Below are 119058 nucleotides of genomic sequence, written 5' to 3'. Positions count from 1 at the left end.
CAACATTACGCTTCAAATGGCGGATCGATCAACAAAGATACCTTTAGGGATATGGGAGGATGTGCCTGTGAGAATTGGCAAATTATTCATCCCGGTAGACTTTGTCATTGTAGACATAGAGGAGGATTCCAACATTCCTATCAGTTTAGGAAAACCTTTCTTGCATACCGCGGGAGTGGTAATTGATGTGAAACATGGAGAGCTCACACTTGAAGTGGGGGATGAGACAATTACTTTCAATCTTGACAAAACAATGAGAGCTCCCTGACTACATGAGCCATGTTTTAAGATCGATCACTATAGCCGAGAAAGTGATAGGAAGAAGTTAGCATCTCAACGCAAGGATCAAGCTATGGGTAAAGAATCACCGCCCATATGCAAGAAGAAGAAAATGGATAACTCTCAAGTTGCTCTATCCGGAGAGCAAGGAAATTTCCTCAACAATGAGAGCTTGAATAGCTCATCACCAACCATGACAAGTAATGAAGAAGGCCTCATTGGCCATGACAACAAGGAAGAAGAGTTGCTCATGTCAACTCATGATACCATTGGGGAACAAGTTGATGAAGTTTGTGGTCTATCGGATGATGAATTAGAAGGATTAGTCAATCCCCACATTGGCAATGCTATGACCATAGACCTAGGCTTTGTTGATCCTTGTCATCACTTTGACATGGGTCACCACCATGAAGAACATAATGTGCAAATATTTATGCAAGATCTTTATAATGAAAATGAACAAGCCTTTGACTACTTCTACAAGAACATCAACAACACCTTGCCTTTGCGCCCTTAACGTCTCATCAAAGAATGAGAGTTTTGTGGAGTCCTCCCTAAACCACCATTTTTAAATATTTGAACCCTTAATTGGCATTTTATTTCCTTTATTGCATTTTTGTCACTTTTGGATTTGCAATTTTATATTTTGATCCAGATTTTCGACATGAGAGAAAGTGAAGGAGGTATTTTAATGTGTTTTGATGTGTAGTGTTTGATCTAGTGTGGGGATAGAAAATGCTTAGGCGAACCGAGCCTTTGTAGTACACCCGCAACAATGAACAAAGGAAATGAAGAAAGGATGATACGGGAAAACGAGATCCCCACGGGCAGAACTGAGCTCGTGGGTGCAGAAGAGAATCCGAGCGTCCCAGGAGGTAATCCGCTCGAGCTGCTGATAATCCGGGCGTCCCAAAGGAGAGGACGCGGGTTTTGGGAATGCTGGAAATAAAGAAAGGGGTTTGTTACAAAATCTGCACAGATCATATTCAAGACGCTCGTACCAGACTTTGAGCCGCTCGTCCTGGCAAGGATCTGCTCGTTCTGGCATGCTTCAAATTTTTAAATCCATGCTGTTTATAAATCCGAGCGTCCCCAGGAGAAGCCGAGCGTCCCCAGCAGAAATCCGCTCTTCCTGGGCAGAATCCGCGCGTCCCAGCACGGGTTGGAAATTTCAAAGTGCACTGACTGAGGATCCGCGCGTCCCGACTTTGAGCCGCTCGTCCCCTGCTGCTACTTAACAAAACACGGGATTCAACCCTCCTTCCCCAATTCATTTCTATCATTTACAAACACAAACACACACCTTTTCTCCCTCAAAACCCTCAATCCCCTCATTCAAAAATACAAATTTCTCAACCAAATTCAACACCATCAAAACAAAACTTCCTCAAATCAAGATAAAATCACTCCTTTATCAACAAAAGACCATTTACACATCAAAATCCTCACAAATTAAATCAATTTTCTAGGGTTTGGGTACAAATTCAAAAATCCTAAAATTGATTGGGAGTTGATTAAAGCTTGAGGAAACACGGAGCATTTAAGCACAATATTGGTTTGTTGATACAAATTTGACAAGGAGAACAACATGGCAAGAACAAAAGGCGGAAACAAGGCACCCAAAATCTTAAATTTATCCAAAAGGCAACAACCTCTTCCTGCCTCAAAAGCTGTGGTAGTGCATCAACCAATGCTGTAAAGCCAAGCAATTGCAACTCCTATTGAGGAAGCTACACCTAGTCCGGTTATTGAACAATTGCAAAATTTTCCGGAGGTAACTTTATTAACCGATGCTCATAGGAATGAATTTTTATCCCTTACTAAGAAGACCATTATTGCTACCAAGTTTATATGTCAAGATGCCTTAGAAAAATTGGATGTGCTTGGGAGAACGAAGACATTTTTCGAGTCCATGAAATTGCTTACCCTCTTTAAAATACAATAATTGACTTACCCTTCACTTACCATGGAGTTCATAAGCCCCCTGAAGGTGGTTAAGTTAGAGGCTCAAAAATATGTCGAATTCCGCCTAGAGAACAAGAATAGAAGGATGACCTTGGGTGAGTTTGGTGAAGTGTTTGGTATTTTACAACATTATCATTATGAGAAGAAGCCTTTAAAATATGATGCCGCACCCCTTTGGAAAGCGATTAACGGGCGGAAGTTTGACACCTTCCGGGAGTGCCATGTTCTTTATGTTCATCATCCGGGCATAAGGGTATGACACAAATTTGTGGGCAACACTTGGATTGCAAGAAAAGGCACCAACCACTTTACCGAGATTGATTTTGTCTACCTTGAATCAACCATGAATATCAATAAAAATTTCACCAAAGAATACAACATCCTACAACTTTTAATTGATCGGTGGCTTGAAATTGATAATGGAAAAGAAGGAGCGGCTTCTATTGTCCACAAAGACTTAGTAACATGGTTAGCCAAGCACTTTAACCCGGACTTCAACAAAAACAAGACATATAAATTGGTTAAAGGAGGCAACCTTCTTGATTTGGCCACTATGATCAACAAATTACATTAGGTCAAGAATGATAATCTTCACAACAAGTAGGAGTGGCTCATTAAAGAAGCTAAGTCCTTCACCTTGCCTCACAAGATATGCCGCATCACTGTCCGTAGTCCAAACTACGTACTACCCGTCTGGTCGAGCCCACTTGAGAGGTTTAGTTTTCGGTACTTGTCGTTAGAAGCACCTAGACCAAAACAATATTTATAACTCCGCAAACAACTCTACTATTAGTAAAGAGGCAAGTAAAGGTCGGATCCCAAGGGACGTGTATTGAAGTGAGATTTTCAATTGCAAGTAGCGGTGTCTAGGGGAGTCACAATTTAGGGTTGGAATAGAAGATCATTAAACTAAATAGAAATGAAAGTAAACAAGGAATATGATTAAAAAGGGATGTAAACAATTGATAAAAGGCACTAGGGTGTCATGGGGTCATAGGGGATTCATGGGAATTGATCATACAAACATATTCTCAAATTATAAGCAAGCAATTATTGTTGTGATGGATCGAGTTGGTTTATATATTACAATCCTAGGAAAGTTTGAGTCCCGGAGCCGAATCGATTAGATTGTACAACACCTACAAGTCGACTTAATCTTCCCTACTCAACTATATGCATGGTCTAATGAGACTTGAGTTGGTTGATGTCTTACAAGTTTCATTGAAAAGATAGGTGATGGGTAAAAAATGCAAGGATTTATTGGCTCACATTTCATCAAACATAACATGTGCATAAGTTGAGATCACAACAAGCAATCAAATAAACTATGAAAACATATTAAATTAAGCATGAATCATCCCCCATGTTGGTTTCCCCTAATTACCCATTAACCCTAGCTAAGGAAACTAATCACTCATTATCATGTTGAATATGCTAGCAAGGTTGTCAATTATACCAACAAAGTAAAACATGATGAATAAATGAGGATAATTAACAATAATTAAAAAGGGATTAAGAGAATTATACCTACTAATGATCCCAATAAGAAAGCAAAGGATAATAGAAGTACTTGATGATTGATTGGAAGGTTGTCAATCTCCTAAAAATAACCCAAATAATCTTCAATTACCCAAAATGAAAGATCAACAAAAGAGAGATTAAGGAAATGAGATTTGTATTAGGACTTGATTAAAAGTTTATTACAAGATTAAAAGCGATTAGATTGATATAAGCTACACTAAAGATTGATAAGAAGAACATGATTATCTAATTGGACTAATGGGGTATTTATAGTGGGGATTAGGTACACAAATTAGGGTTTACTAAGGGCTTAAATGATGATTAAGTCCTTGAGGAATCGCTCCTCTCAGAAAAATATGCGAGTCTCCTTTTTGCTAGTCTTTACCGAGGTATGCGCATCCTTCATAGAACAAGAAGAAAATGAAATAGCTGTAACACAATACGAGCGTCCAGGGCACGGGACGAGCGGATTGTGGCTCTTTTAGACGAGCGGATTCTTGGGCTGGACGGGCGGATTGTGGCGGTTTTGGACGAGGGTCCCTCTGAGGAAGACGCTCGGATTCCTTGTCTTGGACGAGCGTCCAGAGGGCAATCCGCTCGGATTCTTAGTCAGCTTCTTCCTTTCTTCTTTTCTTCCTTTTTCTTCATACAATCCTTGAGGATTTCGTCGGGGATGCAAGGATCTTTTCTCATCATTGCCCAACTACTATAATATGTAAAAAGGCCTTCTAGTCTTGTCTTCTCTTTGATGCTTGGTCATTGAATGCAATCAATTTAGCTCCATTTTGCCATGAAAATGCATGGTTTGCACTCCTTTCCTACCAAGGGATCAAAACCTCAAAGCATATGCAAAACAAAGGACTAAAGACAATAAATTACTTAAATATACACTAAAAAGTATGGGAACAAGGCTAATTCAGGGACTAAATATGCTCAAATAATGGTCACATCAAATATCCCCAAAGCGAACCTTTGCTCGTCCCGAGTAAAGAGGTGACAAAAACTAGGACCGTTATTTAAACTAACCTAATAGCATAGCCGATATGGACAATTAGCAGGTCCCACTCCGCCCCTTCAACTCACAACAAGACAACCATGAGGTAGGATGCCTTCTTGCAAGGCAAGGTGAGTCTTGACAAAATGGCAACACATCCAAACATTAAAGCACATAAAATCAAGTAATGGATGCATCTACAAAAGAATAGCCACTTTCCTCATCTAAGTGGCGGAAATTATCTACAAGGGAAGCAATTCAAGGGTACACACTCCTTCATAAATGCAATTTCTTCAAACTACTAAACCTAGAAGGATACCAATAAATCACCTCCAAGTTGTGTGAAGCTAGGGTACCTTTGTCCTCAATCGTTAAATTCTTTTGTCAAGAATAGACTCCCTATGGTGTTAGAAACACTGGAGGATCGCGGAATTCCCCTTCTTGCCTAGACAAGAAGAAGGGTCGTCACCTCTCTACCATGCACAAAAACGGATACGATGGATAAAGGGATTGATAGTATTTGAGTATCATTTGGGAGTTTGCTTTTGTTGTTGTTCCCCCCCCCCCCCCAGTTTCTTATGGCATTTGACATTTGAGAACACTTTCTTTTTGCCATTTCTTTTGATGTTTGGCATTTCAATACTTGACGACTTTCAACTTTTTTTTGCATTTCTTTTGAACATTTTCAAAATCACCCCATATGTAGTGAGGGTGCCTTATATTTGAAGCTTTAGGAATCTATTTTTGTTACTCCTCTTTTCTTTTTGATGCAATTGCAAACTTTTTCTTTTCTTTTCTTTTCATTTCTTGAACTCAAATTTTTGAACAATTTCTTTTTGTGCCCATTCCCTTTGATGACAAAATGTATGCTAGAACATGGATGGATGATAGTTGCATGGTTTCAAGGGTCACCTTGGAATAAACGGTAGCCAAGGAGTTATCACACCACAAGGTACTCTTGACTAGGCCTTAATCCATGGGTCAAAGGATACTAGAATGACACATCCTAGGGTGTTTTACAAGTATTCTAACAAGCAAAGTCTTAAGAAGAAAAAGCATCTACTAGGGCCTATATACACTTGTCAAGTTTCCCAAATAGATGGTTTCACAAAAATTTTCTAACATGTAAACTACAAGCTATGATGCAACTAACATATATACATCCTAATGCATATGATTCTACCGACTAATATGCCAAATAATTTAAATGCAAGTCCTAAATTCACATTGTTTATACCGCATCAATCAAAATAAAGCCACATAGTCATTAACATAAAGAGGAAAAAGGAGATTGGAAAGATCATACCATGCGGTCTTCAATATCCTCATGTCTTGGATGTGGCGTAGTCGATCAATGTGAACAAGGATAGACAAACATAATATATACAAACAATATGTACAAGTCTACACTACAAAGGAAATGAACTTGTTTCTGGATTTTCAATTTTTCAATTTTTTTTTTTTTGATTTTTTCAAAATTTTTGATTTTTTTAGAGTTTTGAATAAAAGTTAAGTTAGAATTTCCTATCCCCACACTAATATGGGCATTGTCCTCAATGGCCAATATGATAGGAAATTATACAAGTATGATGCATGATTTCTAGACTAAATGCAAGCTATACTAATCTACACTACATGATGCATGGGTTTTTGTTTATGACGGAGAGCGTAATTTAGATTACCTCTCGTTGCATATGCATGTACTTCCCCAAACCGAGATAGACATTATTTCTAATGTCTTAAATTTTGGGGTAGTTCATGCACACAAGATGCAATGCATGAAACTACATATTGTCATTTTGGATTTTTCAAATGGGAACAATAAAAAGAACACCTCAATGGAGCCGAGGTGTTAGTCCTCATGTTGCTAGGACTCTCCAAACTATGATCAAGATAAAAATAAAGAAAACAAAGAAAGAAGTAGACAAACCTCAAGAGGGTAGGAGCCTCCAAAGTTTCCTAGTCCTCCACCATATCATCATTGTCATCATTTTCCTCCATGGAAGTGGAATTATCTCCACTCTCATCTTCACTTCCTTGATCTTTCTCACTTCCTTCATCATCTTCATTAGCCTCTTCTTCTTCATCTACCTCTTCATCAACACCCTCATCATCAACTACCTCATCATCGACATTCTCATCTTCACCCAGTCTTTCACCCCTAGATGTGCTTGGAAAGAAGACTTCCCTATCCGCCCAACTAGACAAAGGACATGATGGATCAAGTAGTCCTTGCCTAGCTAAATGAAGGAGGGGTGGATATTGGGCCAAGTATGCATCTACTCGATCATTATAAGCTTGTTTGTGCATCTCTTGCATGAGGAGAGTCATGTAGTCATTTCCCACTTCAACATCTTTGGGTTTGAACTCTTGATATTTGAATGGGTAGGGCGGTGTGACAATGGAGGAGGAGGGCTCCTCAATCTCGCCCCTTTGTTGACGGATGATGTATTCGGCGTCCTTGGAGAGTGGAAGAAGGTAGTTTGTTCGGTGGGAACTTAATCGGCATATCTTGGAAGACAAAGTGAAAGATCTAGCAACATTGGTTAGCCAACCATAGTTGGTGTCAAGAGAATTATGCTTGACCCATTTATACTTGTAAATCATGGCGTCCATGTCAATGAGATGACCCCCTTTGATCGCCACATAGGTGTTATTCTTGTGGAAGTTTGCGTCAAAGTGCTTGGCCAAGAGAGTAAGTAGACCTCAATTTATAGTATGAGCGGTGACTTCCTTGCCACAATCAACATTGAGCCATCTTTCCATCAAAAGCCTTAGAGCATTGTAGGGCTTAGTGAATTCCCTTCCGACATTTAAGGCCGACTCAAGTAGAGCACAATCGAGCTTTGTAAAGTGATTAGTGCATTTTCTTGCTATTATAGTATTCCCGATGACCTTGTGCCACACTCTAATGCCCGGATGGTTGACTAATAGAGCGCGACAAGCATGAAAACTCACAAATTTCTTCCCGGAAATCGCCTCCCAAAGAGGAGCGGGGTCATACTTTTCGGTCATCTTGTGATAATATGGTGTATCACTAAGGCCTAATACCTTACCCAAAACTTCAAAGGTGATGCGCCTATTCACATTCGCAAGACAAAACTCGATGTATTCTCTAGTCTCTACCTTAGTCACTTTCAATGAACTTATAAATTCCAAGGTAAGGGAGGGGTATGTCAATTCTCTTATGGTAAATAATTTCCCCAAACCCATGGCTTCAAAGAAGGCTTTTGTTTGTTCAAGGACACCCAATTTGTTCGAGGCATCTTCACAAATGAATTTGGTGGGTAAAATGGCTTTCTTAGCATACTTGGCAAATGCATCCCTATGGGAGTTGGAAATGAAAATTATCTCCGGATAGTTGTATAATTGAGCGATTTCCGGAGTTGTTGTTGCTTCTAAGGGAGGATCTTGTTGTTGTTGAACTTCCAAGTTTGCACTAGAAACCACCATAGCCATTGAAGCTTTATTTGCTTGAAGGCTTTGTTGCCTTTTCGAAAGTGTCTTTGCCTTGAGTGCCTTTGTTGCTCCTTTTTGTGGACATGGGCCACATCTCGGTCCGTGTATTTGGGGGTCCACCTACCGGTCCGTAGTCACGGGCCACCTGCACGCCCAACCAATCTGTGGACATGCAACGGTCTTTTGAAAGCCACGCTCAGTGGCGTTGAAATGCTTTCGACCGGATCGTTTTAGGTCGGTCGGTTTCGTCTCGGTAAAGGTCTCGAAACGATGTAGAGATGTTCGGAGTCGCCACCAAGCATTTATGGGATGCCTGGAACCCGTTCGAAATCCACTTTATACCTCGGCCAAATGAAGCACAAAGCAGCGTTTGGCATAGGTACTAAAGATAAGGAATTGTCCCCCTTTTAGCATTATATGCCTAAAATGACTCTCGTGCGCTCTGGATAAGGCCATCCACTATCGAAAGGTTCTGAGTAAGGGGTGAGGGTACGTATTGGGAAGCCCTTTAATCAGACACCCAATCCCGCCCGCGTTAGCGGCCTCTACTGATCGATCGTGGTTGTTTAAGTGCAAGATTTGATAAAACGGTGTAAATGCATGAATGCACATCCAAAAGTGTTAACCTAAGATGTGAGCTTTCTAAGTCGGTTTGTTAATCCAAGTATCAAGGATAAGATGTCAAGTTGGATTCATGGTTGATTTGCATGTGAGAACGGAAATTAAACATCCATTTACAAAATTCGGGTTATGATGCTTAACACGATCCATTTATTGAAAAAGGGTGTCAAATAACAAAGTGTAGAAACGTAGGCTTGTCAATCTGATTCGTCATGTATTCGGATTAACCGTAATCGGGATCGTCCTAGAAAAGTACTAAAAAGTGAGACAGAGCAGTGCCAGGCAGCCCTGTTAAGGCGCGAGCCTATTGGCGATGCAAGGGGCTCTGCCAGGTTTTTAGACACGAAAGCAGACGGCCTCTTGGGGCGCGAGCTATGGGGCGAGCCAAGGGTGTGTCTCCTGGTTTTTGAAAAGGTTGTTTAAAACCGTATTTGTGAATAAATGATTTGCAATTATGATTTGCATGACTCGGAATAATTACAATTGTGTTAGTAACATTCGTTGTCAGATTTGCATGTTTGAAAAGTATAGTTTACAAATTAAAATGTAAAATATTTGATTTGAACTAATCATGTTAAGTTTTCTTTGTATTTAGTCAAGTTAATCATCATATTCGGATTTAACCGACATGGTATAAAGAACCAAGGATGATTATGAATTATGACTAATATATTTACAAATGTAAACAAATGAGAAAAATGGTAAATAAAATAAAAGGGGGTTAAAATACCCATTAAAATGTAATTAACCAATAATATCATCGAGTCACGGAATAAACTGTCATGGTATAAAGAACCAAGGATGATTTTTATAATGGTCAAAATATGTTTATCATAAAAATGGATTAAAATGGTAAATAAAAGAATAGAAATTCCTTTAAAATGTAATTAACCAATTAATATCACCGAGTCACAGATTAAACCATCATGGTATAAGGAACCAAGGGCGGTTATGATTTATGGTTAAAAAGTTTGTCATAGAAATGGTTTGAAACATTCGAAATGGTAAGAACCGTAAAAGGAAAGAAGTAAAAATAAAAGAAAGCGTTGAAGGAAAAATAAACTCAAACACGTTTGATTCTGACCTAGGCACCCCATTGAGGCGCGAGCCACCTTGCACAATAAGGGGCTTCTGCCTCAGGCCAAAACTCAGTTTTGGCTCGTCTAACCTAAATTTGAATCGTGTTATGCATCGTTCGTGCCTATAGACTCATCAAAACAGTAAAGACATGAAATAAAGTGAGTTGTTTACACCCTCAAACTTACGTGTATTGATATTTTGCGATGTAGACGACTTTAGAGACGGTTTGCTCGTAGCGACTACTCACGATCAAAGAAGTTTAATAAAAAGGTGCCTTAAAAAAAGGATTTAGTTTTGAAAATGAGTTGAAAATATGTTAATCAAAACATGTTGATTGATTAGTTGAGTTGGTCGAATGGGTCGATTGAATGGACGGCGACGGTACCAAACAATATGTGTAAGGCTTGTGTTTACGATCGGTAGGTCGTAAACACGTGTCGATTTTTTGACTTAGGAAGTCGGGTCTAGAAGTTTAAGGGAGAAGGAGGGGGCGGACTCTCGCGTGAGTATTATAGGGTGTGAAGGTTGGTATTCATAGAGAAATGTGGGGTGGTAGGTCGGTTGATTTTGCTTAGAGGCTAAGGAGATGGCCTAAAGAGGCGTGAGCCACCTCTTGATGGAAAAGGGTGTATTGTCCCTTTCAATTTGGACGTGGCTTATTCTCCATCCATTGTTGATATGTAGTATTCATATACGATTTCATGTAACAATATAGGCATCTAATAAGATGATTTTGGTGTTACTTGAGGTAGGTGTTTTGTGTGCTTGACTCGGGTTTTACCCGTGTGAGTCGGGATTTGAATTTCGAGTCGGTTTTTGGCTCGGTGTAGGTTTTGACTCTAATTAGGGTCATTTTAATGGAAATGACATGATAAAAACATTCATGGCATTATTTTAGACATTCGATATTTGGGTTGACTCGGGTTGACTCAGGTTGATTCGAGTTGCGGGTTTCTGAGTCGGTTTTGGGTCTGAAGACGGTTTTAAATCTAAATAGTGTTATTTTAATGTAAATGAAGTTAGAAAACTTTTGAAATCATTTTTCATATCCGAGTAGTGCATTAAACCGTCCCTTGTATAGCCAATCCATGACCGCATATCAAAAACATGTTATAGTCTGATCATCATCGGGTGGTTTTTGAAAGGTGCAGATATTGGGTATCTACAGAGCCCCCACATTGACTGAGACTTAGATAGAGCGAAAGTCAAAGTATGACCTCCAGGTCAATCGAAGATTACAACCTGAAGACCATTGCGACCTCGAGGCGACTCAAAAGGGTTTGAGCCAAGGACCTGCCATCAGGAAGGGCGACACCAAGGCAACTCGGGGATTCGAGTCAAGAACCTGCCATCGCGAATAGTTTAGAGTCTGTCGACTTCTGGTTCAGGTCGTTTAGAGTCCATTAGACTACGTATAAAGGCTCGCCAGCCATAAGAAGGAATCATACCTGAGGCATCTTCGGGGTACGTCCTTCAATCATTTGCGCGCAAAGGCTCGCCAGCCGGTGTTGAAGGTGGTGCGTTTTGAGGCTCGCCAGCCATAGGAAGGAGTCATACATGAGGCATCTTCGGGATATGTCCTTGAGTCGTATCTTGTGTGCGTGCAAAGGCCCGCCAGCTGTGATATGGAGTGTACCTGAGGCATCTTCGGGATACGTCCTTGAGTTGTACCTTGTTTGCGGACAAAGGCAAGCCAGCTTGTGAAAAGGAGTCGTACCTGAGGCATATTCGGGATACGTCCTTGAGTTGTATCTTGTTTGTGGACAATGGCTCACCAGCTTGTGAAAAGGAGTCGTACCTAAGGCATCTTCGGGATACATCCTTGAGTTGTATCTTGTTTGCGAACAAAGGCTCGCCAGCCATGGTGGTCGAAAGATCGACTGTGGGAAATATCATGTGTGACATCCATTTGAAAATCGGCACTCGCTGGGGAGTTAGAAACTTCTCAGGATTTGCCAGGGATATGAGTTGCTGCTCGCTGGGAGGTAGCGTATGCCATGTAATCGACGGGGTTAAAGCCCTTGGACTTAATGGGTCGCCGTTTGTTGGGAAGAATCCAGTACCCAGTTGGAGTGAGTTTGTCTTCCCAAGATTATCTGCATGGTTAGTGACCACACAAATCCGCAGTCGCATAGATAAGCACGTTGAATGCAAGCATACAAGCACGTAAGCACATAAGCATGTGAGCAGTTAGCACGTAAGCATACAACCACGTAAGCACACAAGCATGTGAGCAGTTAGCATATAAGCGACTAACATGTATTATCTCACGCGAAGGGAGATAGATGTTTTGAAAGTTGCGAAGCTTAAAATTGAGTCTTGATGCTAGAGGATCCGTGACTTGATAGATTGGAGACACGTGACCGTTGGGATACAGACTCACACAGACGAATACTAACAGACTGACAAATAGGCAGTCGTGAACGTGATGCCAACTCAGTATCGACACGACACGAGGGTGACTCTGACAGACTTTGCACATGTAAGTGCAACTCCTAGCCATGAAAGGGTGACAACGCCCATCAGATCCTTAGAGTAGACGGTCCGCTCAGTTGGGGAACATGAATTGATTATCTTCTTCAGACATCTTTGCCTTCGTTTGCTTGTTTGAGATCCCTTCTCGAGGTATGATGATTCAGAGAGCAGAACCAAGACCTTGTCATTATTCGAACCGAGCACTAGGCTATAGGGGGTTTTATTTTGGACTGTAGCTGAGACTTAAAAGATGTTTGTGGATAAAGGACGGGTGGCGTCTTGAAAGAGAAGGCCCCAGAGTGAGAAGGTGGGAATTTGACAAAACAGGGAATGGGCGACGTCTTAAGAAAGAATCCTCAGTAAAGGGGTATGCGGTTGCGTCCTTGTTGGGGACTGCCTACGTATTCGCGTGTTTGCGAAATCAAACCAGATCGTAGTTCTGAGCTGGTTATTGAGGATTGAAAATTGGAAATGTGGTGAAAGGAGTATGCGGTTGTGCCCTTGTAATAGGACTGCCTACGTATTCGCGTGTTTGCGAAATCAAACCAGTTCGTAGTTCTAAGCTGTGTGTGCAATGGGTTGCAAATTGAAGGTGTGAAAATTGAATGTGTGTGGGGGTATGGTTGTGTCCTAGTAATAGGACTGCCTACGTATTCGCGTGTTTGCGAAATCAAACCAGATCGTTGTTTTGAGTGTTTGCCTAAGCGAGATGTTAGGACCTTAATGTGATTTTGAGGTGTATGGTTGTGTCCTTGAAGGACTGCCTACGTATTCACGTGAAGTGAAATCAAACCAGATCATAGTTCTGAATGTGTGTGCCTAAGCGAGATGTTAGAACCTTAAAGTGTGAGGGTCACGACGGTAAATTCCGTTTGGTGACTCGAAAAATTGATTGAGATAATTCCTCCTTGATCATGAATCGAAGAGGTGCAATTTTTGAAAATGTTCCTTATCATGTGAGCACACTAAAACTGGACCCTAAAGGTAGATTGGGTATGTCCCGTTCTCGATAGCAAAGCATTCGAGGACTCCGTGGGGATTGTGGTGAAAAATGGCTTCAACATTAGGGAATGTGGAGCTTGGTAATAATGGGTTTGTTTAACAGATAAAAATCTGGAGCAAGAATTTTGTGGTGTTTAGGCCGAAGGGTAACGGCTTGTAGTGTGGTACGGAATGGGGTCTCCGACTTAATGTGGCCTGAGCACGAAATGGTTGGTAATTAACATGGGATCTGATTTCTATGTCTGGACCATAAAGGTTAAGGTGTGATATTACGAGCATGAGAGAAATCCTCAGAAGCCTAGATAGTTCTCCTTATAACTGTCTCTATAAGGACTTAAGGGTGAAGCGATGTTGGTTTTGATCTTGAGGAAATCCTCAGGATCCAAGATAGGTCTCCCTGTAACAGCCTGTAAAAGGACTTAGGGGTGAAGGAGTTTTGGTTGAGGTTTTAGTGCTTGGTGTTTTGGACTCGTGGGTCCGGGATTTGATGTGTTGGACTCGTTGGTCCAGGCTTTGGACTTTTTGGTCCAGGACTTGGTATTTTGGACTCACTTGTCCAGAATTTTGTGAGATGGATGCTTTTTTTGGATTTTGGCCTTTTTGGGAAAAGGGTTTCAATCTTGTTTTGTTTTGATTTTGGCTTGAGGCTTAGCCTTGACGTTGGGTGAGTAGCCTTTGGCTTTGGTTTTTTTTTTACTTTGAGCGAATTGATTTCGGCTTTGGTTTTTGCTTTGGCCTCGATCTTTGGCTTTGGGCGAATGGATATTGGCTTGGGCCTTTGACTTTGGCCTTTCGCTTTGACTTTGGGTGAATGGCTATTGTCTTGGGCCTTTAATTTTGGCCTTGAGCTTTGGCTTTGCTTTTGGTTTGGTTTTTGATTTATTGGTTCTTTGCCGTCCTTCGTTCGAGGCAGGTAAAGGTGCGGATGAGAATGTATCCGTTGGTGAGAGGTTGATACTTGGTGATGGGATGTTTTTGTGGGGAATGGGCTTGCCTTCCGTCATTGATCATGAACAAGGAGATGTTCTGGTTTGTTATCTGGGTTCGTCAGAGGATCCCTTTGATAGAAGCTCGTTCTAAATCGGGTGCTAACGAAAGATTTCTATTGCCAGACATGGAATAGGTAAACAATTGGACACGGAGTTTCGAGTCTTCTGCTTACTCGATACGGAACGTCACTCGAGTGTACTCACATTGAATTGGAACATATTGTTCGTTTTAAATCAATTCTCAAATCAATTCTCGTTGTCAACGGGAAATGGTAAAGAGGAGAATACATGATAGCTGGAAATTGTGCTTTTATTTAGATAAATAAGAGGTTAGCACAGACTTGATGAATACATGTGACTCATGGGGACAGCCCTCAGTTGTCACTTAGGAATAAAAGGACAGACACTAGGATAGATATGAAAAATCCTAAGACTCGGACTCGGACTCGGACTCAATCGTAGATACGAACTACTAATCATCATGTTCTTTCTCGAAGGTCTCGTTCGCAGCATCCAGCGGCTTGAATGTCTGGGTTTGAGAATTGACCCACTTGAGCAATTCACCCTCGTTGTTTGGGACGCCATAAGGATGAGGTCCTAGAAGGTTATCTTGTTTTTTAGGAGTAAGGCGTCCATGGGGACCATTATTTTCCATTAAATGATTTAGGGTTGATAAAGACAACCTTCCACCATCGAGCATGTTTTGGATGATATGTTTGAGCTTCCAACACATCTCTATGTTGTGCCCATTACCCTTATGGAATAGGCAATATTGGGAACTGTCCCAAAACCGGCCTCTTTTCTTGGGTGTATGATCTGGAGTGGGGCCAATCGGTTGGATTAGTCCTTCAAAGACAAGCACTCTAAAAGCAATGGCATAAGGCATGCCCAAGTCTGAAACTTGTCTTTGCGGGTGTGTGGCTCTTTCTGGCGAAGGCTCCACAAATTTTACTTCGGTAATGAGAAGGACTTGCTTTTCGGGAGGGGTCGCAGATGTTAAGCCTCCTTTAATGATTTCATCGATGCGAGAAATTTCTGTTGATAGGTCCTCGACGCTTTTGATGTTACAACCCTTCAAACGGGATGCATAATTTGGCTGAAGGCAGTCAATGAAATGTTTAACTAAAGCCTCATCTCCTTGCTGATAGGATGGCGTTGAGTCTACCTTCCTCCTTTTTACCAAATGATTGGTTGAATACTCATCTTCTCGATCACCCAAATCGATGAACTTCCTATTAGGCTGCCCAGGTTCTTTGTCTGGACTGGTTAAGAGTAAGGTGGAAAACCTGCCATCCTCAATTCCATTTTGTATGGCATGCTTGAGCTCGTAGCACGCTTCAGTTTTATGCCCCGTGCCTCTGTGATATCGACAATATGCATAGCCATTCCAAATTGGGTCATGTTTTCTGGTTTTGGATCTGGAGTGGAACCAATAGGTTGCAGTAATCCTTCTGAAGAAAGTATCCTCAGAGCGGTGCCATATGTTATCCCCAGATCTGTGAATACCCTTTGATGTTTTCCTCTGATTCCAACATTGTTGTTTTTTTGGGATGTTTTTGTGAGTTTTATTTTTGTCAATCCTAGGCGGAAGTAGGATTTGGTTGTCGTCAATGGGAAGTTTTGGGGATGTTGTTTGATAATTTGAAGGGTATTTTGGTAAGGCAATTTCATGTTCTTTTTTGGTGGGTTCTTGGGTATAGGATCCATCAGACGGTTCCTCACTTGTTTGTTGGGGAATTGGGTGTTGCTCTTCTCCTTGGTAGTGAGGTCCGTTTTCGGCATTACCATTCCTTTTCCCCAAATTAGCTACCTGAGTGTTCAAATCATCGACAGCCACTTGCAGCTTTGAAAATATGTTGTTGATGGAGACGGAGATCATGGGTATATCGCTTTGTAGTCCATCTTCATTAATTGCACGAATTTTCTCATCGTCGGGAGGGATGGGATGAGAGCAATCCAAGGAAAGTTCCTGACTGTGTCCAGTAAGGTTTTCTGGAGGGTTGTTTTTGTTGTTGGCAAGTTGTCGGCTTTCAAGGAGCTTAACCCTTGGCTCAATATCAGAAGAGGGAAAATTCCCGGTTATCATTTTGTCCTCAACTTGGGAGAGAGAGTGCTCAAGTTTTCCATGGTAGCTAGGAGTCGAAGGACCATGTTGTTGGTTTCAGCAGAAGCCATGTTGGGTGAAGATTGGACAACTTCTTGAGTTACTTGTCGACGATCGATGGCAACCAAGGCATTCCTTTTTTACATAACGATAGGCGTTATAACTTGTCTTGGTAAGAGATTGCACAAACAAAGGCAAGTGCGACACATATGTATAAAAGGCAGTTATGTCATGAAGACGCGATGGTGTGACTAGGTTACGAGTTCATTAAAGATCGTGAATGACCTCTTGTGTTTGAACTCTTGGTGCATGACTTTGAACTTAGACTCGAGTGTCAACTTTGGCATAGTGACGCCTAGACAGAAGACTTATGACTCAGTTTGGATGTGTGTTGAAGGCGTGACGCCGTTGGACAAGACTCGTACACAAACTTGACTTTTGACCCGTAATTTAGGGGAAAGATGGGTTTAATACCCGAGAGGTTTTGACTCTGCTAACGCCATTGAAGATGTCTCGACAATTAGGCGACACCACCTAGACCACAAGGTAGGACTAACTTTGACAGAGACTCGACGTTATCTAGACGACTTGACTTGAAATTGACTGGACTCTAATCGACTCGAGGCTGAATCAGAAAGGTGGACTGAAATTTCGAAAATAGAAATTTTCAAAATGATTCATTTGTCGTTTTATGGACGGCTTCCGAAGAGTAAGGATCTTCAAAAGTCGGTCAGTTGAAAGGGTTGTCTTAAGTTTGTTTTCGAAAGACGGTTTAACTTTGAATCGGCTCAGAAAGCAGTGTGTTGTTTCCGAATAAGGTTTTTGAAATTCCGAATCACGGATTTGAAAATCGAGAATCGAATAATTTGGAATCGTCATCACAATGGCCATGAAAACGGTTAAGTTTGTTTTCAAAGGATTTAAAATTGGGTTGAAAATTTGAAAACAGTTAGATTTGTTTTCACACAATTTGGAATTGGATTTGAAATTTGAAAACGGTTAGATTTGTTTTCAAATATTTGAATTTTGATTTGGATTTTAAAAACGGTTATATTTGTTTTCAGTATTTGATTTTGAAATGAAATTTGAAAACGGTTAGATTTGTTTTCGAATATTTGAATTTTGATTTGGATTTTGAAAACAGTTAGATTTGTTTTCAATATTTGATTTTGAAATGAAATTTGAAAACGGTTAGATTTGTTTTCAAAGATTCGATTTTGAATTGAAATTTGAAAACGGTTAAATTTGTTTCCAAATGGTTTGAAATTGGATTTGAAATCTAAAAACGGTTAAATTGATTTTCAAATATTTGATTTTGGATTGGAAATTTGAAAACGGCTAAATTTGTTTTCAAAGGATTTGAAATTAGATTGAAATTTGAAAGCAGTTAAATTTATTTTCAAAGATTTGACATTCGATTGGAAATTTGAAAACGGTTAAATTTGTTTTCAAATGATTTGAGTTTTGATTTGAAATCTGAAAAAGGTTAAATTTGTTTTCAAAGATTTGACTTTGAATTGAAATTTGAAAACGATTAAATTTGTTTTCAAATGATTTGAAGTTGGATTTGAAATTTGAAATAGGTCAGATTTGTTTTCAAATGATTTGAAATTAGATTGAAATTGGAAGCGGTTAAATTGGCCTTCAAATGATTTGATTTTTGATTGGAATTTGAAAACGGTTAAATTCGTTTTCAAACGGTTTGATTTTTAATTGGAGTTTGAAAACGGTTAAATTCGTTTTCAAATGATTTGATTTTGAATTGGAATTTGAAAACGGTTAAATTCGTTTTCAAATGATTTGATTTGAGATTTGAAAACAGTTAAAATCATTTTCAAGACTTGACATTGGAAATTATGAGGATTGAATTCGTCATTACAACGGGTTAGAAAACCGTTTTAACCTTTGAAAGACGGTATGCAAATCGAAAATTGTGAGAATTGAAATTGTCATTACGACGGCTTATAAAAGCCAAATTTGATTTCAAAGACGGGATTCAAAATTTGAAAAGTTGGACGGGTTGAAATCGCCATTACGACGGTTTGAAAAATATTTTTGTTTGAAAACTGATTTCGAATATTGAAAATTCGAGGGTAGAATTCGTCATTACGATAGCGTAAAAGGGTGCTTTGAAAATGCAACGATTGGCGAGACACCGATGTTTGAAATGGCCATTATGACGACGTAAAAGGGTATTTTGAAAAGGTTTGTGGAAACCGAGGTTTGAAAGAGTCATTACGACGGTATGAAAAGGTGCATTTGAAATTGGTTATAAAAACCGGGTTTTGAAATGGCCATTATAACGGCATAAAAAGGTGCTTTGAAATGGTTATAAAAAACCGGGTTCGAAAATCGTCATTACGACGGCCTAGAAAGGTGTGTTGAAATGGTTGTAGAAAACCGGATTTAAAAATCGTCATTACGACGGCCTAGAAAGGCGTGTTGAAATGGTTATAAAAACAGGATTTAAAAATCGACATTACGACGGCCTAGAAAGGCGTGTTGAAACGGTTATAAAAACCGGGTTTGAAAATCGTCATTACGAAGGCCTAAGAAGGCGTGCAACGGTCGGCGAAAGACCGAGGTTTAAAACGGCCATTATAACGGCGAAAAAGGGTGCTTTTTGAAAGTTTTGAAAATGACACGGAAGGACTTATGATCAAGTAGCACATAAGCACTCACAGTTCATTATATTATGCGTAACGCTGACACGGGTTTTGGCTTAAAAGGGTGGGTTACACACCAAGCAATCAAACCCCGATTTTCGAGAGGGATACCAATCCGAACAAAATGTGCAAGGATGGTGCCTTAGCCTCGTGCTAGAAAGTGATGAAAGCTCTTTGACGAAATAAAAATGTGTAACGTCAATGGTATGCTTGACTCAATCGGGATTCAAAACGCGGGGATGAGGAAACTGACCCTGACGAGACGGGCCAATTGGTCGATAAAGGTTAGGTTGTGGGCCCGGACGAGGAACCCGACTTATGACCGTAATATCAATTAATGCACTTTAACCAGGAACTCGTTCGAGTTTCACCTCTAAGGATCACAAAGACACAAGTGTCCTTGTTTTTCGCAGCGGAGTCGCCAAACTGTGGACATGGGCCACATCTCGGTCCCTGGATTTGGGGGTCCACCTACCGGTCCGTAGTCACGGGCCACCTGCACGCCCAGCCAATCTGTGGACATGCAGCGGTCTTTTGAATGCCACGCTCGGTGGCATTGAAATGTTTTCTACCGGATCGTTTTAGGTCAGTCGGTTTCGTCTCGGTAAAGATCTCGAAACGATGCAGAGATGTTCGGAGTCGCCACCAAGCATTTATGTGATGCCTGGAATCCGTTCGAAATCCACTTTATACCTCGATCAAACGAAGCACAAAGCAGTGTTTGGCATAGGTACTAAAGATAAAGAATCGTCCCCCTTTTAGCATTCTATGCCTAAAATGACTTTCGTGCGCCCTGGATAAGGCCATCCACTATCCAGAGGTTCTGAGTAAGGAGTGAGGATACGTATTGGGAAGCCCTTTAATCGGACACCCAATCCCGCCCGCGTTAGCGGCCTCTACTGATCGATCGTGGTTGTTTAAGTGCAAGATTTGATAAAACGGTGTAAATGCATGAATGCACACCCATAAGTGTTAACCTAACATGTGAGCTTTCTAAGTCGTTTTGTTAATCCAAGTATCGAGCATAAGATGTCAAGTTGGATTTATGGTTGATTTTCATGTGAGAACGGAAATTAAACATCCATTTACCAAATTCGGGTTATGATGCTTAACACGATCCATTTATTGAAAAAGGGTGTCAAATAACAAAGTGTAAAAACGTAGGTGTAACACCCGCGAATTTCTCATTTTGACAATTAAAATTTATTTAACCGTTTAATTAATTTATTTTACATTTTTAAATTATTTAATTTAATTAATTCATTTTGAGCACGAATACTTATAAAAAAATATATTCTAAAACTTAATTTATATAAAATACGTATTTTAGTCAGACAATAATAATAGTGATAGTAATAATATTAGTTTCCGTCTCAAGCTAATATAGACTCGAAACATTATTCCGTCTAGCTGTAGAGCGTCACATTTCCACTTGTGAGACTAATCTTTTCTCGACCTATCCTATATCGACAACTCATCACACACACCTATCCTTTTTCACTCTACTTTTATATTATTAGTACTATTTATATCATTAGATATTATTATTATTAGATATTATTATTAGATATTGTTTTTATTATTATTTATTGTTGTTGTCATTCACGCAGCCCCACCCCTGCATTTCCTCTTTCTCCTTCGTCCTTTTCTTCTTTTCGAAACAAACAACAACAGCAACACCAATACTCTAACTCCATTGAAATCGTCACCTTCAACCTCCGTTTTCTCCCTTATTTCTCAACCAAACTCCATTATTTTTGTACCATTAGCTTCCCCTCCTCATTCTCCTTCTTTCTATGTAAAAAAGAGCCAAACTTTCGCCTGTTGCATCTCGGTCGTCTTTCAAAAGATCCGGTTTTTGAGCTTTTCTGTGCCACTTTTGGGTTTAAGATCATCCTAGGGCGATTTCTTGGACGTTTAGGAGAGCAAAAAGGTAACGGTGATAGGTTACTCGACATAATATCGAAATCGTGTCCGTATATGTTGTGTTTAGCTCTTATATGCTATAAAGTTTGGACCTTTAATCGATTTTTCATATGTATGGTTGAATGTGTCGGAATAATACTAGTTTTACATGCTCAATCGTGATAATTTCCTGTCTTGTGTTACATGATGGTTTACACGTATGGAATGTGTGGTTTATATGGAGGATTCCGTCTTACTTATACTTGGAATTCCGTCTTAAATTGTTGTTGGAAGTGGCTGTTTTGAGACGGCAAACCCGAGTCTTGTCTGGGTGATTTTTGGTGGTTTTGTTCGTGAATTATTGTCTTTAGTTCCGTCTTGTTCATGTCTTAAATGACTCGGTTTCGGACTCCTTTGGGCTCTGTTTATTACCTGCATAGACAGGTGGTTATGGCTGCTTGGAGTGTTGGTTTTGGGACGTTTCACACTTTGTTTTGGGTGGTCATTGTAGGGGTTGTTTTGGAGTTGGATTGGTGACTGTTTGTTGGCGGGCAGCGTGGCCACGACCAGGTTGTTCCGGGTTAGACACGGGATACCCATACCCTTGTTTTCTCCTTATTCCTTCTCATTTGTCTATGTTGGGGTGTGCTTGGCAGCTAGGCCTCGGGCCATTTGGAATTTTAGTAGTTAATTGGGCTTGTTCATATTTTGATTGTTGGGCCAGTTTAGGAGTTGGGGTGGTCTTGTGTATGCTTTGTTGCGGTTATTTAAATTGGATCTCGTGTGTTATATAACGTATTTAGTTAAACACTGTCCATTTACATATCTTTCTCACATGAAGTATGATTGTGAAATCCCCGTGTTTTATATTACGTAACTCATTAAATATCGTTCATTATATATATTTTTCTCACATGATCAAATTGTTGGGCTTCACATGATTATATGTTTGGATTTTACATGAGTAGTAAGTTGGGTCTAGCATGCCTTGTTGTTGGGCTTAATGTGATTCAATTAATGGACTTCTTATAGTGGTTTGTTGGACTCATAAATGAGTCACTTGGACTTGGTCACATTCTATTCCGTAGATTCCTCCTGACGTAAGTTACTCATTTTCACGTACTATATTTTAGTTAACCGGAACATTTAATTATGAAATGAATTATTTACTACTATGTTACATGTATGACGGATTATTATAATGCTTGTAATGAGTCACTAATCCATGTTTACGAGTATAGCTGAACTTGGATTGTCTTACGTGGATTATCATTTGCTCATTATATACATATTAGTCTCATTCCAAGTTGATTCGTATCGCTTGGTTGAGTCGTATTCGTATGATATATTTTTACGCCTTACTTGTGCCATTCTGCCAAGTATTGGTTTACGCCTCTCTCGTGCCGTTCTGCCGGGAGTTGGTTGATTTATGTTTTCCCCGCCTCTTTCGGACTGTTCTGCAGATTGCGGGTTAGCTCATATCGTATTCTGGTGATAATGCCTTTATGCTATACCGTATTGTTTCACTTATCTTTACGCCTCTTTCGGACTGTTCTGCCGATTGTGGTTTAGCTCATATTTTCCTCCTCTTTCAGACTGTTCTGCCGATTGTGGGTTCTCGAATTCCGTTCTGTCGATCGAGTCTTGGATGCGGACTGTTCTGTCGCATGTCGAATCGGGAACCGTTATGTCCCGAGAATCTGGCCAGATTTAGACTAGAAGTGAGTCTTGGGAGTACCATTGTCGTCCTACCAGGGGAATTATATATTTATATATGAGTAGTAAAGGTCTTGCTTGATTATAGATATTGGTATTTGTCTTTTAAGGTAAGAGTTATGCCTTGTGTTGTTTGTGTTGGTCCTATTGGATACTAGGGGTGAGCTATAAGCCCTCTAGTTGCGATATGATCGCCGGGATTGATGTTCCCATCCGTTCTTATGGTGAGATGCAAGCCATAAGTACGAATGGGACATTAGTAGTCACGTCCCGTGCAATGTTTGCTAAGTGGTTTTCCAAGTAATGGCTACAGTTTCTATCCTTGTAATTTTGCATTGGTTGATCTATTACTTAACTGTTTCACATGATTCGAATTCTAATCTCATATCTATGTCGTAATTCATTGAAATGCGTGCTTTTGCATAAATGACCGTATTCTTATCTCTAATATTATTTAATTATTTCACATGAGTAGTGAGTCTCCATTATGCTAATATTGATCCATCGTATTCCATCTCATTTAATTACCATGTTTAAATATAAACTTGATATCCATATTTTTGTAAGAGTCTTACATGACTTACCTCTTTTAGTTCTTTGTTATGTCCGTTTCGACATTTTGTGGCTGGGAGAACCTTGAGTTACTCCCCACTGACTGTGGCGTTCATGTTTACATGAACGACAGGTATTAGTGGTGCATTCATGGGGTGAAGACATGTGTGAGCTAGCGAGCACTTCAGCCTAGTAGTTGGTGTATTAGGATTGTTTAGACCTACCTTTTATTGTATTGTCATTCGAGGGATATATTTTCCCTCACCTTGACTATCACGTTTGTATAATTTAAAATCTTTATTTCCGCACTCTTTATTTATGTTTTAGATTTTGGTGAACCTGCGCTTTAAATTTTAAAAGTTTCAAAAATTCCCTAAAAATTCCGCATTTTATTAGTTATATCTTCCTCTTTATCGCGGGGTGTCACAGTTGGTATCAGAGCCTATGTTGCTCCCGACGCACACACGTGTACCCCAAATTTAAATTCGAACTTGACCTTAAATAGTGAATGAGAGATGGGTAGAAATAAGGACCTAAGTTGGTATTCTCTTTGTGTATGCTTCGTGGTAAGTTCTAACATGTTTGTAATCCACTTATTTTTGTACCCTTGGATCAATGACCGTGAGCTTACCCGCGTTGCGATCAAGACTTGGTGCCTATTGCCGAAAATCGAAGATTTGTTCAAGTTTTGAAGAATGCTTCTACTTCCTCGAAGATGTTTCTCAGTCTTGGTGTATCTTGCCTTATTCTTTATCTCTTGGTGCTTATCCTCCTTCTAAACTCTCTTCTGTTTTGCTTTGGAAGTTACTCTTGTACCCCTAACTGCCCTTTTGTTCCTTGCTTATCCTTTTTTAACTCCTTTTTTTATATATATATATATATATATATATATATATATATATATATATATATATATATATATATATATATATATATATATATATAGTACTCTTTCTTTGAGGGATGTTGACCTTGATTGGAAAAGTTTGACTTTGGTGGAGTTTGTTTGTGGTTAACCCATAACCCTGGTTTTGAGAGGTTGTGATGTTGAAAAGACTTAGGTTGTGTGATGAGACATACTTAGTGATTCTTACACCTAGATCCTTGATAAAGTGAGTATATTTGATTGGTGGATTTTGTGTGTCAAGTGTGAGTTGCATTGGTTACTAAGGTTATAGAACTTGGCTTTGTTGTTTATGTTTGGGATACTAGTGCTTAGTTCTTGACTTAAAATGGATGAAACTGAATGGTGGATTTGAGGATGTAGAATGGACTAAGTAAGTCGAGTTTGTGATTGGCTTTTGTAGTTACTTTGGATATGAGGGTTTAATGTATATGTCACCATGTGATAAGTGCTAATTGTGGGATTATAAGTTAGTCTAAGTGTGTGATCTTGATTACTACTTGAAGTATAGTATGAGAGTGAGACTAAACTACATTGTTTGGAAGTCTTAGCGCTTGTTTTAGTAGCTAGAAGGGATAATGGTATGGTTGACGCCGATTGTTAAGTTAAAGGACATAGTTTCAATCTATGGTGTTAAAATGAGAAAATATGAGGCGATAAAGCGTTGTTACAACTAATACCTTGATTCTTGGGAACTCGATGGTAACTAAAGTTCTAGGATATCGGATTTGAAAGACTATACCTTGGGATGATGGTGACCATAATGGATTGGTAATGTGATTTGATATTAGTTGGCTCTTGAGAGTTCTCCGGTTGAGAGAGATTTAGTATTAAGAAGTCTTTGTTAACCTTGTGGAATATTTGAGAAAACTTTTCTGAGAATTTAGAGCTTGGAATTAGGATCCTTGATTGAGGATTTTGCCATTTTGAGAAACCCATAGATGACACCAGTTGGATATGAGTATAGCTTTGTTGGAAACTGTGACTTTGATCTAATGGAAGTTGTTTGTGGATGTTTGAGGATTTGGAGTGATGGGATTACACTCGTAGTGGAGTGCCTTGTTTTATGGAATTGCTTAGGGTGAAGTAACATAAGTAATTTGAGGAAATCCTTGGAAGTGTTGTGATTATAAGCTTTGTGGTTAGGAAACTTTCAGGACCATTTGGATGATGTTGTTGTTTGAGATATGAGTACCTGGAGTTTTCTTGTTGTCTAATTTATCTTCTTCCGTGACCATAAGCGTTACCGTTCATACCCCATCTCCTCGCTTCATCATGCTTCTCCTTACAATTTGATGTTGGTAATCTATGAAACTCTATCGTTGACATCCTTGTGGATTTGACTTCGAATCTTATCCCTATGAAATTCATCATAGCTCTTTTGATTAGTTAAGTTTGAACTCTCTTAGTGTACCTGGTTGTAGATACCCTTATCCGTCGATATTGGAATTTATAGAGAACCCGACAAACACCCGATGATGATAGGACACATGTATTTATTAGTTGTCATTGTCATTATTTGGGTTCGTTTTACGATGTAGAATGAGCGTTCTCGACGAAGTATTTTATTAATTTAAATGATATTTAAATTAAATGTTTTTTTAAAAAAAGTGAATTCATTTTATTGATTTAATTTGAATTTATTTTCTTAAATTTATTTTATTGAAAATAAAATATATTTTTGATTTGAAAAATCATTTATTTTAGTGTGTTATTTGATTTGAAAAATCGATTTCGAAAGTTGAAAACTCGTTTTAATCACACGATTTGTGAGCTCGTTTTATGCTTGATTTGGGCTCGATTTTCGATGCACTTTCGACCCAACTTCCTCTCCTATAACCCGCGTTCAATTCATAGCCAAAGCCTACCCCAGACCCTTTGTTTAACCCACCCAAATCTCGTTCCAAACATCCTCCCAACACAGCCCAATTCCTTCCTTTACCCATGTTTGTATAGCCCATCGAAAGCCCTTCTAAACCGACTCAAACTTGGTCCAAACCCGCAACCCATCACCACCAACCCGTGCTCCACATTACCCACAATAACCCAGCACCTAGACCACCTCGAAACACTTCCACAAGTCCATCCAAAACAGGCCCCAAAACGAAACAGCCCACGACCCCCCTGTTTTCGTTCAGCTCAAACCCGAGTCCAAAACCTGCTCCAAACACCACTTAAACCCGTGCCCATTAACCCTAATACATACCCTAGTATCCTACCCATATTACCCTAGCTTAACCACCAAGAAACACCCCTCCAAAACCCTACACGAGCTCACGAAAGCTGCTGGACAGCAGCAACGAAACAGGCAGCCCAACTGCTTGTTGCTCTATTTTACCCTACTTTAACTCCCTATAATACCTCCTCTCCACCATACATTCATTACTCTAAGTTTTCCATACATACTACCGTCACTCACAAGCTTTAAAATCCAGAAACAAACACTAATTGCCTCTCAAAACTCTCGACAAAACCGATACATCCAAACTGAGAAACAGTTTGTGTCTCTCTCGAAATACCATTCGTTCTCCCTTCAAATCTCCATTAAAATTCGAGTTTCTTATTCCTAATTAACCATATAACATCCATATACATCTTAGACAAAGATTCACGAGCCGAATTGACCTTGAGAGTACACGAATCCCCTCGAAAAACAGAGTGTCATACACTCTGTTTTCGCGGCTTTTCCTGTCTGTCCTGTTCTGTTTATGCCCGTTTTTTGTGCCCAATAACTCAGAACGAGCGTGGTTTGTTTTAAGATCTTTGTTCTCCTCTCTTTCTAATTTTTAAAACATCTTTTAAATCTAATTTTCACCGTGAAACGAGTGCGAAATTGCAGTTTGAAAGTTGCTGTCCAGATTTACAAAAAACGTGTTGTTTGCTTTGTTCCTTCGTCTACGACGGCCTGTCGAGATAAAATCTACCATCGATTACGACCCAAGACGGTGTCAACGATACATGTAGGTTGAGGGTGCATCAAATCCTCCTCTTCTCCTTTTTATTTCGTTCTTTTATGTTTGTTTTTTATTGTTCGTTTTACGTTGTTTATCGTTTTGTTTGTCGTTTGATATCGTTAACTATGAAACTAGTTTAGTCCGAGTATGAGTTAAACTACCACCACGAACACCCGCGTTGACTTAAGATGGGAAAGAAATCCGCCACATCGGTCGGTCGTATCCCCCATCTCATTTACATATCCTCGTGTTCAAGGTAGGGTATTAATAAAACGAATCCTAACTTCGTTCCTCGCTTTTGACCCCTTGCTTGTTTCGTTCAATTCGACCTACCCTAGGACCCGTTGCATGTTAGTTCGACCCCTGTTTGTTAACATATGATTCGTTTAGACGACTTTAGATCGATTAAATAACCTAATTAGACATGTTAGGGTGCTTCGACTCAAGCATTAAAATCGACCAACAATTCTATAACCTAATTGAATGCATCTCTCTTTTCACCTAATTTCTCGCTAGTATAAGAGTGCGTGATTAGCACCTTCTTATTAAAACTCGACAAGTTAACTTAATTAGCGAACTTGACCTAATTCGACCCTTTTAGGCCGTGTAGAACACTCGGTTTTAGGCGAAGCCTTCTGACCTCTTTTATCATCAATTTCTAATGTATATCCTATATCGCTTTGCAAATCTATCTAACCTAATGAACCTAACCTAGGAACTAGGGTGGCCGTGCCTGGGGCCGTGTGCTTGGCCGTGCCTTTTGTCATTCTTGCTTCATCTTTATATCGTTTTTTCATCGTTGTTTTGTATTTTGTAATTACCTTTTGCTTATCGAGTCGTCTCTTGTAATTCACTTGTAATTAGTTTCCTTTTGGGTCGAGTCAATCGATTTATAAAAACCTTAGTCTTATTTGGTTAGATAGTTGTGCTCCAATTCATGTAAGAGCGTAGTAAATCGCATGTTGTTTAAAGCAACATGGCCCGATTTATGCTAATGCATGCTTTGGCGTGTGACCCAATGTCTAATTCGATAAGATTAAGCGAAAGCACGCATTACGAGGAGTGACCCAAGGCCGTGAGTTATGTAAACCGTGGGTCACCTCTTTGTGCACCTTTTCCTAGGCCGAATGGCCATGTGTCGTGTATGGTGTCGTATATAGCAATTGTATTTAGATCGAGTTGTATCTCTAAATTCTCGTTGTGTCGGCATGAAATGCCTGGGTTGTAATAGGGTAGATCCCAACGGCTCCCCCATTCCCCTTATGCTTTGTTTGCTTTGTATGTTGTTAGATCAATCAACCCACATGCTAAATTACAACTTTGACAAAGTTAGTTTAGTTGCATCTAAATCGACATAGAAACCTCACATGTTAGGGTTTTAAAACGATGTTTGCATATCATATATCGTAGTAGCTACGACCTTGTTTCAAATCCGATACTTGACTTAGTAGAGGCCGTTATTGACGGGCGGGGTTAGGTGTCCTTATGGGCTTCCTAACACGTACTCTCACCCCTTACTCAAGATCTATGGTTTGTGGATCCGTCTAAATACCATTGGATTACGAGAGTCATTCAAATCGAGTGATATAGGGTACAAGTCTTTATCTTTAATCACTCGTAGTCGATTGGCTTTATGCTTTTCGATGATAGGTGTAAAGTTGACTTGAACGGTTCCAAGTTCCCATAAACCTTGGTGGCGACTCTAATTTGTCTTAATTCGATTCGAAGGAACCTCGGGTCGATTATGCCTAGTGTGGATCCCGCGGATGCAGTTCCCGAGGGCCTTGTCAACAGTATGGCGACTCCGCTGGGGATAAGAGGACTAGTTACACTTTGTTTCTAGGGTCTTTTCCTCCGAGGTGAAACTTGAAAAGAAAGTATTGGAAAGTAAAACATTACTCGTAGTGCTACGATTAATGCATAAACCCTTAAGGACTTTCCCGGGCCGTCCCAGCGCTTCTTTGTGACGCGTGGGGGGCGACGTCCCACTATGCCAGGAACTTGCACATTGCTTGCTTCCGCTCCGCCTCGTCGTGGTTCTTGATGGTGGGGATGCTCTTCTAGGTACTCTACCTAAAGACCCTTGCTCTATAAGACCCAAAAAGGATGGAGGGCATAGACCTTCTTGTAGAAGACTTGCCGAGACTTAGAAATGTCTAGGAACATACATCCTTATAACATGAGAATGACAATGTGCAAGGTGAATTTCCCGAGTCTTTTCAAAATTTTCCGTATCGATTTCAAAAACCGAACTTTTGAACAACTTACTTTAAAAATAGCATGGTTTTAAAAATGCGGAATGCTGCCCAAGTAGGACTAGATTTTTCGGCCCAAAATAAGCCTTTATAGCCAGCATGCTGCTCATTTCAAATCTCATTTTCAAATCAATTATCCGTTTTTTTCAAATTGAATCCAAAATACCTCTCGAACCTTAACCAAGCATGAAATGCGTCGAGTCGTGTCCGGGTCCTGGCCGTGTTAGGCTAGGCGTGTTCTGCCCCGAGAGTCTAGAACACGACCTCGTTGGGTCACCCAAGCTCACCTCTTGGGATTCGAGTCATGTGGGTCAACCATTTGGTCTAGGATAGTGTTGGGAAATGTGTCCTAAACAATAGTGCGATCACATGATTTAAATATCATTATTAAATCTCATTTTAAGAATACATGTGGGATGTAATATTTTACAAGTCAACTGGTCCACACATATCGGTAATGATTGGCTGACTAGAGTTTGACATTACTGTCGTGCGACGGTGGTGATCAGTTGATCCCCTTAGGTCATACCTATAGGGAAATACTCTTAATTGATTATTTAATTAATCGTATACCGATACGAGTTAATTAAATTGCTTAAAATTGACGGATAATTTTGTGAGTATAATTTACGTATCTTATTATAAATATGATTAAATAAGACACGGTCTAAGTAATCGAATTGTTTTATTACTTAGATGAAATTATTGTTTACAGAAACTATTGAAACGAAATGAATAAATTATTATAAATACAGAATATTGTAGTTTATAATTTGGAAACTTTTGGTACAAGTAATTACGAATTACTAGTCGATTTTGTAAATGACATATTTTATGAGTATGTTGATTTTTAATATGTTAAAAATACATTACAATTTCATATGTCAAGTAACATGTCACATATGTTACAATTGACAAATGACAAAATAAAATGGAGCATCCATTTTATGTTGTATATGCCGAAATAATGGAGGGAGTATATGATATACATTGTGTTTTTATCTTGAGTGGAAAACACAATAATTATACCTAAAGGAGTAGCCATGCACACCTATGCTTTTGAGAAGAGCAAAAATAAAAGGTATTGGGCTACCTACCCAAGGCCCCCTCTCTCTTCTCTTTTTCGGCCCTATCAAAAGAAAGAGGGCAATTTTTACTCTCTAATTATTCATTCATTTTTGTGATACACAATACAATTTTCTAGTGTAAGAAAATGGATAATCTCTACAATATATGATTTTTCTAGAGAAATAAACTCACAAAAATTACTCCTCTCTTGACCGAAATATTCAAGAGTAAAATTACAATTTATATTGTGTCAATTTTATAGTAAAACTAATATTATTACTAGATCTAAATAATATTAGTTATTATGAGTATTCCTTGGGTTTATGCTTTTGGGAGGGATTCTATACTTGAATCCTTGTTCTTCCATTTGGAGAGCTCAAGAACAAGTGAGTAGGAGAACTCACTTGTGCCCATAAGAACCGAAATTACAATGTAAGGGTGATTTCTTCTTTATTTTGCTACCTTGTTTGCATACTAGGATTTATTTATTTTTATGCTTGCATTTTATTTTATGTCGCATGCATCGCTAAATCGCCATAACTAAACATGCATTGTCATTTTATCGAGTTTATCGACCGTGTCAATTAAAATTATCATAGTTCACCGCTTTAGTTCACTTAAAACGTGATAGATAATAAATTGGCATGACCTCTCGCTAAAACAATTAATTGAGACATAGCCTTACCAAATAGTAGAAACCATGAAAACCTATTTCGCGAGGGAGTGCACTCGGCTACCCCGGGGTACAAACCTTGTTACATAGGGGAAGTGGGTGATAAATGTCTATCCACCGAATTCATGTTGATGAGGGTTGCATCGGCTACCCCGTACCCAAGTTGATGTGGGTTTGGATAATGGACACATTTATTCGAAATTTGGATTGAACTCAACAAAAGTTATTGATAAGGGTTGCATCGGCTACCCCGTGCCCTTGTTGATGTGTTTTGGGCTATAGATAAACATTAGAGTAATTTTATCGACCAAGAGTTCTAAAAGTAGAATCGATTAAAAGGTTAATCAACCGAGTTATATTGATAAAGGTTGCATCGGCTACCCCGTGCCTAAGTCAATATGAATTTGGGTCTTGGAATCATTTATCATAGTTGGGTAGAGGTCACTATGTAAATGCTATACTTGTTTTTCAAGTATTAATAAAACGATAAATGTTAAGTTTTCCACTATTCCGTTGTTATATTGTTCTATTTCTTTACCACAATTCATATACGATATCATTTCGATTTTGATAACGAATCTCCATTAAAACATCGTAACTAAAGACAAAATTTGAATTTGCTTCTAAAACCTCAAACGAACCATTGCTAAGGATCTCTTGTAAAGAGTATAGATTAAAGTTATTCATTATCAAACAGGTTTTTGATTCTTGACTAACACTTCTACTTACAATGGACTATGTTTCATATGCTTAATTGAATTAAGTACCTTGAAGCAATAAATTGTTTTGGTGATTAGATTTTCAGAATTCGTAATTGACCAAAATAACGCAACCACTTCAATGAAAGTTTTAAGACTAAAACGAACAAATGAAGAGTAATCTTCATGAATTCAATTTTGCTTCTCAAAGCAAAGACTCATTGAAATGAGTGGGAGCATTCTCTTAAACCGTTAAGATGAGGACGAGGTTCAAGAAGTAAAGATAATAATGGAATAGATACAAGGTAATGTTAAAAGTAAAGTCATTGAGGAATGACGATACTAAACCTATCAATCCCGACCAATAAAGTTTCCATTGTCTTAAATGTTGGACACAAGAAAGGAAACTGCCCCAAATTATTGAAGAATCAACAAGTTAGTTGTGGGACATCTAATGGGACCTTCTTCTTTAAATGTTTATTTGATTAAACATAAATTTTGCTAGTACCACTTCGTCAATATTAGAAACCAGTGGAGGTTTTCATCATTATACTTGATACATAGGATAATTAGAATATGACGACTAGCAACAATAATGTCGAGAGATAGAGTAATTGTGTACTCAATCTAGTTTTTGGATTTAAAGTTGTACTTAATTGTGACTATTAAGTGCATAAACTCTAAATAAGAATATAAACTTGTTAAGATACAAAAAGGGTTTTCACTTTTGTGACCCTATACACCACGATTTGATGTATGGCTAGCCCATTATCAAGGTGATTATATTCTAAAACAAACTAGAATGATATATCATGTAGATGATGTAAGATTCAAATTGGTAACCAAAGATTAAACCTTAAATTTTGGAATGATGAACGTAAAGAGTTATCGAGTACTCTTGAAACCATTAGATTGTTAATGGTATATGCGTATCTTGTATTCAAAGCAAGATGTCTCATGCCTTTTTGTTGAAAAGGAGATCGAGGTTGTAAATCATCTATCCAAAATAGGTTGATCATTATCTTTTACCAACGATTTAAGTTGACACTAATATGTTCACTTAATAAGGTAAATAGAGAAATCTTTGAAGAATTTCAAAGAGTTCAAGGAATCACGATTTAGTCGTGATGGGATTATCAAAGTGAAGACTTTGATATAAGCCAAATGAATTGTGATATAGTATCACAAATTAATCTCTCTTAACACGCATTATGGGATAATGTATGATTGGATAAGAATTCAAACGCTATTCGATAAGGTTTGGACTTCGATCAAGTTATTTTGAGTTACTTGATCCTTTTGAGGATTTTATCATTTTGTCTAAATTATTTTTCCACTAAATCGAATCATATGAGATATGAAATGGTAAGGGTACCATGTTTGTAAGTTTTCACAAGAAACAAATGCTCATTTTTCCCTCTTCAATTATCACGAGTACGACGGGTTTGCAGCTCGTGAAGCTGTCTTTCTAAAAATACAAGTTTATTTTTAGAAGACAGAGTGGGAGAAATTATTCAAGAGCCACAAAGAATGCCACAAAAAAAAATGTTATGTCGCAAGAAACTGGTCTTTCTTGGCTACATGAGACGTTTTGTGTAAGACGTTGTTTCTTCAAAACCCAGGTGGTTAAATTTGTCACTTGTTAAAAATGATGAATTCATGCTACTTTTAAGAAAGTAAAGAGCTTATAACTTACAAAAGAAATTGTTTGATTCAAGTTGATTACTTCTGGAAAGTAATCGACAAAGGACTTACATAAGAGTGTTTAAGTCACAACTCAATAAAAGGCTTAGAGCCATGAAAATCCGAAATAAAAGGCTTGATTAGTGACAAAGGGTTTTGCACTAATAAAGAGATATTTCATAGCAAGATTAGTTGCAAAGGGTTTTGCACTAATTGAAATGCTTAAGTCTATTTGGATCTTCTTAGGGATTGTGTTTCATTATAAGGTTATGAAATACACAGCAAGTGAATCTAAAACCCACTTCTTCAATAGAAGCAATGTATTCAATACATGTCATAAGTTTTATAGATTCTTGCAATCCTAAGATAATGTGAAACTTAAGAGAGGATCTTAAGTAGGACATCAATGAGTTAGAATCAACATTTTGATCATGTGATAAAACATTTCTCGATAAGTCGAGAAGTTGTGTTTATACATGGAGTTTAGTGGGAGTTACGGAATTTTTTAATTAGTCCGATATGTGGATGACATATTGATCATTGAGAATGATTTAAGACTTTTGGAGTATTATAATACATCTTGAATATCCGGATTTATGAAGATAAATCCACATGATATTAGCGTCAGTAAGGAGTCTTATGTTGATAAGATTCATGACTAGTTCAATTAAATTGAACATATTTGATTGATTTCATTTGCTTTCGCTGCCGAATCAATTAAAAAGAAATGATGTATAACACTTCATATGCCTTGAGTATGATGAATTGTTTTCAAAAATCGAATTTAAGTAATCTTTACCAAGTAAGCTGTAAAGATTACCCTTAAGTGCTTGCAGAAGCATTAAAGAAGTAAAGCAAAAAAGTGTTTATGATGCAATTTTGTGTAAGGGTGTTACACAAGTGACAATTGACAACTGAGATTGCGCATGGTTTCCGACAAAACCATAATCAGAACACATTAAGATGGTTAAGATACCATTGTGGCTATGTTAATTAAGAAGTAGATTTTCTAGAATCGTTCTAGGCAATAAAGAACAATGAGAGATATTTATAACGGAAATTGAGTACACTTGCAATCATGAGATGTGCAAGAAGGATGAGTCCCGCACACTGTGAAAACAGTGGGAGCTATTCTTAGGCTAGAGGGCCTATGTCTTGATTGGATTTCGACACGTACTCAGAAAGTTTTGTAATGCAAATGTATACATTACAAAGGAAAACGAGTATGTAGTAAGGTTGAGTAAGGTACAAGAAATTGATAAAACCTACTAACCAAAGCCTTCTCAAAGGCTAAACATGATGAGTCATGTCATTTCAATTGAATTGAAATGAACAACTACGTACAAGATCAAATTAGATTATAGAACATGAAATAGTAATCAGGCATTGACTATTCATGTGTGATAATCGCATTTGTCGTTCGAGTTTTATTTTAAAACTCTTTTATTATACTTTGTTACATCCAAACGGGTTGTGGAGACAATTGAACCCCGTTAAAGTGAACACGGATTAACATTGTATTTGCCCATAGTTACTTGTATGAGGTGACGTCTCGAAGTAACTAGAGTGTGATGCGATTGTGGCAAGTTCAAGTGCCATAGAGTCATGTGAGATGACTAGTCGATCACATAGGCAGACTGTTAGGAACATTTTGTCGGGCCCTATGACCGCTTATAGAGTTCTGGCAATTTATATAGCCTGGTCGTGGCGAGAGCTACTATAGTATTATAATGAGTCGATTCTTTGACTAAAGACTATTCGCATAAGATGGCACAGTTTCAGATTAACTTTGATTTGTGTTACTACGGCCTTCATAAATGGGGTCAAATGGGCATATTTTGGGTTATGATGGCTGTGGCTAGTCGAAGGGAATAAGTGCGATAGGAATTGTCCACCCCCTTGTCAGGGTTAAAACAATATCTCAGGGCCACTCGAGGAGTAATGAACTGGAAATGCGTGGCCACGCTCGGAAGGTATCTATGATAGATAAATCCGGTCAAACAGTTATTCTCCAGATCGAGGAAACCACTCTCGATATGATCACTTGCGAGTACGACCTGAAAGACACCTTGCATTGAGTGGGAGATAGTAATAGGACAAGAGAATTGGTGATGCACACTTATCGAGGACAAGTGGGAGATTGTTGGGAAATGTGTCCTCAACAATAGTGCGATCACATGATTTAAATATCATTATTAAATCTCATTTTAAGAATACATGTGGGATGTAATATTTTACAAGTCAACTGGTCCACACATATCGGTAATGATTGGCTGACTAGAGTTTGACATTACTGTCGTGCGACGGTGGTGATCAGTTGATCCCCTTAGGTCATACCTATAGGGAAATACTCTTAATTGATTATTTAATTAATCGTATACCGATACGAGTTAATTAAATTGCTTAAAATTGACGGATAATTTTGTGAGTATAATTTACGTATCTTATTGTAAATATGATTAAATAAGACACGGTCTAAGTAATCGAATTGTTTTATTACTTAGATGAAATTATTGTTTACAGAAACAATTGAAACGAAATGAATAAATTATTATAAATACAGAATGTTGTAGTTTATAATTTGGAAACTTTTGGTACAAGTAATTACGAATTACTAGTCGATTTTGTAAATGACATATTTTATGAGTATGTTGATTTTTAATATGTTAAAAATACATTACAATTTCATATGTCAAGTAACATGTCACATATGTTACAATTGACAAATGACAAAATAAAATGGAGCATCCATTTTATGTTGTATATGCCGAAATAATGGAGGGAGTATATGATATATATTGTGTTTTTATCTTGAGTGGAAAACACAATAATTATACCTAAAGGAGTAGCCATGCACACCTATGCTTTTGAGAAGAGCAAAAATAAAAGGTATTGGGCTACCTACCCAAGCCCCCTCTCTCTCTCTCTTTTTCGGCCCTATCAAAAGAAAGAGAGCAATTTTTCCTCTCTAATTATTCATTCATTTTTGTGATACACAATACAATTTTCTAGTGTAAGAAAATGGATAATCTCTACAATATATGATTTTTCTAGAGAAATAAACTCACAAAAATTACTCCTCTCTTGACCGAAATATTCAAGAGTAAAATTACAATTTATATTGTGTCAATTTTATAGTAAAACTAATATTATTACTAGATCTAAATAATATTAGTTATTATGAGTATTCCTTGGGTATATGCTTTTGGGAGGGATTCTATACTTGAATCCTTGTTCTTCCATTTGGAGAGCTCAAGAACAAGTGAGTAGGAGAACTCACTTGTGCCCATAAGAACCGAAATTACAATGTAAGGGTGATTTCTTCTTTATTTTGCTACCTTGTTTGCATGCATAAGACCTTTATTTAATTTTATGACAAATTAATTTATAACATATATGAGTATGTTTATGTATATAGATCTACATTTCCTTCAATGAGATCTTAATTTCCTTCAGATAGTCCACAGAAACGTCCAAGCTAGGCCATTTAGGGCGTTTCACTTAAACCTATGGGCTATGTTTGTCCAATCACGGGTTTAGTCACACCGAGTCCAGTTTAGAATCAAGCTATGACAACTTGAGTCATGTCGTCTTGTCGAGTCTGAAATGAATCGAGGTCTAAATCCAACCGTGAGTCGAACTTTTTGGTTAGTCAGTCTTAAGTCGAGTCTTTGTTTGAGTCAAGTTGGTGTCGTGTCCTTAAGTGTGCAGGGGCTCTTACTTTAAATATTGACTCGGTTCGGGGTTTTCTTGTAGAAAGGCCGCCAAAAACCCGACGTCAAGCAATGGAAGATGCTGTTAACAAGCTCACTGAGGCCGTGAACCTCATGATGACTAGAATGGATGTGATCGATTCTAAGCTGGGTGAAGATTCCTCTTCATCCACCCCACCTCTGACTGATCTGGAGAAACGGTTCAAGTTCATTGAAGACCGTCTGAAGCTCTCCCAGGGGAAGAACATCCATTTCGAAAATGCTAGGGCCTATGCCCAGTTCAGGATAAGTTGCCCACAAACATTGTACTCACTAATATCCCAAAGTTTAAGGGCACAGAAGATCTAGTCCACCATGTTAAGGCCTATAAGGGGTACTTAGCACTGAAGGGAGTACCTGCTGACATGCTCTCTGAAATTTTCGCTCAATCTCTGGATGAACACCCGAAGGCGTGGTTCTACAATCTGGACCTTAAGAACTTCCCCACTATCGAAGATATTACAGTGGAGTTCTGCAAGCACTATGCTGATAAGGTCGAGATTCAAACCAACATAAGAACATTGGAGGTGATGACACAGAAAGAAAAAGAAGGCTTTTCTTGAATTCCTTGCAAGATGGCGCTATTTGAAAGCGTGAAATTAGCCAAGAAGCCTGACGAAGTTGAAATGGTAGATAAGTTCGTAAAGAATCTACGACCTATTTACCGCAATGCTCTGAAATACCAGAATTTTGGCTCTTTCAAAGAATTGATAAGAATCGGGATAAAAGTAGAAAATGATGTCAGAATGGCAGAAGCTGAAAATCCAAAAGGATACCAGGGGGCCTCGTCATCTAAGACGATAGCACAAACAACGTCCCACTTTGTTGAAATTGTCAATCTCTTAGAAGGGCAATCGAAGAGGCCTCCGCGCCAAGCTCCGAGGGTATTCACCGATATCGGGTGCACTTACGCATATGCTCTCCAAAGGCTCATGGCCCAGGGAAACCTGAAGCCCATTGGTCAATCTCCGGACCCTGCCGCTGATCAACAAGGTAAATGGTATAAACCAAATGCCTATTTTGCCTTTCATCAAGGGAAAGGCCATGATACTGAAAGGTGCTATCGACTGAAGCACGAAATCCAAGACATGATTGAGAATGGAACACTCCCAATCCCAACTGTTAAACCCAATAACATCACCAATCCATTTGGCGATCACGCCAACTTTGTTTCTGTCGAAGACAATGTCGATTATTCCCATCTTATCCGCCCATGTCACTTGAAAGGGGTGTTTATCGGGAAGATATTTGTGGATTGCTTTGAATTCTTGCCAAACCCGAAGAATGAAATTCAAGTCGGGAGTCTTTCTCCAGAATGTACTCCTCCCGTTAACGAAGTTAATAAAGGACAATTCGATTCACCGACCTTCATCATTGGCGTAGATCCTTAGAGGACTACCTTGGGATGGAGGCAGACCATCAAAGGGATCAAGGACTAGAACCGAGCATCTAAGCTGACAGCTGAACAAGGGAAAGCTCAAGACCAGATTTGAAAAATTATGAGTCGGGATCTGTTTTTTTTTTCTTAGTCGAGTCGATTCTAGGACTTTCTTTTCTTGAAGTTGAGTCGTTTGTCCCGCCATGACCTAGGGTGTGTCCTAGGAATCGTTCCTTTGAGTCTGTTAAGCAATTGCCTTTCCAATAAAAAAGTTGCAGTTTCGTTTCCAAATAAGTCTTGTTTCCCATCCTCAATCATTCCGAAATATGATAAAATGCACAACACACTCAAAGGCATCCCCGGGGTGGAAATATGTCCTGTTTCAAAATGTAAGGTACACTAGGATCCCGTGTTTGATTCCTTTACCTATTCCATGTCTGGTGGTAGAAAACCTCCATCTGAACCAATGTTTGTGACAAGCTTTTAGATGATTCTATGACAAACCCGGACTAGCTCCTTGTTTCCCCTATCGATGATGGAAGGCAAGCCTTTTCCCCAACAAAATCATCCCATCTCGAAGAGAGAAGATATCAACCCGTTCTAACAAGGAATTGTTAGTTCCTACCCAAATTAGTTGGCGAAGCCCAGTTTTCAAGGTGTATCCATTTATGACTAAGAGAATGAATAGAAGATCATTTTCAAAGAGAGAAAAAAGATGAAAAAGAATGAAAAATGAGAAAAAGAGAAAAATTGGAAAAAGGAAAAAAAAAGGAAAAAAAAGAAAAATGAAAAAAAGATGAAAGAAAAAGAAAAAAGGAAAAAAGATGTTGAAGTTATTGCGGAATGCTTTTTGGTTGAATGTCGAAGTTACGGAAGCCAGAATTCAAGTCAAGTACCCATAGTTGAAGTTCAATGGGCGAAGCCCAAAAGCGTAAGTAGTAACCTCTTTACCCTCTAAGTCCTTCCTGAGACGGTTACAAAGGGATAGTCAGGAATTTTGAGAATCATTCCGCTTGTGCTGTTACACCCAGCCTTTAGGGTCCAGATATGGAGATTTGAACCCACATTGTTTTCCAACCCATTTGTACTCGGGTTTCATCAAATTTGAGACACCATTTCCAACCACGTTATAAGCCATAGCCATTGGCCTTAGCACCACAAAACGAACCTTCGGAATGATGGTTTACCTTGCGAACCTATTTTTACCAAGCTCCACATCCCAAAGAACCAAAGCCTTTTGTACCAACCCTAGACACGGGATTTAACGGTACCTTACAGGCTAGAATGGGATACGACATGATACCTTAGGTAAAACCTTCGAGTGTGTACACACAATCAATATGCCAAGTTTATGCACCTTGATCGAACTACATCGGATTTGATTTCGCTCCACGCGAATACGTAGGCAGTCCTTCAGAATAAGGGATTCAATCCACTCATCAACCAAGTTGTCATCTTGTCGGTTTCTTACGGGTCTTAACCAAGTCCAAATGAAGCCACCTTTGTTTGAGTCAGTCTTAGCACTCGATGTAGGCTATGATAAGGATATAGGTTCGGATGAATAGTATCAAGTCTCAGAACGAGCTTTATCTAACGGTTTAGGCAAAGATGCTGAGTCATATAGATGTGAGTTTATGTTGGGAACAGAAAATATGAATAACCCGCTGAAAAGAAAGAAGGCGTGGAAGAAAAATAGTAAAAGCCCGCTGAAAAGAAGAAGGCGGTGGCAAGAAATGATGAAAACTCGCTGAAAAGAAAGGAGGCGAGGAGAAGAGTGACAGAATGTTCCCAACAAGAGTGATGTGTGATGTCTAAGTGTTCTCATAAAATCAGTCTGTGTTTAGTGTCTAGGCGAAGCTAACGTTGTTGCTCCATGAGTTTAATCCACCTTGTCAATGCCAAGTGATCTTGATTCCCATGTGCCCTTGGGAGCACGCCCATGCCATAAGATATCTCTGTCTCAAGTCCGGCGACCTAGTGATTCCCATTTGCCATCTTTTGGTGCCAGAATGGCCAATTTACATTTTTACCCCCAACAAGTCCATAATTGAATTAAAACCCGTGCACACTTAGGGTTTTATTTTCCTTTTTTGTTTTACGGTAGCGGGCTACGCCCACGTTGTTTACAGGTCATACGGAGTGTCTGAGTTGTATTTCATGCTCACCCATCAAGGTTCGATTTTAAAAAATTTCAAAATTTCAAAATTCCAAAATCTTTTTGCGAATTATGGATAGATGATCCAAGTAGTGGAATCTTTTCGGGTCGATGACCCCAATCTTTCGAAATTCATAATTTCAAATTCAATTTTTGAAGGGTCGATGGCCTAAAATACCAAGTGATGTCAAATTTAAACTTCGGGTCGATGGCCCAATTATTCAAAATTTTCAAATTCAATTTTCGGGTCGATGACCCAATCTTTCAAATAATCCAATTTTAAGATCGATGATCCAAATGTGCTTATGTGATGATTATTGCTTGTACGTTTTTGTGTTTCAAATATAGCAGGATATGCTTCAACTGGGGGATCAAAAGTCTTCGACTTTAGAGCTATTGCAAACTGGGGGCTCTGAAGCCGTTGGCTTCAGAGACCATTATCAGGATGTAAAGGATGACATCCACCAAGAATTCAATTCAATACAAGAGTATGAAATGGAAGAATTCCGTAGCTGAAAGCAAATGATGAAAGCGGCGGCAACCTCCTTGGAAAGTCCCGTCCCATTCGGACAAGCGCCAGCAGATGATAAATTTTGGGCAAATGTCGTGAGATGATGAATTTTGGACATACGCAACAGATGATAAACTTTGGGCATGTGTCGCGATTCTTGCCGAACTACGACGCGGGTTGATTCCGTCAGAAACGGATACGTAGGCTCCTAAGGATAAGGCTCAATCCACCATATATGCAATTTTATGGGTCGACGACCAACGATGATAAATTGACGCAACAGGAGCAAGAGTTAATCCCCGACGAAGTTTCAGGTACGATCTCTTCTTGTGGCTGGCGAGCTTATATACGCAAGTCTAATGGACTATAAACGACCTGCGGAATCCTCAGGTCGGGAGGGACCTAGGGTATACTTTGACTTTCGCCTTGTCCAAGCCTCAGTCAAAGTGGGGGCTCTGTAGATACCCGTATCCGTCGATATTGGAATTTATAGAGAACCCGACAAACACCCGATGATGATAGGACACATGTATTTATTAGTTGTCATTGTCATTATTTGGGTTCGTTTTACGATGTAGAATGAGCGTTCTCGACGAAGTATTTTATTAATTTAAATGATATTTAAATTAAATGTTTTTTAAAAAAAAAAGTGAATTCATTTTATTAGTTTAATTTGAATTTATTTTCTTAAATTTATTTTATTGAAAATAAAATATATTTTTGATTTGAAAAATCATTTATTTTAGTGTGTTATTTGATTTGAAAAATCGATTTCGAAAGTTGAAAACTCGTTTTAATCACACGATTTGTGAGCTCGTTTTATGCTTGATTTGGGCTCGATTTTCGACGCACTTTTGACCCAACTTCCTCTCCCATAACCCGCGTCCGATTCTTAGCCAAAGCCTACCCCAAACCCTTTGTTTAACCCACCCAAATCTCGTTCCAAACATCCCCCCAAGACAGCCCAATTCCTTCCTTTACCCGTGTTTGTATAGCCCATCAAAAGCCCTTCTAAACCGACTCAAACTTGGTCCAAACCCGCAACCCATCACCACCAACCCGTGCTCCACATTACTCACAACAACCGAGCACCTAGACCACCTCGAAACACTTCCACAAGTCCATCCAAAACAGGCCCCAAAACGAAACAGCCCACGGCCCCCCTGTTTTCGTTCAGCTCAAACCCGAGTCCAAAACCTGCTCCAAACACCACTTAAACCCGTGCCCATTAACCCTAATCTATACCCTAGTATCCTACCCATATTACCCTAGCTTAACCACCAAGAAACACCCCTCCAAAACCCTACACGAGCTCACGAAAGCTGCTGGACAGCAGAAAATAAACAAAAGCAGCCCAACTGCTTGTTGCTCTCTTTTACCCTACTTTAACTCCCTATAAATACCTCCTCTCCACCATACATTCATTCCTATAAGTTCTCCATACATACTACCGTCACTCACAAGCTTTAAACTCCAGAAACAAACCCTAATTGCCTCTCAAAACTCTCGACAAAACCGATACATCCAAACTGAGAAACAGTTTATGTCTCTCTCGAAATACCATTCGTTCTCCCTTCAAATCTCCATTAAAATTCGAGTTTCTTGTTCCTAATTAACCATATAACATCCATCTACATCTTAGACAAAGATTCACGAGGCAAATTGACCTTGAGAGTACACTCCGTTTTCGCGGCTTTTCCTGTCTGTCCTGTTCTGTTTATGCCTATTTTTCGTGCCCAATAACTCAGAACGAGCATGGTTTGTTTTAATATATTTGTTCTCCTCTCCTTCTAGTTTTCAAAACATCTTTTAAATCTAATTTTCACCGTGAAACGAGTGAGAAATTGCAGTTTGAAAGTTGCTGTCCAGATTTACAAAAAACGTGTTGTTTGCTTTGTTCCTTCGTCGACGAAGGCCTCTCGAGATAAAATCTACCATCGATTACGACCCAAGACGGTGTCAACGATACATGTAGGTTGAGGGTGCATCAAATCCTCCTCTTCTCCTTTTTATTTCGTTCTTTTATGTTTTTTTTTTATTGTTCGTTTTATGTTGTTTATCGTTTTGTTTGTCGTTTGATATCGTTAACTATGAAACTAGTTTAGTCCGAGTATGAGTTAAAGTACCACCACGAACACCCACGTTGACTTGAGATGGGAAAGAAATCCGCCACATCGGTCGGTCGTATCCCCCATCTCATTTACATATCCTCGTGTTCAAGGTAGGGCATTAATAAAACGAATCCTAACTTCGTTCCTCGCTTTTGACCCCTTGCTTGTTTCGTTCAATTCGACCTACCCTAGGACCCGTTGCATATTAGTTCGACCCCTGTTTGTTAACATATGATTCGTTTAGACGACTTTAGATCGATTAAATAACCTAATTAGACATGTTAGGGTGCTTCGACTCAAGCATTAAAATCGACCAACAATTCTATAACCTAATTGAATGCATCTCTCTTTTCACCTAATTTCTCGCTAGTATAAGAGTGCGTGATTAGCACCTTCTTATTAACACTCGACGAGTTAACTTAATTAGCGAACTTGACCTAATTCGACCCTTTTAGGCCGTGTAGAACACTCGGTTTTAGGCGAAGCCTTCTGACCTCTTTTATCATCAATTTCTAATGTATATCCTATATCGCTTTGCAAATCTATCTAACCTAATGAACCTAACCTAGGAACTAGGGTGGCCGTGCCTGGGGCCGTGTGCTTGGCCGTGCCTTTTGTCATTCTTGCTTCATCTTTATATCGTTTTTTCATCGTTGTTTTGTATTTTGTAATTACCTTTTGCTTACCGAGTCGTCTCTTGTAATTCACTTGTAATTAGTTTCCTTTTGGGTCGAGTCAATAGATTTATAAAAAACTTAGTCTTATTTGGTTAGATAGTTGTGCTCCAATTCATGTAAGAGCGTAGTAAATCGCATGTTGTTTAAAGCAACATGGCCCGATTTATGCTAATGCATGCTTTGGTGTGTGACCCAATGTCTAATTCGATAAGATTAAGCAAAAGCACGCATTACGAGGAGTGACCTAAGACCGTGAGTTATGTAAACCGTGGGTCACCCCTTTGTGCACGTTTTCCTAGGCCGAATGGCCATGTGTCGTGTATGGTGTCGTATATAGCAATTGTATTTACATCGAGTTGTATCTCTAAATTCTCGTTGTGTCGGCATGAAATGCCTGGGTTGTAATAGGGTAGATCCCAACGGCTCCCCCATTCCCCTTAAGCCTTTTTTGCTTTTTATGTTGTTAGATCAATCAACCCACATGCTAAATTACAACTTTGACAAAGTTAGCTTAGTTGCATCTAAATCGACATAGAAACCTCACATGTTAGGGTTTTAAAACGATGTTTGCATATCATATATCGTAGTAGCTACGACCTTGTTTCAAATCCGATACTTGACTTAGTAGAGGCTGTTATTGACGGGCGGGGTTAGGTGTCCTTATGGACTTCCTAACACGTACCCTCACCCCTTACTCAAGATCTATGGTTTGTGGATCCGTCTAAATACCATTGGATTACGAGAGTCATTCAAATCGAGTGATATAGGGTACAAGTCTTTATCTTTAATCACTCGTAGTCGATTGGCTTTATGCTTTTCGATGAAAGGTGTTAAGTTGACTTGAACCGTTCCAAGTTCCCATAAAACTTGGTGGCGACTCTAATTTGTCTTAATTTGATTCGAAGGAACCTCGGGTCGATTATGCCTAGTGTGGATCCCGCGGATGCAGTTCCCGCGTGCCTTGTCCACACTGGTATTTATGTTGTCTAAATTGCTTTTCATTTCATACAACTTCTAAACTTTCAGGCTACCAGTTTTGATTCGTTGTTAAAAGTTTATGATTCTTTTGCAAAACCTTACCCATTTTAAAGGTTTGAAAATGAAAATTTGGTTTAGTTTCCTATTTGTACTTGGAATATAGACTACTTTATCATGATTTTAATTGCTAAACCTGATATTTCTTTAAATTTTATCTAATTTCTGTTAACTTTGATCTGTTTATGACTTCTTTCTCAAAGTTAAATACTATATTTTCAGAAATTGACTTCTTTTTGAAGACCAACAATGAATCTTTCAACTTCCAATCGACTTTTGCAAAAGAAAATTTGAGTGAATTGCCTTTTTCTTTGATTTTGACGTTGATTGGAGGTTAGAACTCGTTATTGAAGACGTTTGATAACTTGTTCTACGCTTGTCGGCGGATGATTTTGTTTTAAATTTGTCTTTGACTTAGAAGGTTAGCGTTCTTGTGTGCACGACAAGAGCAATTTCGTTCCATGAATGAGACTTATACTTTTGAAAACTTTCCATTAATGTTTTTGAAAGTATTTTGATTTTGATTTATACAAATAATTTGATTTTGACCTTATCTGGTTCTGTCAGAAAGTTTTTATTTGAAACTGCTGAAAGGATTTTAAGTCTCTCAAAAAGTAACCCTTTTAAATATTTTAGTTACGAATTTCGAAGGTCCAGTTTTATTTTTATATATAACCTTTATTTCTACCTTCAAGTTTCGAGGACGAAACTTTTTAAAAGGTGGGGTGATTGTAACACCCGCGAATTTCTCATTTTAACAATTAAAATTTATTTAACCGTTTAATTAATTTATTTTACATTTTTAAATTATTTAATTTAATTAATTCATTTTGAGCACGAATACTTATAAAAAAATATATTCTAAAACTTAATTTATATAAAATACTTATTTTACTCAGACAATAATAATATTGATAGTAATAATATTATTTTCCGTCTCAAGCTAATATAGACGCGAGACATTATTCCGTCTAGCTGTAGACCGTCACATTTCCAGTTGTGAGACTAATCTTTTCTCGACCTATCCAATATCGACAACTCATCACACCCACCTATCCTTTTTCACTCTACTTTTATATTATTAGTACTATTTATATCATTAGATATTATTATTATTATATATTATTATTATTATATATTGTTTATATTATTATTTATTGTTGTTGTCATTCACACAGCCGCACCCCTGCATTTCCTCTTTCTCCTTCGTCCTTTTCTTCTTTTCGAAACAATCAACAACCGCAACACCAATACTCTAACTCCATTGAAATCGTCACCTTCAACCTCCGTTTTCTCCCTTATTTCTCAACCAAACTCCATTATTTTTGTACCATTAGCTTCCCCTCCTCATTCTCCTTCTTTTTATGTAAAAAACAGCCAAACTTTCGTCTGTTGCATCTCGGTCGTCTTTCAAAGGATCCGGTTTTTGAGCTTTTCTGTTCCACTTTTGGGTTTAAGATCATCCTAGGGCGATTTCTATGACGTTTAGGAGAGCAAAAAGGTAACGGTGATAGGTTACTCGACATAATATCGAAATCGTGTCCGTATATGTTGTGTTTAGCTCTTATATACTATAAAGTTTGAACCTTTAATCGATTTTTCATATGTATGGTTGAATGTGTCGGAATAATACTAGTTTTACATGCTCAATCGTGATAATTTCGTGTCTTGTGTTACATGATGGTTTACACGTATGGAATGTGTGGTTTATATGGAGGATTCCGTCTTACTTATACTTGGAATTCCGTCTTAAATTGTTGTTGGAAGTGGCTGTTTTGAGACGGCAAACCCGAGTCTTGTCTGGGTGATTTTTGGTGGTTTTGTTTGTGAATTATCGTCTTTAGTTCCGTCTTGTTCATGTCTTAAATGACTCGGTTTCGGACTCCTTTGGGCTCTGTTTATTACCTGTAAAGACAGGTGGTTATGGCTGCTTGGAGTGTTGGTTTTGGGACCTTTCACACTCTGTTTTGGGTGGTCATTGTAGGGGTTGTTTTGGAGTTGGACTGGTGACTGTTTGTTGGCGGGCAGCGTGGCCACGACCAGGTTGTTTCGGGTTAGACACGGGATACCCATACCCTTGTTTTCTCCTTATTCCTTCTCATTTGTCTATGTTGGGGTGTGCTTGGCAGCTAGGCCTCGTGCCATTTGGAATTTTTGTAGTCAATTGGGCTTGTTCATATTTTGATTGTTGGGCCAGTTTAGGAGTTGGGGTGGTCTTGTGTATGCTTTGTTGCGGTTATTTAAATTGGATCTCGTGTGTTATATAACGTATTTAGTTAAACACTGTCCATTTACATATCTTTCTCACATGAAGTATGATTGTGAAATCCCCGTGTTTTATATTACGTAACTCATTAAATATCGTTCATTATATATATTTTTCTCACATGATCAAATTGTTGGGCTTCACATGGTTATATGTTTGTATTTTACATGAGTAGTAAGTTGGGTCTAGCATGCCTTGTTGTTGGAGTTAAAGTGATTCAATTAATAGGCTTCTTATAGTGGTTTGTTGGACTCATAAATGAGTCACTTGGACTTGGTCACAATTTATTCCGTAGATTCCTCCTGACGTAAATTATTCATTTTCACGTACTATATTTTAGTTAACCGGAACATTTAATTATGAAATGAATTATTTACTACTATGTTACAGGTATGACGGATTATTATAATGCTTGTAATGAGTCACTAATCCATGTTTACGAGTATAGCTGAACTTGGATTGTCTTACGTGGATTATCATTTGCTCATTATATACATATTAGTCTCATTCCAATTTGATTCGTATCGCTTGGTTGAGTCGTATTCGTATGATATATTTTTACGCCTTACTTGTGCCGTTCTGCCAAGTATTGGTTTACGCCGCTCTCGTGCCGTTCTGCCGGGAGTTGATTGATTTATGTTTTTCCCGCCTCTTTCGGACTGTTCTGTCGATTGCGGGTTAGCTCATATCGTATTCTGGTGATAATGCCTTTATGCTATACCTTATTGCTTGACTTATCTTTACGCCTCTTTCGGACTGTTCTGCCGATTGTGGGCTTAGCTCATATTTTCCGCCTCTTTCGGACTGTTCTGCCAATTGTGGGTTCTCGACTTCCATTTTGTCGATCGAGTCTTGGATGCGGACTGTTCTAACGCATGTCGAATCGGGAACCGTTCTGTCCCGAGAGTCTGTCCAGATTTAGACTAGGACTGAGTCTTGGGAGTACCATTGTCGTCCTACCAGGGGAATTATATATTTATATATGAGTAGTAAAGGTCTTGCTTGGTTATAGATATTGGTATTTGTCTTTTAAGGTAAGAGTTATGCCTTGTGTTGTTTGTCTTGGTCCTATTGGATACTAGGGGTGAGTTATAAGCCCTCTAGTTGCGATATGATCGCCGGGATTGATGTTCCCATCCGTTCTTATGGTGAGATGCAAGTCATAAGTATGAATGGGACATTAATAGCCATGTCCCGTGCAATGTTTGCTAAGTGGTTTTCCAAGTAATGGCTACAGTTTGTATCCTTGTAATTTTGCATTGGTTGATCTCTTACTTAACTGTTTCACATGATTCGAATTCTAATCTCATATCTATGTCGTAATTCCTTGAAATGCGTGCTTTTGCATAAATAACCGTATTCTTATCTCTTATATTATTTAATTATTTCACATGAGTAGTGAGTCTCCATTATGCTAATATTTGATGCGTGTCTTTTATATGATGTTTTACATCCTATTTTCCACGCATTTCAGAGCTCATTTGTGTAGTTTAAGCTGCCATTTCCCCTATTTCCGTCTATTTTCGTGTTTTTGTACATTATTGCAGAAATGTGAAGAATTCAACGGAAATTGAGCTAAATCCGTCCCCGAGTGTCTTGCATTGCATTTGACGTGAAGCATTCGCTTAAGGAACGAGCTTGGTGCGTATTTCAAGGCCCAAAAGACAAATACACGAGAAATTGGAAGTCAAATGTCAGCTAATTCAGTCGATCGACAACTGCCTTCAGTCGATCGACCAACTTGCGGGTTCCAGAAGCTATTGTACACTGCTACTCAGTCGATCGACCGCCACTCTTAGTCGATCAACCAAGCCGCTATCCCAGACGAGAATTAAAAGATCGAGGAAACTCAAGCCCATTGTGTTTAGGTTTTGATAATAAGTGTTACGTATATTTTCTATATAACGTAACCTAGAACATCAGATTATTCATTCAGTTTTTACTAGTTCTTTAGCCAGTTTTCCAACATTCAATAATTAGGGTTTTTAAATACTATTTCGTACAATTATTCTCGCATTCGGTTTCTGGATCTCTTGCTGCAATTCCAATCGGTTTTCTGCTGCTAATAATTCAGTTTGCTTTATTATTGCTTGTAGGATAGAATTGCTAGTCAGTTTCCCAAACCCGATTCATCGTTTATGTTAATTGTTTGTTCTATTATTTCAAGCATGAATTCTTCTGTCTATCTTATTGGTTTTATTGTTGTTATCACCCTTAGTATGAGTAGCTAAATAGTTTGTGCTAGGATGTAGGGGAATTATAGTGTAGGCGGCAATATAATGAACACGGCCTGATTTGCATGTCAGTCGATCGACCGACATACTTGGTCGATCGACTGACCACGTGAGGTTTACCCTCGTTTTAATTGATTTAAATGTTGTGTTTGACGAATCGAATGCATGCGACTAGTTGAATACTTAATATTTGACTGACCCATTAGATCGAGAGATAGGGATAGTTGTTAGATCACCAATTAAAATGACTAAACTATGCTGAGATCGAAAGATAGGTAAAGTTTAGACCGTTAGTCACTTTTCAGGACGAAAGTTAGTATTAGTGATATTAGGGACCTATAGCGAGATCGAAAGATGCTATTTGTTAAGAGTGGACCGAGAGGACCTCTTTATTTCCCGCCTCATGTGTTTGATTTAGACCTGTTTAGTATGCTGCCTCCGAAACTATAACGAACCGATCATCCTAGTACCCCTTCTCTATCTGTTTCATCTGTTTATTTAGTTTATTGTCTTTATTTGCTATTAGTATAGACCAAATCAAAACAACCCCCACTTTCGTTACCTTAGACTAAATTAGACAATTAGAAATTACATTCGCCTCCTTGTGGTTCGACCCTGTTACCACTAGCCTAAGTTAGTTTTAATAGGAAATTATAAATCTTATTTTTGGTACTCACAACGACGGGTATCAATATTGATCCGTCGTATTCCATCTCATTTAATTACCATGTTTAAATATAAACTTGATATCCATATTTTTGTAAGAGTCTTACATGACTTACCTGTTTTAGTTCTTTGTTATGTCTGTTTCGACATTTTGTGGATGGGAGAACCTTGAGTTACTCCCCACTGACTGTGGCGTTCATGTTTACATGAATGACAGGTATTAGTGGTGCATTCATGGGGTGAAGACATGTGTGAGCTAGCGAGCACTTCGGCCTAGTAGTTGGTTTATTAGGATTGTTTAGACCTACCTTTTATTGTATTGTTATTCGAGGGATATATTTTCCCTCACCTCGACTATCACGTTTGTATAATTTAGAATCTTTATTTCCGCACTCTTTATTTATGTTTTAGATTTTGGTGAACCTGCGCTTTAAATTTTAAAAGTTTCAAAAATTCCCTAAAAATTTCGCATTTTATTAGTTATATCTTCCTCTTTATCGCGGGGTGTCACAGTAGGCTTGTCAATCTGATTCGTCATGTATTCGGATTAACCGTAATCGGGATCGTCCTCGACAAGTACTAAAAAATGAGGCAGAGTAGTGCCAGGCAGCCCTGTTAAGGCGCAAGCCTATTGGCGATGCAAGGGGCTCTGCTAGGTTTTTAGACAAGAAAACAGACGGCCTCTTGGGGCGCGAGCTATAGGGAGAGCCAAGGGGGTGTCTCCTGATTTTTGAAAAGGTTGTTTAAAACCGTATTTGTGAATAAATGATTTGCAAGTATGATTTTCATGACTCGGAATAATTACTATTGTGTTAGTAACATTCGTTGTCGGATTTGCATGTTTGAAAAGTATAGTTTACAAACGAATATGTAAAATATTTGATTTAAACTAATCATGTTAAGTTCATTTCTTTGTAATTAGTCAAGTTAATCATCGTATTCGGATTCAACCGACGTGGTATAAATAACCAAGGATGATTATGAATTATGACTAATATATTTACAAATGTAAACAAATGAGAAAAATGGTAAATAAAATAAAAGGGGGTTAAAATACCCATTAAAATGTAATTAACCAATAATATCATCGAGTCACGGAATAAACCGTCATGGTATAAAGAACCAAGGATGATTTTTATAATGGTCAAAATATGTTTATCATAAAAATGGATTAAAATGGTAAATAAAAGAATAGAAATTCCTTTAAAATGTAATTAACCAATTAATATCACCGAGTCACGGATTAAACCGTCATGGTATAAGGAACCAAGGGTGATTATGATTTATGGTTAAAAAGTATGTCATAGAAATGGTTTAAAACATTCGAAATGGTAAAAACCGTAAAAGGAAAGAAGTAAAAAAAAAAAAAAGCGTTGAAGGAAAAACAAACTCAAACACGTTTGAGTCTGACCTAGGCACCCCATTGAGGCGCGAGCCACCTTGCACAATAAGGGGCTTCTGCCTCAGGCCAAAACTCAGTTTTGGCTCGTCTAACCTAAATTTGAATCGTGTTATGCATCGTTCGTGCCTATAGACTCATCAAAACAGTAAAGACATGAAATAAAGTGAGTTGTTTACACCCTCAAACTTAAGTGTATTGATATTTTGCGATGTAGACGACTTTAGAGACGGTTTGCTCGTAGCGACTACTCACGATCAAAGAAGTTTAATAAAAAGGTGCCTTAAAAAAAGGATTTAGTTTTGAAAATGAGTTGAAAATATGTTAATCAAAACATGTTGATTGATTAGTTGAGTTGGTCGAATGGGTCGGTCGAATGCACGGCGACGGTACCAAACAATATGTGTAAGGCTTGTGTTTACGATCGGTCGGTCATAAACACGTGTCGATTTTTTGACTTAGGAAGCCGGGTCTAGAAGTTTAAGGGAGAAGGAGGGGGCGGACTCTCGCGTGAGTATTATGGGGTGTGAAGGTTGGTATTTATAGAGAAATGTGGGGTGGTAGGTCGGTTGATTTTGCTTAGAGGCTAAGCAGATGACCTAAAGAGGCGCGAGCCACCTCGTGATGGAAAGGGGTGTATTGTCCCTTTCAATTTGGACGTGGCTTATTCTCCATCCATTGTTGATATGTGGTATTCATATAAGATGTCGTGTAAAAATATAGGTATCTAATAAGATGATTTTGGTCTTACTTGAGATAGGTGTTTTGTGTGCTTGACTCGGGTTTGACCTGTGTTAGTCGGGATTTTAATTTCGAGTCGGTTTTTGGCTCGGTGTCGGTTTTGACTCTAATTATGGTCATTTTAATGGAAATGACATGATTAAAACATTCATGTCATTATTTTAGACATTTGAGATTTGAATTGACTCGGGTAGACTCAGGTTGATTCGAGTTGCGGGTTTCTGAGTCGGTTTTGGGTCTGAAGACGGTTTTAACTCTAAATAGTGTTATTTTAATGCAAATGAAGTTAGAAAACTTTTGAAATCATTTTTCATATCCGAGTAGTGCATTAAACCGTCTCTTGTATAGCCAATCCATGCACGCATATCAAAAACACGTTATAGTCCGATCATCATCAGGTGGTTTTTGGAAGGTGCAGATACTGGGTATCTACACTTTTGTTCTTTCCATTGTTGATTACACCAAGAAAAGATTGAAAATATTCAATTTCTAATTATACCCAAATCGATTTAAGATGAAAGGATTTATCTTTGTATTTCAAAAATTGACTCAAAGGTTGAAGATTTTGGTGCTTGTATTGATTATTGTTGCAAAAGGAGTGATTAATTGTTGTTTTGAGGAAGTTTGAATTTGATTTTGTTGAGTTTCGTTGAGGAAATCTTGTTTTTGGTGATGGAGAGGATGAGGGTTTTGGGGTTTATGGGTAGTGTTTGAATGAATGAATGAATGAAATGAATGTGGGAAGGTGTAATAAAACACCCGAAAAATTCAAAACAGCAGGGGAAGACGAGCGGATTCCTGTCGGGACGCTCGGGTTCTGCTCAAATTGGCTACAGGAAAACTCGCCTAAACACGAGCGTCTTTCAGTGAAGACGAGCGGATTCTGAATGTGGGACGAGCGGTTTTCCTCAAAGACGAGCGGATTCTCTTACAGGAACTTTTCTTAATCTGCACTGGCAAAAAGACAAGCGTCTTTCTGCAAAGACGAGCGGCCAGTTTCAGACGAGCGTCTTCTCAGCTTGGACGCTTGGATTCTCTTACAGACCAAAATTTTTGATTTTTGTAGCTCATTTGGACAGACGGATTCTTCCACAGACGCTCGGATTCCTATAAGACGAGCGGATTCCCCTTAAGCCGCTCGGATTCCTCGTGGTCTACCCGGATTCAGGTCCATTCGTGCACTTGCATAACCCGTGTCATTTTCATTCTTCAAATCCCGTGTTCTTCATTGTAGGGGCACTATAAAGGCATGAATAACCTAGGCAATTGCTATCCCCATACTAAGTTAAAGCACTACACATCAATAAAATCATTAGTCCCTCCCTCACTTCTCTCAAGAATGATGAATATCTTGATCAAGGCACAAAAATCCAAAAATGACAAAAAAAGCAATGTAAGAATTAAAATGCAAGTTAGGGATTTAGAAATATTTACAAATGGTGGTTTGGAGAGGACTCCACCAAACTCTCATCCTTAGTGAGATGTCATGGGGGCATGTTCAAGGTGTTGTTGATGTTACTCAACACCTTGAAGAAGTAGTCAAAAGCTTGTTCATTATCATGATAAAGATCTTCAATAGATCTTTGCAATTGTTGTCCTTCATGTTGGTCTTGATCGATAGCATTACCAATATAGGGATTGAAAATCCCTTCAAACTCATCGTCCCAATGACCGCAAACTTCATCTACTTGGTCATTAAAAATCTCTTGAGCTCATAGAGACAACTCTCCTTCTTTCTTGTTTTGACCAATGAGGCCATCCTCTTCATTTGTCATGGGTGAGCTTTTCAAGCTCTCTTTATTGCTATTCTCTTGCTCTTTTGATGGAGCATCATCAACTTTCTTTTTCCATTGGAATTCCGACTTCTTCCTATCATCCTTCCGGCTATAATGATCAACCATAAAACATGGTTCATGCAAACGGAGAGCTCTCATGGTCTTGTCAAGATTGAAAGTTATGCTCTCATCTCCCACTTCTAGAGTGAGCTCTCCATGCTTCACATCTATCACCGCACCCGCGGTGTGCAAGAAAGGTCTACCTAGAATGATTGGAATATTGGAGTCTTCTTCCATGTCAACAATGACAAAGTCCACCGAGATGAAAAATTTCCCAACTTTTACGGGAACATCTTCCCATATCCCTAATGGTGTCTTCGTCGATCTATCGGCCATTTGGAGTGTGATATTGGTACATTTAAGCTGTCCCATCCCTAACCTTTTACTAACCGAATACGGCATAACACTCACACTAGCCCCTAGATCACATAGGGCTTTGTTTATCGTTGTGTCGCCAATGGTACACGGTATTGAGAAGCTTCCCGGATCTTTAAGTTTCGGAGGTGAACTCCCTTGAAGGATTGCACTACTCACCTTAGTAAAGGCGATAGTCTCAAGCTTCCAGATCGACTTCTTTTTCGTAAGGATGTCCTTCATGTACTTTGCATAGGCCGGCATCAAATTTGGGCTTAGCTTGACGACTTGGAAAAGGAAGTCTAATCACAATGGGTTCCTTCTCCTTGGCCTTGTCTTCATTTTCTTTGAAACTTCTTCTTTTGATGGTTCTCCATCCTTGGAGTTTTGCACAACTTCTTCTTTGTCACTAGCTTCCACAACTTCATCCTCATCTTGCTTCTTTGGTGCTTCATACCTCGTACCACTCCTCAAGTGAATGGCACTAACCGTTTCATATATCGGGCGATTACTTTGAGGTGGTAATTGCCCCTTTTGTCTTTGAGAACTTGAAAATGCTAGTTGAGTTAATTAAGTTTCTAACATTTTGGTGTGGGCTAGGATGTTGTTGATGGTGATTTCCTTTGCTTGACTATCCCTTTGCATTTGAGTGAAAAACTCTTGTTGATTCTTCTGCATTTGGAGGACCGCTTTTTGAACATCAAAACCTTGGTCATTTTGTTGATTGTATGGAGTTTGATTTTGGTAACCTTGGTTTTGGTTGTAAAAGGGTCTTTAATTTGGGTTTCTCATGGGAGGCGGGGTGTATGTTGGTTGAGGGTTTTGAACATTTTGGCTTTTGTATGAGAGATTTGGGTGGAATTTGGTGTTTTCATTGTAATAATTGGAATAGGGGGTACCACTCTTGTATGCTTGAAAAGCATTCACTTGTTCATTTGTTCCCCTACGTTCACTTTGGTCATGTCCCAAAGTTTCACAATTCTCACATATCCCACTTGGGATTGATGAAGATGCCGTCATGGCATTAACATGATGCTTTGGTGATTTTGAGGCTTCTTCAAGAATAGCCATAGCTTTTTCGAACTTCAAAATGATGGTATCAATGTGAGCACTAAGTTGAGCACCCAATTGAGTAATAGAGTCCACTTCATGCTTTCCTCCTCTAGTAGCCTTGCCAGGTCTACTATATTATGAATTATGGACCGCCATTTCCTCAATCTTGTTACAAGTTTGATTATCGTCAACTTCGGTGAACATACCATTTGATCCCATGTTGAGAATGTTTCTTGAGTCTTCATAAAGACCATTCCAAAATTGTTGTATCAAGAACCACTCGCTAAGTCCATGATGAGGACATGAGCGACAAATTCCCTTGAATCGCTCCCAAGCTTCATACAAGGATTCTTCATCTCTTTGCTTAAAGCCCGTAATTTGAGCTCTTAGCATGTTAGTCTTTTCCGGTGGGTAGAACTTTTTGTAGAAAGCTAGAGCCAATTTCTTCCAAGAGTCAATTCCGAGAGTAGCCTTATCAAGGCCTTTCAACCATTGTTTTGCGGTGCCAATTAGAGAAAAAGGAAATAAGACCCATCGAATTTGGTCTTGAGTTACACCGGTTTGAGAAATCGCATCACAATAGTCACAAAAAGTCTCCATGTGAGAGTGAGGGTCTTCACTAGGCATCCCCCCAAATTGGCTTCTTTCGACTAATTGGATAAATGTCGATTTGGCAATGAAATTTCCGGTTAAGTGTTGTGGTTTTGGAGTACCATTGGGTTGGTTCTCCTCGGTTGGTACGGAATGTGATAAAAATTTAGGCATTGTGGGTTGATTTTGTGTTGGATTTTGTGTTGGGTTCTCCTCACCTTCTCTTGCAAAAGGGTTGACGAACTCAATAGTGTTTGGTTGAATATCTACTGTAGGAAATATCGGTATACTTCCTTTAAGAAATTACGGATTATAACGAAATTATAATTATGAATACGAGTCATAAATGAAATAGCATAAACAAAATAGAGAGATTAAGAAATAACCTTTGGTCCTATCAAAATTGGCCTAAGAACAATATCGAAATCGATATTCTCCTATTAGTTGCACCCAAAATGCTTTGAGAAATGCCCCTCCATTTGCTAGAATGAGATCCCCTTTTTGCTTGAAGAGGAACCCTAATTTCCGAATAAAATTTAGGGTTTTTTTTTTTTTGTTTTGATGAGAGTTGTTGAGAGAAAAATGAATTAGTCAAAAATGATCCTCCCCTTCACCTAATTATAACCTAAATTAGGAGAGGAAAATGGGGAAGATATTTTTTTTTCTTATTTCTTTCCTCAAACCGTGACACTCCAAATAAGGAGAGAAATCTTCTTATTTTCGGTTGGTCTGGTAATGTATAAAATGCGTATATTTTTATCAATTGTCATTTATTTCGTCACGTATTAAATAAGTCCACACACAACAGCTTGTAGTCGATTTATTAATACCGGTCTGTAATGAATTATTATGACAATCTCGTATAATATATACTTTAATTACAAATATCGCATATTTATAATTTGCTAATTAAATGTAACTGATTACATTTTAATTACGAATTAACTTCTTAATTCGTTTAAGATAACATTGTATACATAGATTAAATATAACAGGTTATATTCAATTTACGAATTTACAGTTAATTCGTCTTAGCTAATATTATTTAATTAGATTAAATAATCGTCTCATCAACACATTGACTAACTGTTTAATCAAATACATGGACTAACCATTTAGTCATATACGGCATCAATGTGATTACATTTCCATAATCACATCTCTCAAACACATCCTTTAGGTGTGACTTTTAGGGACCAGTTGATCACCGCCATCAGTATGATAATAACGTCAAACTTACTAGCAAGCCAACCGTTATTAAGTAATCGTTAATCAACTGATAAAATACGAAGTATACCCTTGTGAACCTATAAGAGATTTATAAATGTTATCACACTAATTGTGGAGGACACATGCTCCAACAATCTCCCACTTGTCCTCACAAGTGTATGTGCGATAACTGATTCTCATATCCTAAAATTTCTCCCACTCAATGTAAAACAATTTGTAAAATCCGTATTCACAGAGGTCGTATTTTACAAGTGATCAATATCAAGAGTGGTTTCCCCGACTAGAGAGTAACTTAACTGATAAACGAATCATCATTCGAGCATGGCCATGCATTTCAGTTACAACTCCTCGAGTGGCCCTGAGAAATAACTAAACCTAATAAAGGTTGGATATTTTCTTCAACTTGAATCCTGCAAATATAAGCACAGTATGAAATGACCCATTAAAAATCTGCTTAGCCTCCTGTTACGGCAGACCATGAGAAAGAAACCAAAGTCACCCAAAAACTACCTTAATCTCAAGAGACAGTCGATAGTCAAAAGAATCGACTCTAGGAACACAATGGACGTCCAATCCACGACCTGGCACCGAATGTTTTAAACATTTAGGACTCCATTACGTTGTCACAAAATTGTCCTACGAGGTATCGTTATAACTCGTATCTGTGATCGATCAGCCAACCGTTTGACTTATAGCTCGTTGAACCCACCATCAATCGACTGCACAATATAATAGCCAGAGTTATCAGCTCATGTAGGCGATTACGGACCAAAACAAATATAATGTAATTCAGTTCACTTTGTGGCGTTCAATGTTGTCAGTACAATCCACATGAAAAACAAAATATGAAATAAAACGATGAAATTATAAATAGTATATGAAAAAGATAATGTATCGAATCCATAATCAACTACTACAACTCAGGAACACGTTTAATTCCCATGGAAATAACGTGCCCTTCATGCTTATCATAATTCAATGGTTTAGTGAGACGATCCGCGATGTTGTCATCTGAAGCTATCTTGTCAATCACTGTCGCTTCTTGCTCCACGTAATCACGGATCAGGTGAGCTTTCCGATGTACATGTCTAGACTTGTTGCTAGACTTTGGCTCCTTAGCCTGGAAGATGGCACCTCTATTGTCACAAAAGATGGTGATCGGGTCATTCGAACTAGGAACTATCGTAAGTCCTTGTAAGAATTGACGCATCCATATAGCTTCCTTTACTGCTTCCGAAGCGGCCTTGTACTCGGATTCAGTGGTAGAATCTGCTACAACATCCTATTTGGAACTCTTCCAGCTGATCGTACCACCATTAAGAGTAAAGACGAACCCGGACTGAGATTTTGAATCATCTCGATCCGTTTGGAAGCTAGAATCTGCGTAACCGATTGCGCATAGCTTAGGTTCTCCTCTATAAGTCAATACACTATCCTTAGTCCTCCGTAGGTACTTAAGGATGTTTTTAACAGCTATCCAGTGTGTTTCACCTGGATTCTTTTGGTACCGACTCGTCATACTCAATGCATATGCCACGTCTGGACGTGTGCATATCATGGCATACATGATTGATCCTATAGCTTATGCATAAGGAACACGACTCATGCGCTCAATCCCTTCAGGCATTGTGGGTGACTGAGACTTGCTCAACTGCATCCCAGAAGTCATTGGAAGGTTCCCCTTCTTGGAGTTGGTCATGCTGAACCTTTCAAGAATCTTATCCAAATAAGACTCCTGACTCAGTGATAACGTCCGTCGTGATCTATCTCGATAGATACGGATTCCCAATATGCGTTGTGCCTCACCCAGATCTTTCATCTGCAAATGGTTCTTTAACCATCCTTTAACCAATGATAAGAGAGGAATGTCATTCCCAATCAAGAGTATGTCATCGACATATAATATCAAGAAAACAATCTTGTTCCCATTCGACTTGATATATAAGCATGGTTCCTCGACCGATCGATTGAAACCATACTCTTTTATCACCTGGTCGAAACGATGATTCCAACTCCGAGAAGCTTGCTTAAGTCCATAAATGGAACTCTTAAGCTTGCACACTTTCTTAGGATTTTAAAGGTCTATGAAACCTTCGGGTTGCACCATTTACAACTCCTCCTCCAAATAACCGTTTAAGAAGGCGGTTTTCACATCCATTTGCCAAATTTCATAGTCATGAAAAGCGGCAATCTCTAAGATTATCCGAATGGAACGTAGCATGACTACGGGTGCAAAAATTTCATCATAATGCAATCCGTGCACTTGAGTGAAACCTTTTGCCACTAGTCGTGCCTTATAGGTATCTGGTTGCCCGTCTACAGAACGCTTTATTTTGAAAAGCCAGTTGCACTGTAGAGGTTTTACCCTATTAGGTAAATCAACAAGATCCCATACGTTATTCTCATACATGGAGTCCATCTCGGATTGCATGGCTTCAAGCCATAGCTTTGAGTCGGAACAGGTCATGGCACCTTTATCGGTAGCGGGTTCATTACTCTCTAGGAGCAAAACGTCACTCTCCTCGACCATACCAATGTATCTGCCTGGAGGATTAGAGACTCTACCTGACCTCCTAGGTTCCTGAGTAATATTAACCGTATCATCAGTTGAAGGAACAACTTCCTCCATCTGTTCCTCGGTTGTTGGTTATTGAATCTCCGACAGCTCGAAGGTTCTATTACTTGACTTGTTCTCGAGAAATTCTTTCTCTAAGAACGTCGCACTAGCCGCAACAAAAACTCGATGTTCGGTAGGCGAATAGAAGTAATGACCAAGCATTCCTTTTGGATAACCAATAAAGTATGTCTTGACCGATCGCGGGCCGAGCTTATCCTTGTGTCTCCACTTGACATAAGCCTCGCAGCCCCAAACCCGAATAAAGGACATGTTAGGGACCGTTCCCTTCCACATTTCATATGGAGTCTTGTCGACAGCTTTAGTCGGACATCGGTTAAGTATAAGAGCAGCTGACAAAAGAGAAAAACCCCATAATGAATCAGGTACTACCGTGTGACTCATCATGGATCGAACCATATCAAGTAGTGTTCGATTTCTCCGTTCGGACACACCATTTAATTGAGGTGTTTCAGGTGGAGTTAATCAAAAACGATTCCACGAGTCTTTAAGGTGTTGATCAAACTCATTTGAAAGATATTCGCCACCCCGATCTGAACGGAGTGCTTTAACCTTTCTACCCAGTTGGTTCTCAACCTTATTCTGGTATTCCTTGAATTTCTCAAAGGACTCACTTTTATGCTTCATTAAGTAGACATATCCGTATCTACTCAAATCGTCCGTGAAAGTGATAAAATATCTATAGCCATCTCTAGCGGTAATTGACATAGGTCCACATACATCAGTATGTATGAGTCCTAATAGGTCACTAGCGCGCATTCCAAAACCTTTGAAGGAAATCCGAGTCATTTTGCCGATAAGACATGATTCACACGTGCCTAATGTAGAAAAATCGAATGCGGGAATAGTCCCATTCTCGACGAGTTTCTTTACACGTTTTTCATTTATGTGTCCCATTCGACAATGCCATAGATAGGTTTGATCTTTGTCACCAACCTTTAATTTCTTATTATTCACGTGTAATATATCTGTAGTTTGATCTAAGATGTAAATTCCATTCATGGAAACTGCTTTGCCATAAATCATTTCATTGAAAGAGAAAATACAGCTATTATCCTTTATTGAAAATGAAAAGCCGTCTTTATCAAGTACGGAAACAGAAATAATGTTCTTAGACAAAACTGGGTACATAGTAACAGTTATATAAATATAACTCAAAACCACTAGAGAGTTGGATTATGTATGTTCCCTTTGAGACTGCAGCAACTCTAGCTCCATTCCCGACTCGTAGGTCCACATCACCCTTTCCGAGAGGTGTGATGTTTTTTAGGCCCTGCAAATGATTACACAGATGAGAACCACAACCAGTATCAAGTACCCAAGTTCCGAAACTTGCATGGTTAATCTCAATCATATGAATATAAGATGACATACCAACAGGAGTGACGCGGCCTGCTTTTATGTCCTCACGGTACACGGGACAGTTCCTCCTCCAATGTCCAGTCTTGTGACAATGGTGGCACTCAATGTCACCGCCCTTGCTCTTTGCCTTGCCTTGTGAGCCACTAGTCTCACCAGGCTCGCTCTTACCGTTTCCTGGCTTCTTAAACTTTGGCTTACCTACAGTTAGGTCGCCGGGAGCTTTGCCCTTACCCTTATTCTTGTTGGAAATCATGAGAAAATCTTGCTTCATGCTCCCACTCAATTTCATATCCTTCTGGGTCTGTACGAGAAGTGAGTGTAGCTCATGAGGACTTTTCTTCATGTCATTCATGTAGTAATTTGCCCTGAAAAGGGCAAAACCATCATGAAGTGAATGAAGCATACGGTCAATGACTATGCTCTCACTGATTTTGCAATCAAGTGCCTCCAATTTCTCGACATTCTCAATCATGTTAAGAATGTGTGGGCTAACCGGCTGGACCTTCTGGAGTTTCGCATCAAAGAAGTGACAGGTATGCTCATAAGTAACGATTCTCGGTGCTTTTGAGAACTCATTAGTGAGCGTGGTGAAAATCTTGTTTGCACCTTGGGCAATGAAGCGTCTCTGCAAATTGGTTTCCATTGCAAAGATGAGTATGTTCTTTATCGCACCCGCTTCCATGACGAAGTCACTATAAGCAAGTGACTCGTTAACACCTGCATTGGGGCCTGGGTTTACCGGTATTGGCTCAGTTAAGTACTTGAGCTTACCGTCAGCAATGGCAGCATTCCATAATGATGCCTCCCAGTCCGCAAAGTTGGACCCATCATTCTTCAGTCGAGTGAACTGATTCATGCGGTCCATGAAAGCTTTCAGCCAGGACTCGCGTCCAAGTGTGGCACTTGGCCTTGGGATTTCGCTATTTCCAACCATTTGTTGTAACAGTGTTATCAAAATAAACGTATTCTACACTGCGAAAAGAAGAAAAATATAATAAGCATTCCCATCGTTATGATTTAAGTCTAATGCAATACTATTATAACGCGAAGACTCAAGCATTTATACAATTGACCTCCCTCAAGAATTATATAAATGATCCCAAGACTCAATTATCTGTAAATTGATAAGCCAACCTTTTGGCTAATTCTACTGTTAGAATTCTTGGTCGATAAATTTCTGTAAATTCTATCTTTAGTCCATCATAATCACGAGAAACTCTTCGGATTATAATGTTGAGGTAAACTAAGTCAACACAAACTACTTACCCAACGTAGAAGGGGTCATATGGAGAGTAAGGTCATATATGCCTACCGACGAAGAAGGGATTCATAGTTGTTTGCCCTTATAAAGACTAGTCTCAATTTCAGTTTTAGAGGAAGATCCCATCAACTTTATTTTAATTCATTTTAAGTGAACTAATATCTAGCATGCGAGAATGAATAAACTAAGGTGATGGCTTAAAAAGTGTGACATCTGTATGTCTATGAAAACTAACATTCAATCTATATGAGTCAATTTTCATGCATTTTAGTAGGTGGTTTGGTTTAGGCGAAAAATAATGCACTAACTATCATGTGAATGAAAAGCAAAAAAATGGAAAGACGTAAAACAAAATAAAGTCCTAGTGTAGCCTATCTACCAAAATGAACATAAATACAACTTTGGAATCCATCCTTGGACCCGAGAAGCTTGTCTTGATGTTCCATCTTGGTCCATGTAGCGGGAGTGAGCAATCCAATCTCCATCTTTAGTCTTCTCAAAATTTACAATTTAAAAATTACATAATAAACTTATTTACATTCTAATTCCAAAACCATAATACTTAAAGAAAACTAAAAGGAGATACGAGATCTCAAAATTACATTAAAAATTATGTTTCCATCATTACGAAAACATAATTTAACTAAGGCCACACTAGGTATTACAAATTACAACCGATTGCAAAAATACGTAAATTAAACCATTCAGCAAAACATTCATCTAAATAAAAATGCATCAACTCATAAATTAAACATTCAAGACATAATTCTTTAATTATGTAGAGTAGTTTATCCAAACCATCTATTTAAATGATCAAATTATATGACAATTCCTCAATTAGTCACAATAATTTTAATCTTTATACATATTAATCTTGTAATATGAATTAATCCAACATTATTTTAAACCTCTTTAAAATAATTAGGTATCTAAAAATTGTAAACTTTTTCACAACAAGCAATTATACATTATAAAAGTAATGCATAATTATAATTGGCGAAATTACAACAAAAAAAAAACAGAAACCCTTTTTTTTCTCGGCATTTCTACAAAAAAACCGAAAAAAAAAATATTTTTTTTAATGCTGCTCACGGCAAAACAGGGAAGAAAAAAAAACAGTTTTTTTTTTATACCATTCGACATTTTGCCCTAAAACAAAACAACCTTCCTTTTTTTTCTTTTCTCGGCTTTTAGCCCTAAAACAAAAAAAAAAAACTCAGTTTTTTTTCCTTGTAAAGCTCTCTATTGGGAAAAAAAACAGCCCCTTTTTATCGGAAAAAAAATTAAGATGAACAAATTGTTTAATGTTGCTATTATAACAAGATTGGCATAATCATCTTTTAATTTAAACATATATTCAAACTAGATTATTCAATTTAGCCTATTAAAATGAATATCTAAATCATGATTAAACCGATTATCACAATTGATTTGAGTTGTTAAATTAAGTTATATGCCAAAAAATAGCAAAAACAAATTTAACATCATCAAACAAGACGATTTCCATTTACATTTTAATTTAATTCTCATTAAATCAAAACATCTACAGATTATAATATTATCATCTTAACCTATTAAAACAATAATATGAATAAATCAAAATGGAACAAATCATCAAAAAAACAGAAAACAAATCGGCAAAATAAAAAAAAATTCACAGCTAAAAAAAATTTTTGCCGAATTGAAATTTTTTTCTTTTCAAATTTTGTTTAGATTCAATTATGAAAATTATCAAAAAAAATTTCGTGTCCTTGGCTCTGATACCACTTGTAGGAAATATCGGTATACTTCCTTTAAGAAATTACGGATTATAACGAAATTATAATTATGAATACGAGTCATAAATGAAATAGCATAAACAAAATAGAGAGATTAAGAAATAACCTTTGGTCCTAGCAAAATTGGCTTAAGAACAATATCAAAATCGATATTCTCCTATTAGTTGCACCCAAAATGCTTTGAGAAATGCCCCTCAATTTGCTAGAGTGAGATCCCCTTTTTGCTTCAAGAGGAACCCTAATTTCCGAATAAAATTTAGGGTTTTTTTTTGTTTTGATGAGAGTTGTTGAGAGAAAAATGAATTAGTCAAAAATGATCCTCCCCTTCACCTAATTATAACCGAAATTAGGAGAGGAAAATGAGGAAGATATTTTTTTTCTTATTTCTTTCCTCAAACCGTGACACTCCAAATAAGGAGAGAAATCTCCTTATTTTCGGTTGGTCTGGTAATGTATAAAATGCGTATATTTTTATCAATTGTCATTTATTTCGTCACGTATTAAATAAGTCCATACACAACAGCTTGTAGTCGATTTATTAATACCGGTCTGTAATGAATTATTATGACAATCTCGTATAATATATACTTTAACTACAAATATCGCATATTTATAATTTTCTAATTAAATGTAACTGGTTACATTTTAATTACGAATTAACTTCTTAATTCGTTTAAGCTAACATTGTATACATAGATTAAATATAACAGGTTATATTCAATTTACGAATTTACAGTTAATTCGTCTCAGCTAATATTATTTAATTTGATTAAATAATCGTCTCATCAACACATTGACTAACTGTTTAGTCAAATACATGGACTACCCATTTAGTCATATAAGGCATCAATGTTATTACATTTCCATAATCACATCTCTCAAACACATCCTTTAAGTGTGACTTTTAGGGACTAGTTGATCACCGCCATCAGTATGATAATAACGTCAAACTTTCTAGCAAGCCAACCGTTATTAAGTAATCGTTAATCAACTGATAAAATACGAAGTATACCCTTGTGAACCTATAAGAGATTTATAAATGTTATCACACTAATTGTAGAGGACACAAGCTCCAACATCTACAACCTCACTAATACCTCTCAAAGTTCCTCTAGCAAGTCTTCTATTGTTTGTCAAAGTCCTTTCAATTTCTTGATCAAAGGGTAACAAGTTACCTTGTGATCTTCTAGACATGCAAAATATCAAACAACTCGAAAATAATTAGAACAAACCTTGAGGAGTTTTACTTCCCCAAGGCAAAGAAAGACACAACTAATAACAATCTAAGAAAATCTAAATCAAGTTAACACCGTGCCCGGCAACGGCGCCATTTTTGGTCGAGCCCTCTTGAGAGGTTTAGTTTTCGGTACTTGTCGTTAGGAGCACCTAGACCAAAACAATATTTATAACTCCACAAACAACTCTACTATTAGTAAAGAGGCAAGTAAAGGTCGGATCCCAAGGGACGGGTATTGAAGTGAGATTTTCAATTGCAAGTAGCGGTGTCTAAGAGTGTCACAATTTGGGGTTGGAATAGAAGATCACTAAACTAAATAGAAATGAAAGTAAACAAGCAAGATGATTAAAAAGGGATGTAAACAATTGATAAAAGGCACTAGGGTGTCATGGGGTCATAGGGGATTCATGGGAATTGATCATACAAACATATTCTCAAATTATAAGCAAGCAATTGTTGTTGTGATGGATCGAGTTGGTTTATATCTTACAATCCTAGGAAAGTTTGGGTCCTGGAGCCGAATCGATTAGATTGTATAACACCTACAAGTCGACTTAATCTTCCCTACTCAACTATATTCATGGTCTAATGAGACTCGAGTTGGTTTATGTCTTACAAGTCTCATTGAAAAGATAGGTGATGGGTAAAAAATGCAAGGATTCATAGGCTCGCATTTCATCTAACATAACATGTGCATAAGTTGAGATCACAAGAAGCAAGCAAATAAACTATGAAAACATATTAAATTAAGCATGAATCATCCCCCATGTTGGTTTCACCTAATTACCCATTAACCCTAGCTAAGGAAACTACTCACTCATTATCATGTTGAATATGCTAGCAAGGTTGTCAATTATACAAACAAAGTAAAACATGATGAATAAATGAAGATAATTAAAAATAATTAAAAAGAGATTAAGAGAATTATACCTACTAATGATCCCAATAACAAAGCAAAGGATAATAGAAGTACTTGATGATTGATTGGAAGGTTTTCAATCTCCCAATAATAACCCAAATAATCTTCAATTACCCAAAATGAAAGATGAACAAAAGAGAGACTAAGGAAATGAGATTTGTATTAAGACTTGATTAAAAGTTTATTACAAGATTAAAGAGAGATTAGATTGATATAAACTACACTAAAGATTGATAAGAAGAACATGATTATCTAATTAGACTAATGGGGTATTTATAGTGGGGATTAGGTACACAAATTAGGGTTTACTAAGGGTTTAAATGACGATTAAGTCCTTAAGGAATCGCTCCTCTCAGAAAAATATGTGAGTCTCCTTTTTGCTAGTCTTTCCCGAGGTATGCGCATCCTTCATAGAACAAGAAGAAAACGAAATAGCTGTTACACAATACGAGCGTCCAGGGCACGGGACGAGCAGATTGTGGCTCTTTTGGACGAGCGGATTCTTGGGCTGGACGGGCGGATTATGGCGGTTTTGGACGAGCGTCCCTATGAGGAAGACGCTCGGATTCCTTGTCTTGGACGGGCGTCCAGAGGGCAATCCGCCCGGATTCTTAGTCAGCTTCTTCCTTTCTTCTTTTCTTCCTTTTTCTTCATACAATCCTTGAGGATTTCGTCGGGGATGCAAGGATCTTTTCTCATCATTGCCCAACTACTATAATATGTACAAAGGCCTTCTAGTCTTGTCTTCTCTTTGATGCTTGGTCATTGAATTCAATCAATTTAGCTCAATTTTGCCATGAAAATGCAAGGTTTGCACTCCTTTCCTACCAAGGGATCAAAACCTCAAAGAATATGCAAAACAAAGGACTAATGACAATAAATGACCTAAATATGCACTAAAAAGCATGGGAACAAGGCTAATTCGGGGACTAAATATGCTCAAATAATGGTCACATCACTGTCTCCGATGAAGCTGAAATGATTATGAAGCAACATAGGGAATCGCATGCAAGACCTTCTCCTCCTCCATTGTGAGTCCACCATATCCATTTGCCTACCAAGAATTCACACCAACTGGCACGAATGTCGTGCTAGGCAACGACTACTTGACCCAACTATTATAACATATGCATAAGAAAGCTCATGAAGATCGGGTCAATGCTTACCGTGCTCAATATCTGCCCCTCTTACATTTAGATAGGCAAGGACTACTTGATCCTTCATGTCCTTTGCCTAGTTAGGCATATAGGGAGGTATTCTTCCCAAGTGCTTCTAAAGATGCCAACATGGATAGTCAAGTTCCTAGGGGGAAGGAGATTATTGTTGATGACGGGGAAGGTAGTGACTCTTGACAAGAAGAAGAAGAGGAAGAAGAGCAAAATTCAAGTGATGATGAAGATGGTGAAGCCTTCAGATCAATGGAGGTAGATGCAGATGATGATGAAGAAGTTGATGATGATAGCAATGATAGTGATGAGGATGTCGCAATGAGCGATAATTGAGGATTGACAAGCTTTTGGAGGATGGCACAAGTGAGGGGTTGACTACCTGACTTCAACCTATTCCATTGTGAGTTTCCTACACCTCCTATAGCTTTGTTTATATCTCTTGTTTTCAAATTTTAAATCTTGATCATTAGTTTTGAGCCCTAGCAACACTCAAAGGACTCCCACCTTGGTCCCATTGAGGTGTCTCATTTTGTTCCCACTTTTGAAAATCCAAAATGACGATTAGTTTCATCCATTGCATACTTGTGCATGAACTTCCCTACTTTTACACTAGAAATAGTGTCTTACTCAGTTTGGGGAAGTTCAAACACAAGCATTGGGAGTTAATCCAAATTAGCTCTCCAACCAATAAAATCATGCATCATATAGTGTAGTTTAGAATGCATCATTTGTATATATATGTCATATAGTTTGCATATTAGTGTAGAAATCATGCATTCTCATTTAGCTTACATAATTTCCTATCGTATTGGCCATTGAGGACAATGCACATACTAGTGTGGGGATGGGAAATTCTAACTTGACTTTTAAATCAAAAATTATAAAAATTGAAATTTTTTTGAAAAATACAAAAATATGTTCTTTTATTTCACAAAACAAAAACCATAAAAATTTGAAAATTTTGAAAAAGACCAAAAACATGTTCATTCCTTGGTAGTGTAGAATTGTATATTTTTGTATATACTTGTTTGTTTGTTTATCCTCCTATTACATTGATCGACTACACCACATATGAAGACCGCATGGTATGATCTTTCCAATCTCCTTTTTCCTCTCTATGTTAATGACTATGTGGCTTTATTTTGATTGATGCGGTATGAACCAATGTGATTTTAAGGAGTTGCATTTAGCTTATATGATATACTAGTTGATAGAAGCATATGCATTAGGTTGTATAAATGTTAGTTGCATCATGGCATGTAGTTACATTTTAGGAAAAATTTTGTGAAAACATCTATTTGGGAAACTTGACAAGTGTATATAAGGCCCTTGTAGATACTTTTTCTTCTTGAGACTTTGCTCACTAGAATGCTTCTAAAACACCCTAGGATGTGTCATGCTAGTATCCTTTGACCCATGGATTAAGGCCTAGTCAAGAGTACCTTGTAGTGTGATAAATCCTTGGCTACTGTTTATTCCTAGGTGACCTTTGAAGCCATGCAACCATCTTCCACATCTATCACATTTTGTCAACAAAAGGGGATGGACACAAAAATTTATCAATTTGAGTTCAAGCATTGAAATGAGAAATCAAAAAGTTTGGAAAATGCATCAAAGAAAAGAGGAGCAAAAATAGACTCCTATGCTTCAAATATAAGCACCCTCCTTACAAATTAGGGTGACTTTGAAAATGGTCAAAAATGCAAAAAAAAAGTTTAAATTGTCAAGCATAAAATGCCAAACATCAAGAAATGGCAAAGAGAAATTGTTCTCTAATGTCAAATGCCACAAGAAATAGGGGGGAATAACAACATCAAAAGCAAACTCCCATATGAAACTCAAAACACATTGATCCCTTTATCCATTGAACTCACTTTCATGCATGGTGGAGAGGGGACGACCCTTCTTCTTGTCGAAGCAAGAAGGGCAATTCCGCAATCCGACAGTGTTTCTAACACCATAACGATTGAGGACAAAAGTACCCTAGCTTGACACAACTAGGAGGTGATTTATTGGTATCCTCCTAGGCTTAGTAGATTGAAGAAACCATATTTATAATGGAGTATGTACCCTTGGATTGTTTCCCTTGTAGATAATTTCCGCGACATAGATCAGGAAAGTGGCTATTCATTTTTGTAGATGCATCCATTACTTACTTTTGTGTGCTTAATGCTTGGATGTATCGCCATTTTGGCAAGCCCCACCTTGCCTTGCAAGAAAGCATCCTACCTCATGGTTGTCTTGTTGTGAGTTGAAGGGCAGAGTGAGACTCGCTAATTGTCTCATATCGTTTATATTAGTAGGTTAGTTTGAATAAAGGTCCTAGTTTTAGTCACCTATTTACTCGGGACGAGCAAAGGTTCGGTTTGGGGATGTTTGATATGACTCATATTTGAGCACATTTAGCCCCGAATTAACCTCGTTCCCATGCTTTATAGCACATATTTCGGTCATTTACTATCTTTAGTTTCCCATTTTGCATATTCTTTGAGGTTTTGTCTCCTTGGTAGGAAAGGTGTTGGAATATGTGTCCTCCGACAATAATGCGATCACAACTGTTGATCATGATGATAACATGTTTAAATCTCATTTTAAGAATACATGTGGGATGTAATATTTTACAGTCAACTGGTCCACACATATCGGTAATGATTGGCTGACTAGAGTTTGACATAACTGTCGTGCGACGGTGGTGATCAGTTGATCCCCTTAGGTCATACCTATAGGGAAATACTCTTAATTGATTATTTAATTAATCGTATGCCGATACGAGTTAATTAAATTGCTTAAAATTGACGGATGATTTTGTGAGTAAAATTAACGTGTCTTATTGTAATTCGATTAAATTAGATACGGTCTAAGTAATCGAATTGTTTTATTACTTAGATAAAATTATTGTTTACGAAACAATTGAAATTGAATGAATAATTTATTATAAATACAAGACGTTGTAATTTATAATTTGATAACCATTTTGGTACAAGTGGTTACGAATTACTAGTCGTTTTTGTATATGACATATTTTTATTAATATGTTGATTTTTAATATGTTAAAAATACATTACAATTTCACATGACAAGTAACATGTCACATTTGACAAATGACAAAATAAAATGGACTACCCATTTTATTAAGAGTGCCGGAAATAGGAGGGTGTATTAGGTTTATATTGTGTTTCTATATTTTTAGTGGAAAACACAATCATATCCTAGTCTCTTAGCCTTGCATGCCTAGTTTTTTCTTGGGAAGAAAATTGGCCTCATGCATTGGCCACCTTCCCTCCTCCAACCGGTTTTGCCATGGTGAAATGATAGAGTTTTTCATCTATCATTTCATTATTCATTCATCACACACATTTTTCCTAGTGTAAGAAAATTAACTCTCCATCTTGTGAAGAATCTTAGAGAAAAATAAACCTCACAAAATCTTTCCTCTTGAACCGATTTTTCAAGAGAACAGAATTAATTTTGTGTCATATTTTAAGTAAGACTAATCCTAATACTAGATCATATTATTTTAGTCTTTAAGAGTATTCCTTGGGTATTCACTTTTGGGAGAGATTCTATACTTGAATCTTTGTTCATCCATTATTTGGAATGCTCAAGAACAAGTAAGAAGGAGATCTTACTTGTGCCATTTTAATCCGAAAATCATATGGTGAGAAAACGATTTTCTTATCTCTTCTTATTTAGTTTGCATGCATAAGATCTATATTTAAGTTTTTATGACTAAAAATTTAAACCAAAATATGTGGTATTTAAAATATGATTTCTAACAAGCGGTATCATGAGCCTTAGGTTGTTTACATGCAAATCGTTTATTGTTTTTCCGAGTTATAAGATTAACAAATAAAACTTATAAATTTGTGTTTATTAAGATATATCATGAAATCAATTATGCATGTTAAAGTTTCTGGTCCTGAAATGTATTTAGGATATTTTGGTTTAATTTATGGATTTTATTGTTCATTTTATATAATAATGGCATTAAAATGTGATTTTTATGATAAAAATGTCATTTTTGGACTAAAAATAGCTAAACTTCTACTTTTGCAGTGGTTTTTGGATATGTTTTCACATATATTATATATTGATGACCTGTATATTTTCATGATAAAATGAGTTGTTATGCTCGAAATATGGATTTTTTATGATGAAATCGAATTTAAATGGAAAAATAGGTTAATATAAGTAATAATTTGAATCTGGTCATAGAAATTTAGTATGTTGTCATATGAAATTTTACAAGATGTGTGTAAAATATTTGGCTATAATGAAGTCTTTATACATGATTTATGAATTTTTGATGAAAAATCACATAAATAGTGACTTTAATTAGTAAAAATGGTAAAACATACTTCATGACTAAGAAAAAATATCACATGTTGCATTTTATCACCTATTTCAGATCTAAAAGTGAAAAGTAATTTAAAATAATTTTTCTCATATTTTTATGATAATAATTGATAAATCCGATAAACCGCAACATTGTTTTTCTCGATAAATTTCAAAATTTTTAACCTAAGTGTTTGAACATTATGAGTGTCATGGTATTTTTTCCAGAATGTTCATGAGTTTAAAATTTCAAATTTCAAATTTATTTGAAATTTTTATGATTTAATTTGAAGTTTATGACATAATATTGTATTTTTGAGTCCATTTATGAACAATATTTAGAAATATAAATTAATTATTGTCAATATGTTAGTGGAGACTAATTTTGAGTCCTAAGTTGGTTAGGGTAATTAACTTGTACATAAATATGAATTTATCTAATTATTGTGATTTTAAAAGGTTGAATCACGCAAATCCGTAAAAACCGATTAATATACGATATTGGCTCCTTAAAGGCGATTTAGCATAAAATTGGGCATGTTCATACATATTATAATGCTGCATTTTATTTATGATTGTCATAATTTTATTTTATGTAATTTTACTTAGTATGGCCTTAGTTTTAATTGATATTACCCGAAATGTATGGGAATATCGATTCGGTTGTAATTTATTGTGATCTGGTATCACCGTTTTGTAATTTAATAGATTTATTTTTATTTTTAATTAAAAATGTATAATAGGAAATTATGTAATTTATTATGTAATTTATTTATTCCGGAGTTCCTTGAAGACGGTACCACTCGAGAATGTGATCCATTAAAGAAAGTGTTGCCTTGAAATGCGTGCCAAGACCAAAGTTCAAGGGACCAATGGAGTTGGTTTACGAATTTGTAATAGTTTATTAGATTTACTATTTTAGGAAGGCCATACTAGGATTTTATTTATCTTTGCATTTTATTTATATGTTGCATGCATCGCTAAATCGCCATAACAAAAACATGCATTATCATTTAATCGAGTTAATCGACCGTGTCAATTACAATTATCGCAGTTCACCGTTTTTGTTCACTTAAAACGTGATAGATAATAATTGACATGACCTCTCGCTAAAATAAACAATTGAGACTTAGCCTTACCAAAAATTAGAAACCATGAAAACCTATTTCATGAGGGAGTGCGCTTGGCCCTACCGGGGTACAAACCATGTTACGTAGGGGAAGTGGGTGATAAATGTCTATCCACCGAATTCATGTTGATAAGGGATGAATCGGCCCTACCGTGCCCAAGTTGATATGGATTTGGATCATAGACACATTTATTCGAAATTTGGATTGAGCTCAACGGAAGTATTCGTGACCGTAGTCGTATGTGTTCCGGCTAAAGATAAATATTAAAGTAATTTTATCGACCAAGAGTTCTAAAAGTAGAATCGATTAAAGAGTTAATCCACCGAGTTATATTGATAAGGGATGAATCGGCCCTACCGTGCCCAAGTTAATATGAATTTGGATCTTGGAATCATTTATAATAGTTGGGTAGAGGTCACTATATAAATGTTCATATCTTGTTAAATTTATTTTCAAGTATTATTATAACGATGAATGTGTTGTTTTCATTATTCCGTTATCGTATTGTTCTATTTCTTTACCTCAAATTATACGATATCATTTCGATTTTTAGTTCAAATCTCCATTAAAACATCGTAACTAAAGACAAAATTTGAATTTTTCTTCTAAAAACCTTGTATTATCCATTGTAAGGATCTCTTGTGAAGAGTATAGATGAAAGTTATTCGTGATCAAAAGGGTTTTTGATTTTCGACTAACATATCTACTTACAATGAATGGTTTCTCATATGCTTAATTGAGTTAAATATTTTCAAACGTTAAATCATTTTGGTGACTAGATTTGTTGGAAATCGTAATAGACCAAAATTCCGCAACCACTTCAATGAAAGTTTTAAGACTAAGCAAACGAATTGAAGAGTAGTCTTCATAAATTTCAATTTTGCTTCTCTTAGCAAAGACTCATTGAAATGAGTGGGAGCATTCTCTTAAACCGTTAAGAAAAGGATAAGGTTTTAAAGAAGTAAAATTAGAATGGAATTGATACAAGAAAATGTTAAAAGTAAAGTTATTGAGAATAACGATACTAAACCTATCAATCCCGACCGATAAAGTTTCCATTGTCTTAATTGTTGGACGCTAGAAAGGAAACTACCCCAAATTATTGAAGAATCAACAAGTTAGTTGTGGGACATCTAATGGGACCTTCTTCTTTAAATGTTTGTTTGATTGACATAAATTTTGCTAGTACTACTTCATCAATATTAGAAACCGTGGTGGTTTTCATCATTGTACTTGATACATAGGATGATTGGAATATGACGACTAGCAACAATGATGTTGAGAGATAGAGTCATTGTGTAATCAATCTAGTTTTGGGTTTATAGTTGTACTTAATTATGACTATTAAGTGCATAAACTCTAAATAAGAATATAAACTTGTTAAGATACAAAGAGGTTTCACTTTTGTGACCCTATACACCACGATTTGATATATGGCTAGCCCATTATCAAGGTGATTATATTCTAAACCAAACTAGAATGATATATCATGTAGATGATGCAAAACTCAAATTGGTAACCCAAGATTAAACCAAAAAACAAATTCTCGAATGATGAACGCAAAGAGTTATCGAGTACTCTTGAAACCATTAGATCTTATGGTATATGCGTATCTTGTATTCAAGGCAAGATGTCTCGTGCCTGTTGGTTGAAAAGGAGATCGAGGTTGTAAATCATTGATCCAAAATAGGTTGATCATTTTCTATTACCAACGATTTAAGTTGACGCTAATGTGTTCACTTAATAAGGTAAATAGAGAAATCTTTGAAGAAATTCAAAGAGTTCATGGAATCACGATTTAGTCGTGATGGGATTATCAAAGTAAAGACTTTGATATAAGGCAAATGAAATGTGATATAGTATCACAAGTTAATCTCTCTTAGCACGCATTATGGGATAATGTGTGGTTGGATAAGAAATCAAACGCTATTCGATATGGTTTGGACTTCAATCAAGTTACCTTGAGTTACTTGAACCTTTTGGGGAATTTTATCATTTTGTCTAAATTATTTTTCCACTAAATCTAAAACGAATCATATGAGATATGAAATGGTAGGGTACCATGTTTGTAAGTTTTCAAAAGAAACAAATGCTCATTTTTCCTTATTATAATCACGAGTACACCAGGTTTATGGCTCGTGAAGCTGTCTTTCTAAAAATACAAGTTTATTTCTAGAAGACAGAGTGGGAGAAATTATTCAAGAGCCACAAAGAATGTTATGTCGCAAGAAACTGGTCTTTCTTGGCAATGTGAGACGTTTTGTGTAAGACGTTGTGTCTTCAAAACCTAGGAGGTTAAAGTTATCACTTGTTGAAGATGATGAATTAGTGTTACTTTTAGAAAGTAAAGAGCTTGCAACTAACAAATAAATTGTTTGATTCAAGTTGATTACTTATGGAAAGTAATGAACATATGACTTACATGAGAGTGTTTAAGTGACAACTCAATACAAGGCTTAGAACCATGAAAATCCGAAATAAAAGGCTTGATTAGTGACAAAGGGTTTTGCACTAATCAAGAGAGATTTCAAAGCTTGATTGGTTGCAAAGGATTTTGCACTAGTTGAAATGTTTAAGTCTATTTGGATCTTCTTAGGGTTTGTGTTTCATTATGATGATATACATATAGCAAGTGAATCTAAAACCCACTTCTTCAATTAGAAGGAATGTATTCAATACATGTCATGAGTTTTATAGATTCTTACAATCCTAAGATAATGTGCAACTTAAGAGATGGTCTTGAGTAGGACATCAATGAGTTGGAATCAATGATTTGATCATGGTATAAAAATTTTCCCGATAAGTCGAGAAGTTGCGTTTATACATGAAGTTTAGTGGGAGTTACGGAAATTTTAATTAGTCTTATATGTGGATGACATATTGATCATTGGGAATGATTTAAGACTTTTGGAGTAATATAATACATCTTTAATATACAGATTTATGTAGATAAATCCACATGATATTAGCGTCAAATAAGAAGTCTTATGTCGATAAGATTCATGACTAGTTCAATCAAGTTGAACATATTTGATTGATTCCATTTGCTTTCGCTGCCGAATCAGTTAAATAAGACATAATGTATAACACTTAATATACTTTGAGTATGATGAATTGTTTCAAATCGAATTTAAGTAACAGGTACCAAGTAGCCATATAGATTAATCTTAAGTGCTTGAGGAAGCATTAAGGATGGAAAGCAAATTTTTTTTTTTATGCAATTTTGTGAAAGGGTGTTACACAAATGACAATTGACAATTGAGATTGCACATGGTTTCAGACAAAACCATAATCAAAACACATTAGGATGCTTAAGGAACCATTGTGGCTATGTTATTTAAGAAATGGATTTGTTAGAATCATTCTAAGCAATAAAGAACAATGAGGATGTTTACAACGAAAATTGAGTACAGTTGCAATCATGAGATGTGCAAAAAGGATGAGTCCCGCACACTGTGAAAACAGTGGGAGCTATTCTAAGGCTAGAGGGCCTATGTCTAGATTGGATCTAGACACGTACTCGGAAAGTTTTGTAATTCAAATGTATACATTACAAAGGAAAACGAGTATGTAGTAAGGTTGAGTAAGGTACAAGAAGTTGATAAAACCTACTAACCAAAGCCTTCTCATAGGCTTAACATGATGAGTCATGTCATTTCAATTGAATTGAGATGAACAACTACATTCAAGATCAAACTGGATTATAGAATATGAAGTAGTAATCACGTATTGACTATTCATATGTGATAATCGCATTTGTCGTTCGAGTTTTTAAAAAAAATCTAAAAACTCCTTTTATACTTTGTTACATCCAAACGGTTGTGGAGACAATATTGAACCCCGTTAAAGTAAACCCGGATTAACATGGTATTCGCCCATAGTCACTTATATAAGGTGACGTCTCGAAGTGACTAGAGTGTGATGCGATTAATGCCAAGTTCAGTGTCATATAGTCATGTGAGATGACTAGTCGATCACATAGGCAGACTGTTAGGAACACTTTGTCGGGCAGTGACCGCTTATAGAGTTCTGGTAAATTTATATAGCCTGGTCGTGGCGAGAGCTACTATAGTATTCTAATGAGTCAATTCTTTTGACTAAAGACTGTTCACCTAAGGTGGCACAGTTTCAGATTAACTTTGATTTATGTTACTACGACCTTCGTAAATGGGGTCAAATGGGCATATTTTGGGTTATGATGGTTGTGGCTAGTCGAAGAGAATAAGTGCGATAGGAATTGTCCACCCCATTATCAGGGTTAAAACAATATCTCAGGGCCACTCGAGGAGTAATGAACTGGAAATGCGTGGCCACACTCGGAAGGTATCTATGGTAGATAATTCCTGTCAATGAGTTATTCTCCAGATCGAGGAAACCACTCTCGATATGATAACTTGCAAGTACGACCTGAAAGACACCTTGCATTGAGTAGGAGATAGTAATAGGACAAGAGAATTGGTGATGCACACTTGTCGAGGACAAGTGGGAGATTGTTGGAATATGTGTCCTCCGACAATAATGCGATCACAACTGTTGATCTTGATGATCACATGTTTAAATCTCATTTTAAGAATACATGTGGGATGTAATATTTTACAGTCAACTGGTCCACACATATCGGTAATGATTGGCTGACTAGAGTTTGATATTACTGTCGTGCGACGGTGGTGATCAGTTGATCCCCTTAGGTCATACCTATAGGGAAATACTCTTAATTGATTATTTAAGTAATCGTATGCCGATACGAGTTAATTAAATTGCTTAAAATGGAAAGATGATTTTGTGAGTAAAATTAACGTGTCTTATTGTAATTCGATTAAATTAGATATGGACTAAGTAATCGAATTGTTTTATTACTTAGATAAAATTATTGTTTACGAAACAATTGAAATTGAATGAATAATTTATTATAAATACAAGACGTTGTAATTTATAATTTGATAAACCATTTTGGTACAAGTGATTACGAATTACTAGTCGTTTTTGTATATGACATATTTTTATTAATTTGTTGATTTTTAATATGTTAAAAATACATTACAATTTCACATGACAAGTAACATGTCACATTTGACAAATGACAAAATAAAATGGACTACCCATTTTATTAAAGTGCCGAAAATAGGAGGGTGTATTAGGTTTATATTGTGTTTCTATATTTTTAGTGGAAAACACAATCATACCCTAGTCTCCTAGCCTTGCATGCCTAGTTTTTTCTTGGGAAGAAAATCGGCCTCATGCATTGGCCACCTTCCCTCCTCCAACCGGTTTTGCCATGGTGAAATGATAGAGTTTTTCATCTATCATTTCATTATTCATTCATCACACTCATTTTTCCTAGTGTAAGAAAATTAACTCTCCATCTTGTGAAGAATCTTAGAGAAAAATAAACCTCAAAAAATCTTTCCTCTTGAACCGATTTTTTAAGAGAACAAAATTAATTTTGTGTCATATTTTAAGTAAGACTAATCCTAATACTAGATCATATTATTTTAGTCTTTAAGAGTATTCCTTGGGTATTCACTTTTGGGAGAGATTCTATACTTGAATCTTTGTTCATCCATTATTTGGAATGCTCAAGAACAAGTAAGAAGGAGATCTTACTTGTGCTTTTTAATCCGAAAATCATATGGTGAGAAAACGATTTTCTTATCTCTTCTTATTTAGTTTGCATGCATAAGATCTATATTTAAGTTTTTATGACTAAAACTTTAAACCAAAATATGTGATATTTAAAATATGATTTCTATCAAAAGGATTGCTTACCTTGCATTTATGAGGCGAAATAGAGCTAAATGGATCGCATCTAATGACCAAGCATCAAAGAAAAGACCGACACTAGAGGCCTAAGTAGATAAATAAAGTGAAATGAGCAATGATGAAAAGATCCTTGCATCCCCAACACGATCCTTGCGGATTGTTGAGGAGCTAAACAAAAAAAGCACTCTGCCTAGGGATCCGAGCGGCCCGGGCATGATCCGAGCGTCCCAGAACCCTAGGATCCGAGCGGCTTGTTTCCAGGACGAGCGGACTGTGCAGCAAGGATCCGAGCATCTCCTCCAGGATCCGAGCGGATCACAAGGCAGAACAGCCCGTGCCACAGCACGGGACGAGCGGATCGAGACAGAACTAACAAGGAGGATCCGCGCATTCCCCCACGGGAGTAGCATTTCCTCAAGTTTTCTTAGGGTCTTAATAGTCATTTAAGCTCTTAGAAATCCTAATCATTGTACCTTATCTTTAGTATAAATACCCCTTTGTACTACCTTAATTAGCATCAATTCTTAATCATCTCTTAATCTCATCTTAATACTCTCTTAATTTAGTCTTAATTTAGTTGTAATACATTTCTCAATATTAATCACATCTTAATCTCTCTTTAATTTATTTATTGTTCTTCCCTTTATTTGGGTAATTAGAAGATTATTTGGCTTTATTTGGAGGATTGACAACCTTCCATCAATCATCAAGTACTTCTATTATTCTTTGCTTTATGATTTGGAATCATCTTCATAGGTATAATTCCTCTTTAAACATATTTAATTATTGTTAATTACTTTCATTTATTCATCATGTTTTGCTTTGTTAGTATGATTGACAACCTTATTAGCATGCTAAACATGATCATGAGTGAGTAGTCTTTTAGCTAGGGTTAATGGGGAATTAGGGGAAATAAACATGGGGATTGATTCATGTTTAATCTAATGTGTTCTCATAATTAATTTGCTTGCTTGTTGTGATTTCAACTTATGGACATGTTATGTTTGATGAAATGCGAGCCTATGAATCCTTGCATTTTTTGATCCATCCCTTATCTCTTAAATGAGGCTTATAAGAAATAAACCAACTAGAGCCTCATTCGACTTGTAGGTGTTGTACAGTCTAGACGACTCGGCTCTGGGACCCAAACCTTCTTAGGGATTGTAAGATATACACTAACTCGATCCCATCACAATAATTTCTCGATACAACCACTTCATAATCTTTATTAAAGATCACTTTTTTCGGTCTCTTTACTAGTTTTGAGTTTGACCTAACAAGCTTTCTTTTGGTCTCCTCACTAGTCTTGAGTTTGACCTAAGAAGATTTCTTTTGGTCTCCTCACTAGTCTCGAGTTTGACCTAACAAGCTTTCTTTTGGTCTTCTTACTAGTCTCGAGTTTGTTGCTAATTTTCTCCCAATCTATCTTTTGAAAAATACACCTATTTTTCTCGAAAGATAGCTATGCAAGCAACAAACAATTCTGAAGAGAAAATGTCGCACATTATGACCTTAATAGGTGACTCTCTTATAATGACATTTTAATCTAGTAATAAGATAGACTGACCTTTATAAGATAAAGGATTGGACTCATATCCATATCTTATACAATTTTAGGGTCTTAGACCTCCTACAACTTCTTTGGAGTCTTATAAGTGGATACATGTCTTAGTTATAAGTGGTGTTCTCAATTGGTTTATTAAATTCTCTACCTTGAGTTCAAATAACACTATTTGACTTTTCAATCGTTCTATCTTATCTCAAATAAGATGTGATATTTAGTCATAAAAGCTTAAGAGGGAATCAAATTCATGGCTTATGAACTCATTACAATGATCAAATTGTTGTAATTCTTTTATGATCAATTTAAGTCAAATCAATTTATGTTGTTGATGTAAAAAGTGCATAATGACAAGGTTTTAGAACAAAGAAAATTCCGTAAACCGAATGACTTGCGTTGAAAGCCAAGTCATTAAAATCATAAAACCATTGTTTGTGTAATGGAACTAAAACAAATTTCCATGTCCAACACCGAATAAAAGATGTTCTAAAACAATAAGTCAAAATACAATAATACTAAGAAGACAATACAAAATAAAAGCCAAGCTTACATAGTTCTTCTACTATGAGCGGCTACCCTAGCATCCCTTTGTTGAAGATCTTCCTCAAGCTTGCTTGTCCTTGCCTTTGTCTTTGCTCACATGCCCTATATTACATTAAGGGGGTGAGAATCACAACTTGTATCGAAATACCAAAGTTGGGATTTATATCAATAACACAATAAATTAGAGGATTTATTACCTACTGGAGTCACACGTCCAACTTTAACATCTCCTAGATACTTCGGGCAATTACGTTTCCAATGGTCCGTACCACAACAATAGTGGCACTTATCTTAGGAAGATGCACCCTTTTTGGGCTTGGATGAGCTATTCCCAATAGCTTTCCCTTTGCCCTTGTTGGGAGTGGGTTTCTTACCCTTTCTAGTGCTTTTCTTTAATTTCCCCTTGCTCTTATCATTAATATTGAGCACATCCTTGGTCGTACTCACATTGAGACCCATGTCTCTCTCGGTTTGTACAAGCAAGTTGTGCGATTCATAGTGAGAGTTTTTCATGCTTTGCATATTGTAGTTTACCCTAAACTGTACATATGCTTTGATGCGGTTCAAGGAATGTAGCACTCGATCAATAACAAGTTGCTCGGTAATTTCAACCCCTTGAATTTTGAGCGTTTTAACATGCTCAATCAATTTGAGCACATGAGGGCTCACCCTTTGACCCTCTTTGATGTTGAGCTCAAAGAATGCGGAGGCCGCCTCATATTGGATGATTCTAAGGGCTTGTGAAAACATGGTCACAAGCTTGGTGTAGATCTCGAAGGCGGTGCATATCTTAATAGCACTCCTTTGGAGCTCGGCTTCCATAGAGAAGATCAAGACATTCTTGATCGCGGCCGATTCTTTTAGGTAATCGTCATAGGCCTCCCTAACCGCGGCGGATGACCTAGTAGTAGGTGTAGCGGGAGCGGCTTCGGTAAGGTAACGAAGCTTGTCGTCACCTTCCGCGGCCAAGCGGAGTTGCGCATCCCAATCGGCAAAGTTAGTCCCATTCTTTTCAGGTTTACATCGATCCATAAATAATCGGAGCCAAGAAGCATTAGGATCGGAGTTGTCATTGCAAATTAATCGCATTGACTACAAAAAGAAAATGAAGGAAACAATTAACATTTATCATTTTACTTGTAAACATTTTTAACAAGGTTTTAAAATTATGCATTTATATAATGACCTCGCACCTAAATTATATAAATGATTCCGAGATCCATCTTTACACAAACATGGGCACGGGATACCGATACAACCCATACTTGCTTAAATTTGGTGAATTAACTCTTTAATTAATTCTACCATAGAATTCTCAGTCGATGTATTTCATAAATTCCATCTCTAGCCCCGGAACATAAGACTAGTCTTTATATCCCGTTAAGTCCAACCAAATTTCGCGTGTAATAACGTTTTATTACCCCACTTACCCAAAGATAAATTGAAAGTACCCCGGAGAACCGAATCTACCCCAAATGTCAAAGGGATTCATGAGTCCTACTATTTGGTAAGACTAATCTCAATTTTAAATATGTGAGAGGTCTTGTCGATTTATTAGCTATCATCTTTAAGTGAACTAAGTTTATGAATACTCAATAATTATAATTGACAATAGTCGATAAAACGATTAAATATGCATGTGAAGTTATGGCGATTTGGCAATGAATGCAAACATATAAAGCAAGCAAATAAAGAAAATAAATTTCCTAGTATGGCCTTTCCTAAAATAGAAAATCTTATATTCTATTACATATTCAGAAACCAACTCCTTTGGTATCTTGAATCTTCATTTGACACGCCTCCCAAGGACAAACATCGTCTTGATCGGAACTCCTTTCCGAATGGCACTGTCTTTAGCAAACTCTGGGATTACAAATACTTAAATAATAAAATGTACATTGTACTTCCTATTATGCATTTGTAAAATAAAATCTACTGAAATAAAAATAAAAGTGATACGAGATCACAATAAATTACAACCGAATCAATATTCCCTTACATTACGGGTAATACCGATTAAAACTAAGGCCATACTAAGATAAAATTACATAATTTCAAATTCTATAAATAAAATATGACATTCATCAATGAAATATGAAGCATTGTAATATGCATCTAACATGCCAATTTATGTGGCAAATCGCCCTATTTAAACTTATATTGTAAATATAAGCCGGTTTTATGGATATTTGCAATTTTAACTTATTAAAATTACACAAAATAATACTAAAATCTAATTTTAGTCCAAGTTAATTATCCTAACCTTTAAGGACTCAAAAATTAGTCATCACTCAATTTTTGACAATAATTCAACTTGTTTTTATCATTTATGTTCATTTTTGACCTTAAAACCATAACCTTTTATTATATAAATCCAAATTAAATTACAATAATTTAAAATTTTGAATTTTAAATTTTTGAATATTCTAAAAAAATTCCATGACACTCATAATATCAAATATCAAGGTTAAAATTTTGAAATTTTATTTCGAGAAAATATAGTTGCAATTAATCGGTTTTATAAAATAAAACATCTAAAGCATATGAAAATTAATCTAATCAATATTACAACTTTAGATCTGATTTGTGGGATGATAATGCAACCTAAAATAATTTTCTGATGCCATGTATTTCATTTTAGCTATTTTTGCTAAAATAGTCACTATTTATGTCATTTTTACACTAAAAACTCATAAATCATGCAAAATGAATCAAGTTCATCTAAAATTTTACAACCAGTGAGTAAAATGCGCATGTGACAATATATTAAAATTTCATGGTCTGTTTTGAAGTTTAACTAACTTTAACCATTTTACCTCCATTTATGTCATTTTTATCTCATAAAAATTATAAATCATGCAAAATAAATCAAATTTATACGAAACTTTACATACAATAAGTAAAACATGCATGTGAGGTCATATAAAAAATTCAAGGTCATAAACTTAGTCTAACTATTTTTAGCATTTTAAACACCAATTTATACATTAAAATGTAATAAAATTACTAAAAATCATTAAAATGTGCCAAAAATTACCATAAATCATCAAAATGACCTAAATTCATTTTAGGACCAGAATATATAACGTGCAAAATATTTCGTGACCTAATCATATAAATCACAAATTTCTAGTTTAATTTAGTCGGAAAAACTAAGTCGATTATGCATGCAACAACCAAAGCTCTTGATACCACTTAAAAGGATTCATTAACCCTCAAATTAAACTCTTTAATTCTTTATCTAAAATATTCAATAATTTAGATGATGATCTTCTGCATGCATAACAAAAATATAAATCACAGATTAAGAAGCAAGTTCCTTACATTGAAGATTTCGGATTAGGGCACAAGTAAGAACACCTTTCTATACTTGTTCTTGAGTAAAAATATAAATGGATGATCCTCCTTGTCTCAATATTGTGAGATCCTCATTTCAATTGCACCAAGACAAACCCTTAAATCTAATTAATATATTAACTAGATATATGAATTAGAGACCTTAAAATTAATCTAATATTATTCTATATTACTACTTCTAGTAATTTATAAATTAGATCTTGAACAATTTATTTCTAAAACTTATTTTAGAGAGATGGAGAGAAGTAAGATGTAAAAATCTAAGAATGAATTTGAGATCGAAAAATAAGAACAACTCTTATCATTTTTAGAGGGGAAAAACCGGTGGGGGGAAGGCCATAGAGCCAATGCATGCCCCTTTACTTTTTCTTTTGTTCTTCTTAAAACAAACTAGGGTATAGTCTAGGATTAGATGGTAATCATTATGCTTTTTTTTTAACAATTAAAAATAATTAACCATATTAATCCTAAACCCCTCTAAAAACCAGTCCACATAGATAATATGGAGTCCATTTTATTTTTGTCAATTGTTACTTTGTCATATAATGTGTAACATGTGACATGTAACATGTTGTTAATAATATTAATGCATATTTAACAATTAAATATCATTACATATATTAATTTAATTATATACAACAATTGACTAGTAATTCACAAGTACAAGTAAATAAAATGGTTCATGTTAATATAATCTACAACATATTTCAATTATAATTAACCGTTCATTCCAAATTTTATTGTTTCATAAACAAAGTTTTAGTAATATACAACATTTTATTTACTAAAACGAATCTCATTTAATCAAATTACAATAAGATTCATATTCTCACTAACATACGTAAATTGTTCAATTTTAAGGAATTAATTAATCTATATCATTATACAATTAATTAACTTATCTTTTAAGGAAATTGTCCTTTAGGTGTGACCTTAAGGGATCAACTGATCACCACCGTCAAAGGACAGTAATGTCAAACTCTAGTCAGCCAATCATTACTGATTGATGTTGATCAGTTGACGTATAAAATTGAATCATCCCTTCACGTATTGTTATTATGAGTTTTAATAATGTAATCGCACTATTGTCGAGGACACATACTCCAACAGTATATATTTATAACATGTAAATATTCCATATAGCTTGCATTTAGTGTAGAATCATGCATACTTCATTTCATTGCATTTGCTTAATTCCCTATTGATTTTTTTCCATTGGGGACATTGTCCATTCTAAGTGTGGGGATGGGGAATTCTAACACTCTCTAGCTCAAAAATTAAAAAAAAATGATAAAAATTTCAAAAATTTCAAAAAAATCTAAAAACATGTTCTTCCCTTTGTAGTGTAGAAATGTATATATTGTATTTATTCGTTTGTTTTCGTTCATTCCTATTACATTGAACCGACTAGGCCACATTCGAGGCATGGGGAATATGAAGACCGCATGGTATGATCTTTCCTAATCTCTTTTTTCCTCTTTTATGTTAATGACAATGTGGCTTCTTTTTGTTTGATGCGGTACAAACCAATGTGATTCTAGGAGTTGCATTTAGATTATATGGCATATTAGTGATAGTAGCATTTGAATTAGGTTGTATATATAATAGTTGCATCGTGATGATGCGAAAAGGGATTGCCTCAAAAACCAAGGCAGCTTGGGGCTGGAATATGTGAGCAAGGATGCGCATCAAAGGCAGATGGTGCTGCTAAATCAGGTCAACGTCCGAGACAAATAAAGAAATAGAAGTCCTACGAGTATTTGGATTCGAATGACACTCCTAATTCTATTAGGATTAACGAGTCTTTCGTAGTTCTCGTAGTAGTAGGTTTACTATTTTGTAGTCGTATTAGACGTTAATAATTTTCCTAATTGCATTAGAAGATATTTATTTACTTACCTAGTTTCGATAGGAAAATTAGTTTCCTAATTTCAACTAAGGTAAGGAAGCTTGTTTCCTTATTCCATTTAGGAGTCGAGTTAGCTAGCTATAAATAGGGATTCATTTGTAATCGTTTGAGGCATATTGTTATTGAATAAAAAAATTGAGTTTTCCATTTACAGTTGTAAACATCGGTTCGACGAGTTCGTTCCCAAATTGTTATTGTTTTGACGCATTTTCAAGCATTAACCCGAGTTATAATCAATAGGTCTTGATTATAGTTCACCATTGTTCGAGTTATAGGTCTAACCCGAGCAAATATCCCATTGTTTCGATTTCTAGACAGATTTCGAAGCAAATATCCTATTTTCATTATTGTTAGTTATTCTTCAAACCGCTTCCGCGCAATTTTCGTATCACATGGCATGTAGTTGCATTATAGGAAAATTTTTGTGGAAATGTCTAGTTGGGAAGCTTGACAAGTGTGTATAGGCCCTTGTAGATAATTTTTCTCCTTGAGACTTTGTTTGCTAGAATACCCTCAAGACACCCAAGGATGTGTCATAGTAGTATCTTTTGACCCATGGACTAAGGCCGCCTAGTCAAGAGTGTAACACCCCCATACCCCAAGTGCTACCATCTCGGTTACCCGAGACAGTGTATATCAAATTGACAATAAAGAAACGTACTTTATTAAATTAATTTAAAGTGATACAAGTCCAAAACAGAAACTGATAAAGTAAATACAACTGTTTCTCAAAACTGACAAACCAACTGAAATAATATAAAAGATTGTTTATGACACAGCGGAAGACTTCTAGACATCTCGTGGCAACCCAACCCCGCTATCCCATGCGCATCATCTCATACAAGCTCAATAACTGCTCACCATCCCCGAATGGATCACCACAGTTTTCAAAACATTTAAACGGGGTTAGTACTGATTACACAAAATAACACAGCTGAAACAATATACTATCCAACCAAAACCCCACACACCTGACTACACACAAAAGTGTGTAGTCCTACCAGAATACCCATCGCAACAAGTATTCCACAACGCCAGTGGGGGACCGCAACAGTTCCCACCTAAGCCCCGCTCATCTCATCCGAGCGATAAACCCAAGTTCCTAAATGTGCACATCCCCTCTGTAGCGGGTTCCACAGAGGGCGAGTCAAGGGCGTGAAGACACTCCCGCAAGTGACTCCACTCAGCCGAGGACGCACCTCGCTAACCACAGACAGTTATACAACCAACTATGCAATCAACAATAACCAAATCCAATTCCGATATTATATAAATTAACAACAACGATCAATTATCAACAATGCCATGTAAACAATACTGATTAGGGAAACCCTACCTGGAATAGCAACCACAAGACCGTCACATGAGCTAATCAGTAATGTTCCTCTATGAATCCTCCTCCTATAACACACATATATATACAATTACCCCTTACTCCACACAATACCCCCAAAACTACCCAATTAGGGTTTTAACCAAACTCAATGAAACTTAATAAAAATTATACAAGAAGCTTACCCTTGACAAGACGATCACAGCGGCGTAAAGAACAAGTCAATCTGACGATCCTAGCCCTTGAGATTTGCTAACAACGCGATGAGAGAGAACTAAGTAACTTCTTTTCTTTTGAAAGGTTTTAAAAAGGTGAAAATGTGATTAAAGAGAATGACGGAAACCTTTTATACTAATCACGCATTATTAACAAAACCCGGCTAAAACAACTCGTAAGACTCACTTACTCGATCGAGTAAGTGACTTACTCGATCGAGTGCCCCTTACTCGATCGAGTGTCACACGTACTCGATCGAGTACTCATCAGGTCACCTACTGTTTCGTATAAAATCATACTTGCTCGACAGAGTAAGCCCCACTCGATAGAGTATCCATAAACATAGAAAACCTTAGTATTACAGTCTTCCCTCCTTAAAAAGAACTTCGTCCCCGAAGTTCAACCCATACAGACAAACAAAATATATTAACTCAACTACGACACAATAGCATAACCAAAAACTAAAAACAAAACCCCCAACCAAAACTCAAACCGACTCAAGACAGCTCGTAACTTTTACCAAAACCAGCATAAACCATACAAAACCTTATGCGATCACCTCCTACCCCCCCCCCCCAAAGAAACATAGTTACGTCCCCGTAACCACACATACCTGATCAAAAAGAGACGGATACCGCTCCCTCATAGCCTCTTTCGCCTCCCAAGTAGCCTCCTAAACCTCCTGGTTAGACCATAGAGCCTTAAGCAACACTGTTTCCCCATTCCTAGTTTTCCGAACCTTACGATCAAGAATTTGTTTTGGCACCTCAAGATAAGATAAGGACTCATCCCACTCTATGTTCTCCACCTCTAACACATGTGAAGGATCGCACACATACTTTCATAGCTGAGACACATGAAACACATTACGCACCCTATCGAAAGCCACTGGTAACGCTAACCGGTAAGCAACCTCACCCATACGATCGAAAATCTCATATGGTCCAATAAACTTCTGGCTCAGCTTCCCTTTTTTACTAAATCTCATGACTCCATGCAAAGGAGACACTTTCAAAAGAACCTTGTCTCAAACCTGGAACTCTATGTCATGATGATGTAAGTCTGCATAACTCTTTTGTCGATCCTGGGCCGCTTTCATCTTTTGCATGATCAGCTTAACTTGTTCTATCATCTCTTGTACCATCTGTGGTCCTAAAACCACTGCCTCTGCTCTATCATCCAAGCAAATCGGACTCCTACACCTCCTCCCATACAAAGCCTCAAAAGGTGTCATCCTAATACTCGTGTGATAGCTGTTGCTATAAGAAAACTCAATAAGATCCAATCTATCCTCCCAGCTGTCACCAAACTCCATCACACTAGCGCGCAGCATATCCTCTAAAGTCTTAATGGTCCTCTCTTGTCTCTCCATCTGTCGTAGGATGAAAAGCAGTACTCATCTTCAAAGTAGTTCCCATCAACTCCTGCAACTCTCTCCAAAACCGTGATATGAACCTCACATCTCTATCTGACACTATATCCTTAGGCACCCCATGCGAATGAACCACATGCTCCCTGTAAGCCAAAGCTAACTGTATCTTGGTCCAAGTATCTTTCATCGGCACAAAGTGAGCTGACTTGGTCAAACGATCAACTATTACCCATATCATGTTGTTACCCTGTTGACTCCTCGGCAAACCAACTATAAAATCCATAGAGATAGACTCCCATTTCCACTCAGTTACCTCAAGAGACTGAATCTTACCTCGTGGTCGTCGTTGCTCTCCCTTAACCCTCTGACATGTCAAACATCGAGCCACAAACTCAGCTGTTTCCTTCTTCATCCCAGACCACCAGAAAGTCTTCTTCAAATCTTTATACAACTTGTCACCGCCCGGATGTACCGAATATGATGTACAATAAGCCTTTGACATGATCACCTTTTGCAACTCCTCATCGTTAGGAATACACCATCTGCCATCAAATCTCACACTGCCATCTGTATGAATAGAGAACCAAGACACAGTCCCTTTCTCTACTCCAGCTCTCCACTCCTCAATCTTAGGATCCAAAACCTGTTTTCTGCGAATATCATCATAAAGATCTGGTTCTACTGTCAAGTTCCCTCTAGCATCCCCTTTCTGTATCATATGTATCCCCATATTCCCCACCTCATCTCTCAACTTCATCAAAGACATATCTGTGCTTAGAGAATGCACACTCTTCCTGCTCAGTGCATCTGCAACCACGTTTGCCTTCCCTTCATGGTATATAATATCCATGTCATAATCTCCTATAAGCTCCATCCACCTCCTCTATCTCATGTTCATCTCCTTTTGAGTGAAGATGTACTTGAGACTCTTGTGATATGGAAACACCTTAAAGGTCGCCCCATAAAGATAGTGCCTCCAAATCTTGAGAGCAAACACAACTGCACCCAACTCCAAATCATGTGTCGGATAGTTCTCCTCATAAGGTTTCAATTGCCTAGAAGTAGAGGCAATTACTTTCCTGTTCTGCATCAACACACATCCCAAACCATTCTTTGAAGCATCTGTATGTACCTCAATGTTTCCACACCCTTCAGGTAATGCCAAGACTGGAGCTGTGGTCAAACACTCCTTTAATGTTTGGAACACCGTCTCCCAACTTTCATCCCAATGAAACCTATTCTCTTTCCTCATCAACGATATCATAGGTCTGACTATCTTAGAAAAGTCTTTCACAAACCGATGGCAGTACCCTGCCAAACCGAAGAAACTCCGGAACTCCGCCACATTCTTCGGTGCTTCCCACCGAGTGACTGCCTCTATCTTTGTCGGATCCACAGCTACACCCTTCTTAGATATCACATGCCCCAGAAAAGCATCCTCCTCAAGCCAGAACTCACACTTTGACAACTTTTCATACAGCTGATTGTCACGCAAAGTTTGCAACACCAACCTCAAGTGCTCCTCATGCTCCTCCCTAGTCTTAGAATAAACTAAGATATCTCGATGAAGACCACAACAAATCGATCCAAAACCTGGCTGAAGACCCGGTTCATCAAATCCATAAACGCTACAGGTGCATTAAATAACCCAAACGGCATCACAACATACTCATAGAGACCATACCTCGATGTAAAAGCTCTCTTCGGTATGTCCTCATCCCGAATCTTCACCTGATGGTAACCCGACTTCAAATCAATCTTAGCAAAGACTGCTGCCTCGTTCAACTGGTCAAACAAATAATCTATCCTTGGCAAAGGATACTTATTCTTCGCTGTGACCCTGTTAAACTCTCTGTAGTCGATGCACAACCTCAAACTCCCATCTTTCTTTTTCACAAACAGAACTGGTGCTCCCCACAGTGATACACTAGGTCTAATGTATCCCTTATCAATCAAATCATCCAGCTGTTTCTTCAGCTCCTCCAACTCCTTATGACCCATGCGGTATGGGGCCTTAGAGATTGGTCTCGTCTCTGGTTTCAACTTAGGTCTCGGAGCCGAGTCGGTCAAGACTTTACAACACCTACAAGTCGACTTGATTTTCCTTATTCATGGTGAGATAACATAAATGAGTCCTAGGAAGGTGTGGGTCCCAGAGCCGAGTCGGTCAAGACTTTACAACACCAACAATCGACTTAATTCTTCCTAATCAACTATATGCATGGTCTAACAAGCCTTGAGTTGGTTTATGTCATACAAGTCTTTTTGAAAGGGAAAGAGAATCATGCTAGGTTGTCAATCAAGCAATTCATCAAACATGATATGTACATAAGTTTAGAAAACATTAAGCAAGCATTTATATGAACTCATTAAGCATAAATTTACCCCATGATTAACTCCCCTAATTCCCCTCTAATCCCTAGTTAGGAGACTACTCACTACACATCATGATTATTATGCTAGCAATGGTGTTAAACATCACAACACAAGTGAAAATGATGATTAAGTAAGACAATAAACAAGAGAATAACAAGTAAATAAAAAGGGATTAATAGTGTTACCAACTTGGAGAGTAAAGATGAACATAAATAAAGAAGAATCCTTGAATAAAGATGGAGACTTGTCACTTAGTCTTCAAATATATACCCAAGAGATCCAAATGTAAACAACTTGAATTGAACAAAGGAAATGGAAGAACAATGGAAGAAACCCTTTGATTAATGGTAGAGAGTTGTCAATTCCGCAATACAAACCCAAGAATTCTTCAATTACCAAGCTAAATCTAAGATTGTATGAGAAATTATTTAAGAAAGATTAAAGTGCAATTTTGTAAAATGATTAAAGACTAATCTATTCTAATGTACTCCTAATCTAATCTAAGGGAAGTTAATCCCAACTTAGAGGACTTATCTCTTGATTATTACAAATGGAGTATATATAGTGGTACAACATTAGGTTAAGCAAGGGTAGATTAGGAAATAATAAGCTTAGGAGTCGAACAGAGCCTTGCAAGTCCTTAAGGAGCCCCCACTACTCCCCATTGTGAAGACAATCTTCCTGTCGAACAATCCGCTCGATCTGGGCTAAAATCGAGCGTCCTGAGCTTCAACACGAGCGGGTTGAAATCGACTCGAGTAGTTTGAGGCACAACTCGAGCAGTTTGAGGCACAACTCGAGCGGGTTGTTCTTGACTCGGGCAACAAAGAAAGGATCATCAATGGATAACAGGGTTTCAAAGTGTATGAGTTTCATGATAGTTGTTTACTTTTGGGTTTATTTTTTCCCCCATTTTCGTAGCATTTGACGATTAAGAACATTTCATGCAATTTCTTGATGTTTGGCATTTTGATACTTGGCAAATTCAATTTTGCATTTTTTGAACATTTTTCAAAGTAACCCCATTTGTAGCAAGGCTACTTATATTAAAGTATATGAGTCTATTTTTGCTCCTCTTTTCATTTGATGCAATTTGCAAATATTTGATTTCGATTTGGTACATAGGTACAAACCGCATCAATAAAAAAGAAGCCACATTGTCATTAACATATAAGAAGGAGAAAGGAGATTTGGAAAGATCATACCCTGCGGTCTTCTATTTCCTTCACGCCTCGAATGTGGCGTAGTCGACCCAATGTGATAAGAGTGACAAACAAACAAACAAATATATACAAGATATACAATTCTACACTACAAAGGAAATAACATGTTTTTGGAATTTTTAAATTTTTATGGTTTTTGTTTTTATGAAATTAAAAGGCATATTTTTGTGATTTTTCGAAATTTTTCAATTTTTTTGTATTTTGGAATATAAATTCCCATCCCTCCCTTTATTTTGGACATTGTCCTCAATGTACATATAGGAGTAGGAAAAAAATACATGTTTTTGGGTTTTCAAAGTTTTATGCAAATTGAAGTAAAAATGCAATAATATGATATGAATGAATGCATGCTCTAACTAAATACAATTCTATATGACACATATAATAAATGAATGCAATCTAAACTACACTAGATGATGCATGTTCTCTATTAAGGTATGGTCAACTATGATCAAACCTCCCCAAACCGATTAAAACACTATTTCTAGTGTAGAAAGAACTAGGTTTGGTCATTAGTGACTATACATGAATGCTCTATATGCAACTAACTATATGAATCATGTGAGATATATTACTATGCAAGCTATATATACTATATGATTGACTATGATGTATGTTACTTCATGGTTGAACCTCTCCAAACCGAATTTAAACACTATTGCTAATGTAGGAGAAAATAAGTTTAATCGTGAGGTAACTACATAAATGCAACTATACATGACAAATAAGAAAAGAAAGGGTTCTTATAATCATGATCTCAATGGTTTGTATATTGTAGAAGATGGAGATAATAGATAGGATGCATAAATAGCCATGTTTTGAGCCAAATGAGAGAAAAGGTGAGATTTTAGCATCAACCCACTCCAGTCAATTCTGACCCGCTCGAGTTGAGGCTGGACCCGCTCGAGTAAATATGACCTGCACGAGTTAAGGCTTGGGATGCCCGTTTTCACAGGAATCCGCCCAGATTCTTAGGCAGGAAGAAGTTTTTCTTTCCTTTGATTTCAACTCGCACGAGTTGGCCTCGGTCCCCACGGATTAATGCAAGAATTGGCCCAAAGCTCGAATCCTTCATTTTCTTCATTTCTTTGCATTTCCTATCTTCTCTCATTTTAAACAATTTCCTTCAAGATGCTCAATCAAAATATAAGATCCGTCATTTTCATCTCTCATCCGATGAATGCAAGCTTAAAAAGGTATATTACTAATGGTGGTTTGAGATAGGACTCCACCAAACTAAGTCAAATGACAAATTTCATTATCCATGGAGCTTAATGCTCTTAGTAGGCGATCAAAGGCTTTTGAATAGGGCTCAAAGAAGCACAAGTAGGACCTTGGCCACTTTAAAATAAAATAGAGCCAATCCTCCACAAGGGGCTTCTTATTGAAATTTCTCCTCTTCACTTTGGCCTTTTCACCATAGGCTTTTGGCTCTCCAACCTAGCAAGCTTAGAATTCTTGCCATCGAGAGGCTTCCATTCTCTCCCGTCCCCCTCAAATATTGTGATGATGATAGCATTTGGATTTATCTATCCTTCAAGAATAGAAGGAGAATTCTCATAACATCGATGACGGGATAACGTAGAAATTGAGATTGTGGGTGCCAAGTGTAATACTCCACTGAACCGAAGACGTTATTCGGGTGAGATAACCCCTTGAAGAGGTCCATTGATTGGCTTAAAAATCTGACTAGTGCTTAAATGGATTGCAAGTACTACTCATATAAAAAAAGTGCACTTTCTTTTCTGGTTATACATGCAAAAGAACTTTATAGCTAAGCGTGCTTGGCTGAGAGTAGTCTTAGTATAAGTGACCTCATGGGAAGTTTTTCGGGATGCGCATGAGTGAGGACAAAATGCGCTGGAAAGACCCGTGTTGATCCGTGGGCCATGTACACAGTCTGGCGAGCTACCGTGAGTGACCGGTCCTGACCCTAGGTTTGGGCCGGTGTTTTACAAGTGGCATCAGAGCAACCCTGCGACCGCCTGGTGAGCCTGTGGTCTGGAGTACCCGGGTCACTAACCTAGCAGGGGAGGACACTAGGTTTGGCTTGGTTGCGGTCAGATGCTGCCAGGCGCAACGTGGATGTTATGTTTTTAAAGTGGGGGTGTGTAATACTCCACTGAATTGAAGACGTTATTCGGGTGGGGTAACCCCTTGAAGTGGTCAATTGATTGGCTTAAAAATCAAACTAGTGCTTAAAGGGATTGAAAGTACTACTTATATCAACAAAGTGCACTTTCTTTTCTGGTTATACATGCAAAAGAACTCTCCAGCTAAGCATGCTTGGCTGAGAGTAGTCTTAGGATGGGTGACCTCCTTGGATGTTTCCCAGGATGCGCATGAGTGAGGACAAAATGCGCTAGAAAGACCCGTGTTGATATGTAGGCCATGTACACAGCCTGGCGAGCTACCATGAGTGACCGCTTCCGACCCTAGGTTTGGGCCGGGGTGTTACACCAAGTCTCTAGAAGTAAGCTCATTAGTAACTTTGTTATTGAGCTTTTCCATCAAGTACCTTTTATATAACAATTTGACCTCTTGGAGAAGGTTTACCATATTATCTCCAACAATCATAGGTTCCATGGTGGGTGCGAAAAGGTATTCATAATCAGTAAGAAACAGACATTCATGTTCTCCATGGAAGCATACCTCAAACTTCTCAAGGATGGGCTCCTCAAGTGAGGCAATCTCACAACTCCATTCCTCTTCTCCATTCCATAAGTCATTGCAAGACACAGGCTTCGCATAAGCTTCTTCCTTAGGCTTGTCATCATCGCTATCTTAATATGAATCATAAATTAGGGCTTCACTCCTTGTTAGATCTTTATCCAACACCTCAACATTTACATCAAATGACACATCCTCGTACTAAAAAAGGCTAAGAGTATTTGGCTTACTCAACCTCATATCTTTTTCATCAAATACCACACTTTCATACTAACAAGAGCTCAAGGAGATTGGCTCTTGCCTCTTCACATCTTATTCATCAAAGGTTATTACCTCAAATTGACATTCATGGTCAATGATCAAGGATTGGTGGGGAGTGGTTGCTTGGGTTGCCTTCATTTGGGCAATTCGAATTGCCAACTCCTCACCAAAGGTAGCAATGCTTTGAAGAACATTGTCCCTATTTTGGCTCTCCTCTAGCACTTTTTTGAAGAATTTTTGTTGATCTCCCATCATTTGGAGAATCACCTTTTGAATATTAAGGTTGGGCTCATCTTCTTGTTGTTGGTGGGTGTGAGAGTGTTTGTATTGTGGAATTTGGAATTGGTTGTAAAGTGGGTATTGGGAGGGTGGTTGTTGTGGATATTGGATGTGGGGATTTTGGTTGTAAAAGTTGGGGTAGTAGTTAGGATTTTTATTGTATGAGTTGTAAGGTAGGTTTGTGTTGACTTGCTCCGAAACTCCCCATACCTATAGTAGTCATACTCAAAAGATCCACTACATACTCCATATGCCAAGTCTTGAGCCATCATCATAGCTAAGAGAAGGAAACAACTACAACCAAGGAAACTACACAAAAACGGTAAGAACGACCTTGAGGAACAAGTTCCTCAAGGTTAAAGCACAATTAAAATAGATAAACAACTAAGAACTTAATCACATAACACCGTCCCCGGCAACAACGCCATTTTGATGAACGTTGCCATCACACGCTCTCAAACACATTTATGTTCTCAACAAACAAAAACTAAGTGGTTAAGTCTAGGTCTATCCACGGGACGGTGTGCTTTGGGTTCTAAGTCTATCTATCTCAATTTATGCTAGTGTCACAATTGATTTGGATTGAAGTTATGTTCTAAGCTACAACAAAGAAATGTAAACAAGATAAGTAAATAGAAACAAGGGTGTATACAAATGATAAACAATACTAGGAAATCATGGGATCATAGGGGATGCAACATAAAGCCTAGGGACAGGCAGTAATGCAGCCTGGCTTAAACGACAGCCTCACAATTGCCTCACCAAAAATGGTGCAGTGGTCCTGCTGCAACAGCCTCACAATTGCCTCACCAAAAATAAAAAGAATACTTTATGCTTTATCAATCTTTACACCAGCATATGACTGGTTGTCCTTGCTTTTTTTCTGTGCTGAGTTTCTTCTTGCATTTGCTTAGCTGGTCTTGGATGTTTTGAGACTCTTGATGGACTTAGTTTAGGCTCATTCCAGCTGGCCATACTGGCTGCTGAAAGCTAGACCTATTGAACCTCTTAACAGGCTGCGTAGGGGGTTGAGTATAGGATGTTGCCTGGCCTTGGTTTGTGGCTTGGTCAGGGTTTTGAACCCCTGATCCAGCTCCTGCTGCAGCCTCCCCTTCTTGAAAAGGGCTTGACCTCAAGCCCAGCCCCTCTTCCTCATCAGATTTACCAGAGTAAGGACTCAGATCTCCTTGTAACGCGCCAAGTTATTGAGAGTAAGGTTGTCCCACATCGGGGAATTGAGGAGGTTATGATATGTTTATAAGAGATTCCACCCACTACTTAGTAACAAGGCCTTGTGCTTTTGGGCTTAAGTGAGGACAAATAATGGGCCCAAAGGTACACATCCCATCTTATTGGGATTGTGTTACGACAGTGGCGGGTCGGGTTGTTATAAATGGTATCAGAGCTGATAAGAGTTGTTGTGATACTACGAATGTTTTGAGTTATTGTTGTGATACCTTGTGCTAAGAATGGTGTGGCTGATAATCGTAAATGGATGATTGTGTTGGATGGTACTTAGTTGTGAGGATGTTTATACGTGTTGTGGTAGAAGTTGTGGGCGAACTTCGGGACGAAGTTCATTTTAAGGGGGGAAGACTGTAATACCCCGTAATTTGGTGATATAGTCAGTGGTCAGTCGGTGGTTGAAATGGTTTTTTTTCCAAATGATACTTGAGTATTTTATATTGTAAAAATGATATTTATAATTATAAAAATATGTTGTGAGACGGAATAATATATTAAAATAATGGATAAGTCGGGAAAATAAGTTGGGCCGTGCTTGGTAAAGTGCTCATGTAGCATGAGTAGTATAATAATAATAATAATAATAATAATAATAATAATAATAATAATAATAATAATAATAATAATAATAATAATAATAATAATAATAATAATAATAATAATAATAATAATAATAATAATAATAATAATAATAATAATAATAATAATAATAATAATAATAATAATAATAATAATAATAATAATAGTAATAATAGTAATAATAGTAATAATAGTAATAATAATAATAATAATAATAATAATAATAATAATAATAATAATAATAATAATAATAATAATAATAATAATAATAATAATAATAATAATAATAATAATAATAATAATAATAATAATAATAATAATAATAATAATAATAATAATAATAATAATAATAATAATTGGTAATTTCCTAATTTATTTCTACAACTTATTCTACCACTATAAATAGATAGAATAGCCCTACAATAAACCCTATTCACTCATAAAATTCACAAAGAAAAAGAGAAGGAGATCTAGAAGGAAAGAAGAAGGAGAATTAGAATTATAATCGTCTCAAGGTAGGACCGTCTCATAATATAATTCATCCCGTACTCTACTTAATTAAATCGCATATAAACCACCGTGTGACTAACTCGTGACCTAACCTTTACCTTGACTCTGCCGTGGACCACCAGGGTTTAACCAGACCTAGGTTTGACCACCGTTGACTAGCGGGAAGGGGGGTGTTGGAGGTTTTTTACATGAGTTGTTTGTTGTGTTTGTACCCCTGATTTCAATCGTTTAAACACCATGTCGTGACTATTTTGAGACCAGACCTGGGGATGGGGTTGGTCCATGGCGGTGAGTCGACCATGTTGGGTGGTCATAGGTTGATAAAGGTGGCGGCTTGGGTGGATGTTTGACGGAATTACGTGAAAACAGGGGAATGTTGTTCTCGTGTTGGTTGTTGTTAGTTGTTGCGGTTTGTGTCTAGTGCAGGTGTTTTGGGTCATGAGGGAAGTTCTATTGGTGGTGCTGGGTTATGGTGGTGGCCACTAGTGGCGAATGGTGGTTGTAGTTTGGTTGTCGATGTGGATTGTTCCTGGGTAGTGCATAAAGGGGTGTCGTGGGTAGTTGGGGTGGTTATAGGACACGGTGGAGGTTGGTGGTGGTCTGTTACGGTGGTGGTGGTCATGAATAGTGGTTAAATCGTGAGTTTGTATAGGTTGCGTCGGGTTCGGGTTTTTATATTGTTGTATCGTGAGTTAGGGTGTGGATTTGTGACCACTCGTGGTGGCTAGGAGTGGTGTTTGGACGGTGGATCTGGGTTGGCGTGGAGGCTCTCAGTGGTGTTGGTGGCAGGTCTGGTGGTTGTCGGGTTTGGGCTTGGTACGCGTGTGAAGGGAGGCCTCACGGGAGTTGTTTTGGTTGAGAGGTTGTGTCTTGGTACGATATTAGCCTGTACAATGCAAGCATTATTCTATTATTGCGCTGTTTGTTGTTAGACGAGTTGGAGACTGGTTTATTTGGGGTTGACACGGGATTGGTGAGGGTTGGTTAAACTTAAGACGGGTTTAACTAGTAACGTATATAATAATATAATTAATATAACTAGTTTTATAATTAGTTTAATTTATTTATAAAAGTGAATCGAGTAATTAGTAATTAAATTATAAATATTATTATTGGGTGACTCGGGTTTGTAATTAAGTCGGGTTTTAATATCGTAACCTTTAATAATTAATATAATATAAGGAATATAAGTATAAATGAATTAATATTGGAATAATGATATTTCATTAGGTGACAGAATTGTTGAGACGATTTAATTGGAGTTTATGAAAGATCATAGATCCATATTAGACTCTCTAATAAAATTAATTTATCTCATAAATTGTTGTTTATGTGATCTATGTAACATGCATGCTAATATGAAAGCATAAAAGGAATGAACAAATTCCTTACATTGAATTTGTGGTAAAAAGGGCACAAACTAATTCACCTAACTAGCTTGTTCTTGAGCTAAAATGATGTGGATGATCCTCCTTGAAAAGCCTTCAATTAGAAAGTCTCCTTCAAGTTGCACCCAAGAACTAACCCAAAAATAATAACAAGTTTGTACTAGTAACTTGTTAATATTTCTCCCTTGATAAATATAAGTAATATCACTAACTTATCTTAGTAATATTAATAATGAATACTAGTGATGAATTATTGTAGAGAGATAGAGTGAAATATTCACATGCAAAAGATGGTAGAGTGTAAGAATGAAGTAGTGTAAAAATGTGAACATATATGGAGTGTTGAAGTGGGAAAGTGGCGGGTGGAGGACAATATTAGTGGACAATTTTTGTCTTATAATTTTATCTTACATCACATGCAAAATCTAGTATAAGATACATATTATGGTAGTATACAAAATAAGGTAAAATGATTATGTGAGTAATCATCCACTACACTTATTTTACACGGTCAACTTGACCATATACGGGTACATGTTGGTTCTTATATTTGTCGCACAAATCCGTGTAATTATTATTTTAAACATTGTGTCATGTTTAAATACTTCCATAATTAATTCGTCCAATTCACTCCGTAAATATACGTGTACCACTACACATATTATTTACGTACTAATATTAATCACATTAATCAATTAGTACAATTTTAGTAAATTAACTAAAACCCGTCTCCCAAAACTTACTATTCAATTATCACATAATTAAATAATAACTGTCGCTCCTCGAGTTCGCAACTCGAAATGTCTCTAAAAATAATCGACTAACCTCTTAGTCTATAAATCAAGGGACTAAACAAATTGTATCTCATACAATTAATTAGTTATCAATTGGGGTTTGTTCCTTTAGGTGTGACCGAAAGGGGTCAGTTAATCACCGCTGTCTCACGACAATAACGTCAAACTCTAGTCAGCCAACCGTTATCGATTTACGTTAATCAACTGACGAGGATCAAATAATTAAATATCTAATGATATTCTATTAATGAGATTTATTATGTTAACGCACTATTGTGGAGGACACTAACTCCAACAATCTCCCACTTGTCCGACACAAGGTGTGCGCTACCAATTCTTCTGTCCGTTTTAATCTCCCACTCAATGCAAGGTGTCTTTCAGGTCGCACTTGCACATGAACACATCGCGAGTGGTTTTCTCGATCGGGAGTGTGACTACCTGGCCGGAAAAATCTCTCACAGATTACTTCCGTGCATGGCCACGCATTTGTAGTCATTAACTCCTTGAGTGGCCTTGAGATATAGTTACCCAACGTGGGTGGAAAATTCCTGTATGCCCTATCTATCCTATTGCACAATACAGCTCACCATGACCTAGTAAATGCCCTTTTGGCCTCCTTTCACGGCACGACCTAGGACAAAAACCAAAGTCACTCGGAAACTGCACCTGCTCAGATAATAGTCTCCACTCAAAAGAATCGGCTCATTAGAACATCTTAGAGATCCCCGCCACGACCAGGCATCTATAATAGAACTTAGGGACTCTCTAAATGGTCACTGTCCGGCAAAGTGTCATACACTCTACCTATGTAATCGACCAGTCATCACATATGACCTTATGGTGTTGAACTACCCTCAATCGACTTACAAACTAGTCACTCCGAGACGTCACCTCATTAACTGACTAGGGACAAAATACAATGTTCATCTTATTCACTTGAATATTGTTCAACATTGTCTCCACAACTTATTCAAATAAACAAGGTATTCAATGTTTTCAGTCAAACTGAATAATTGAGTTCTTAAAGAAACTTTAACAATGAATGCGATCATCACTTATGTAAAAATAAATACTCTATCAAATATTTACATAACGTTCATCAGCAATTAAGGTATACTGCTCAATCACATTGAGATGACATAACCATCATGTCAACCTTATGCCAATGGCTTCGGTTAGAGGATTAGCAACAGTTGCATCACTCTAATTTTCATTGCAATTTTCCTTTGTTCTATGCAATCTTTTCATCACATAGAGCCTTTCTAAGTACATGTCTAAACAAGTTTTTAGACTCTGTTTCTAAAGCCAGTCAAACACTCCCACTGTTTTCACAATCTATCGGGAGACGATATTCGGCTAACGGAACTACTCTAGTTCCATTAAATTCCGGATATCAAATATCTCTCTTACAACATCGGATGTTGTAATGTACTTAGCTTTCGTTCAAGATTTGTACGTATAACACTTATACATACACATACTTCATATGACATCTTTTATGTATGACTCCTCATACATGTTTGCTTTATACATGTATAACTTCTTATACATATATGTATAACTTCTTATACATATATGTATAACTTCTTATACATATTATTCTTTATGCACATAACACTCTTACATGCTAACCATTCCTTAATGAGGCTCATAACATCTTATAAGCATAGGAATGTAATCGTATAACCTCTTACACGAAATTCATTAATTCCTCCAAACTACAAGAGTAAATCCTCAGTGCTTCTCAAGTACTCAAGGATGCTCTTGATAATCATCTAGTGACACTCACTAGAAAATGATTGGTAATGACTTCTCATACTCTCAACATGATAAGTCCCGACGAGAGAAGCTTTTAGCATACTTGATAGATCCCGCAGCAGAAGCACAAGAGATCATATTAATTGTTCAACAACTTGAACGAGTCAAGAATCTTATCACATAAGTCTCTTGACTATAATGCTAATATCCGTAGAGATCTATCTCATTAGATCCGGATATTTAGTATGCATCATGCTACTCTCAAGTATTAATATTTCTAGTCACTAATATGTCAAACACATATTTTAGACTAAGAAATATCACCTTAGCTACATTTCTAGTCACTAATATGTCAAGCACATATTTAGACTAAGAAACTCACTTTAGCTCCCACTAAACTCCATGTATCATCATGTTATCTCGACACTCGAGTAATACCGTTTTGATTGACTACATGATTGAACCCAAAGTTCCAACTCTTTGACGTATATAGATAACAAAAGGGATCTTTCAAGCATGCTAGGCTTCTTAGCATTGACAACATCAACAAAACTTCTCCCTTCATAAGATATATTCAAGGAGAAAGTTTCGTTATCCTTTTGCCTAAACTCATCCTCATGAGAGGCTATATTGCTAAGATCATACGAATTGATAAAGGCATTTGGGTTGTCACAAAACTCTCTATAACAAACCTAAATTTTAAACATCTTATGTAACCTCTACGACAAGATCAAGGTAACCAACCAAAGTATTCACCTTAAATCAAGTCTCGAAAACACCTCGTGTTTCCTTCCTTATCGCATCGTGTGCAAAAAGATCAATTCGAATTGTATGGTGACACGTCATCACATAGAGTTCATACTATAGAAAAGCCATTGATGAGGGTTTATGATTCGTCACTTTTGAAAAGTAACGCAATATTATCACAAAATAATCTCCTTATAATCACTGAGCTACAATAAAGAACGTCTTTATTCATTGTACTCACCACTGAGTCTCAATAAATAACGTCCTTTTGCATTGTAGTCAGTTTGTGGGTCTTGGACTTCCGCAAGTTCAAAATTTCTCCCACTCTGTCTTCCAGAAAATGAAAATCTTTCTGGAAAGACAGTATTATGAGCCACAAACTCTTTGTTCTCGTTTTGGAGGAGTAAAAACCAAGTGGTTCAATTTTGGATAACCCTCATAAATACACAAATTGGTTCTGAACATAAACATTTATGATCCCAAATGTATAAAAGATAAGTTAGGGACTCTCCCTATCCATATCTCATATGGAGTCATTTAGGCTATTATAGTCGGGTTTTAAACTTTTAGTGAGAAAATAGCTTACAAAAATTGCGAAAAACCTCAAACTATATCTCATAAAGTTCGGTTTATATACTTGACTATACCATATACTATGGTGTCCAAGGAGAAGGTATTATGTGAACTGGTTCACAATCTTCTTAGTGATTATCAAGGTCATTACTTGATATTACCCATTTGATCTTCAAAGTCAATACTTTGAAACTTCCGATCAACATCTTGATCTTGAAGTGCTATTGGTTTACTACTTCATTTTGAAAAACAATTAAACGTTTCAAAAATTACTTTTATATCTTATTAAATAGATATGAGGTTTTCATATCTACTTAACAATACGGTAAATAACCAAGTATGTATATAACCAACTATCGGCCTTACACATCCAAATGTATATGGTCAATCACCTCACTATTTGTGTTTCTTTTCTACAAAAGAAAACATAATACATGCACACATACCATAAGACTCACAATCAAATGATTGTTCGATGTGCTTATCATTTATTCGTGTAAACGAATTTACTTGAGGTTTGATCAATTTGGGTTCACCAGATTAGAGACTTTAAAATCTACAAGATAGTATAACATTTAGTTTTCATGAAGAATGTAAAATTGCTCTAACTTAAGTGGTCTAAACCAACCACCAAGTTATCATAGGAGTAGGTACAACCTTTTGTTTTAAATCACATGAGTGATGCCTTCTATATATAAACATAGATGATTACATTCTTTTAAAACCAAATTTAGGTACATTTGTCTCCATCGAAATCATTGCTAATCTAGCACCATTTCGATACAAAAATGTTCTATGCTAGACGTCTTACGTTTTATCAATTCATGTAAATTTCTTTACAAAGAAATGATCCATACTTGGTATTTCATATCAAGATAGTGGAACTAGCCTATCCATTGAGTAGATGTCTCTTTCAACTTTGTTTTATCGCATACATTTAGGGTTGATTCTTCTTAACTCCCACTCACTTTCACATTCCTCTTTTGCTTCAATCAAGCAAAAATGAATCTCATGAAGACCTCTCTTCATGTCATTCGTGATATTTTATACACTTAGTAAGAGTGAATTACTATAAAGTGAGTGTAACATGTGGCAAAATCTCAACTTCTTGCGAAATTGGACTACCTAACCGTTCAATTGTCATCATATGCCTAAACATCTTTAGCGCATAAACAACCGATTTGGCCTTTCTCGAAGTGTGTCATTTGACGGTATCATATTGGAGTATTTTTGTGTTTTTGAAAACTCTTTTATTAAACTTTTGAATTACTCTTGAGTAATTAAAACTAATACGTCATCTTCATGACGGTGGTGTCACTTTCGAAATCAAGACTCTCTTGATAAAATGTGACTTCCTTTTAAACTCGTAATATGAGTTTACAACATAAAAACCCCTTTTTAAATATGTATGGACGTTAAGTTGTATAATAATCGCAATAATTGTTGTAAGCTTATGTAGGTGAATTAGTAAATCATGTTACCAATCATTGCTACCGAATTCCTTCAAAGAAACCGCTTCCTATGAAAGAACGAAACGAGTATAATAATAAATAGAGAAAGGAGGATGAAGTGCGCGATGTCACACATTTATGAGAATGAACGAAAAATAGGAAAAATTAACATTCAATGTTTTAAAAAATACTTGTGAAAAACATGTTCAGCAAGTTTTAACATTTATATAATGATCTCCCACTAAATTATATAAATGATTCCAAGACCCAAATATTAAACAAAAATGAGCATCGCTTGGGCGAAACATCCCATAATTGTGTAAATTCGGTAAGTCACGTTGACTAATTCTACCTCTAGAACTCTTGGTCGACGAATTTCCTTAAATCCATCTACTAGCTCCGGAACACAAGACCGTCTTATATCCCGTTGAGTCCAACAAATTTTGGCGTGTGATAACCGCTTACCACCCTACTTACCCAAGGTAAAAAGAGAACACCCCGCTTGGGCGAGCGTGGCTCTAATGAACAAGAGATTCATAGGTGTTACTAATTGGTAAGGCTAATCTCAATTTTAGTTATGTGAGAGATCTTGTCAATTTAGTCATAAATTCCTTATAAGTGAATTATTTGGTGAATGTAAATGACGTGAATTGACAACCGCGAAAAATAAAATGCATGTGAATGGCGATTTTGGCATGCGCGAAAAATAAAACAAGCAAACATGTAAGCATATGAATAAATCCTAGTATGGCCACCTAGTTAATAAAAAACTAGTCTATTATATTTCAGAAACCAACTCCTTGGTCCCTTGCCTCTTTATTCCATAAGCGGCTCTTCCTTGTGGGATTTGGAACACCTTCCAAAAATAGACTCCGTCTCGTTGTAATCCGTCTTTTGGAAACACCGGTAAAATAACTATTACAAATGAATTACATAGCTATTCCTATTATACATTAATTAATAAAATAAATAAAACTATTATTTAATTACAAACCGACGATACGAGATCGTATTTAATTACAAACAAATCGATATTCCCATTCATTTCGGGTAATAACGATTAAAATTAACTAGGCCATACTAGGTACAAAAAGATAAATACTTTAAATAAATGACAATCATTCATTCAACTTAAATAAATAACTTAAAATGATGTAAATATGATGCCAAAATCGCCCTATCTATCATTCATTGGTATCCATCTCGGTTTTTGTGGATTTAATTGATTTTTAACATGTAAAAATCAATAATTAACTCTTAAATCTCATTTAAGTCCAAACTAATTGTCCAAACTGATTTGAACCTCAAAATTAGTCCTCACTAATTTTATGATAAATTATTAGTTTGATTTGGTGATATTTTGCTAATTTAATCGGTAAAATCTAAGTAAAAATCCAAAAAATTGAAAAATTACCCAAAAAATTGAAACAAAATTTTTTAGTATTCTAGAACACTCCCAAGCACACAAAAGTCAGAAAAATTGCCCAAAAAATTCCGGATAAATTTTGTGAAGAAAAAGATCTATATTTATCGGTTTTTAACCATTAAAACCAATAAACATCAAAACAAAGTGAAAACACACATGCAAAATCACTTTTGATATTTAAATAATATTCTTAAATGTACATAAATTTATCATGGGCAGAATCAAAAATTTCGAAATTATGATTAATTTATTTGACTTTTATTGAGCTTTTACTCAAAAAATCAATAAACATGCAATAATCTGAACCAACTTTCAACCTTTTGCATACAATCAGTAGAAAACATGCATGAACTACCATATAAAATCCATGAAGCGAATCAACATTTAACTAATTTTAGTCAATTTTTCACTAAAAAGCGACATTTTGACTCGGTTTTCTACCAAAAAACATTAAAAATAGCAAAATAACTTCAAAAATCACCAAAAAATTCCACAAACCTTTTGAGATCAGTAGGTATGCATCTCCCAAAAATTTCGTGCTAAAACCTCTTCTAACACAATTTTTAAGTTTTTACTAATTATCTCATAATTCATTAAAATGCTTAAAATCAACATGCAAATTACAAGCCTAAGCTCTGATACCACTTGAAAGAACATAGATCCATATTAGACTCTCTAATAAAATTAATTTATCTCATAAATTTTTGTTTATGTGATCTATGTAACATGCATGCTAATATGAAAGCATAAAAGGAAAGAACAAATTCCTTACATTGCATTTGTGGTAAAAAGGGCACAAACTAGTTCACCTAACTAGCTTGTTCTTGAGCTAAAATGATGTGGATGATCCTCCTTGAAAAACCTTCAATTAGAAAGTCTCCTTCAAGTTGCACCCAAGAACTAACCCAAAAATAATAACAAGTTTGTACTAGTAACTTGTTAATATTGCTCCCTTGATAAATATTAGTAATATCACTAACTTATCTTAGTAATATTAATAATGAATACTAGTGATGAATTATTGTAGAGAGATGGAGTGAAATGTTCACATGCAAAAGATGGTAGAGTGTAAGAATAAAGTAGTGTAAAAATGTGAACATATATGGAGTGTTGAAGTGGGAAAGTGGCGGGTGGAGGACAATATTAGTGGACAATTTTTGTCTTATTATTTTATCTTACATCACATGCAAAATCTAGTATAAGATACATATTATGGTAGTATACAAAATAAGGTAAAATGATTATGTGAGTAATCATCCACTACACTTATTTTACACGGTCAACTTGACCATATACGGGTCCATGTTGGTTCTTATATTTGTCGCACAAATCCGTATAATTATTATTTTAAACATTGTGTCATGTTTAAATACTTCCATAATTAATTCGTCCAATTCACTCCGTAAATATACGTGTACCACTACACATATTATTTACGTACTAATATTAATCACATTAATCAATTAGTACAATTTTAGTAAATTAACAGTTAATTAACTAAAACCCGTCTCCCAAAACTTACTATTCAATTATCACATAATTAAATAATAACTGTCGCTCCTCGAGTTCGCAACTCGAAATCTCTCTAAAAATAATCGACTAACCTCTTAGTTTATAAATCAAGGGACTAAACAAATTGTATCTCATACAATTAATTAGTTATCAATTGGGGTTTGTTCCGTTAGGTGTGACCGAAAGGGGTCAGTTAATCACCGCCGTCTCACGACAATAACGTCAAACTCTAGTCAGCCAACCGTTATCGATTTACGTTAATCAACTGACGAGAATCAAATAATTAAATATCTGATGATATTCTATTAATGAGATTTATTATGTTAACGCACTATTGTGGAGGACACTAACTCCAATAGTTTATACGTGTTGATTTGCTTTGCTTTGCTTGGAGCGTTGTATACGGAGTATTTGTTTTCGAGGTAGGGATAAATCCTACTCAAATTTTACTCGATAATGTTTGTTGGATGATTTATATTAAAGTGAATTGCTCATATGAGAATTGTGTTGGTTGATATCATTGAAATTGTTGGAAGGGAGAATTATATTGTACATGTTGGTTGGATTGGTTATGATGGAGTTACTATTATTGCATTGGTTATTCAGTTTAATACTGGCAGACATCCCTTCGTGGTGATGTAGATTATTATTGCAGTTATATTGGCAGACGTCATGGTAAGAGCCTTCGGGTGACGTATTTCATATTTATTCTGGCAGACGATATTTATCGTATTTACTCGAGGCAGGCCCCAAATTGGTCTGCAAGCCATCTGGTGGATATTACTCAACTATATGTTGAGGTAGACATTACCTTTTGGTAATGTAATGTGTGTTTACTAACCTTCGGGTTGAGGCTGCCCCGGCCAGGGATTGGCGGGATGATTAGTGTGCTAAGAAAAAAAGGAAGGAGCACGTTGTCAGGGGGTTGTGCAATGTAAAAAGGGAAATTAGATTGTTATCGTATGTTTTTGTTGTTAGTATTTATTCCTACTCAGCCTCGCGGTTGACTGTGTGTTCGTGAACACCTACGGTGAACCGTTTTATGGGGAGAAAATTTGACAGGTACTAAAGATTAGCTGACTCGGGAGCATTGGGATGAGAGCTCGACTTGGACCATAGTTGAAGTCTAGATCACATAGAACAATTATATCACTTTATTTATTTCCGCTGCGAGTTGTAATTATTTTATATTAACTTTTAGTTAGTTAAATTTGTAATAAACATGTAGTCTAGACTTTCTCACAATGTACCTCAATATCCTTCCCAAGGTTTTGTTGCCGACCTCAGTCTGGCCATCTGTCTGTGGGTGGTGGGTGGTGCTGTACAACAATCTTGTACTGAGAAGCTTCCAAAATGTCTTCCAGAAATAAATCATGAACTTGACATCTCTGTCTGAGACTATAGTCTTAGGAACCCCATGTATCTTGACAATATTACTGAAATAAAGTCCAGCAACACTCACATCATCCTCAGTTTTCTTACATGCTATGAAATGGGCCATTTTACTGAACCTGTCAACACAACCATTATTGAGTCATTTCCTCTTTGATTTCTTGGCAAGCCTATTATGAAATTTGTGCTCACATCTTCCCAGGGTTTGTTTGGCACTTGCAGTGGTGTGTAGGGGCCTGCCTGAAAGGAACTCTTGGCTTGCTGGCAGATGGAGCACCTCCTGAGCATTATTTGGACATCTCCCATCATTTTAGGCCAGTAAAATTGTTCCTGCAATATATCCAGTCTTTTGGACCCCAAAGTGACCTCCTAACCCACTGGAGTGAACTTCTTTGATCAACAGATGCCTATATGAGCCTCTTAGAACACGTAGCTTGTTTCAATGGAACAGGAAACCCTTCTGCAGCAATAATTTGGTTCCCTAAATCTTTGTCCCCTCTGTTGAGGCGTTCCTGAAAGTCCGAGACTTGAATAATATCCAATTTGAGGTTAGCAGCTACACCATTGAAAACAACTTCAGATTTTGAGGCATTAACCCTCAGTCCAGAAGAAACAGAAAATGTAGATAAAGCCCTAAGAAGCAGCAAAATAGATTTCACATCACCTTTACAGAACATAAGGAGGTCATCAGCAAAGAGGAGGTGAGTTAACTTCAAACTTTTACATAGAGGATGGTATCTAAAAAACCATCTACTAGTAGCATAGTCCAGAATCCTTGATAAGTACTCCATATAAATACAGAAAAGGAGGGGGGAAATAGGGTCACCTTGTCTAAGCCCCCTCCTCCCCTTAAAATATCCAATTGTGCTCCATTCAAACTGAAAGAGTATGTAGGAGAAGAAATGCAACACATCACCCATTGCTTAAACTTGCTAGGAAAATTCAAAGCATCCAACATTTGTTCCACAAATTGCCATTCAATTGAATCATATGATTTTTGAAGGTCTAATTTGAATAAGCATCTAGGGGAAACCATACTTCTATTATAGAGCCTTACCAAGTCTTGGCAAATCAGAATATTCTCCAGAATACTTCTACCTTTAATAAAGGCACCTTGGTTCTTGCTAATAATGTCTGGTAGTATAGCAGCCAGCCTAGTGCACATGATCTTTGAGATAGCTTTGTAAAGGACATTGCAACAAGAGATTGGACGAAAATGCTTCACACTAGTAGGCCTATCCATCTTAGGAATGAGTGTAATAGTTGTAGCATTAATCGGAGTTAATAACTTGTCAGACTCAAAAAAATTCCTTACAGCATCACACACTTCATCTCCCACAATAGCCCAAGCATCTCGATAAAACTGACTAGTATAACCATCTGGACCTGGAGATTTGTCCTTAGTCCCCTCTGTTTGTACAGCCAGTCTTCATAAAAATCAGGGTCATCTTTGTACAACTCTTTCATAAGTTCAAACCCAAGAACTTTCTGCTCTATAACTAACAACAATGAATATCTTCTGGACAGTGCATCAGCAACAATGTTTTGCTTTCCATCTTTGTATTTGCTTAAAAATGCGAAGGATTGTAAGAACTCAACCCATTTAGCATGCCTGTGATTTAACTTGTGCTAGACATTGATGTACTTCAAAGCTTCATTATCTGAATGTAGCACAAAAGGTTTTTGTTTCAAGTAGTGGCTCCAATGCATAAGAGCCCTGACAATGGCATAGAATTCTTTGTCATAAGTGGAGTAACTCAGCTTGGCTCCACTTAGCTTCTCACCGAAGTAGGCCACAAGCCTTCTCTCTTGAATCAATACAGCTCCTATGCCAACAACACTGGCATCGAACTCTACCTCAAATAGGCAATTGAAATCAGGAGAATAGGTGCCTCACACAAAATTCTTTTGATCAAGTTGAATGCTTGTTGTGCATTCTTAGTCCACTTTTATTCCCGCTTCTTCATACACTCGGTGATAGGGGTAGCAACAGCACTAAAGTTCTTGATAAATCTCCTATAAAATGAAGCAAGGCCATGGAACCCTCTTAATTCAGTGACGCTCTTAGGAATTGGCCAAAATTTAATAGCACCAATCTTATCTTGGTCCACAGAAATTCCTCTCCGAGAGATAATATATCCCAAGAACTTAATTTCAGATGCCAAGAAGGTGCATTTCTCCAATTTTCCAAACAATTTGCTGCCTCTCAGAATTTGGAATACTTTCTCAAGGTGGTTTAAGTGCACTCATGTGGTCTTGCTATAAATTAGTATATCATCAAAGTACACCACAACAAACCTTCCCAAGCAAGGCCTCAACACTTCTGTCATCAACCTCATAAAAGTGCTGGGGGCATTTGAAACCCAAATAGCATAACCAACCATTCATAGAGCCCTTGCTTAGTCTTATAAGAAGTTTTCCATTCATCACCTTCCCTGATTCCCACTTCGTGATAACTCTGCCTAAGATAAATCTTAGAAAAGATCAAGCCAACCACTTAACTCATCCAGCATGTCATCCAATCTTGGTATATGAAACCTATATTTGACTGTGATGTTATTGATGGCTCTTCAGTCAATATACATCCTCTAAGTGCCATCCTTCTTAGGTACCAACAGTGTTGGGACAACACAGGGACGAAAGGAATCCCTTACAAATCGCTTGGTCATCAACTCATCAATTTGATTATTTAATTCCTTTATAGCATTACGATCACACGTATATGCAAACCTGTTAGGGAGTACAGATCCTGTCACAAGGTCAATCTGGTGCTCAATATCTCGTAGTGATGTGACTCATATTTGAGCATATTTAGTCCATGAATTAGCCTCGTTCCTATGTTTTTTATTTCATAATTGGGTCATTTACTATCTTTAGTCTTTCGTTTTGTATATTCTTTGAGGTTTTGATCCCTTGGTAGGAAAGGAGTGCAAACATTGCATTTTCATGGAAAATTGAAGCTAAATTGATCGAATTCAATGACCAAGCATCAAAGGGAAGACAATGCTAGAAGGCCTATGTAAATAATTGGGCAATGGCGAAAGGATCCTTGCATCTCCAACAAGATCCTTGAGGATTGTTTAAGAAAGAAAAGAAGCGAAGTGACTGCCCATCAATCCGAGCGTCGCAGTGCCGAGGACGAGCGTTGCCCTGCTACAGTCCGAGCGTCCCGTGCACAAGACGCTCGTCTTGAGGCCCTGTGATCCGAGCGTCCCGACCCCCAATCCGCTCGGATTCCTCTCCAGTGCAAACCGTCCCTCAGCCAAGCCGCTCGGGATGAGCGTACTCCATGAAGACCACCAAAACGGATATGCGCATCTCCTTGGAGAGGAGCACTTCCTCAACTTTTCTTAAGGGTCTTAATCATCATTTAAGCCCTTAGTAACCCTAATATATGTACCTAATCCTTAGTATAAATACCCCATTGTACTAATTGGATTATCATGTTCGTCTTATACATTCTAAATCTCATCTTAATCTTGTAATCAACTCTTAATTTAGATTAATACAAATCTCATTTCTTAATCATTCCTTAATTTCTCTATTGTTCATCATTTATTTTGGGTAATTAGAAGATTATTTGGGTTTATTTGGAGGATTGACAACTTTCCATCAATCATCAAGTACTTCTATTATTCTTTGCTTTATTATTGGGAATCATCTTTATAGGTATAATTCTCTCTTAATCCTTTTTAATTATTGTTAATCTTTCTTACTTGTTCATCATGTCTTGCCTTGCTAGTATGATTGACAACCTTGTTAGCATGTTAAACTTGATAATGAGTGAGTAGTTTCCTTAACTAGGGTTAATGGGGAATTAGAGGAAACCAACATGGGGATTGATTCATGCTTAATCAAATATACTTTCATAATTAACTTTCTTGCTTGTTGTGATTTCAACTTATGCACATGTTATGTTTGATGAAATGTTAGCCTATGAATTCTTGCATTTTTTACCCATCACTTACCTTTTCAATGAGACTTTTAAGACATAAACCAACTCGAGTCTCATTAGACCATGCATATAATTGGATAGGGAGGATTAAGTCGACTTGTAGGTGTTGTATAATCTAATCGATTCGGCTCTGGGACCTAAACCTTCCTAGGGATTGTAAGATATACACTAACTCGATCCCATCACAGCAATAATTGCTTGCATCTAGTAGAAAATATATTTGTATGATCAAATCCCATGAATCCCCTATGAACCCATGACACCCTAGTGCTTTTAATCCATTGTTTACATCTCGTTTTAATCATCTTACTTGATTTACTTACATTGTTATTTAGCTTAGTTGATCTCCTACCTCAACCCAAATTGTGACACCCTTAGACACGACCATTTGCAATCGAAAATCCTACATAAATACCCATCCCTTGGGATCCGACCTTTACTTACCTCTTTACTAAAAGTAGAGTAGTTTGTGAAGTTATAAATATTGTTTTGGTCTAGGTAACTCTTAACGACAAGTAACCGAAAACGATAAGTCCGACCAAAAATGGTGTCGTTGCCGGGGACGGTGTTAACTTGATTTGATTTTCTTTGATTGTTTTTAGTTGTGTCTTTCTTTGCCTTGGGGAAGTAAAACTCCTCAAGGTACTTCTCATCTTTTTCTCTTAGTGCGTTTTGCAAGATGGATATTATAGATTGTTTTGTTGAGGACCACTTGAGTATACCTTTCTTCAAAGACCCCATGCAAGCATTGGAAGCCTTAGAAGCAAGTGAGGCTAAAAATACGCATTGGGAATTGGAAGTAGATATTCTTGAGGCCGCTCTAGCCAACAAAGAACTTACTCATAAGCAATCCGTATTAGTACATAACATCCTTGTGGAAGCATATCAACTCACATAAGAACAAAAGGCAATCGAAGATGATATCATACAAGCCGAGGAGCAAGAAGAATTTGTTATGGAATTTGAGTATGATGAGATTAGTGAGCTTGAAGAACAAGTTGAATATGCCATGAGAATGGAATGTCTAATGGAAATGGAGCAAGTTCTTAATAAATCTTCAATGGTGGAAAGTGAGGTACAAGTTTCAACTCTAAAACCCCTTCCCCCAAATTTGAAATATGCTCACCTTGATGAATCTAAGACTAAACCCGTGATTATTAATGACAAACTTGATGAGAACCAATTGGAAAAATTGCTTGATGTGTTGAAACAACATGAAAAGGCTATATGTTATAGTCTAGATGACCTTAAGGGGATAAGTCCCAATTTTTGCATGCATAGAATTCATCTAGAAGAAGACCATAGGCCTACCATCCAATCTCAAAGGAGATTAAACCCCCACATGCAAGAAGTTGTAAAAGCGGAGGTTATTAAATTACTTGATGCGGGAATCATATATCCCATATCGGATTCTTTGTGGGTTAGCCCCGTTCAAGTGGTGCCTAAGAAAGGAGGTACCACAGTGGTAACAAATATTAAGAATGAGCTAATACCCACAAGGAAGATCACCGGTTGGCATATGTGTATTGACTATCGAAAATTAAATTCCGCAACAAGAAAGGATCATTTCCCCCTACCATTCATTGACTAAATGCTTGAGAGGCTAGCCTCTAACAAGTTCTTTTGTTACCTTGACGGGTATTCGGGATTCTTCCAAATCCCAATACACCCGGATGACCAACATAAGACCACCTTCACATGCCCTTATGTTACATTTGCATATAAGAGAATGCCTTTTGGCTTATGTAATGCCCCCGCTACTTTCCAAAGATGCATGATGAGTGTCTTCTCTGACTATCTAGAAACCATAATGGAAGTTTTTATGGATGATTTTAGTGTTTATGGAAAAGACTTTGACTCTTGCTTGCGTAATCTTTCTCTTGTATTGCAAAAATGTGAAGATGTTAGTCTCGTTTTGAATTGGGAAAAGTGTCACTTTATGGTCAATGAAAGAATTGTTTTGGGTAATTTAATCTCGGAAAAGGGCATCGAAGTCGATAAAGCTAAGGTTGAGGTGATAGAGAAAATCCCACCTCCCGTGAATGTTAGAGGGGTGAGAAGTTTTCTCGGTCATGCTGGTTTCTATCGCCGTTTTATAAAAGATTTCTCAAAAATCGCGAAACCCCTCACTCAACTCTTACTTAAAGATGCCCAATTCCACTTCACTAATGAGTGTGTTGAAGCCTTTAATAGAATTAAGGAAGCACTAATCTTGGCACCGATCATTCAACCACCAAATTGGGAACTACCATTCGAGATCATGTGTGACGCGAGTAACTACGCTGTTGGAGCGGTTCTTGGCCAACGGGTAGGAAGGGCTTTGCATGCTATCTACTATAAAAGCAAGACTCTTTATTCCTCCCAAGTGAATTATGATACCATCGAGAAGAAACTCTTTGCCACTGTCTATGCTTTAGATAAATTCCGCTCCTATTTGCTTCGATCAAAAGTGATTGTTTTCTCGGATCACCGTGCTCTTCGACATCTCTTGATAAAGAAAGAAGCAAAACCAAGATTGTTGAGATGGATTTTGCTACTCCAAGAATTTGACTTAGAAATAAGAGATAAGAAAAGGGCCGAGAATGTGGTAGCGCATCACTTGTCGAGAATCCGATTTCATGATGAAGAGGGAGAGACACCGATCAATGACTCTTTCCCCGATGATATTTTGATGGCCATTCATTCACAACTTGAGAGGCATACTACTCCATGGTTTGCCGACTATGCCAATTATATTGTTGGAGGAGTTCTTCCTCAAAATTTGAGCTACAACCAAAGGAAGAGATTCTTATTCGAAGTAAAGAGATATTTTTGGGATGACCCCAATCTTTACAAAGAGTGTAGTGATGGACTTTACCGGAGGTGCATACCCCAATGGGAGATTCATGGTATTTTGGAAGGATGTCACTCATCACCTTATGGTGGACACCATGGAGCACGAAGGACTATTGCTAAGATCCTTCAATCGGGTTTCGTTTTGCCTAATATGTTCCAAGATGCTAGGGAATTCATCCTTCATTGTGATGCTTGTCAAAAAATGGGAAATATTTCTTGGAGGAACGTGATGCCGCAAAGAGGGATATTAGAGGTGGAAATCTTCGATGTTTGGGGCATCGACTACCAAGGAACGTTCGTGACATCTAAGGGAAACAAATATATCCTTGTGGCCGTTGACTATGTTTCCAAATGGGTAGAGGCGATTGCTACCCTAACCGATGATGCCAAAACGGTCAAAAAACTCTTCAAGAAAATACTCTTCCCAAGGTTCGGAGTCCCTAGAGCAATCATAAGTGATGGAGGGACGCATTTTCATGAAAAGAAGCTCACATCCCTTTTGACCAAATATGGTGTTCAACATAGAACCGGCTTGGGATATCACCCTCAAACAAGCGATCAAGTCGAAGTTTCAAATAGAAAGATCAAGCAAATTCTTAGAAAGTTGTTAACAAGACTCGTAAGGATTGGAGCATGAAGCTTGATAACGCTCTTTGGGCTTATAGGACGGCCTATAAGACCCACATAGGAGCCTCCCTTTACAAACTTGTCTATAGGAAAGCATGTCACTTGCTAATTGAGCTTGATTACAAATCTTTTTAGGCAATCAAAGCTCTCAGCCTTGATCTCAAACTAAGTGGTCAAAAGAAGATGATGCAAATTCAAGAGTTGGAAGAATTTCGACTACAATCTTATGAGAATGCCAAGATCAACAAAGAGAGGACAAATTTGCTTCATGACAAGAGAATCAAGAAAAAAGCCTTGCACAAGGGAGACAAAGTCCTTATATTCAACTCCCGATATTGACTCTTTCCCGGGAAGTTGAACTCTAGTTGGATGGGTCCCTATGTGATCACCGAAGTAGGAAAATATGCAGACTTCGAGATAAGGTCGGAAGATGGAAGCAAGTTTAAAGTCAATGGTCAAAGATTCAAACCATATTATGAAGGAGCATTCATTGGAGAAGTCGAGGTCACCTACCTCGGGCCTCCTCCTACTTGAGAATGACGTCAAAGAGAGAGATTTTGATGGAGTCCACTCCAAATCACCACTTGTAAATATACTAACTCTTTTAACTTGTATCTTTAACTTTATTGCATTTTTATCATAAGCATGATTCTTGCCATGAGAGTAAGTGGGGGAGACTTACTAATCATTTTTGATGAATGAAGGATTTAGCAATTCAAGTGTGAGGAAGCCCTTTCACCGAAATGGAGGAAAAGTAGGACCAACCCGAGCGACCCGCAAGGAATCCGCTCGACCTTGCAGATGATCCGAGCGTCCTGGGTGAAATACGCTCGTCTTAAAGAATGGTGGGAAGCAGATATTTTATCCAGACTGGAGATCCGAGCGTCCTCAAAGACAATCCGCTCGTCCTAGTCCGGACGGTCGTCTTACCTTGCATCCGCTTGTCCTGATTGTATCATTTTTTAGGATTCCTTCCTGGGAGAGAATCTGAGCGTCCTCCCTGGGTTCCGCTCGTCCTGTAGCAGTAAAACACTCACCCCGACGAAAATCCGCTCGTCCTGGCTGCTTCAATATTTGGGATCTGTCCTGGATGAAGATCTGAGCGTCCTGCGGGGAATCCCCTCGTCCCCGTGGTCCATGATCCGAGCGTCTTGTGCTCGAGCCGCTCGTCGCCCTGCATTTTTTTTAATTCCATTTTCTCGCCAACTAAAACTCTTCCCCACCACACATTTCATGACACCTCATCCTTCCTTCCACTTTATAATATAAAACCCCTTCTCTTATGACCCAAATCATATCTAAAGCACTCATTTACCCCTCAAAAACAAAAACCCCCAAAATCTAGGGTTTCAAAAGTTTCAAAAGAAGATCTAAATCACAAAGAACATCTCCATATCTCAACAAGCCTAATTCTAGATCTACATTCAAGAATGGGGCCAAGAGGATCAAATGGCTTACTAAGGGGAACACCCCCATTTACCTACGAATAGAAGGATTAGCAAGAATTTCACCAAGATGAGGCTCTCTCTCTCCCCAATACCATCTTATCTCATCCCATCAAGTGCGAATCAAGCAAATCAAGAACCACCTCCAACACAGCATCAACAACATGAACAACAAAAGAATGACAATGAAAAGATTGTGATACCACCTTACCCCTTCCAATACCAACCTTACAATCACCCAAATCCTTTCATCCTCCCTAGGGATGATTTTGTGACGGGAATCCTTCAAGATATGTGTAACACCCCCATACTCCAAGTGCCTTACCAGGACCACTCAGGTATAAGAATGCTACCATCTCGGTTAGCCGAGGCAATGATAATCAAATAGACAATAACGAAACAACATTTAATAGTAATACTTTAGCGAAAGGTTACAATCCAAAACCAAAACCAAAATACGAATACATGTTCTCAAACCAACTGTCTAAATAGCTAACTGAAATGTTTATTAAACTACTAAGATACAGCGGAAGACTTCTATCATCAGACGGTGGCACATCCCACCTATTCCAGTAACTCGACTC

The 119058-nt window shown here is 37.3% G+C and overlaps 1 long non-coding RNA gene and 1 other non-coding gene across 2 annotated transcripts; both read left to right on the top strand.

Annotated features, from left to right (window-relative positions):
• The first annotated feature begins 21005 nt into the window (after positions 1 to 21005).
• On the top strand, positions 21006 to 23637 carry LOC141609039 (uncharacterized). The gene is made up of 2 exons (XR_012527155.1): positions 21006 to 21088; positions 23462 to 23637. It is a non-coding gene; the product is annotated as an uncharacterized LOC141609039 (long non-coding RNA).
• A 32379-nt stretch (positions 23638 to 56016) lies between these two features.
• LOC141610219 (small nucleolar RNA R71) lies at positions 56017 to 56123 on the top strand. Its single transcript, XR_012528114.1, has one exon. It is a non-coding gene; the product is annotated as a small nucleolar RNA R71 (small nucleolar RNA).
• The last annotated feature ends 62935 nt before the right edge of the window (positions 56124 to 119058 follow it).

This window comes from Silene latifolia, chromosome 10 (assembly GCF_048544455.1).
Source record: "Silene latifolia isolate original U9 population chromosome 10, ASM4854445v1, whole genome shotgun sequence".
NCBI lineage: Eukaryota > Viridiplantae > Streptophyta > Magnoliopsida > Caryophyllales > Caryophyllaceae > Silene > Silene latifolia.
Note: the sequence above shows the minus strand (reverse complement) of the source record. Positions and strands in the feature narration are given on the sequence as shown.